A 139736-nucleotide genomic window follows, 5' to 3' on the forward strand; every position below is an offset into this window, starting at 1 on the left:
CCACCATCATCATGCTATCAATATCCCGGCCACAGGGTTTAATGTATTTATACACACTCCTAAATCGCCGCTCCAGATAACTCGCCACTGAGGCCTTGGGGGGGGGGATGTGTGTGGGGGTGTGCGGGTGTGTGTGGGGGGGGTGGGTGTGGGGGTGTGTGTGTGTGGGTGTGTGTCTGTGGGGGGGGTGGGTGTGGGGTGTGGGGGTGTGTGTGTGTGGGGTGTGTCTGTGGGGGTGTGTGTGTGGGGTGGGGGGGTGTGTGTGGGGGGGTGGGGGGGTGTCTGTGGGTGTGTGTGGGGGTGGGGGTGTGTGTGGGGGGGGTGTGTGTGTGTGGGTGTGTGTGGGGGGGGGGTGTGTGTGTGTGGGTGTACGTGGGGTGTGTGTGGTTGTGTGTGTGGGTGTGTGTGTGTGGGGGGTGTGTGGGGTGGGGGTGTGTGTGTGGGGGGGTGTGTGTGGGTGTGGTGTGTGTGTGTGGGGGGGTGTCTGTGGTGGGTGTGTGTGTGTGTGAGGTGGGTGTGTGTGTGGTGTGTGTGTGGTGGGGGGGTGTGGAGGGTGTGTGTGGTGGGTGTGTGTGGGGGTGGGGTGTGTGTGGTTGTGTGGGGGGTGTGTGTGTGGTGGGGGTGTGAGGGTGTGGTGGTGTGTGTGTGGGGGGTGTGAGGGGGGGGGGGTGAGGCTCACCTGTGGAAGGTCAGGCCCCTGTTCTTGCTCTGTCTGTTGGTGCAGTTGTAGGCAGCACATGACTTGGGCATGTCGCTTGTGCGCCTGCGCCGCTTTGCCCCCCACAATAATGGCGGCGGCGGCGACGCCCGCGGGCCCCGCTCACAGCGGCCGCACTCGCCCTCCCGGCGCTCGCCGTCACAGCCAGACCCTCCTCACAGGCCTCTCCGGTGGCGGTGGGTGGGGGGGGGGGAGAGGGGGGGCCACCGGAGCCGGTTCTTGAGGCGAAAAGTCCTTGTGAAGCGAAGGGAGAGTTAAAATAATAAACCGCATCGGGTGAAGCTCGAGCGCTGCCTCCCCGCCGTGAGCGCGGCCTTGACGTGATGACGTCGCCAACCCTCCCCCCCCCACCGCCGCCGCCGCCACGCGGGCGACGTACCTTTGCGCCGTGACATCACGGGTGACGTTTGCCACGCCCGCCGCCAGGGTTTTGGCGGGAAAAGCCAGGGGGATTTTTTTTCTCTGAGACCCACTCAATAATAATAATAATACTAATAATAACAATGATGATGATGAGAGTAATACTTGCATTTGATATAAGGCCCCGATCACGTCTCAAAGCGCTTCCACGGAATATACCGTCAGGTGTAGTGACTGTGCATTCCGTCACAGCCACGACCCCACATAGCCCTGAATTGACTGGACCCAATTATTATTATTATGGTTATCACCGTCGTCATTATTTCCCGCAAAGCGCTTCGAGACGTCGCAACGGCACGGAAACGGCGCTGTATCAAACGTGAGGATAATTATAATGGCAATAAGGTCCGTCTCCCGAGACCTTAATAATAATAATAATAATAATCCTCGCATCTGATATAGCGCTTTTCACGTCGGGAGGACGTCCCGAAGCGCTTCACAGAACACACTGTAAAGTGAATGACTGTATATTTGTGGGCGAACTGCGGCAGCCAATGGCGCACAGCAATGTCCCACAAACAGTCGTGGAGTTGAAAATGACCAATTTATTATTGTTTTGTTTTTTGGAGGGATTATTATTAGGCGTTTAACCTTAGCCTTTAACCTCACCTTCCGTTATCTTCTGAGCCACGTCCCTGCTCCTTAATCACTATCGACGGTGAGCCCCACACGCCCCGTCGCACACAGTTGGTTGCCCTTCACCCCGACCGACACAAATTAAAGAGAAAAAAAAACACCCCACTGATTAGCACCGGGCGTCAGAAATTAAAACTTTTTAAACCGTTAAAATACCAATAGTTAAATCTTTATTTACAAAATAGTTCCGATATACACGTATACAAAGTTTCACAGAAACAAGGTTTTTGCTTTTGTCCCGCTTTGACGATTCCCTCTCCCCCCCCCCCCGTTCCGTTCCCCCCCGTCCCCGCCCCGCACCAAGGAGACCATCCCGTCATTCCCGGCCACGACACCAGTCCAAAAAAAAAGGCGCTGGTCCATGTATCAAACGACCATCAAGTGCGGATCTCCCTACCCGAGCGAAGGCACCGCTAGAACGTGGAATGTCACGACGCTAGTCTTTACATTTGCCCCTTGTCGGTAAAATAATTTAAGGGGGAGGTGGTGGGGGAGGGTAACTGGAAAAGGGTTTTTTTTGTGGAGGGAAACAAAATTGGCAGAAAAGGTTACAACCGTGAGCACAGGAAGAGAACTGAACATGCTTCGGACTGTGTCGGTCAGAGGGGAGCGAGGACGTCGACATCGATGTCTTAAAATAATCTCTCTACATTGAAACTGGCCATGACGGTTACTTACTTACTGACAATTCGTTCAGGGTGAAGAGCTTTCATCCTCCAAAGATTGGCTTCTTTTCCTCCCACTCCCCTCCACCCCCTCACCCGAAATTGAAGGGCGCCTGTCCTCCAGAGGATTAAGACACCGTTGAGGAAACGTCCTCCATGGAAAAAAAATGGAAGTTTCCCCCCAGTCCTCAAAAAAAGTATGTCAAGTTATTTGCTGGACGTTTGTGTAGTGTTAACTGTACATCCACCCTGCTCGCCACTCCAAACCCAACAGGCACTGATTGAAACACGGAATCAACTGCTATGCCAATTCGTGCTTCCCGGACATGTCAATGTTTGGGTAGTAGCCAAATCAGTGAATAACCAGGGTAATAAAGCACGCTCTGAGTGAACAACACAGGGTAAGAAACAGAGAGATTCTCTCCCTCCCCCAAACTAACTGGAAATCACATGAAGTCATCGAGGCACGATGGGAGGTTGAACTCATGTGAGTGAAGTTATAAGGTGCAGTTTGTGTGTTGCGGGGGGGGGGGGGGGGGGGAAGGGGGTGGGGATGGTGGTGGTGGGGATGATGGAATCAATGTATATTTTCTACATACGGTCATCCCCATTTCAACTGAGGGATAAAGCGTTTAAAGGAACGACCAATGTGCTCTTCACTTTATTCTACTCTCAGGCCATTTGGTCTGTACCCACTCAGCCGCTCACTCCACTCATTACCCAGAAACGATCAACCGTCTGAGGCATAAAAATGTCCCCAGGTCCTCTTCTTCCCCTCCCTCCCCCTCAACAAGGGGCGTGTTCGTACCCGTGGACCCAATGTGGAGGGAAGGAAGGAGGTTAAAAACCTTGATTCCTTTTATAAAGGGCTTTGGCTCCTCTTTTCTCCCCGTTTCTGTTCCCTCTCGAATCATTTCTTTCCTGTTGCATCAGCCTGAACCAGAATGGAAACTTAAATCCTTAACTCACTTGTTCCCAACTTGGCTGACACAATCCCTCGTACATCATGCCATGTTTGTGATTAAAAAATTGGCACAATTCTGGTGCTAAATGAGAGGGGGACGGGGGTCAAGACCTGGTCCCTGTACCGGCCACACCTGGAGGCTTGACGCGCAGCGCGATGCTGAAATAAACCCAGTGGTTTCTCTCTCCCCTCCCCCCGGATCAATCTCAAGACCCTTAACAAAATATTATTCTGACTGCCCGTCCGATTGACTGCCCAAGTCCCCGACCACAGTGAGCCCCGAACAGCTGATCCCGATGTTCCGGAAATGCCCGAATCCCAATTTACCGGCGGAGTGGGAATGGTAGATCCGTTTCTTGCTCCGGGTTTCTTTTATACCCTCTTTGGAGCGAGTCTCCCGACTCTGGCCGGCGAAGGTGAGCGAGTCACAGAATTCCCAGGAGGGTGAAGGGTTCTCAAAACTCTCCCCTTATACCCCCACCCCCCACTCCCTCCCCCAGCCCCGCTCAGCCCAGCCCGGGTGCTCAGCACTCGCCAGACAAGTGTATCAGTTTATTCCCGCAAAGTTCCGCTAAACTCTCTCTCTCTGCCCAGAAAGAAATATAAAGAGAAACACCTCGACACGGCTCGGCGCGACCCAACCTAACGGGAAGCGGCTCAGTCGAGGATGTGTTTCCGGCAGCTGGTGCGCGAGCGGTTTGACCGCCGGATGTCCTGTTTGGTACCCCGGCACTTTTGGCAGACAAACACCTCGGGCACGTTGGTCTTGCGGATCTTGGCACAGGACAGATGGATCCAGGTGTTGCACTCGTTACACTCGATCATGGGCCGACCGGCAAAGGGCTTCATACAGTAACACGTCACCAGCTCCCACGAGTCGTCATCTGGTTCAGGGGGTGGGGGCAGAGAGAGGATATCAGAACAGAAAGTTGGGGGGTGGTGGTGGGGGGGGGGGGGGGGGAGGGGGGAGGAAATCAAAGAAACATAACATTTTAAAACAGGGGAGAGAAGAGATTAAATGAAATTTGCGGTTGTTTTAATAAAATTCGTGCTTTTTACCTTTGGAAACGATCCCCTGGCGATTCGATGTGTCTGTCCTGTGTGTGTGTCAAAAATATTCTCCTACATCAGATGCGTTCAACCCTCTCTCTCACTCTCCTCTCTTTCTATCTCTCTCCTCTATATCTCTCTTTCTATATTTCTCTCTCTCTCTCTCTTTCTCTCCTCCCCCTTCCACACACACACACACACACACACACACATACACCCCACCCTCTCTCCCCTCCCTCCCTCCCCCCCTCCCAAGCAAATAACCGTAGAATTTGTTTGAACAACAAACAAAAGCCCAAAGAGAGAAAAAAAAATCACATCCAGAGTCCATGTAAATGAAATCAAATAATAATAAAAAATTGATACCGTCCCTTTGATCCGAATGTGACAATGTAACCCTGATGTCAGCTCCTAATCCTCATGTTAATGAGGACTGAGCCATCCTCCTCTCAGCCTGGAGGGGGTGTGGTGGTGATGGGGGGGGGGGGGGGTGGAGAGGATATATATCTCGTTATATTTGTACCGACAACAAATACTCCCCCCCCCCATGCCTGTGCCCCCACAGTCACGCACATCTAACAGGACCCACTCCACCACAACAAAACCCCGTCTGTCTGTAATTTGCACCCAATATTTGCGATTAAAACGTGTGTGTCTCTGTCTCCCCCCCACCACCAACCCCCCCCATCACCTCTCTCTCTCTCTCTCTCTCTCTGTGGTTGAGTCCTGAAGGCTGTACAAGTGATCGTCCTGCCCCCTTCCAAATAGTTGCAAGCAGCAAATTTGCAAGAAGTTTATGCGTATATAAAGATATAAATAATATTATTACCACTCTCTTTTGTTTTCCTGACAGCCTCCAGACACACACACAACCACCCACACACACACCCCCCCCCCACACACACACAACCACCCACACACACACCACACCCCCCCCCCACACACACACACCCCCAAAAAACACAAGCAGAGATGTGGCGATCGGAGGAGCTGCTGTGATCCTGGTCTGGTTTGGGGGGTGAGTAAGAGCGGATTCCACACGTTGGTGGGGGATGAATTCTCCCTACAAGGAAGAAAGAGGGAGAGAGAGAGAGGGGGAGGGGGTGAGAGAGAAAGAGAGAGGCAGAGGGGAGAGAGAGAGAGAGTGAAAGGGAGCAACAGACCTCTAAATGTGAGGGACCTACACCTCCTTCTAACGTCGCCTTGAATTGACATCGCAAGTTGCTGTGTGGAGCTGAGGATGGACTCGCAATCTGTCCTCTGTCCCCCCACCCCCCGACACACACACACACACACACACACACACACACAGACAGACAGACACACACAGACAGACGCTTCTCGTCCCCCCCCCCACCTGGTGTTCAATCTAAAGCTATTTATTGTTGGCGTTAAGTTGCTATTGAGGTGTCCGGGACGAGTGTACGTAGGTTTGGGGGGAAACGACAAAGGCTTTTATTATAATAGCAACGTGGGGCGGCTCAGCGGTGGTTGATGTCATCTCAGTGTGTGCAGTGGGTTGGGGTTGGGGAGGGGGGTTGGGGGTTGGGGAGGGACCTGAGGACGTGGGTCTTTTCTCTGGCTCTATAAGGGCTGAGACATCACCACCACCACCTCTCCCTCCCTCCCTCCCAACAGAGAGGGACAGTGGGCAGATCGCCTCTGTTTAAGCCCAATTCTGGTGTTTCTAAACCCCAAACTGAATCAAAGTTGGTTTCCATCTCAAGGCCCTCCTCACACAGCGATTTCTCCCCCTCCCCCCCCCCCCCCCCCCCCACGTTTTGGTTCAGTATTAAATGGCACAGTAACGGGTACCTTGGAATGATGGAATCTATTCGACTGCAGAGTTCGTCTTTCGATATACATTAACCGATGCAGACTTGTGTGTGGGGGGGTGCAGTTTGGTCTGTCTGTCTCTGTCTGTCTGTCTGTCTCTGTCTGTCTGTCTGTCTGTCTGTGACTGGCCACACACAGGTCACAGCTGATGTACCAGAGCACTGTTGGCACCTTTGCAACTACTATAATTACAAACTGCTTTTAGCCATTTACTCCCCCAGGCTTTGGAACTCTCTCCCTCACCCCCTCCTCCGCTGTGCCCTTTCCTTCCCCTCTTTTAGATCACATCTGAAGACCTTATGGTCACCTTCTTCCCCCTGTCCCCAACCGGCCCGGCATCGGGCTGCACCGCTGTTTAGTGCTCTGAGACGCTGCCCTGTGTGAAGGGGGCCACACAAAGGCAAGTTACTTTTGCAATTTGTAGCGCTGTGTCTCGTGGGTGAAGTGTACTTCCGTGCCCGTGTGGGCGCTGTCTGGTGTGGTACTGCGTACGTTCAACCTGTGCGGTAAAGTCTGTGCCAGTCAGTTTGAGATGCACAGATCATCTGTTTTCAACAGCCAAACCTTATAATAATAATTATTATTATTAATAACACTTGCATTTGATGTAGCGCCTTATCACGCCATTGAGACGTCTCAAAGCGCTTCACAGAATACGTTGGATATAATTGACTATTTTGTGGGCGAAACGCGGCAGTCAATTGCGCACAGCAAAGAAATAACAACAACAATAATAATTCTTGCCTTTGATATAACGCCTTTCATGTTTTCGGGAGGACGTCTCGAAACACTTCACAGGATTTATTGTATTGAGCCAAGACTGTGTGTTCTGCAGATGAAGAAAGAACATAAACACATATATATATACAAATGTCTATAAACGCTTGTCAAATTGTAAAACTTCAAGTCTTCAGAAAGAACTTGCATTTTTATTGTGTCTTGTTACCAAGGAAGTATTTTCTACAGTAACTGATGTCAAGTGCAGTGATGGGAATCAGCTAGTGTTTCTGCCCAGATCTCCTGTCATAGCCTTCGACCGGATTAGCAGCACGAACGCAGACCGTTTCTCCCCTCTCTTAGCCCCCATCCCCCTCTCTCCCTAACCCTGAGACCAAGTATAGCGCCAACTGCAGCTCCAGCTGAGATCAGAAGCTCAACACAGAGCAGGAGGTGATGAGGGCTGTGACTGGATTTGGTGCAGTAACTCAATGAGCTGTGACGCTGGCCCTGGGCTGGGCTGGGCTGGGTTCGGCCGTGACTGGCACTCTGGGCTGGTAGTGTTAGTGGTTGTGAGTGTGAGTGGGTCACTGAGCTGCATTCCTGCCATTCCTTGTTTATTTATAGACGTGACAGCAACCCAACGCAGCTTCCTGTCAGTGGTTTGAAACGCGAAGCTGTTTTGAGCAGGAGGAGGAGGAGGAGGAGGGAGGAGAAGGAGGAGGAGGGAATTTCTGAGGGCTTTGCACCATGCGAACAGATCATCTTAATCAGGACGAGAGTGAGTGAGCCGTGTTGGGGAGTCAGAACAACCTGCTGTGGCGGTGAAATCTATCGCAACATATTCCCTCTCGAGGCCAGGCACTGGCTGCTTTCTATCCAGGCCCCTATTCAGTGGACAGACATTCTTAACAGGAGCCTGGGGTGAGTGTTAAGCTGCTAAGTGAGTGTGAGTCAGGGGGTGGGGTGGGGGGGGGTGATTTAAAAAGTTTGGGTTTGTCCTCATGTCTCTGAAAGGGTTCCCCCACCCTTAGAATTTGTGTGAGAGGAGAGTTTCTGCTGCTGTTGTTGGTCACTCTGGCACGGGCTGCTGTTATGTGTTTACAAGCCTCCTCTTGTGAATTTGTTGGCAGGAGATGGATTTTAGGTTAAATACGTGGCTCTGTTTTCCCCTCTGACCAGCGCGTATATATAACCGCTCCATTACTTTGTACTTGCCCTTCAGTGACCCTGAAGACCTTATTTGTTCTTGTTTTTCCCCACTCCCTCCCAACCTGGCTCAGTTATATTGATAATAATCCATGCATTTGATATAACGTTGAGACATCTCAAAGGGCTTCAGAGTGAATTGCGCTTCACAAAGACTCCAGGAGGCTGCCCCGCGTGAAGGGCGTGGTATAACTGCAAGTTGTTGTTGTTGTAAAGTGGATTGACTGTGTATTTTGTGGGCGAAACCCGGCAGCCAATTAATAGTAATAATAATCCTTGCATTTGATATAGCGCTTTTCACATCTTTTTGAGACGTCTCAAAGCGCTTCACAGAATATACTGTAAAGTGAATTGACTGTATATTTTGCGCACAGTTTGCACAATTTTATATTTTGCACAATTGGGCACAGCAGTGTTCCCACGAACAGTCATGGATTGAGTGACCAAATTTTTATTTAAATTGTTTTTTGGAGGGATTATTACCCCCAGGAAAGTGATCCACCAATCGGTTAACAACCGGTTTACTACCTTACTGCTAGGTAAACAGAGGTATATGTGGAGTACAGAAACTTTCCTAAGGTTTCGCCCTGCCTGGCCGGGAATGTGAGGTGAGCGCACTAACCACTAATCTACGGGACTCCACGAGTGCGAGGCTTATGGTGGTAATGCGTTTCCTTCTGTATTACTCCGGAAACTCTGAAACACTCTCCCTCCATCCCTCCGCCTTGCCGCATCCTTTTCCATCTTCAAGTCACGACTGAAGACCTTTCCCGTCAACAGTGCCTACAGTCACCTCCGCCACTGTCGAGCTCCGGGTCGCCACCCTGCGTGAAGGGCGCTATATAAATGCAAGTTGTTGTTGTATTACAGCTCAATTGAACCTGACGTGAGGGCTGATGGAGAGAGCCAGCATGGGGGCCCAGCCCCCGCACATGCCTTTCTTCGACCCGTCCCACGCCCTGAACATCCTGAAGGGCATCAACGAGCTGCGGGCGGAGCGCAAGTTCTTCGACGTGACCCTCTCAGTGGAGGGGAGGGAGCTGCCGTGCCACAGGACGGTCCTGGCGGCCTCCAGCACCTACTTCAAGGCCATGTTCGCGGGCGAGCTGCGGGAGAGCTCGATGGACCGGGTGGAGATCCACCAAGTCTCGGCCGAGGTGCTGGGGCTCTGGTGGACTTCTCGTACAGCGGGCGGCTGACGGTGACGGAGGAGAACGTGGAGGTGCTCCTCAAGGCCGCGGACCTCTTCCAGTTCCACTCAGTCAAGGAGGCCTGCTGCTCGTACCTGCAGCAGCGGCTCGATGTCGACAACTGCCTGGAGATGCAGGAGTTCGCCGAAGCCTATGCCTGCCGGGGCCTGGCCGAGGACACCAAGCGCTTCATCCTGCGGCACATTGTGGAGCTGTCACGGGAGGAGGGTTTCGAGTCCCTGCCCCGGGAGCGCATCACCGAGTACGTCAGTGACGACCGCCTGCACGTGGACAAGGAGGAGACGGCCTACCAGATCGCCCTGCGCTGGGTCAAGGCCGACCTCAAGCACCGGCAGCGCTTCTGGCCGGAGCTGTTCCAGCGTGTCCGGCTGCCCTTCATCCGGCGCTTCTACCTGCTGGCCTACGTGGAGAGCGATCCCTTGGTGTACTACTCCCCGCCTTGCCTGCAGCTGATCCACGAGGCGCGCTCCTTCCAGTCGAGCCAGTACGACCGGCACGACTACCCGTGTCAGCGCATGCGTCCGCGGCCCTCCACCGGCCTGGCCGAGATCCTGGTGTCCGTGGGCGGCTGCGACAAGGACTGCGACGAGTTGGTGACCGTCGATTGCTTCAACCCTCAGACGGGGCAGTGGCGATACCTGGCAGAGTTCCCCGATCACCTGGCCGGGGGCTACAGCGTCACCGCCTTCGGCAACGACATGTACGTCACGGGTAAGTCCGCCCGCCCGTCTCCGGTGTTACACATGATCTCGTCACAAAGTGCCAACTTAAATTCGGTTTGGGAGGGGAGTAAAGAGCACGGGCGCGAGGAACTCGCTCAGGTCTCAGCTCAGGTCTCTCAAGGCGGTCGCAGTTTGCTGTAGCGCAGTGGTCAGCTCACTCGCCTCGCTTCGCAAACGAGAGGATCAGCGATCGATTCCCGGCCAGGCGGTGAGGGGGAAACCATGGGCAAATTTCCTTACTCCACTCGCCTCTGTTTACCTGGCGGTGAGTAGGAACTCGGTTGATTAGTCGATTGGCGGATTGCTTTCTGGGGGGGGAATAATCCCTTCAAAAAAAAATGTGGTCACTCGATCCGCAACTGTTTGGGGGACACTGCAATTGGCTGCCGCGTTTCGCTCACAAAATACACAGTCAGTCCACTTTACAGTGCATTCCGTGAAGCGCTCTTGAGACGTCTCGAAGACGTTAGATAAGGAGCAAAATCACAGAGGGAGGATTTCAGGGAGTGGAGGTAAATAGCTGGAGGTTTTAATTGCGTAGATCAAGTGGCGGAGGGAACTTTTGACACCGAGCCTGTGGGTGTTTGCAGGCGGCTCTGACGGGACGACGCTGTACGACTGTGTCTGGCGCTACAACTCGAGCGTGAACGAGTGGACGGAGGTGGCGCCCATGCTGAAGCCCCGCGAGTACCACAGCACGGCCGTGGTGAAGGGCCGGGTGTACGTGGTGGCCTCGGACAGCACCGAGCGGTATGACCACGCGGCGGATGCATGGGAGCAGCTGCGACCCATGCCGTACCCCATGGACAACTGCTCCACCACGGCCTGCCGCGGCCAGCTGTACGCAGTGGGATCTCTGGCCGGGAAGGACTGCATGGCTATCCAGTGCTATCACCCCGAGGCTGACAGCTGGAGCGTGGCGGCCTGTGGATCCCTGCCCGCCTGGTCCTTCGTGCCCAAGACAGTCACTCTGAACGGACTCATCTACTTCGTCAGGTAGGCTCTGCCTCCCATCATCGGAGGTCTCTCAAAGGAAGAAGAATTTTGCTTAGGCCAAAGACCCAAGGTCCATCCAGTTCGCCTTCCACCATCCTAGCAGTCGCCTACATGTCATGTCCCGAACGACGTATCCGATATAATTCCCAAGTCCGAACATTGCATGTTGCAAACCCTCAACATCAAGGCAGAATTTGAGCTTGCAGGCTTAGGCTGCTGAGTCACTGCCAGGCTATGCTATTGATGGCAAGCTATGCGGTTTTTGCTGGTCAGACTCCAGCAGTTACCACCCCACCCCTCCACAACGCACACTCTGGGCTCCCCCCAAGCCTAATGCAGGGGATCAGTTGTAGCCCTGACGGCTGTCCCGATGAGATCAATAACTCACTGCATTGCCAGTGGATTTCGGGGCGGGGGGGGGCCGCGGGACGATGCGACGTTAAATCCTTTTCCTCTTCCCGCAGAGATGATTCCTCGGAAGTCGACGTGTACAATCCGATCAAGAACGAATGGGACAAGATCCCGCCAATGAATCAGGTACGAGAAGGATGCCGGTTTCGGACCTCTTGGTTCAGGAAGTTCTGGGTTCAAGCCCCCATTATCGGGCCTTGAGCTCCCAGTCCAGGGGAGGGGAAACACCGTATCGACAAAGCTGACACCCTTTGGATGAGGCATTAAACTGAGGTCCCATCTGAGTTCCTGAAGCAGGCATTAAAAATCCCGACACGCTTTTGGAGAGAAGTTGTTGCGCAATTGGCTGCTGAGTTTCGCCCACAAAATACACTGTCAAACCACTTTACAGTGTATCCTGTGAAGCGCTTTGAGACTTCTCAACGGTGTGACAAGGATTGTTGTTATTGTCAAGCGCTTCGAGACATGATGTATTGAACACACGGGTTGTTGTCGGAGAGATGGCGGAGCCTGTGACACGCGTGTCCTTTGTTTTGCAGGTCCACGTGGGGGGTAGCGTGGCCGCCCTGGGGGGGAAGCTGGTGGTCTCCGGGGGCTACGACAACACCTTCGAACTGTCCGATGTGGTGGAGGCATTCGACCCCCAGAGCGGCGAGTGGCGGGTGCTGGGGCGCCTGCCGCAGCCCTCCTTCTGGCACGGCACCGTCAGCATATTCCGCCAGTTCATGCCCACCGCGCAGGTCGACCAGTTCGGCACGCTGTCCGAGGAGCGCAACCACGAGATCAATGTGATGAATCTCGCCCGCTACCGCCGGCACCTCCACAACGAGAACCTGCGGGCGCTTCACTGACCGGCCAGTCCCAGCCCGCAACAGCCAGAGCTTGCCAACAAAGGACTTCTGTGTGACTGAGACTCCGCGACTCTTCGTCCCATCGTCCCGGCTGCTTGTTTTTCAAGAAAGCTCTTGATCGCCTGCCTTTTAGTCTTGATTAGGTGGTGGGGGGGGGGGCGGTCACTGATACCCTGGCAGTTAGGGTTTGCCCCTCGCTTCGGAATTTAGTCTGCTTGCGAGCACGTAGCACTTAATGGGTCGATCGGTGACCCACCTGCAGTAGCGCAAGGCATTCACTAGCCGTGCCTGAGCTACACCGGGCTTACCGTAAGAGCCTGCCTTATATGCGCACGTGCGTGCGTGCGTGTGTGTGGGGAGAGGGAAAGGTTCAAGACTCAGATATTCTGCCAATCATTTAACTGTTTTCTTTCTTTGATTGTTCCACCTCGAGGCGCTATATCAAATGCAAGTATTATTGTAATTATAAGCAAGCGCCTCCCCAGATTGAGTGGCGCGCGTGGCAGTCAGTGTTCATTGTGTTACGTCTGGCTTTATTTAGAGAGTGGTTTTTTTTGGATAAAAGATGTGGAAAGGGAAAGAGATTCCCGCAGCAACGATTCCCAGCTGCCAAGATATCTGCATGTTTTACAATGAAGACGTTCAAGGTCCCAACTCGTCTCGAGTCCCAACAACAGTTGTGTGGAGAGGGAGTGACCCTGACCCAACTGTCCAGCGCCTTGGGACGTCCTCCCGACGTGAAAGGCGCTCTATAAATGGAATTTTGTTGTTGTTGTTGAGTGGGGGGGGGGGGGGAAGTGGAGGACAACACTCGCTAGTGACCTCCGAGACCCGCTCTGGTCCGTCCATCCCATGGGGAAAACTGCTCAGTGACTCACCCGCTTTGGTCCTGCGCTGTCGGAGTGCGGAGGCAACAAATAACTGCCACTGCTTTTCGTGCCGAGCGTCCTGTGTTAGGGTGGGCGCAGCTGACCGATGCCCTGTTGCCCTGTGTTCACCTCGCCCGCCAGGCGATAGCTGGCCAGAAGGAAAAGAAACAGTACTCTTGAGAAAGGGTCTGCGTGTTTTTCAAGGTGATATTTATCAGGGGCTGGTTTTTGACAAAAGGTTTCGATTGTGATAATGGGAGTTGAGATACAGACTCGAGGGGCTGTAAGGCCTACTCCTTGTTTCCTTTATAATAATGGGATGACGGGAGGGATCGGTATTCTGGAAGGACATGATCAAATTGGGTCAAAGATCCACCCCGGACTTCCACAGTGAATCCTCTGCAATGTGGCTTCAGGAGAGATGTTTTTCAGATCCTCACGTTACCTCCCGTCCCTTTGGACGATGAGCTAGAAATAGTATTGTTGCTCGGTTGGGCCTGCATGTACAAGCTTCCGCAATTAGGCTGACCGCAACACCCCACTTCACAGAACGGATCGATTTCAAGATCCTTTCCCTCGCCTACAAGTCCCTTCACGCCGTGGCACCTCCCTACCTTTCCGACCTCCTTTCTCCCCACCCCGCCTCCGCTCGGCTGGCTCTGGCCTCTGCTTGTCCATGGTTCCCCCTCCACTCCCAAGTGGCCGCGCTTTCAGCCACTAAGTCTCGAAACTTTGGAACTCTCTCCCCTCAGTCCCTTAACCTTGTCCCCTCCTTCCCCTCATGCCTTAAGACCTTCCTCTTCAACCACATTTACTGCCACCTCCTCCCTTCCCCTCCGGCTCGGGGTCAGACTGCGCCACTGTTAAGCGCTCGGAGACACTGAACCACGTGAAGGCACTATATAAATTCAAGTAGTTGGTGGTTCACCGCACCTGTGAGGTAAGGTTTAACATTTCTGTTTCTTAGTCGACTTGAACAGAGACAACTTTACTGTGGGCACGTGACCAATATGGGTCCCACCGTCTCCTTCTGCAGCAAACCGGGGTGGGGGGGGGGACTGAGAGGCCATTGATTTGTTGTGTGCGCGCGAGTGTGTGTGGAGACCAGACCTTGTGTGGAGTATTGCTTGGGCTCCATGACTGAATGGTGTAGTCGGGAGCATTTTACATTTCGTGTGAAGCTGTAACCTTCTCCGCAAAATGCCACACAATAAGGGTTGCTGTTGTTGGGGGGTTTCGGGAGGGGCATTTAATTTTTGCATCAAACCAGCAGTAGAGGAAGCTAAGCACAGCTGCTGCCTGTTTGTGAGAATTTAGTGTTATTTAAAGCGTTGTGATTAGACTTGTGCCCAAAGCCAGTTTTATGTGAAATGTTAAGGTTCTAAAGGATTTTTTTTACATTTTAAGTGCTGTGGCATATTGTACACATACACTTGTAGTTTACACACAAAAATATAATGTAGAACACTAATAAATAAATAAATGGTTCTGTCTGAATGAGACAGCCTCACGTACTTCATGGAAAGTTTTTTTTTAAAAATTGAGTGTTTTTTTGTGACTATTTTATCCAAGTACTTTGGATGAGACCTTAAACCAAGCTCCTGTCTGCCAGTTCAGGTGGACATTAAAAATCCCATGGCAGTGTTCAAAATGAGAATGAAGTTTCTCCCAGTGTCCTGGCAAACAAGTCCCCCAAATAAAATTGGTCATTCAATCCATGGCTGTTTGTGTGACACTAGCTGCCGCATTTCACCCACGAAATACACACTCCACTTTACAGTAAATCCTGTTCCTGCACACAAACCACAATCGATCACTTTTATTTGGTTACCTGAGTGATGTGAAGGGCATAATTATGTTTCCCTTGAACAAGGCCTAGCTGGTACGACTGAGACGGCGTGTAATCTGCTACTTCCAAACTGTCCTAGTCCTAAGCACTTCAACGGGGGTGTCTGTACACCTCGTACCTGGAGTTACACAACATGTGAATAACATTAGCTCAAATCTGTAGCGCGTCTCTTACACAACTTGCATATATATATATATAAAACTATATTTCACCCACAAACTATACAGTCAATTTACTTTACAGTATATTCTGTAAAGGGTTTTGAGACTACGTGATAAGGTGCTACAGTAAAACTTGCATGAGTCTGATCTGTATAAACGCCTAAGTCGTGTATCTGCCCAAATACCGTTCAAGAGTTTATATTCTACGCAAGTTTGACCTTACTCAACCTTTGCGCAAGTCATATTAAATGTATGGTGCCAACTCATACAACTTAAGTGAGGTTCACTGTATATCAAATGTAAGGATTATTATTATCGCAATAAAACAGACACTTCACCAAACTTGACGGAAGCAACATTAAAATTACATTTGTTATAGCGCCTTTCAGGGCCGGAGGACGTCCAAAGGCCCTGGACAATCGGATTTCGACCCGAGCAGGGGTTTGGGATCAGGAGGGGTAGAGGACAGGGATAGGAGGGTCTTGAGATGTGCCGGAGGGAGGAAGGGAGCTGTGACCAGAGCACACGCTCAAGGAGCTGCGTCTTTGGAAAGAGTTTGAAAGTAAGAGTCATGAGAGTGAGGTAAAGTGGTTGTTGGGAGGAGTGGTCAGTCCTTAACAAAATGAGTTGAAAGAGACCCCAGAGGCAGCGGGTAACTGTTTTTATATATAAAAAACAATGTATTTTGTTTTTAAAAGCAATGTACCAGCCTTACTTTTTTTTATATATAATAAACAAAAGGAAACTCATTAAATTATAAACGCAGACGATAAAGCAGTTCCCGAGCGTTGTCACGGCTTTGCACACATGGGCCTCGGAGGACACCAGGCAGAGCGAGAGCCAAAGAAAAAAAAATATTCCTATTCACGTCATCTGCCTCTTCCCACTCACCAGGGAGCGAGCGAAGGCACCGCCTTCAGCTGCTAGTTCGAAACGAATTGTGATTTTTTTAAATTAAATTTTAAAAAAAAATCGCTTTATTCATGCATTCATTCGAAGAGAAACCTCCCTCTCCCCCCACCACTTGCCGCCCAAATCCATCCTTTCCTACGCACACTCACGGAGGCTCGTTCACAGCCTATCCCACCACTGTTTGTGGGACGTTACTGTGCGAAATCAGCTGCTGAGTTTCGCCCACAAAATATAGTCACTCCACTTCCAGTGTATCCCGTGAAGTACTTTGAGACGTCTCAAAGACGTGATGAGGCGCTGTATCAAATGCAAGGATTATTATTATTATCCCGACGGACTCTCCTCCACATAGGTCTCCGTCAAGCTGACCGGCTCCTCCACCCCCACTGCTGCCCCCAACATCTCCGTCTCTTTGGGGTGAGCGTCCCGCTGGTTTTCAGCCGAGAGCTCTCGGTCTCCCTCGCTCTGGGGGGCCGGTTCAGTCGAAGCCCCGGCGGGCAGCCCCGCTTCGGACGCACTGAGGACCCCCTGGTCCCCGGTCCCCTCCCCCGAGACCACCAAGTTGCGGAGCCTTCTCTGCCGTGGGTTGTAGTTCTCGACCCGCCCGTGGATGTCCATGTGACGTCTCAGGTGAGCCTGCGGAAGGGTGGGTTACGGGAAAAACGGACATTTTTATATGGAGCCTCACGTCACAACAACCTATTTATACAGATACAGGATCCTGCACATCGGAGGGTGTGAAGGAGTTTTAATAAAATGTGCTTTTTGTTTAAAAAAAATTTAGATAAAATGTTTTTACTGAAAAGTGTAGCGAATGCGTTTCGTAAGAGGGCACAGCGGTTGATTTGCAATGTCCTGCAGGCAGCCATGAAGTGACCGGCCGATTTTAATGGTGGGGATTATGGGCCAGGATACCGCGTTCAAGGAACGCTGTAGGAGCTTTAACATGGGACAGGATCTCGGTTTAACGTCTCATCCGAAAGACAAGACACACTCGCCCGCCCCCACCGCCCCCCCAGCGCTACAGTGAAGTTCTTACCTGTCGGGTGAATTTATAGCCACACTCACTGCACTCGAACTTCCTCATGCCCCTGTGTCGCCCCACGTGCACTCGAAGCTGATCAATGGCTGCAACACACAAAGTTGGTCGCTGACTTGACTAACAAGAATCGACAGGTGAGACGAGGACCTCTTGCTCCGTCCAACACTCGGACCGACCAGGGATTTAAAAGGTACCACTTTCTTCGCGCCTTACCTTTAGTTACCAGCAATAAGGTTACACTGATACAGAGCCTCCTCTCGTGATGGGAAGCCGTCTCGAAGAGCTTCACACAGCTGACTGCAGCAACCTTTGGAGCGTATCAATCACACAATGGGTGGTGGTGGTTTTGGGGGGGGGGGGGGGGGAGATTGGAAGGCGACTCGTTCTAGATTTGTTTTGGCCACACCCCCTCCCCCTCCCATTCAAAGGAAATTCGTTCAGCCACAAGCATCGTCCCAGTCTTGTGCACGTGGATGGCCAAAGGCAGTGGGAGGTAGAGACATTTGTATGGTGGGAGGATATCCCAAGGTGCTGGACAGTCAGTGTCTCGGACCCGAGCTGGGGATCGGGATTGGGGAGGGTGGAGTACGGAGGGGGAAGCAGGGTGATTGAAAGCACGATCAAAGAGGAGGGTCTTGAGATGTGCCTTGAAGGAGGCAATGGAGGGAGTGAGGACGAAAGGAATGTAGTTCCAAAAGCTGGGTAGGCTGGAGACCCGAACGTCAATGGCAGGGCCGACGGGGGTGGAAGAGGGAGAGAGGCGCTGGAAAGCAAAGAGCAAAGTGCGTTACCTTTAAAGGTCTTGTTGCAGATGTTGCAGTAGTGAGGCCGGCCCTCCTGGTGTTTGCTGGCCACGTGTCGGTGCAGGGGGCCGCGTTCAGTGAACTTCTGCTGGCAAATCTCACAGCTAAACGGACGCTCCCCTGTGTGAGTGCGGTTGTGTTTGTCCAGGCTCGCTGCAGGGTGGTGGGGGTGGGGGGAAAAAAAGAGGAAGAGCTCACAACGGATTAGCAACACAATCCCGAACATTACAGCACGTCTAGGCTCGCAATAGGGAGTAGGTAAATAATAATCCTTGTATTTAATATTACTTCTGCCCCCCCTCTCCCCTCGTGCCTGCCCCTCTCTCCACCTTGGATCCTGAAGGTTTTTCCACAAAAGTGACACTGGAACGGTTTCTCTCCAGTGTGTGTCCGGCGGTGAACGTTCAGGTTCCCTTTCTGAGTGAAGGCATGGTTACAGTACTCACACACGTACGGTCGCTCGTTCCTGTGAAGACGGAGACAAACCAATAACATGAAAAATCCCTTAGATCCTCTCTCTCTCTCCTCTCCCTTCTTGCCGCCACTGTGTTCCTTTTAACTCCTCACGATATAGAATCCAAGCATCATACAATACAGCGAGAGCGGTCAGCCCATCAAGCCAACAACAGATTACATTTACATGGCGCCTTTCACTTCGGGAGGACGTCCCAAGGTGCTGGACAGTCAAGGATTTGTACCCGCGCTGTGTGTTGGGATCTGGAGGGGTGGAGGGTAGGGTGGTTGACTGAAAGTGTAGTCGAAGAGGAGGGTCTTGAGACAGGCCTTCAAGGAGGTAAGGGAGAGAGCGAGGCAAAGGAACTGTGGGATAGGATTTCAAAGGGTGAGGGCACAAAGTCTGAAGGCCTGATGCCGATGGTTGGGCAGGCAGAGCGAGTGACATTGGGCAAGCCAGAGTCCACTGAGCGGAGAGGTTGGTATGAAGCCACACACAGACAGAGAAAACTCTCCGTGCCTAATTTAGAATAAATAATAATCCTTGCATTTTATACATCGCCTTTCACATCTGGCGGATGTCTCAAAAGCGCTCCACAAAGGATTTGTTCTACAACGAAGCAACAAACGTTTCCCACAACCCCCTTACATTCCCTCCCGCCCACCCCCACCAAGCGCTCATCTTAATGGGGGGATGGGAGGGGGGATTTGCGAATAAATTTAGGGCTCAGACTGGGAAGCCCCATTAACTCTGGGGAGAAAAATCACCCATCAACTCTATCCTCGCCCGCGCCCACCCCCCGCCCTCCTCCGCTCGAAACGTACATCTCCTCACTCGCTCACTCACTCGCACCTCAGTATAAAGCGGAAAGTTTCTGTGCACATACTGTACCTGTGTTTGGAGTTTATGTGCATCTGCAGCCCATAACGACTGGACGCCCTGTGACCGCACTCCTCGCACATAAATAACCTCTCACCTTGGTGCTTAGATGCTTCGTGAAGGTGCAGCTCATTCCGGGAGAGAAAGCGCTTAGAGCAAGCAGGGCACTGCGGGCAGGAGGGAGACGTTTATTCAGCAGAGTTAAAAAAATTTGGCACAGCGCCTTATGTGCCTTATCACGTCTTCGAGACAACTCAAAACGCTTCGCAAGAATATACTGTAAAACAAATGGACTACGTGTTCTGTGGGCGAAAATGCGGCAGCCAATTGCGCACAGCGGCGTCCCACAAACAGTCGTGGATCGAGTGATGAAATTTATTTTATTTATTTGCGGAGGGATTATTCTTATCCCTGGAAAGCGATCTGCAAATTGACCAATGACTCGGTTCCTACTTACCGCTAGGTAAACAGAGGCGTGTGGAGTGAGGAAATTTGTTGAGGTTTCACCCTGCCATACCTATACGCCCAACACTGGGAGCCTGGCACTGGGGAGCGGTGAGCACGGCCACAACGCCTCACACAGCAGCTCACAACGACAGTGGACAAACTGGTGACCGTTTCCCTTCTCTCCCCCTCCCCGCCCGCCCGCCCCAACCATCTCTCAGTTACTCACTCCATGAGGTTTTGGAGCTCCGTGGGATTTGATCATGTGACTCTGCAAGTCTCTCTTCTGCATGAACTGGTGGGGGCATGACAGGCACTGGAAGGGTTAAAGCAGAACAGGAATCGCTTAACCAGGTGGGACTGAGGATCGGTAGATAGAGACACACACAGAATCACGTGCGCGCGCAGAGAAAGAGACACACACACAGGCACGCACAGACAGACAGAGAGAGAGAGAGACAGAGACAGACACACACACACCACCCAGAAACAACACAAGTAAACAAATTGTTTGGGAGATGAGAAATGGCTAGTCCTGAACGCAGCAGGCAACATCCGCCAAAGGCCAAGCGGGTCTGCTGGCTGCTGAGATTCGGATCAAGCACATGCAATGTGATCAGATATTCACAAACATCGGAGCGAACCTGGTTTAGAAGAACGTGTGCGAGCAGCAGATGCACTGGATTTAAACGAAAACGCCTCGGATTCCACACAGTCATCTGAATCTCTGACAGCTCCAAACCCAGGAATTAAACAACTTTTAAGGTGGGGTGGGGGGGGGGGTGAAACAAAATAAATTGCTGGACACAATGAGATTGCTCAAGGTCAGTTTGCACCAGCGCTCTCTCACCTTGTATGGCATCTCACCCGTGTGAGACACCACGTGTTTTCTAAGTTCAATCCTTCCTTTGAACGTCTCCTTGCATTCGGGACAGGTGTAAATCTGTCACAAAAACAATACAGTCAGAACAACAACATGGGGAGGTGCGGGGGGGTGAGAATGGTGTCATATCGGGGGCGGAAAGCAGCTTGGGTCGAGGGCGGCAGCCAAAGCGCGCACCCCGAGACTAAGAGCCAGCGATCGATCAGAGGGTCAGTGTGAAATGGGTCGTGGAGAAGAAGGACTACCCAAGGACAACTAAAGACACAGCACTCATCTTCCCCCCCCCCAACCCCAGCTCCTAGCTGGACAGTCATCCTGGACGACTGCAAGCTCAAAATCCCTATCGCGAGGAGGGGGGCTTCAACCCACAACCTTGCTAGCCAGAGGCCGCGAGCGACTGAACCCGGCTGCGACAGCTAACTGTGGGGCCCAGCCATGTCTGGACTGGAGGCGTTCAGAGTGACAATAAATATCAAAAACATATAAGCGGGCGTTAAAAATAACCCGCGACTATAATTTTGTGTTAAGGGGTTTTGCTTCACGTACCACGTCCGCTCTAGTCAGGCAGTTCCTGGCCTCGTGTTTCAGCAGGTTTTCCTTCCTGAAGTAACACTTTCCACATTTGCTGCATTTAAACGGTTTCTCTCCCGTGTGTTTCCTGAAGACAAGACAAAACAAGATAGCGTGAGAGGGAGGTGGGTAGGGGGGGGCGGGGGAGGAAGGGGTCAGTCAGTACATTGCATCTCAAGTGTGCTGCCGCATTTGCCTACATATACACACGGTCATTCCATTTCCCAGTACATCCCATGAAGCGCTTTGAGATGTCCTTCGGATATGAAATAATAATCCTTGCATTTGCATCTTCAAGACGTCTCAAAAGATACACACACGCAGCTCTAATTTTAAGGATTCTGGCTCCCTAAACTCCCCCTTCACCCCCCACCGTCTCTGCCAGTGCAAAAGATTAATTCCCACATCAATTCCCTTCATTAATGTAAACCCCTCAATCACTTCACCCTTTAACCTCCTCCGCTGTCAGGAAGGTAAGCTCTAGGTTTAAAAAAACCTAATCATAATAATCACAGTAAATCACAATCCACGATAGTTTGTTGGACACTGCTGTGTGAAATTGGCTGGCACTTTGCCCACAAAATATACAGTCAATTTACTTTGACAGTATATCCTGTGAAGCAATTTGAGACGTCTCAACGATGTGATAAGGGGCTATATCAAATGCAAAGATTATGATTATCCCCACCTCAGGTGCCCAGCCAGCTCTGCGAATCTGTGACGTACAAGGCCTTGTATAAACCTACCTGTTATGAACCTTGAGGTAATATTTGCTAAGAAACGTCTTGTGACAAGTTGGGCATTCGACTGGCTCGCTCTTGGCGTTGGCTGGGTCAGCATCTCCGAGACTCTGTCCCTCCGGTCCCTGAGCTGCGGCTCTCAGTAACGTAGGCCTCTTCCGCTTCTTGTACGAGTGTTTGATCGGAACATAATCATCATCCACTTCGTCGCGCTCGTCCATCTCTCCCTCATCTTCTTTATCCTCCTCCTTGACAAGGTCCATTTCCGGGGCGGCACCGTCGCTCCCCCCTCGCACACTCCCCAGGCCGTTTTGCTCGCACTCCACCCGGCCACCTTCCCCAGCGTCATTGGTCTGATCGGGGACAAGCTCCCCTTGGGTCACCACACACTCCCCGTCCCGGTTCCGCTCACCAGAGGCCTTGACCCTCTCCCTTTCCCGCTCGGTCGGCAGCTGAACTCTCCCCGTCCTCCCACACCGCTCCGCCCTCTGGTGTCTCAATTGGTACTTGGATGTCGGTCGGTTCAAAGTCACCGCTTCCCCAGCCTCAGGTTTGGTGGCTGACGGCCCGTTGACCGTTCCGCCCTCCCCTGGAGAGACACTCCCCTCACCGTTACCCGCCAGGCTCTGCTGATAATGGCGGCACATTTGAACGGCATCAGGTATGCACAGCTCCTCGGCGGCGCTCAGCACCTCACACACATTGGCTCGAGTCAGTCGCAGGTCGCCCGTGTAGATGAAGTCAAAGAGAAGTGCCAGTACGCCCGTGCAGCTCTGGGGGAGCTGGAGATCGGCCGACATTCCCTGCCTGTACACGCCATGAAAGAAACGGCTGCAACAGGACAGGATGCTGCGATGTGCTCTCAGGCACCGGCCTTCTACGTCCAGTGTCACGTCACAGAACGTTCCTTCTTCCCGCTGCTTGTTGAGGGCGTTGAGGATCTTCTTGCTGTGTTGGGCAAAGTAGTCTTCCATGTCGACTCTGTTTTAAAAAAAAGTATAGCATCAGTCCAAGCGATGCTGTCAAATTTTCTCCCACAAAATATACAAGTGCCAATGGGACAAGTGATATTGACTGTCACAAGCAGAACCAGAGGACACAGCCTTCGATTGAAAGCGGGTGAATTCAGAACAAATCTGCGAAACACTCGTTCAATGAGTGAGTAGTAATCATATAGAACAGGCTCCCCAGAGGGAAACGGTTGAAGCAAGAAGTGTTGTTGCTTTCAAGAACAAATTAGATGGATTTCTGTTAGGAAATTATATCTCAGGATACAGTGTATAGTGTGGGACTTGACACGCACATGCAACTGCCAAGATGATGGGAGGCAAACTGTTCTTACTACACTTCACAGCACATCCTCTATGAGATGCTTTGAAACACATAATCCTAATGTGCAAGGCGCTATATCAATCACAAGGTTTATTATCTATTTATCAGTTAACATCGGTGGATGAGGGAGGAGAGTCAGTAGATGAGGATGACGTGGTCGACTGCATTGAACACTGTGGAAATGTCCAGAAGAACGAGGAGGCAGAGGGAGCTCTGGTCACACAGAGAGAGGACGTCGTTAGTGACCTTGCGTGGCCTCACCCGAGGCCTCCGATCTCTCGGCTCACGTCTTCAGGTTGGTCAGGTCTCCCCGGTCCTGCTCCTCTTCACCTCTGAAACACACAGTCAATCCACTTCACAGTAACATCCTGCGAAGCTCTTCGGGACTTCTCGACGACGTGAGAAGGCGCTGTATCGAACGCGAGGCTTGTTATTCCCTGCCCGATGGGAGGTCCAAAAAAAAAAAAAAGAGAAGAGAAGAGCGAAAGGGGCCTATTCCAGGGCACACTCCCCTATAAAAACCCAAAGAGAGGGAAGCGAAAGACATCAGCGCGAGATGTTGTGATGTTCATAGCGCTGTAAATGGCCAATGTAAATGGCCCTATCAAACCAAACCAAACCCAACCTTCCCTCGACCTTCCTCCCTCAGCAGCGGCAGTTTGCTGGGAGAGATGACAACTCAGAAAATCATGGAATCACAGAGCACAGAGGAGGAGGAGGAGGAGGAGGAGGAGGCGGCGGAGGAGGCCATTCGGCCCATCGTGTCTGTGATGGCTCTGTGAGACAGGAGGGGGTGGGGAGGAGGAGGGGTGGGGGGGGGGGGGGGAAGCTACCACCCAGTCCCACTCCCCAGAGCCCTGCAAACTTCTCCTCCCCATGAGTGCATTTGGACCTGAGAGCAAAAGCCTTCAGCTTTCCTACCTGTTGGCTGACGTTTGCCCCCCACACCCACCCACCCCCTCCTCCCCCTCCTCAGGAGCTGCAGTGGAAATGACTGAGGAGCCTCCAAACGCTCCTGAGCCTCATATCTGCGGGATACGGTGTGACGCCTCTGCAGATGGCCATGTGGGGGGGGCGGGGAGGAGGAGGAAAGCTCACTGAGCATGCGCCGTTCACGTCCCCGCGTGTTCTGCGCATGCCCGGAGCGCGGGGGCCGCTGGGAGTTGTAGGTTTCCCGCCGCTCGGCTCTCGCCCCCTCCGGCCCCCCCCCGCCGTCGCCGCGGCCTCGGCTTCTCCCGTCCCCCGAGGTAACCTCCCCCGCCGCGCGGCGGCTCACCTGCTCCCTTCTCCTCTCCCTCCCTCCCTGCGATGCCTTCGCGCGCCGCTCTCCTCAGACCGCGGCGGCGCAGCTCTGGTCCTCCCTCCCGCCCGCCCGCCGCCGAGCTGAGGCCTGAGAGGATCGCTGACTGCATCCAAGATGGCGGCCAAGCGGTGTTTTTATGCGGCGGGCGGGCGGAGTGGGTGGGGGGGGGGGGGAGGGGGCGGGAGCGGATGTCACGTGACCTGTCCGCCCGCCATCTTGGAAATGGTCCAAAGCTTCTTCTGTTACCATGGCGATGGCATCCTTGGCCTCCACTGCTGTATCCTCTCTCTCTCCCCCATCCCGGCTGCTGCGTCTCCTGTCTCTCTTCCACCCAGAACCCACTGCCTCGCACACGACCACGACCTTTCCTGATCAAGATGCCGTACGTCATTCGTGGTCGGGCATTCAGCACCTCCGCCCCCCCCCCCGCACGCTCTGGAACTCTATCCCTCCGCCTCACCCCCTCTCTTGCCCTCTTCAAGTCTTGTCTGAAGACCTTCCTCTTTGACCATGCCTTCGGTCACCCTCCCCACCCCTACCCGCCCTGACTTCGTCCCGCCTGACCCCAACACCCAGCTCAGGTCCAAAATCCCATGACTCTCCAGCGCCCCGGGACATCTTTCCGACGTGAAGGGCTCTACACAAGCGTAATTTGTTGTATATAACTACCTCTTCCGCTGGGCCTTTCTCAGCCCCCTCTTTTTCACGCGAAGGGCAGTGGAAATCTGGAACTCTCCCTTTCCCCCCCAAAAGGCTGTGGATGCTGGATTAATTCAAATTTTTAAAAAAATTGAAATCCCCAAATTCCGGATACGGGCAGTGACTGGAGAAGCTTGTTTAATAATAATAATAATAATCCTTGCATTTGATATAGTGCTTTTCACGTCCGGCGGACGTCCCAAAGCGCTTCACAGAACACACTGTAAAGAGAATTGACTGTATATTTGTGGGCGAACGCGGCAGCCAATTGCGCACAGCAATGTCCCACAAACAGTCGTAGATTGAAAATGACCAATTTATTATTGTTTTTTTTTGGAGGAACGATTATTAGGCGTTTGATTAATGGCTATGCTTATTTGATGAATGTATCTGATTTAGAATTGTATTGTCCTTGCTCAGTTGGTTGCTGGAAAGCAAGACAGGGAAACTTTGACGAGGGACACAATACCTCATGCGGGGATTGTACTTGGGAATAGGGGATGTCACACTATTCTAACCCTCTCAATGGGTTTTCCAATCCATTCTCAGTAAAGCGCATAGAAATGTGATTCCTATGCGAAAAGAGCTGCATAAATTGCAAGTTGTTCGTCTTGTTTCTGCAGTGTCGAGGCAGCAGGTCTGTGGCAGCTGCTGTTTTAAAAGAGACATTGCACATGGCGCCATGCAGCATGACATGGTCATTCACCTCAAGGCATAAATAAACAACGCTCTGAAAACACGCATCTTCAACATCCCCAGAACGAGCAAATAGTTTAACTTCTCATCCGGCACTGCACTGGACCGTCAGCCTGGACTGCAAGCTCAAAGCCCCCCCAATATGGGAATCGATCTCACATTCTTCATAACCCAATTTGGGATGAGCTCCCATCTCTCCTAGGAAAATCTGTGCAGCGTGGGTGAGTGCTCTATTTACAATGAATTAAAGAGCGGGGGTCTTGCTTGGGTGGTCACTGACAAACAGCAATTATAAATGGTTGATCACCTTGATCTTCAGTAATAACTGGGGCAAAATTAACCTTTAAAATAATTGGTTGCCTTTTTCCATTTCCTTCATTTAGTATCCAGAGCTCTCAACCCGTTGACAGTGGGTCAACAAACAGACGAAGAAGATAATTATCCACTTCCCTTCCGAGAAGTGCTAATAATCATTGCAATATGATGTCACGATATCTCAAAGGCCTCAGTTTAACATCTCCACCGAAGAATTGTGGGGACTCTGGTGAGCTTGGAATTAGGATCTGTGATGCTTTCTGCATTCGTTGAACACTCACTGTCTAGGCCCTTTGCATGAAGAATGTGGAGGGTTGGTGGGGGGGAAGAATCCCCAGATGGTGGAGGGGGGGAAATGCCTGTGGGTGTCTAAAATGTCAGAGACTTGAAGTTGCAACACGAATCTGGAGAGTAGGGGACACATTTGGGGGTGAGTGGGAAAGCAAGGGGATGTGAGCAACCGCTCGGAAAAAACGCCTCTTCTCCTCATCTGCTAGCGTGATCCCAGCGTTTAAATTAATGACTGTTTCTGCAGGAAATTATTCATAAAGATGGCAATGGACGTTTTAATTTGCTGCCGCATCGTTTATTAAACCAGGCTCCGTGACTCACCTGGCAGAGTCAAGGCCTTGCAATTTAATTGCGTGTTAATTATGCAGACCTCCCCATCGACTCCCCCACCCGAGATGTCACAGCATCAGGAAAAGACGTAAACTGTGGGGAGAGAGAGCTGCTTCCAAGGAGTATATATAACGCGCGCACACAACATGCTGCATGAGAGAGAACTGGAGACAGAGCACAGAAAGCGGGAGAGAGCGAACTCACCTGCCAGCAACACCCAGACACTCCCTCACTACCCCGATCCAGGTGAGATAAAATTTATTTCCTTCTTTCCTTTCTTCCGATGTCTCAGTGCATTCTGTCAGTGTTTGAGTCTGATTGCAGTCGCCTCTCTTTAGTTTTGCAGCAATGTGTCTAAAGTGCTGGGTCGTGCCTGTACTGGCTGCTCTATTCCTTCCGCAGGGCTCCCCAAAAGCAGTCCCCCTGGATGCACTTAAACAGGTAAGTCACGGCAAGATTTCTGCCTTTCTGTGTTCCATATTTCCACACGTGTACCTATTCCTTCCCTCCTTCATTTCCTTCTGTTTCCTTTTTTATACTTCCATGTTCCAATTTAAATTCAGATGTGGAGCAATGCCTTTCACTAATCGCCAGCCACGTGCATTCGCCCACAAAACACACAGTCATTACACTTTACACAAACCCAGTGAAGCCGGTTTAAGTTCTTGATGTTATAACAACAACAACAAATTATGTTACACTCACGTTGGAAGAATGTCCCAAGGCGCTGGACATGAAGGATTTGCTTTCGAGCTAGGGGTTGGGATCACGAAGGATGGAGAACGGGGAGGGTAGGGGTAAGAGGGGGAATAAAGACACGGTCGAAGACAAAGGTCTCGAGGTGGGCTTTGAAGGAGGCAAGAGAGAGGCAAAGAGACTGGGATGGAATTCCAATGGGTGGGGGAAGAAAGGATGAATGCAGAATGTTTCTGATGGTGGGTGGGCAGAGCAGGGGACATGGAACAGGCCTGATGCTGTATTAAATACAGGGATTAGTATTATTCTCTTGTTCTGCAGCTGGTGGAGTTAGTGGTTGCTGAGGAGGTCCTGGGTGGGATATCTCCTGCAGGAAGGGTCGAGTCAGACAGCTTGGGTTTCGTGGAAGAATTGGACTCCTCGATGGAAGACGGATTGAAGATCGGAATGGAGCAGAAGAGGAGTTTCCCCAACTTTGGTCTGCCTCTTGACAACCTGTCTGTGTGGCAAGCCAGAAACAAACAGAGGTAACTGTGACTTTGCCGTGCTTAACCCTTTCCCACCCTACACTCTTTCTGAGAACTTACCCTCAACAGGACCTTTCACATGGGCAGTGTGTAACATTTTACATGGCATTCATAAAGTAAACCAGAACCGTAATTTAGAATGGAGCCAGTACAGCAGAACAAGAGGATGCAGGTTTAGAGTTGCAAAGGGACAATTTCAGTTCAAGCAGTAGGAAGTTTTTCTTTATCCAGTGACAAATCAACAACTGGATAATCAACGTTGCTGGGAAGGGTGGTTGAGACCCGGACACTGGGACTCATTTAAAGAATAGCTTAGGGTGGGTGTGCTAGAAGGATGAGATCAGATGGGTTGAAGAGACGGGTGGAGGGGAAAGAATTGGTGGGAAAGCTCCCAGAGAAAAAATAGCCTCTTATTACAATTCCGATGAATGTTCTTCCCAAATTTGTTTCTGCAGAAGCTTCCCGCAGATTCCCAAGCCGCGGTTTTCCGCGCCTCTGGACAGAATAGGGAGTTCCCGGCTCTCCTCCCAACGCCTCGCCTAATGCCAAGTGCCGCCCGGGGTGACCCTCCTTGAGACGTAAGAGAAACGAAGATGTGTTGTGAAGATTTCTCTGTGACTGGAACTCGCTCGGGCAAGTAGCTGGGGGATGGGGATGGGATGGGGGTTGGGGGATGAGGAGGAGACAGCCCGGTCGGTGTGCACCAGCAGTTGTGTGTTGTCTGTTGTTGCATTCTCTCTGTCTGCGTGCAGGGTTTTGTTGTGTTATTTACTGCAAGAGAGAGAGGCCTGAAAGGAACTGCGTTTATGTGTTTGCAAGATAATAAATATTGGGGGGAAGGGTTGGCGGAGGGTGGGGGAGGGGTGAGTGCGCATGAGTATGGGACGTGACTTTGTGTTCTGCATCGGTTTCTGTGCCAACCGGGCAAGATTGGTTGCCACGGTGACTGTCTCCATGTTGGATACCCCCTCTCTTCTCCCCTCCTCTACACATACTGTTCACCTGTTCACCTGTTCAAAGTCACAGCATGAAGGTGATTTCAGTGGCTTCATTAAAAAAAGCATAATTGTTTTTATTTGGGGGAGATTGTGGACTTGACTGTTCCCTTCAAAGGAGCTGTGGTGCTGGAGGAATAAAGGTCTCTTTCAAAGCATCTCTCGTGCCTTGTTTCACTGGTGATGCCTGTGGCTGGAGGGCATAAACTTAAGATCATCAACAAAAGGGAGAGCGGGGGGTAGTCAGGGGGAATGCTTATTATTACAAACAGAGGATTATCCGGAGATGGAATGACCTACTCCGGTGAACATTAATGATCCCGTGGCGCTATTGGAACAGATACCATCCGTGTGATGATAATGATAGTCCTTACATTTGATATTGTGCCTCATCATTTTGTTGAGACATCTTCACAGAATATACTGTAAAATGGAGTGACTCTATATTTTGTGGATGAAATGTGGCAGACAACAACAACAACACGATTGCATTTATAGAGCGCCTTTCACTTCGGGAGGATTGCACACAGCAGTGTCCCACAAACAGTCGTGGATTGAGGGACCAAATTTCATCAGGGTCAGGTGGGGGGAAAGGAGGGAAGAGAGGGGAATAGATTCCATGGGGAGAGGAGAAGGGAAAGGCCTGACAGGGGCACGAGTAGAAATAATTTTCCGTTTGAACATAAACCACCAAAAGTGTTTTGCAAAACATACAGGGATTTTATTGGTAAGATTGAAACAGAAAAATTAGCAAACACTTTGCCATTATTCTTTAATGCTGCTGCCTTTACTCAGTTCAGGAACACATATACTGTATCTTCCAACAGGGCACAAAATAGTAACCGCTCCCTGGGTGGAGGGGGGGAGGTGGGCGCGCAGGAGCACCAGGTGCTCCTCAAACGCAGTATTTCCAGAAACACTCAGAGAAATTGTTGCATTTTCTATATTGTCTCTCCTCCAATCCCATCGGGAAGCTGACCTCGGACCACTGAGATCTCCTCCCGTCCAGGATCTGTAGAGAGAGAGAGGGAAATCACATCAGTGTCAACTGCTGTTCAATGCATCTTCTCCGCTCGGTATAAGAGCAAACGACAATAACAACAGCAGCTTGAGTGAGTGAGTGAGTGTGTGTGTGGTGGGGGGGTAGTGGCAGGAGGGGGGAGCGGAGGCTGGGGGTAGTAGGGGCTGGGATCCTTTTATATTCACCTGAATCACATCTTCACAAATTTCCCCAGGTCTGGAAAGGGCACACCCTGCTTATCTAATTTCAGAGAGAACTGGGCACAGGTTGGCAAAAGCCAAAGCTTGAGGGAATCTCAGAGTGTGTGAAGGGGCACTTGCTGGAGCTTAATCAGCTAAAACCGCTCGGTTTGTTTTGAGAGCAATGTCCAGGAAGCTTCCTGCTGCTTGTGGACTTGTTAGGGCTTTGGTTTGCAGGGTTAACAGCCACACATCTTACAAACAATGAGTCAAATAAATTTGAGTGGGGGCTTTTTTGTGGTGGGGTGAGGGTGTAAATTTAGATCTGAAGAGAGGTCTCGGAGTGTCGGGGTGGTGGGGTGTGGATTTGACCTGTGTATTATAATTATATTATTATTAGAAATATAATTAGCGCCTTGGGACATCCTCCCGATGTGAAAGGCGCTATATAAATGTAATCTTGTTGTTGTTGTTGTGTACATTCACCTCAATGAGATTTCCAGTCGGGGAGAAACTCTTCCACTTCACACCTGCTGAAAGCAGAGAAAATCAGAGAACCAAACTCAGTGAGAGTCTGGAAGCCGGAGGAGACAACAGCCCTTTGACCACAGACATCTGTGGATTCCTACAACGTAGGTTAGAGCACTCGCCTCGCAAGCGAGAGGACCTGGATTCAATTTCCAACCGGGAATTGGGAAACCTTAGGCATTATTCCTTACTCCACACGTCTCTGTTTACCTCTGCAATAAGTGGTGTTCCGGCGGTAATAATCCCTCCAAAAATAATTAAATAATCATTAAATCGTCTCCCACAAAGTACACAGTCAATCCACTTTACAATGTATTCTGTGAAGTGCTTTGAGACGTCTCGAAAAACAGGGTACCAATGCAAGGATTATTATATTATTATCACAGGAGATGAAGGATTGAGTCTGAGGTGCAAATAATACAATAATATTCCAATAATATTCCATTGTAACAAAAGTGGGGTAAAGATTCTTCTTGTTAAGGTATAAGCACAATGCCCGTGGGTGGCCAGTAGGTGGCAGTCTTCACATAAACCAGGTTCATTCACATCAATAATTGACCCAACTTCACCCTCAAATAATAGAACAAAGTATGGGGTTGGGGGGGGGGGAGTCTATGAAACCTACCGCTCTTGTGGTGACGTTTAGCTTCTTCTCCGGTTCTCGTCAGATCCAGAAGGCTGTTCCCAAGCAGGATTGCAGGGACGCCGTGGAGGTGGTGAGAGCTCCGCATTCCATCCCTACTCAGCGTCTCCTCACCTCTACTGAAGACTGGAACGAGAGTTATGAGGGTGGGGATGCGGGTGGGGTGGGGAGAAGCTGGGAAGGGAGGAGGGAAAGAAAGATACAAGTTTTTTTTAATATAATAACAACAACTTGTATTTATATCCCGCCCTTCATGTGGGATAGCGTCTCGGACCACTTGCTTAATAGCAATAATAATCCTTGCATTTTGATAAGCTGTTCCCCTTCTCTCTCCCAACCCCACCCCACCCCTCGCACTGTCGCTCTTACCTCCTCTGCTGTATTGGGAGTCGGATACAGGAAGGCAGAGGACACCGGGGCGGCAGAACAGCAACGCACCCAACAACAGCATAAGATCATAACGAGGGGAGACAGAGAGCAGCATGCAGACCCCAAGCGCTCAGCCCATGCCTTTATATAACTGCCTTTATATAGCTGACACTCCCACCCCACCCCTCCACTACCACACCATCACCTCCTTACTCACAGGTTCAAGGTTAAAGGATAAAGCAGCTGTCTATTTATTGACGATCAAAACACTCGAAGTGCAAATGAGTTGCAAGACGTTGTTGTTTCGAAGCAAATTAATACATAAAAAAATCAAATTGACTTTTCTCTGTCAGGCGCTAGTTTAAGAGGAGATTTACTGCATGTCACCTTTGTGACGCAGGCGTGATCGAGAGGTTTTGACATGAAATATGGTTATTGTGGAATTAAAAGCCATGTGTTTCATTCTCTCCTCACCATACACACACACACTCCCTTGCTGGCTTTCTCTGCTCCTCACGATAGGTTTGGAGAAGAGGTTTGGCTCAATTGTTCCTGTACTTCCTAATACCCACTGTGCTGTCACTGACTTGGGAGTGTGGATGGACAGTGTAGAGGGAGCTTTACTCCGTCACTAACCCATGCTGTTGCTGGCACTGAACAAACTCTCTGCTGGAGTGAGTTAAACCGTGGTGACACTCTGGTTACAGTTTACTGTGGGCTCCCTTTTAAACACAACTCCTGTCTATACTACAGCAGCAATAAACATGGTTCAGGAGCTCGGGGAGGTTTTCTTTGGGATCTTCTTTATATATATAATATATATATATTGGGGATATATATTCGATCCACGACTGTTTGCGGGGACGCTGCTGTGCGCAATTGGCTGCCGCGTTTCGCCCACAAATATACGGTCAATTCACTTTACAGTCTATTCTGTGAAGCGCTTTGAGACGTCGAGAAGACATGAAAAGCGCTATATCAAATGCAAGGACTATTATTATTATTTTGTCTCTGGCAATAAAATACCCTGAAGAGAATCTATAAACCAAGCTGGAGGAAATCGAGTTTGAAACTTAAGGAGGGAATATTGACCTTTTGCTCTGCCTTGAAATCAAGGCGCCTGGGCGTGTGTGGGTTTCAGTGACATACAGGGTGTTCACAAAGTCGTGTTACACCCCCCCCACCCACCCCACCCCAATTCCCGTCCCAGCTGGTGTTTTTTCTTACAACTAATTAGTATTTTCTGTTCAGGGTCCGGCGCAGACCCGACCTGGGACATCTCCTGACGTGAAAGGCTCCTTACAAATGTCATTTGTGGAGTCCTGTAACTCAGTGGTTAGAGCACTCGCTTTGCAAGTGAGAGACCTGAGTTCAATTCCCGGCAGAGGGCGAAACCTTGGGCAAGTTTCCTTACTCCACACAGAGCCTAATAATAATCCCTCCAAAACAAAAAACAATAATAAATTGGTCATTTTCAACCCACGACTGTTTGTGGGACATTGCTGTGCGCAATTGGCTGCCGCGTTCGCCCACAAATATACAGTCAATTCACTTTACAGTGTGTTCTGTGAAGCGCTTTGGGACGTCCTCCTGACGTGAAAAGCGCTATATCAAATGCAAGGATTATTATTATTATTATTATTATTATTTGTATTGTGATTTTTGTTACGGTAACAACCACTCTTCAATCCCACTGTCTCGCCTGCAGTGAACGCAAACAGCCACCGGGCGGCAGTGTGTCAGCCCCAAGAAACCACGAGAACTTTTCAATCTTTCACAGTAAAAATAAATAATAATAAGTAAAAAAGGGAATCTGATGCAATCAGGAGAGGAGAGAGGGAGCGCAGTGCTGGGGGGGGGTGGAGCGATGCATCGTCAGAGGCGCCGTCCTTCAGACGAGACGTTAAACCAAGTTCCCGTCTGCGCCCGTTCAGTTAAAGATTCGGCGATGCTGTTGGGAAAAGAGGAGGCAAATTTTCTCTCCCGGTGTCCTGGCCGACAATCCCCCAGATAGATCACCTGTTCACTTTAAGGCTGTGTGTGTGGGGGGGTGGGGGGGGGGTGGAGTTGAGGTACAGATCAGCCATGATTTAATAGAATGGCGGAACAGGCTCGAGGGGCTGAATAGCCCAGGCCTGTTCCTACATTCCTATGATCTCTGACTGTATCAAATGCGAGAGTTATTATTATTCATCGTCTTGTCTACTGTTTCTTCCCGCCACCCCCAACCCCCCCCCCCCCCTCCCTTCCCTCTCCCCCATTAACTCACTTTGCATGTCAGACAACATGCCTGAGGTCGGGAGTTTATTTGTTCTGCTTGTGGGAATTTCTGTGCTATTTTAGCAGCGTTCCAAGCGCTCCAAATTGCATCCTGTGGGAGGGAAGGGAAAGGACGGAGGAAGGAGCGATTCCCTTGCGGCAGTGTTCCGGCACATTCCGGATGAAGCGGAGTGGTTATAATGGGAGAAGTTGATTTCCTCCGCTGGACACGTTGCTCAGCCTCAAGGGGGTTCGAGCCATGATCCCAGCAACTCCCGTTACACACCCTGAGACGACAAATCCCATCCTTCACGTGTGTGTGTGTGTGTGTGTGTGTGTGCGCGTGCGCGTGTGTCAGTAGCATGTTCGAGTGTGGAGACGGGGGAGAGGGTTGAGGGAAGAGACATCACATGTGAGCCTCGATCCTGCACTCAGCCGATGTGTGTCCACACGGCGCTTAATAACACGCACACATGTACACATACAAGCACAAACACATGCTCACATGCAAGCACACACACATGTGTAGGCTGCCTAGGGAGACGGTGTAAGCAGGAAGTGTCGATTCTTTTAAGAACAAAGTAAATGGATTTCTGTTCGGAAACAATATCTCGGGCGGGATACCGTATATAGTTTAGTTGATGTGCAACTGACTGGATGGACCTTGGTCCTCTTTCGGCCTCAGCAAAATTTCTTATGTTTTTATCCACATGCCCACAAACATAGGCACGCGCACACGTACTTTTAAGAGATTTTTTAATTTCCGCCAGACATTCAACAACAACAACTTGCATTTACATAGGTCCCCTCATGCAGGGTAGAGCCCCACAGCGCTTGAGAGTGGAGGAGCACGACCCCGAGCCTGTGTGGGGGGGGGGGGGGGGGAGAAGGGGGGAAATGACCAAAGGGAGGTGGTCGAAGAGGAATGTCTTCGTTGACCAGCTCTCTGTAAACCTGGCCGCTCACCCACATACCACACGGGATGGTTGCCAGTGGGTGACAAAAAGGCTTTTGTGTGCCAGGGTTTGGCTCGCGATCCACACATACACACACCCACCCCCCACACACAAACACCCCCCACATACACACAAATACCCCCCACACACATACACACACACACACAAATACCCCCCCACACACACACATACACACACACACACAAATACCCCCCCCCACACACACATACACACACACACACACACAGCCAGCTGTTGGAATTAGAGGTGGAGCCAAACACACACACACACACACAGAAAAAAACAGCATAAAGAGAGAACGAGCGAATAAAGAGAAGGGAGAGAAAAGAAGGGGGGAATAAACTGAGAGAGAATAAGGCACTCAACAGCCAATGCAGTAGAGGGAGAGAATTAAGGGGAAAGTGAGTTGGAGAGATAGATAGAGGCAGCAGCTCTCTGAGAGAGTTCTGGACACTTTTTTTTGTCCACATTGTTCCACAAGTTACGACAAACTTTGGTGAGAAGCTGTGGAGTGGGGGAGACAGGGGCTGGAGTGAGACCATTTATTTCACTTTGTTCAGCTTTTTAATATAAAAAAATGCATGTTTGTGTTTGTGTTGTGGCTGTTGCATGTTTTTTGTGTCTTATTAACTTTCCTAACTTTTTTCTGACTTGGAAAGTTTTGCTCTTCTCTCTCTCTCTCTCCCCCTCTCTCTCTCAGGCTGTTCCCCCAACACAGTGAGATTCTCTCTGTCTCTCTCTCTGTCTCGTTTTTTTTAAACTTATTTTTTGAGTGGTTAAAAACGTTTTGGGGCAGTTTTGGGTGTTTTGGGGGTGAATGGCTGGGACAGACTTTTCCCATTGTCTGAATCCCGTGTCTCTGTTCCTTTGTATGTGTGTGTCTCTGTATCTGTATCTGTGTGTGTGTGTGTCTCTGTATCTGTGTCTCTGTATCTGTGTGTGTGTGTCTCTGTATCTGTGTATCTGTATCTGTGTGTGTGTGTGTCTCTATTTGTATCTGTGTGTGTGTGTCTCTGTATCTGTATCTGTGTCTCTGTATCTGTGTGTGTGTGTCTCTGTATCTGTGTATCTGTATCTGTGTGTGTGTGTGTCTCTATTTGTATCTGTGTGTGTGTGTCTCTGTATCTGTGTCTCTGTATCTGTGTGTGTGTGACTTTGTATCTGTATCTCTGTGTGTGTGTGTGTGTCTGTATATGTGTCTGTAACTCTGTGTGTGTGTGTCTTTGTATCTGTATCCGTGTGTGTGTGTGTCCATATCTGTCTGTATCTCTGTATGTATCTGTGTCTGTATCTGTGTGTGTCTGTATCTGTGTCTGTATGTGTGTGTCTTTGTATCTGTGTCTGTATCTCTGTGTGTGTGTGTGTGTGTATTTGTATCTGTGTATGTGTGTATGCATATATATATATGCGTGTATGTGTTTGTATCTACCTGTGTATGTTTGTGCCTGTGTGTCTGTCTGTGTGTTTGTTTGTGTCTCTCTGTGTGTGTGTATATGTTTGTGTGTTCAAGTGCTCTGGGAGGCTACCCTGCCTGAGGGGTGCTATATAAATGCAAGTTGTTGTTGTTGTGTTTGTGTGTGTTTACGTGTGTGTGTAATCGGTGTGTTGGTGCCTGAAAGGAGAGCAAGTAATGTGTAATGAATTGCACTGATTAATGACATTGAATCCCATCAGCAAATTTTTCAGGAGTTTTTAAATTCAGATTTTTTTTTTGTTGGAGTCCCAGCAGGGCTCAGGTCCCGATCCCCGCTTTAAACCTTCCTCCCGCTGCATTTTTATTTCATATTATTTTCCTTTTCTTCCAGAGTTGCTCGGAGCATGTGCGCCGAGGTTTGACGCGAGAGCAATGGCTGAGATCGCGATCGATCAGTCCCGACTGCCGCGGGTTCAGGAGGGTAAGATACAGGAAACGTTCAGCCCCGTGGGGGGAGTGCGGGGGTCATGATATTCTCAAGAACTTTCTCTTCGACTGCGCCTTGGGTCATCTTCCACCACCTGCCCCCCCGTCCCAAATACCCACACCTCTCTTGACTGCAGACCGCAGCTCGGGGCATCCTCCTGAGGCGAAGGGCACTGCGTAAATGCAATTTGTTGTTGTTGTGTTCCTATCACTGTTACCCTCAGCCCCCACCCGAAACCTCATCCCGGCGCTCTCTTCCGTGTCCCTTAATCTTTTTGCGGCTCTGTTGCTTATCCAGTTTCCATCTGAACGATTCAAGCTGCCAGCCTGCAGTCCAAGTCTCTGAGTCAGACAGATGGTTGTGGGTTCGAGCCCCACTGATTCTCCAGCGCAGTGCTGGGGGGAGAGAGTGGGGGGAGCACTGAATTGGGTGAATTATTAAACCCAGGTCCTATCTGTGCCTCTCTAGCTCACAGTGGTCAGTCTCTAACTGTGAAGGAACTGCTCTGTCTCTTTGTCTCTGTCTCTCATTCCTTCTCTCCTTGTCTCTCCCTCACACCCCCTCGATTTTTTTCCCTCCCCCTCTATTAGGATGTGGGCAGTGTGTAATGTCTGCTTGCAAGCCACAAATTGTCGGCTGGGCACGAGTGTGACTAAATTTCCTGGTTTCCTCACAACCTCTATTTAGAAGTGTCCATCACCGCAGTGGAGGATGGAGCTGAGCCGTGCTCCACCCCAGGGATTACTTTCATGGCTCCACAACGTTTTTGACACAACAAAATCCCCCCACCCCCCTGCCCTCCACACTAGGCATTCCGTGGAAACAGGAGGAGGCCATTCAGCCCCTCGAGACCTGTTCCGACATTCTATAAAATCATGGCTGATCTGTACCTCAAGCGCTCTGGGAGGCTCCCATGCATGAGAGGCGCTATATAAATGCAAGTTGTTGTTATTTATTGCTTGCCATCTGCCTCCCCCTCCCTTTGGTTAAGTCAGAGTCTTCTTTGGGGTGGGTGGGGGGAAGCAGAAGGATAAATTGGCTTGGTGATGCTCTGGGTGTTATGTGGTCTGACCCCTGAACGTGTCTTCTCTCTCTCTCTCTCGTGTGTGTACAGTGTGCCGGGGATTCGCGTTGCTGGAGGATGGAGCCCTGGCCCACAGTCTCCAGGAGCAGGAGAGTAAGTGAGGACCCACCTAAACCCCCCACCCCACCCCCCCACCACTCTGGTCTCAGCCACTTTGGGGGCCTGTGTGACGCAGACCGTAAGCGCTCTGTCACGTAGCGTAGCGGTTAGAGCACTTACCTCGCATGCAAGAGGATCCGGGTGCGATTCCCGGGCAGCGCAAATTCTTAGGTAAGTTTCCTTACTCCACACGCCTCTGCATACCTAGCAGTATGCACGCACCCAGCCAGTAAACGCGGGTCCCCACGTACGAACTCGGGCAGTGACTGTCGGTGCCGTGTTGCTGTTGCAGTTGAACAACATTACGCCTCCAACGTCCAGAAGAGCCAGCTGGTGCGGCAGGACGTGCGAGTGGCCAAGATCCTACAGGACCAGGAGGAGCGCCAGGCACGGAGTCACAGCCGCGAGGAGCAGAGCAGGCAGGTCCCACTCCCCGGGGGGTGTGCGTGTGAGTAGGGTGGGTTGTTAAGCGCCCCCACCCCCCCCTATGCTCCCCTCCCTGCGACTTGAAAGACCTTCCTTTTCGACCTTGCTTATGGCCACCCCCTCCCTTCCACACACACGCAAACCCCCACCTGGCTCCCGTACGCTGCCCCATCTGAATGCCGCTGTGTAAATGCTATTTGTTTTTGACGCTGTGTCTGGGGGAGTGGTGGGGTTTGACACTGCGTTGGGGGTGGTGGTTGGGCTGTGCCGGGGAGTGGGGGGGGAAGCTGGTAGGGGGGCGTTTGATGCTGTTTCTGAGTTGGTTTGATGGTGTGCTGGGGGGGGAGGCTTGGGGTTGTGTTTGAGGGGGTAAATGGGGCATGTGCTTGTTTGAGGGGGTGATGGTGGGGGGACAATGGGGGTGGGGTGGGTGGGGAGACTGACGCTGTGTACTGAGGCGGGATGGTGTTGTGTGTGTGCGCAGGGAGGAGCAGGACTCTCAGTATGCCCGGGCCGTGCAGGAGGAGATTCACAGCCGAGCAACTGAGCGGCATCGGCGGGAGGAGGAGGACAAGGTAGGGCTGTGGAGGGTGTTGGTGGGGGGGGTGTGTCTCTCTCTCTCTCTCTCCTCACCACCCTCTCTCATCTCTGCCAACTCTGTCTGAAACGTCTCATTAAAACCAGATCAACCATTTCTCTAATGAGCTCCCCCCCACAGTGACTAGCAGATGTGGAGAAATATCACTGTGTCGAGTTGGGTTTGGTTGAGGGCCGGTCTGAGCCCTGGGATGTCTCCCAGCAAGTGAGGTGAAGTGCCTTCCCACCCCCTACCTTCTCCTCCCACCCCCACCCACCACACCGATTCCTGTGGCTGGCAGTAAATATGAGAGCTGAGTGTGGGGGGGGGGAAACGGATAAGAGGAAGGCGAAAGCTAAGCACGGTGCCAGCCTGCAAAAGGTTGCTCGGAAAAATACCCATCTTTTTGCCAAGAACAATCTGGGCTGATCCACCGTTTCCATCGAGTGCAGACAACACGCCAGTCTGTTTATATATAACACCCGCTCCAGGGCAGGTTCCTGCAGACTCCCAGCCCCGGCCAACAGCTCACACTGAGGCAAACTCTCATCATCATAATAAGCCACGTGTTTGACACTGTGTGAGAGAGAAAAAGACGGAGCGAGCGAGACAGGGGAGGGGGAGAGAGAGAGACTGAGAAAGCCCTGCAGTGTCAGAGATGTTGTCCTTTGAGACCATCTGGGCTCCATGTCCAATGCAGGGGGGCAGGCAGGCGTGTGCACTTGCGGGCGTATGTGTGTGAGCGCGTGTCTGTGCGCGTGTTCCTGTGCAGGTCTGAGTGACCACGGGTTTCTCCCACCTCCTTCCCCCCCACTTCGGATTAATTACAGATGTTAAATGCGTGGCTAGACCTGGCAGAGCCCTCACGGTGCCTGACACCAGGTGCGTGTGTGTGGAGGGGGGGAGGCAAGGGATTTAATTGTCTTGGCTCCTTTACGAGCTGGTTTTACTGCAGATGAGACGTGCGGCTGAGTCTGATTTATGGCTCGACAGTCAAGACAGAGACGGGCAGGTCTGAGACGCTCACACAGTGCAATGTGAGACAAGGTTTCACAGTTACGCTGACTTTGGCTGTTTCAACTCCCTGACCAGACAGTCCTGGATAGTGCAGCATCTTCTCCATCTCTCCTGTTTTCCTTTTTCTATTTTTTTTCTTTTTCTCTCTCTCGATTCCTCTCTTTATTTCTTTTTCTCTCTCTCTCTCTTTCTCTCACATACCATCGAAGGGCGATGGCTGTAACCTTCTCACTTTGAAGTACGTACCCTCCCAGCTGGTAAACGTGCCTCTGATTACAGAAAATGTGCAAAACAGCCTGAGACTGAGTTAAAAAAACAGCAAACTGTTCTGATAATTAATATTAGGGGAAAAAAAACACACACGCAGACAGTGGCTTTAATGAGCTGCAGGTTGAGGCTGAGTGTGAGGGGTCTATGGAATCAGTAGGGGAGATGGTTAGTGGCACAAGGTACTGGTTGGGGGGAGACTGACCCCCCTATCCAACCCGCTCTGATCACGCACACCCCAGAGCTCAGAATGCTCTGGGGCTCTACCCTGCATGGAGGGCGCTATATAAATGCAAGTTGTGGTTGTTGGTTTCCTCTGTGGATTCACAGCAGCTCAGACCAAAGGGTATGGGGGCGAGGGGGCTAAGGGAACGATGGGGGAGGGAGGGGTAAGGGAGAGAGAGAGACAGACACAGAGAGAGAGAGAGAGAGAGAGAAAAACGAAGGGGGAAAATTTATCCCATCAGCCTGAGCTGGATTAAGCCTCGCTCCCCAGCAAGTGGGTGCCGTTTGGTGGTTTGAGCCCAGGCAGCTGGTGACACAGACACGGGAAAGTCGCGCACTTTACAAAGGAGTTAATTAATTTTTTTTCCTCCCACTTTCGTCCTGCCACTCCCAAACTCTCCGTCTCTGGTCTAATATTACCGCACAGCCCGGGGCTCAGTCCAGCCTGCCCTACCGCAACTCACTAAACACAGTTAATATTCCGTTCCAAAACAAAGACATGTGAGACGACTGATTTAGACGTCTCAAAGCGCTTCACAAGATACACTTGTCAAGCGGATTCACTCTATATTTTGTGGGCAAAACAAGGCAGCCAGTTGGGCACAGCAGAGTATCCCACAAAGAGTGGTGGATCAAGTGACGAATTTGATTTCATCGTTGGCCAGGACACCGGAGAGAAACTCCCTTCTCTTTCCGATTGGGAAAAATTCCATTTGAATGAGTAGTGTCACAACGTCCACCTGAACAGACAAACAGCGCTGTGTTCGCGCTGACAGGGTGCGCCAAGCTTGGCCGCGAGCTCAAACATCGCAGTTCCGCCTGCACGACTGCACAGACTGCACAGACTGCACATCTGCACAGACTGCACATCTGCTCACCACTGTACCATCGCACTAACCCTCCTCGCTGGGGGCAGGAACAACAAATGCCCAACAAATCCCAACAAATCCCCCACCCCACCCCCCCAAATAAAATTGGTCACTCGCTCCACGGCCGTCTGTGGGACACTGCCGCGCGCACCAGCTGCCGCGTTTCGCCCGCGAGGTGCACGTGTCAACCCCCTTTACGGCATATTCTGCGAAGGGCTGCGCGACGTCTCGGCGCCGCGGTCGGGGGCGGCTTCGGACCTCCGGGATTCTGATTGTGTGCTCTGCGTTGCTGGAGTGTGACCGGCGAAGGCTGTGGAGCGTTGGCGCCCTCCTGTGGGCAACCGCGCAGAGAGCGACGAGCTGCCCTGTCTCGCTCGGGCAGCTTCCCGGCACGGCTACCGAGCGGAGGCTCGTGTCCCACCAAAACACTAAGGGGGTGGGGGGAGGGGGGGAAGTTGCACTGTAACTCTCCGCCAACTCTCCTCTGTCTGTCCGTCTCGGTAACGAGTGACTAATTTCACGCCTCGCAATTGCAGGAAATAGCCCGCAGACTCCAGGAAGAGGAGGAGCTGCGGAGGCGGGAGGAGGAGGGGCAGGAGGATGCCCTGCCCCCGCCCGCCGAGGAGGTTCACAGTGAGCTCGGGGGCGGGGCAGGTGAGCGGTGGGGCGGGGTATGCAGGAGATGGGGTGGGGCAAGCCGGGAGGGGGTGGGTGGGGGGGGCGCGGGGACTGGGAAGGTGAGCGGGGGAGCGGGGCAAGTGAGAAGGGGGCGAGGTAGGTGGCAGAGATGGGGGCGGGGCAAGCAGGGGCGGGGCAAGTCAGTGTGGGGGTGTATGGGAGGTGGACTTGCTCAGTGTGTTTGGGCTACAGTGACCGATGACCTGTTTCTCTGGTGGGCAGGGATCGGGGCGTGGTCTCTGGAGAGGGGCACAGCCAGACTCGGGATCCGGGACCCTCAGCACGGGGAGCAGCTGCCGGAGACGGAGGGGCTGCGGGGGGACGAGGAGCTGGCCAGGCACTTACAGCAGGAGGAGGAGACACGGCTCGAACAAATGGTCCGTCCGCAAAACCTTCCGCCCCCACCCCCCCCCACCCCCCCAGGACGAGAGCATGACTGATCGACGGGCGCGGTGGGATTGTTCGCTGTGGGGCATGTAATTTCCGCCTCTCATTCCCAACCCACATCCACGTTTCGCCTACAAAATGCACGGTCACTCCACTTTATATTATATTCTGCGAAGCGCTTTGAGACGTCTCAACGACGTGATAAGGGGCCGCATCAAATGCAAGGAATATTATTATTATTATGGTTGTAACTGTGTAACTAATTGCCTTTTACAGCAATCACAGAGTCAGAAGAGCCGGGAAGAAGATTTCCGAGTGGCACAAGTGGCCCAGGACGAGGTAACGTGTGGCTGGACAGGACGAGTGTGTAGGGTGGGGTGGGGTGGGGGGATGTTGTCGTGACTGTGGTGACCGATGGCTGGCCTCTGCTGCAGGAGATTGCTCGCTTTATCCAGCGTCAGGAGCTGAAAGCTCAGAAACAGGCGGAGGAGGCCGGCACCGACTACGAGAGGACCTGCCATCGCGACGGAGTCCGGGAGAAACGGGTGAGAGGCCAGGGTGGGGGGGAGGGGAGAGGTGGGGGCTGAGGGAAGGCCGGTGTGGGGGGAGAGGCTGTGGGAGGGGTGGCTGGGAGAGGCTGTACATAAGAATTGCTAGACAAGAGAAGACCAAAGTCCATCCAGTCCACCTTCCACCATCGTAGCAGAGTGAAAGCTTGCCGGACAGTGATATCAATGGCAAGCTCTGTGGTTTCAGCTGGTTAGACTCGAGCAGTTACCCCAACGCATGCTCTGGGTTCCCCCCCAAGCCTTGGTTCTTGCCAACCTGCGCTTAAGACTTTCCAGAATTAGGTAAGCAAGGATGCCACAATCTATCTCTGGGATTTCCGTGTCTAGGTGGGATACTCTTAAGCACGGTGATGGGTTTCCGCATGTGTCTGGCCGACCCCCAGATAAAAAAAAATCCTGACAGTCTTATGCATGTGTCGTGACCCAAACTATATATTGTACTGGACGTTAGGAGACGAGGAGGGTTTGAACATCGAAGGTTGTGTTTTCCTTTGCAGAGCAGCAGGGCAGGGGGCCGGGGGGAGAGGCTGAGATCCGTAGGGATGGCGAGTGGTGAGTGGACACGCCCAAGAGAGGACACGTCCATGGAGCACGTGCGGAAAGCCAGGTGGGTCCAGCGGATCTGGAACTCTCCCCCTCCCCCAAAAGGCTGTGGATTATGGGTTGGATCCATTCAAATTTTCCAGACCGAGGTGCATAGATGTTTGTTAGGTCATGGGTATCAAGGGATTGGGGGCAACGGTGGATCATTGGACTTGAGGTACAGATCAGCCATGATCTAATAGGATGGTGGAACAGGCTCGAGGGGCTGAATGGCCTCCTCCTGTTCCTAGATGGTTCCATAGTGAACAGTGCCGATCTGCAGCCATCCTGAACTTTGGAATCTGTTCCCATTTTGCAGGCAGCTTTTCCCCAGGAACATCGCCGAGGCCCTGGATCCCACCTTCAAAACCCAAAACACAGACGTCTCCCAGCCTGAGCCACACTCTCCTCTCACACCAGGTAACAGCGCTTGCTCCGAGGGGGTGGGGGGAGAGGATGGAGGGAGGGGCAGGGGGCTGTTATTCTCTACACTTTAACCCCCAATCCACGACTGTTTGTGGGACACTGCTGTGTGCAATTGGCTGCTGCATTTCACCCACAAAATACAGTCAATTCACTTTACGACGCAATAAGGCATGCTATAATCAAACCCAAGAATTATTATTATTATTGTTGTGATATAAGCCCTGGAGATTGCTGGCTGGAGCTGTTTTGGGGGTGGGGGTGTTCAGTGTGGTGTCAGTGTGTTGCTCACAGACTTCCCCCCCCCCCCCCCCCCGCCACCTCCCTCCCCTTCTTACAGAGATGTGCGGGTCCTGCCCGGTGCCCCCCGGTGGTCTCTATGACTACATGGACGACAATTCCGAGCCTGAGTTCATCCCCCCCACCCGCCGTCCCCAGGAGAAGCTCCCGCGGCAAAAATCCAAGGACAAGAAGGAGAGCTGCAAACAGCAGTGAGCGTGCGGAGGGGGTGTGTGTGTGTGGGTGGGGGGGTTAGCGGCGGGGGGGGGTGAACGCGGGGGTAAACGGGTTGGTTGTCAGCTTTGCTTGTGTCTCACCCACTCTGTCACTTTTTTGGGGTTCATGTGATGATTATCACCCAATGCCTTATCCCGGCCGGCTCCCTCCCCACTAACATTGTTCTCCCCCACATTGTTCCCCCCTCCTCCCCTCTCACAGTACTTAACGTCCTTCCTTTTCCGTCCACCACAAATTCCTCAACAGCCGGGCCCTGATCGCTCTGGTCTCGCTATGGTGCTGCTCTTGAATTGGCCACACGGGGGCGATAGAGACCTGCCATTGCCGCCATGTTTATTCTCTGGAGTGACTGGAGATGGTTGTTACTCCCTGGGTTGGGGGTTGGGGGTTGGGGTGAAGGGGGTTGGGTTGGGAGGGGGAGGAGGAGGAGGAGCAACACAACACGGTGACCATTCTTCCTTTCACCACTTGTTACATTACCGGTCCCTGATGACCAGAGTAACTTTTTTTTCTTCTTCAGTTTTTTTTTTAAAAGTTTATATTTTGTCCAAATAGTACAAATACTATCTTTGATAAAACCCAAAGCCCCCAATCTTCAAGACTCCTCCCCTCCCCCCACCACACACACTCACTCACTCTCGCTCACTCATACACACCACAGTGGAGTTGGGGGGGGAAGAGAATAGGCATATGACAGACGGGACCACGTGGTGCCAGCCACTGGCGTGTGGAGCACGACCAGCTCTGGTCACTGGGGGCATCAGTCACAGTTCTCCCCCCACCCGACAACAGCCTGTGCCCCCCCTCTCCCCCCCCCCCCCGCCCCCAACTAAGGTCATCAGTCACAGCAACTCATGACTCATGTCGTACCTCCTTCCTCCCCATTCTGACTAATCTTCCCAGCTGAGTGGGTGGGAAGTGACCTGTGACTGTGGAGAGGGGGGGTGAGTGGGGTGAAGCCTTTGCTAGTAGTAACCTCCCACAGGCTAGTTACTGAGCTCTCGTTCCCCCTCACCCCTCCCCCTCCCTCCTCCCACACTGGCTCTGTGTGTGTGTGTAGTGTATGGGTGGGGGAGGTTTGGGGGAAGAACAGCAGCTTCTTGGGGTGACTGGTCACTGACTTCCTAAACAATGAGCTCACAAAGTGCCCGAGATTGTCAGATTTCTCAACGGGATTTCTCAACGGAGAAGTCCCATCTTGTGGGAATGACTTGTGCCCACCACTGCTCGTGGTTTCTTAATTAAGAAATCTCTTAAGAAATAGCGCATGAACAACCCCAAATAATTTTTGCTACTTAGGTTTCACTGTGCAAAAGCTGCAACCCTCCCTCCCCACCCCCCCACCACCATCACCCAACATAGTCAAGTTATCTCATGTTGAACGATCTTGAGCTACAATTGACTACGAAATACAGTCACTACACTTCACAGTGAAATCCTGCCAAGCTCTTTGAGACACTGAGCTGGGAGTGGGGTTCACAGTAATCGGTCTTGTCTCTTGCGCTGTGTGTGGATTCGGGTTTAATTGCTGGTACAACTTTATCCCCCAAATAAAACTCACTCACTTGCTTACTCACTCACTCCGTGGCTGTTTGTAGGACACTGCTGTGTGCGATTGACTGCTGCGTTTCGCAGGTAAAGTACACAGTCATACCATTTTAGAGGATGTCCTGTGAAGCGCTTTGAGACGACTCAACGACCTGATAGAGTGATACATTGAAATCAAGGATTATTATCACTATTACTTTGGGCTTGTTATGGTTTCCTCCTCCCCTTCCTCCCCCCACAGAATAACACAGCCGCAGGTTTAGAAGAATAAATTTTTATTTCATAAAAGGGCTATCTATATATAAACAGACGTCAAATAAAACAGGCAGAACAACTAGTTGTCCATGAGGACGTGTGAATCTAAAATAATAATTTAAACCAAGATAACAAAATATACAGAACAAAATAAGACAAATCAGCCTTATATCTGTGTAAAATAACAACTAACGCCTGTGTCCGGTCTGGAGTGATCAGCAAGTCGACAGGAGCAGGATTGGCAGCTCCAAATGTTTCTAATAACCCCATACAAAGACCCCCCCCACCCTCTCAATTCGCGCTGTGGATACTGCTGTACGCAATTGGCTGCCGCGTTTCGCCCACAAAATATAAAGTCAATTCACTTTACAGTATGTTCCGTGAAGCACTTTGAGACGTCCGGAGACGTGATAAGGTGCTGAATCAAATGCAAGTACTATTATTATATCATTATATTGGAGACAGTCTGGGTTTGCGCTACTATAATGTGGAGGTTTTTTGTTGTAACAATGGATCGTGACAGTGAGTCACACGCTTCTCAGTGAAAAACATCACTTAAACCTGTTTATTCTACTGTTACACAAACAAGTGAGTGTGGCTCAGTCACTCACACTCACACTGACTGGCTGATAGGTGTACGAAAGGTAAAACTCTGCAGAAGCTGGAAATCTGAATTTAAAAACAAGTCGCTGGGAACACCACTGGCTTACACACACAGCAGGTCAGGCAGCATCTATGGAGCGAGTCAAGTGAGTTAATGTTTCAGGTTTCGATGACCTTCCATCAGTTCTGAAACGTTAACTCACTTTCCTCTCTCCATAGATGCTGCCTAACCTGCTGCGTGTTCCCAGCGACGTCTGGTCTAGGATTGGTTGCACTGTGATAGGATGGTCCAGGATGATCTGGGTTTGGTCATACTGTGAGCAAACTGTCCTGAGAAGAGTCTGTGCTATCGTCTCCCAGCTCTTTCACAGGATAGTGACAGCTACAGGCATCATCCTCTGTCTGGGCCACAGGGGTATCATCTGTCAATAGGAAACATGGGTTAGGGTTCTAAGTCAACCTTGCGCTGGGGAAACAATAGCACCACCCACACTTGCGCGCACACACTCGCGTGCACACACTAACTCACACGTACACACACTCACATACACGCATGCACTTACACAGACACACACACACAAACACATGCGCGCACAGACACACGCAAATGCACACACACACACATGCTGACTGGTGCCAACTGGTCCTCCCTCACCTTTTTTGGGCATCCTTTTGTGCCGTTTCCTGGTCAAAATCACAGCGAACATGGTGAACGGGATGAACAGGCACGGCACCAGGAACGCCGCCAGGATTCCTAGAACATTTGCATCCTTTTCCGGATACACTGTACGGAGGAGAGAGAGAGAGGGTTTGAAGCTGGGAAGGGCTGGATGGAACATGGTCGGTCGGTCGGTCTACTGGTCAGGGCTGTGAGGGGACTGAGATGGAACAGATCCTGTGAATCAACATGACCTCAAGAATGGAGTCCCGTAGGGTACTGGTTAGCACGCTCGCCTCGCAAGCGAGAGGACCCGGGTTCGATTCATGGGCAGGGTGAAACGTTGGGCAAGTTTCCTTACAGGTCTCTGCTTACCCAGCAGTAAGTAGGAACCTGGTTGTTAGTCGATTGATGGATCGTTTTCCAGAGGTAATAATCCCTCCCTCACCCCCCAATGATCCACTCAATCCACAACTGTTTGCGGACACTGCTGTCAGCAATTGGTTGCCGGGGGGATGGCATTAGAGTAGAGAGCTCCAGTGGTGGGGGGTGAAGATGTAATGTGAGTAGCAAGATGGAGTGTAAGGTGCAGAGGGGGAGGCTGTACCTTTGAACTGTGGGCTGTGTTGCGGTGTTGTGGAGCTTGTGCTTGTGCTTGCGGTGTATGTTCTGGCCTGGATGCTCCTGGGAGGAGTTGGACTGCACTCCCTGTCCTGAGTGCTGGAGCCGTTTCTGGTCACAAACATTCCTTTGGTTGAGCAGCTGGAACCAGAGCAGAAAAAGAGATTAATGCGAGAGCTGGAGAGCTCCCGAGGGGAGGAAGGATCTTTCTGAGCTTGGAGGTTGGTACACAGCTACGATTGGGGGGTAGAGAAAGAGAGCAGGGAAGGGGATTGGAGTAGAGAGCTCCAGTGGAGGGAGCGAGCACCAGTACAGACAGGATGCGCTGGTCTGAATGGCTTTGTTATTGTGACATTAACTTTCCGAATGAGTGCGACAGAGGCCGAGAATATTGCCAGTTACAGTCCTCGCTGTTCATGTTGCTCTTTTATGGTAATAATATCACTGCTTCCTCCCCTCTCCCCTCTTCTCCCCCCCCCAACCCCCCCTCCACCGCCAACACACACAGTTTGCACCAAAGCTCATTCACCTTTTTATAGACATTAAACACGTCATCGGCGACTTCGGAAAATCTAAAGGGACGATTGATTCATCTGAGAGGAGGCGTCTTATCTAATGTGGTTTGAGTGGTTTGCAGTTTCTCCAATGTGTGTGTGAAAGGCACGGGACCGTTTCATGTTTGCCTCCGCCCGCCTCAGTCTGTACAGTTACAGTAAGCAAGTGAGCCATAGTCTGAGTGTGTGTCAGAAAGACAGAGAGAGAGAGACACCAACCATCGCTGCTCTCTGTGGGTGGGAGCTAATGGCTCCTGTTGTGGTGGTCGCCGAGAGGTGGGGGGGAAATTGCCAAGACTGAGCAATGAGGGGGGTTCATGTTGGGGAGAGGGGGAGGGTACACTCAGACAGGGCTGAACATTGGCTCTGACGTGTGACCTGTTGTTTCCATCGCGGGTCTGATCCCTGGTGACCTTTTAGTCGGCCACATTTGGTTACTCACACAGTACCCTTTTGGGGCAAAGTGAGCGCTGAAGGATTTAGATGTCAGCCCGGCCCAGTCTCTCTCGCCTCCAAGTCAAAAGATTGTGGGAGGGGGGAGCACTGTATTGTCGGAGGTGCCATCCTTCAGATGAGATGCTAAAGATCCTGCAACACTGTTCAGAAGGAGAAGACCAATTCTCTCTCCCGGTGTCCTGGCCAATAAGCCCTCAGAGAAATATATGTTCTCCGTCTCTCTGTCTTTATAAAACTAAAGGGCAGAAACAGTCACTGGGGGCAGGGAATCCTCCACCTCAGCTCCTGTTAACCCTGCAAGCCAAAACCCTAACGGGTAGGGTGGTCCTAGCTGGACAAGCAGCAGGAAAGCTTTGCCAGCCGGTGCTCTCAATGGCAAAGCCGTATGGTTTTAGCCGGTTAGATTCCAGCAGTTCCCCCATCGCACACTCTGGGCTCCCCCCAAACCTTGGCTCTCGCCAACTGCGCCTAATACTTTCTGGAATTAGGTAAGCAGGAAGCATCCCTCCAGGGAGAGAGAGCGCATTCCATTCCAACAATCTCTCTGGGATTTCCATGTGTAGGTGGGATGCCTGGAATTCTCAGCTTAGTTTGGGTACTCTTAAGCACGGTGATGGTTTTCCGCTTGTGTCAGACCCCCAAGTGACCACGGCAGTGTGCTGAAGGACTGTGTCCATGGTCTTGTTATACCCGATGTGTGAAAATAGCCACTTACTCAGTCCAAGGTATGCATGGTTCCCCCTCTGTCTTGGAAAAGCTTCCCTCATCACAACCAGTGCACTCGGTATCGGAGTTTGAGGTGCCTGAAAACAGAAGGTGATGATGGTCTGGTGAACGTGAGCTCCACTGATGGCACCTCGCCTCGTCTCACGCTGGGCAAACGGACCACGTGAAACCCATGCGGGACTTGGCAAGATGGATGGTCAGTGAGTCGGGGACCAAGAGGGCATCAGTTTAACATAGGAAATGTGCAAATAGGAGGCCAGGGAGAGCCAGAAGGTCGTTAAGAGGTAATTGTACTGTTATTAATGCTTCATCTTCCCGAGGGAGCGTCTGCCTGGCCCCTGGTCTGGGAGACAGACTGGGGCATGTGGGATGGAGGTTTGGGTGAGAGATGTTACCTTCTTTGACGATCCTTTGACCCGGTAGGCAGGACCGATGGGCCATACACTGATCACAGGCGTCATTGCTGCACATGTAGCCCTGGACACAGCCACACTTGGTGTTGGAGATGGCCGTACACTGTCGCTCCACTCGGAACTTGCCTGCGATGGACAGAAAAAGAGACTTTGGTTATTCAGAGAGACGAGACAGACGCCCTGTCTTACCCCCAGCTCCCAAAGCCATCTGTACCATCACACTCGGTGAGTTAGTGTCAAACTCAAAGCATTCAGTCCCACCCGAACTGTGTGTGTGTCACATCCTGTGTACATCAGATACAGCTCCTGTGTTACAGTACATTCTTTGTTCAACTCCTATCATCTGTAAACCCATCACTCCCATCCTCGCCCGGGTCCACTGGCTCCCCAAGCTCAAAGTCCTCGTGCTCTCTTTCAAAGCCCTCCACGGCCTTGCTCCTCCCAACCTCGGTGACCTGCTAACCCCATACCGGCCTGTCCGCTCCCTCCTATCAGGCCTGTTCCACGTTCCCCCTCCCTGCCCGCCCCATCACCAGCCTTCAAGCCTCTCTGCCCCCACCCTAGGGAACTCCATCCCAAAGTCCCTTCGCCTCGCCCCCTCCCTTACCTCCTTCAAGGCACATCTCAAGACCTTCCTCTTCGACCGCTCCTTCGGTCACTCTCCCAACCCCTACCCTCCCCGCCCTCCTGATCCCAACTCCCCTAGCTCGGGTGCAAATCCCTGCCTGTCTAGCGCCTTGGGACATTCTCCCGACATGAAAGGCGCTGTGTCAGTGTAATTTGTTGTTGTTGTTGAGACTTACTCCCGAAACATGACTGGCATCGTTGACACCGCCTGAGGTTTTCATCGTTGGAGAAGCTTGTTGCTGGACAGGGTTTGCACGTATTTTGAGTCTTATATGTACCTGTAAATCAAAGAAAGATTATTTACAAGAGGCACATTACGTGTCCATTCAGCTGTGTTCGTGAGCGTGAGCATGTGACGTGCGTGTGCGCACACGCGCACGTGTGTGAATGAGAATGCGTGTCTGAGTTGTACACGCAGACACGCACGTACACAAGAGTGAAAGATTAATTATTATCCGAGATAATAATGACCTCATCTCCTTCCTTCCACCACTGTCTGATCTCACAAGGTCATCAGGGTTTTACTCAGAACTCCAGACGACGACAACAACAACAACAACTTGTGTTTACCCAGCACCCCCTCAGGCACGGTAGGGTCCCGGAGCACTTGAGAGTGGCAGAGCAGGACCCTGAGCCTGGGGGTGGGGGGACGCGGTGACCGTAGCCAAGGTCCAAGAGGAAGGTCGTCAGGCGTGACCTGACGGGGGGGGAAGGAGGGGGCGAGGCGGAGGGTTTAATGACTGACTGACACTTGAAGGGTTAAACCTCTTTGCCGGGTACATGTTAATTAGATTTCTAAGGAAGACGGTGGGGTCAGTGCTGCCGACATTTGAGTCATTCAGCTTTCCAGCAGCACTGAGAAACCCCAGTCCGTGACCCCCTCCCCCCCCCCCCACCCGCGGGGGAAAATTCTAACTCACTGCCAGTCAATGTGGGTTGATTTGGCACCGTCCCTCAGGGAGATTAACTCTCAGAACAGTCACCGCTCAATTACCTTCTGAAAGCCCCGAGCCCTCCCTGACCTCCTGATTTGCTCATCAGCTCTCACTATGTTAATCCGATGGCCTCTCCTGTTCCCTGACTCACCGACTGTCGAGCTCTCCACTTCTCCAGGTCCCGCTCGGAACACCTTTTCAGTGCCTTGTTTTAACAGTATTTTTTTTACACACCCTCCACACCACTCTTCAGCCAATACAATTTACATCTACATTCAAGCAGCGTCTTTCACTTTGCCAAGAGAGAGGGGGGGGGGGGTGAGGGAGGGAAATCTAATCGAAAGCCCTGGTCGGTCAGTCGGTCAAAGAGGTGAGTCTTGAATCCAAATAGTTAAGAGGAATCTTGTGAACGTCGATCTTCGAAGTTCATCGGTTGATTAAATTGTACAATGGCGCAATTTACAGGAATGATACAACTCTCTTATCAAAGCGAAAGTGATAGACACACGTAGAATTATTTCTGTGCAGAAACTCAAGCTATATATAATGCACTGCACTATATTTAGACTCGAGCAACTGCTTCTTAGTCAGTAACATTTCCCCAAGACTCCACTCCGACCCTTGTGAATCTGAGCTGACCATACTGTTGCTGAGCAAACTCAGTGGTTTTGAAGAGAAACTCTAGCAAAGTGCAGCAAGTTTCATTGTAGTTTCTCGTGGCACAGAACAGCGAGCAAACACACACATATACACAGTGTAGTACTCTCTCACACACACACACACACATACATAGTTTAGTACTCTCTCTCACACACACACACATATATAGTTTAGTACTCTCTCACACACACACACATACATAGTGTAGTACTCTCACACATATACATAGTGTATTACTCTCACACACACACATATACATAGTGCAGCATACACATACAGTGTAGTATTCTCTCACACACACCTACACCCATGCAGTATTCACACAGTGTTACACACAGACACAAACACAGTGTGGTACTCACACACATACAGGACACACAGTGTACAATACATTACTATTACACTGTACTCACGCACGCACACAAAGTGTAGAGCGCAGAGAGAGCCAAGTTACAGTCGAGTTAAATGAAAGCATTATTTTACATGAATTCTCTTTGAAGCACTAAGCTGACAACCGTTTTACTCTTACTTGTTTCTGAAACTGGCAAACAAAAAAAAGCCCTGAAAGTACAGTACAGTGGGTGACAAGGCTTTGCAGAGAAGCGATAATAATTACAATAATGGTACTATTACTAATAATAATCCTTGCATTTGTTATGGCGCCTTATCCGATGAATTTTTTTTTAAAAAAAGTTGTTGTTACTGTTAACTCTTTACCTCTTGGGCAATTGACAGCCAACGTGACAGCAATGAGGAGAGAGGAGAGAGCGCAGATCTGTGCAATGAGATGTGTCATCGTAGTAAGCCAAAGGAACTGTGGTTCACTGATTGCTACTGACTGTGCTTTTGGCCGCCGGGGAATGTATAGAGCACGCCTAGCGGGGGATGTGACGGAGTGTGGGGGAACCCCACTCCCTAGATACACAAGTTTATTTTTGAATTGAGTACTGACTTATAGCCAGAAATTCCCAGGCAAAGCAAAGCTAACCTTGTGCAACTATTATTCCTGTTTTTCTTTGGGATTCCCAGCAGGAGTGTCCAGTGTCTCTGAGTGCAGCCAGTGCCTGCAGAATGTTTGTTTTGTTCTCGTTTAATAATTTTCTAAAAGAACCAGTTTTTTTTCTAATTATTTGCCCAAATTGGACTTTCCCTGTAGCCTTCTGGTAACTGCTGGACTCAGTCCCCAAGAGCTCCCCTTGCATTAGAAATACCCCCTCACTCCCTCTCTCTCTCTCTCTCCTCAGTGTATGTCAGGAGTGGGTCCATGTGCCAATGACAGTGCATTTATTCACTCACTGATCTTGTTTCCTCTTCTCAGAAACACAGGGCATCAGTTTGGCACAATCCATCACTCTCCTTCCCTCTCGGCATTGGTTAGAGCACTCGCCTCGCAAGCGAGAGGACCCAGGTTTGATTCTCGGGCGGGGCGAAACCTTAGGCAACTATCCTTACTCCACACGCCTCTGTTTACCCAGCAGTAAGTAGGAACCCGGTTGTCAGCCAATTGGCGGATCGCTTTTCAGGGAGTAATAATCCTTTTTTTAAAAAAAAATTGGTTACTCAAATCCACGACTGTTTTTGGGACACTGTTGTCTGCCACGTTTCGTCCACGAAATATACACCACTCCACTTTATTGTATAAATCTGTAAAACACTTTGAGGCATTTCAATGCCGTATAAAATGCAAGGGTCATCATTATTACTCAAGCTCTTCTCCCTACCCCCTTTCTCATAAGCACAGGGCGCCAGTTTGGTGCAGTGCGTCACTCTCCCTCACTCTCGGTCAGAAAGTTCAACATTCCAGACAGTGACTCCACCGCAGTACTGCATTGCTTATCCGATATTTGTGGAGTCCTGTAGCTCAGTGGTTAGAGCACTCGCTTTGCAAGTGAGAGACCTGAGTTCAATTCCAGGCAGAGGGCGAAACCTTGGGCAAGTTTCCTTACTCCACACAGAGCCTAATAATAATCCTCCAAACAACAACAATAATAAATTGGTCATTTTCAATCCACGACTGTTTGTGGGACATTCCTGTGCGCAATTGGCTGCCGCGTTGGCCCACAAATATACAGTCAATTCACTTTACAGTGTGTTCTGTGAAGCGCTTTGGGACGTCTCGAAGACATGAAAAGCGCTATATCAAATGCAAGGATTATTATTATTATTACATAGATATTGTCCTTTACGAATGTGTAACATTCTGATTCAGCATTCGTGCACTTGCCTTTGAGTCAAAAGATTGTGGATTCAAGCCCCACATAGGGACTTGGAGTCACATTTTCTAAGCTGACGCTTTAATGCAGTGTAGGGGACTGGTGTTGCATTGTCAAAGGTGCCGTTCTTCAGCTGAGACGTTAAACTGAGCTCCCATCTGCCCGTTTGGACTTTAAAATACCCATCGAAAAGAGAAGGGAGTTTCTTTCTCCCAGTGTCCTGGCCAACAATTCCCCCAAATAAAATTGATCACTCCCTCCATGGCTGTTTGCGAGACACTGCTGTATGCAAACTGGCTACTGCAAAATACACAGTCACTCCACTTTATCCACTTTACAGGAGTGTGCTTTGAGTCGTCTCGACGACGTGATAAGGCGCTGTATAAAATGCAAGTATTATTATTATAAACCCAGGTCCCATCCCCCAGTCTGCCTTTTCAAATGCACGTTAGCAATCTCGTGGCGCTTAGAATAGAGAAGGGAGTTTCTCCTTGTGTCTTGGCTGAAAATTCCACCCACCTCCTCCCCACCCCCAACACACACACAGATAAACTGCTCGTTTAAACTGTGTGCACCAATTGGCTGCTATGTTGCCTGCAAAACAGTCGTTACTGTAAAGCGCTTTGAGATATTCTAACACACAGAAATGCAAATTGTTTGTCAGTATGAATGAGCAAAATAAAAGTCCGTGTGGTTTATGTCACAGGAAGGCCTTTGTCTGTGTGTGTGTGTGTGTGTGTCTGTGAGTCGCATTGCCGGGGTGTCAGTAACGTCAGTCTGTGGGCGGTGGGTGGGTGGGTGGTAGGGGGGCTATGTTTAACGCTGTAAAAGCTGGTCTTGTGCTGCTGCTGCCCCCTCACATTAGAAACAAAGGTTACGTTCCCCCCCAACCCTCACAAAAAATAATTCTCATCTCAATAAAAAAAATCACTGGAATGTCCAGTGAGCTGCTCATTTACTGGCTCTCGCTTGTTACTGTTAAACCTGTCCCTTAATCTCCCGACCCCCATCAACCCTGTGGCTTATCGGTTAGAGCACTTCTGCATTTGACACAAGCGCCTTATCACGTCTTTGAGACGTCTCAAAGCGCTTCACAGAATATACTGTAAAGTGAATTGTCTGTATATTTTAGGGGAGAAACACAGCAGCCAATTGAGCAGCAGCAGCGTCACTGGTGGGGGCACAGTGGGGAATTCCTCCCCAGACCAGATTCTCACCTGTGGGGGAACCCCATTAGCTCTGAGTTGAATGATCCCTAATAGTAACCCTAACCCCCCACTCCCCATTCCGGGGAGAGTGAGATCAGTGATAAAGTTCACAACCACATGCAAACCGTGACTAAGCAACGAAATGCAAGTTCATATCTGGATTGGCAACCATCACTTACTGACTGGCGGACCACAGCCTCACGCTCACAGTCGCTGCGGAGAAGGTTCCCGTGGCTCAAGTATACACTGTCCGTCCTCACTCCCAGGTCAGTGTGAGAGACAGAGTAAAGCTTCCCTTGACACTGTCCGACTGCTATTCCTAACCTGCACTGTACCTGAACCCAACAATCATTTACTCCTCGTACACAGATGCAGAAATTGAGACAACCTCCATATAATCTCATTTGTTTAATGGGTCCATCTGAATCAAACGGGGGTGTAAGTATATATATTGCAATGAACTCCTTGTGCTTTTCATGCACTTATTTCTATAGTGTGTTACGCGACGCTGACCTTTCACCCACTCACATACGTATGTTGAATACAGACACCATTCACCACACACAACGTACGCCCCCGCAAATCTACTCGGCTTCAGTCAATAGCAACTAAGGGGCTGTGACGTGACCGAGTGACGTGCCCACACACGCACCATTCAGGCAATTAGAAATATCAAGCCATTGAAATAAATATCAAATGAATACGGTGTTCATTTCCCGTGATGCACACAGCATCTAAACTGTCTCAAAACACTTCATAGGTCATTGGTATCGAGTGTAGTGAGAGGGACTGTTGTTTAGAGGGGCAGCCAATTTGCACACAGCAATGTCCTGCGAACAGCCGTGAGGTGAATGACCCAATTTATGTGGGGATTTTCAGACAGGATACCAAAGGAGATAGCAGGAGCTCTCTTCTGTTTTCCAGTTATGTCAGGGGATGTCTTTAACGCTAATACTTTCTAATGCTTTCCGGAATTAGGAAAGCAGGAAGCATCCCTCCAGCGCATTCCATTCCAGCAATCTGTCCCCGGGATTTCCGTGTGTGGGTGGGATGGTGGGATTCTAAGTTTAGTTTGGAGACTCACTGTGATGGGTTTCCGCGCGTCAGACACCCGGGAACCTCGGAACAACATCTCACCTGAAGCCTCTGACATTTGCTGATTATCACATCTGTTCATACTCTCTCCAGTGAATACAGCCCCAGTTTTAGGATCATAACTAAATTACCTGATAAGTCTTGTGGAGTCCTGTAGCTCAGCGGTTAGAGCACTCGCTTTGCAAGCGAGAGACCTGAGTTCAATTCCAGGCAGAGGGCGAAACCTTGGGCAAGTTTCCTTTCTTCACACAGAGCCTAATAATAATCCCTCCAAAACCAAACACAATAATAAATTGGTCATTTTCAATCCCCGACTGTTTGTGGGACATTGCTGTGCGCAATTGGCTGCCGCGTTCGCCCACAAATATACAGTCAATTCACTTTACAGTGTGTTCTGTGAAGCGCTTTGAGAAGTCGAGAAGACGTGAAAAGCGCTATATCTAATGCGAGGATTATTATTATTATTATTATGATGTATTGCCACTCACCTTTTGGAACTCCATCCCACAGTCCCCTTTACCTGAAATGCTGTACACTGTCCAGTGCCTCGGGACGTCCTCCCGATGCGAAAGGCACTATACAAATGTAATCTTGTTGTTGTTGTTGTTGTTGCCTACTCCCTCCCTCGCCTGCTTCAAGGCACGTCTCAAGACCCTCCTCTTCGACCGCGCCTTCGGTCACCCTCCGAACCCTCAATGCCCGCCCTGATCCCAACCCCCCCCCCCCCCCCACCCCCGCTCGGGTCCAAATCCCCGACTGTCCCGCGACCGACTTGGGGGGTCCTCCTCCTGACCCGAAAGGCGTTACACACGAATGTAATTTTGCACTGTATTGCACCCCCCGTTTCTGAGACCCGTAAACCCTTGTGAGGACCTGGCGCCACCTAGTGGTCCGTTACAGAAAGGAGGAGGGCCGGGAAAGTCGCACAAGATGAGGTCTCCTCATCCAATCGGGAGAGGGGAAAACTTGCTGATATTCCCTCCGCCCTAACCCCGGGGCAGGGAGGGGGCACTGCGGGGCCGTCACGGCCCTGACCGCTGCTCCGGGCTGAGATCGGTGACTCGGCGCAAAGGGCTCCGCGACGTTCCCGAATCCTTTTATTTTGGTCAGCAGGGAGCCCGGCTCCCGGGGAATCCCATCACCACGCGCAGGGAGGCAACGGGAGGTGCGGTGCGCTCGCTGCCTGTCCCGAGGAACCCATCCCCGCAAGCGAGAGGTTCGGTTCCCCGGTGCGGCACGAAACCTGAGGAGAGTTTCCATAGTCCACACTCGCCTCCGAGTACCCGACAGGAGGCAGGAAACTCGCCTGGGGGTCGATTGGCAGATCGCTGTCCCGGGGGGGGGGGGGGGGGGGGGAGAGGGGGTAATAAACCTTCAGCCGCTACGCCCCGAGGCTCTGAAACCGCCTTCATCGCCCCCCCCACACCCTCCCCCCCCACACACCCCCTCCTCCCTCCCACACACCCCCTCCTCCCACACACACACCCTCCCCTCCGGGGAGAGGGGGCGGGACGTGGGGGCGGGGCGTGGGAAGAGGGGGCGGGGCGTGTGGGGGAGGGGCGGGGCGTGTGGGGGAGGGGCGGGGCGTGTGGGGGAGGGGCGGGGGGGGAGAGGGGGCGGGGGGGGGGGGGGGCGTGTGGGGAGGGCGGGGGTGGGGGGGCGTGTGGGGAGGAGGAGGGGCGTGTGGGGGAGGGGCGGGGCGTGTGGGGAGGGGGCGGGGCGTATGGGGGCGGGGACTACGTGATGACGCACACGCGCACAGGGCCGCGCGCGCGGGGACACAGTGGAATCCGTGAGCGGTAACATCGAGAGTCGCTCCATTTCTCGGCGCCGCGGAGCGGGAAATGGATACATTGAGTCGCGTCGTCCGCGCTCTCCCGTTCCCCGTCACCGGCACCGCCACCGCCACCGGCATCGGCTGTGTGTGTGCCGCCGGGGCTCTCCTCTACAGGGCGGCCACCAGGTACGGCACTGCCCCCCTCCCCCTCACACCCCCACTCCCCCCCTCACTCCCTCCCCCTCACTCCCCCACTCCCTCCCTCACCCCCACTCCCTCCCTCCCCTCCCCCCTCACCCCCCCTCCCCCTCCCCCCCTCACTCCTCCCCTCCCCCTCACTCCCCCACACCCTCACTCCCCCCTCACTCCCTCCCCCACCCCCACTCCCCCCTCCTCCCACTCCCCCACTCCCTCACTCCCTCCCCCACTCCTCCACACCCCCACACCCTCCCCTCCTCCCCCTCCCCCACAACCTCCCCCACACCCTCACTCCCCCTCCCTCACACCCCCCCTCCCCCCACTCCCTCCCCCACACCCTCCCCTTCCCCACTCCCTCACTCCCCCACCCTCACTCCCCCACTCCTCCCCACCCTCCCCTCCCCCCCTCTCCCCTCCCCCACTCCCTCCCCCTCCCCACTCCCTCCCCCTCCCTCCCTATCTCTAGTCCCCTCACTCACTCCCTCCCTCTCCCCTCCCCCCCTCCCTTCACCTCTATTTGCTATCTATGTATGTGTGTGTATATATAATATATATATGTGTGTGTGTGTGTGTGTATATGTGTGTATGTGTGTGTGTGTATATGTGTGTGTGTGAGGAGGGCTGTGTTGGAGTCGTGAGGTTGGAGGAGAGAGAGAAGGAGGGAGGGAGGGAGCAGAAGAAAGAAAAAGCAGAGGAAGACAGGGAGAGGAGAGAGAGAGAGAGAGAGAGAAGCGGGATAAGAGGGGAGGAGGGAGGGGGTGGGAGAAAGAAGGGGGGGGGTAAAAAAAAAGGAGGAGCAGAGAGGGGGAGGAGAGGGAGGAGAAGGGAAGGAGTGAGGAGGAGAGAGATGATATGGTGGTTCACCTTCATTAAGCGCTATATCAAATGCAAGGATTATTACTCGGTCTTTATTCCCTTTCCCCCCTTCGCTCCCCCCCCCCACACCCCACACGCACACACTTTCCTCGGTTGGGGGGGGAGTGTGGCCCTGTGTTGGGAACAGGGCACCGCCTTCTGGTTCCAGCACACGCCGCAGGGATCGGAGTCACTCGGGGGCTTCGAGGCAGCGGACGTTACATTTGGGAAATCTCTTTTCAATCCCGGTTTGGGATCCAAACTCTGCCCCTGGGATTACACAGCCTCCTGGACCGCCCGCGCAAAAAAACACACACCACACGCACACGCACACGCACGCACACGCGGAACGACCCGGCTTTGTGGTCTTGTCCACCACTTCTCCACCAGTAAGAGAAGGTTGTGTTTGGTGGGACGTGCGGATGTCCCGGAGGAATGAGCTCTGGGGAGGATTAGGATAATAGTCCTTTGCGTTCGGCACAGCGCCTTTATCGCGGCGCTGAGACGCCTCGGAAGCGCTCGGCAAAATATAATCTCAAGCGGAGGGACCGTCTGTGAAGCGAATGGACTATTTTGAGGGCGCGACCAGGTGTTTTGCAGGAGATGTGCATTAATGCAGTCCAATTAATTCGCTTTACAGTCTGTCCTGCGTTTTTAGGGGTGAGACGGCTCGAAGACGTGATAAGGCGCTCTTATCAAATGCACAAGGGTTGTTGTTATAGCCTTTTGAAATGCTCCTCTGAGTTGCCTCGTGTTTTTACCAGTGCTTTTTCAGTAGGTTGCAAGTAACGACTTGCGTGCGCGCGCGTGTGTGTGTTAAAAAAAAAAAATCCTCCTGAGCCGAGTCACGCCGAGATTTGTAAATATTCTTTGGGCGTACGGTTTGATTATTGGGAGGGATCGTTAGACGTGCTTTCGGGAAAGCCAGGACCCCGATCCTAACAGGGTTTAGGTCTGGGATTGGGGTCTGGATGGTGGTGGGAATGTACAGTGCGTAGCTCTGGATAAAATAGCTTTGTTGGCCCCCCTCCGCACGCTCAACCTGTAATCGCTTTGATGTCCTCCTGACACAAGGTTCCCCGAGTGCCATTTGCCCTCAAACATTTACACACCGTCGTGCCTTGCGCCCGGGTTAGCGTTCTCGGAGCGAGCGGTTGTAGTCCGTGTGCGTTTAGAGGCTCTCTTTAGGCTATCAAAGCAGAACTCAAATCAAGGCTGACACGTGGTGGGTAGAAATCAGGATGGAAAGATTGGACGATGTCAATCAGATTTGGAGCTGAGGTCTCCCAAACCATCATCATCATTCATAGTAATGGTCCTTGCTTGTGATACAGCACTTTGTCCTGTAATTTTTTTTTGGGAGGGATTATTACCCCCCGGGAAAGCAATCCGCCAGTCGACTAACAGCTGGGTTCCCCCCGACTGCGAGATAGACAGAGTCGTGTGGCTCAGTCGCCCACATCTTCACGCCAGTATCAGCAATCCCGTGCACTTTGCTTCCTTTACCAGTTGTCAGCGTCAGTCCCACTTTCTGGCTCAGTCCCGGAGTATTCACAAAGGCTCATTCTTCGTATGTAGGCGAGAGGTCATCGTGGGCGAAGTACGTTTCCTCTTTTAAGTTAGTGTAAAGGGGAAGAAACCTCTAAGGAAAGCATTTTCTGGTCCGATTACTTATCCTGACACATAGGAAAAGTGTACCTTCCTGGCCTTGGATTGAGAAATGGCGGCAATTCCTGTTGAGATAAGACAGAGCCGTCGGTGCTATAAACCGAGCGGCAGAGATGGTGAATGAAACGCAATCTGGTTTTATTTGGTGGCGGTTTGAGTTAATGATTCAATAGGGCTCCATTGATCCGAGATAGTATCTGCAATCTGCACACCATGATACCTTTCTCGTCCGGAGGACTTTATTATATTTCCGCTCCTCGCAAGCATCGTTTGCGAACAAAAACAGTCACTGCAACTTGACAGTGATCGCGGTAACACGCTTCTGGTGCACTCTCGCCTCTCGAGTCGGATGGTTGTGGGCTCAAGCCCCCGGGCCGGGACTCTGTACTCGTAGTGGAGCTGCGGTCGTGTTGCGTTGTTGGAGGTGCCGTCCTTCAGTTAGAATAAATAATCCGCTCGTTGGATTCAGACGCCTTCCCCATCGTTGAGACGCCTCAAAAGCGTTTCACAGGATACGCCGTAAAGTGGAAACGCAGCAATGTCCCACAAACAGCCGTGGAGTGAACGATGGATTGTATTTGGGGGTGTGTTGGTCAGGGCAACGGGAGGAACCGCCTTCTCTTTTCGAACAGTGCCGTGGGATCTTTCTAACATCCACCTGAACAGACAGATGGGAGCTCTGTCCCGTTCAAATGACGCACGGTTGAGACCGCTTTAACCTGATTAAACCGTGACCGGTCAGACGAGCATTAAAGACCCTGTATCACGATTCAAAAAAGAAGGGAGTTTGTCCCCGTATCTTGGCCAACAATTCCCCCCCCACCCCCAACCTCCCCCAATAAAATTGTTGTTCATTTCATGGCCGTTCGTGGGACGTTATTGTGGCAAATTGGCTGTCACGTTTGCCGACAAATTCCGCAGTAAATCCCGTGAAGCGCTTTGCGGCAAACTCCGATACTAAATCGCATTGCTGTTTGTTTCGGACTTTTGGATGCGACAGAGAATGAGAGAGAGAGCGGCGGAAATGCAACTTCCTCCGTCTTTCTCTGAGACGTTTGGGGAGAATCGACTCCACGGTCGGTCGCTTTGCCTCGGCTCCGGGTTTCGGTGCCCCTCTGTCGGCCGGGCCTGCGGAGCGCCGCGCCGTGTGCCGCGCGTCGCTGGTATTCTCAGTGTGCGTTGCCTCTTTGTCTGTCTCGCCAGGAGATGAAAGGCGTCCACAGGTGGCAACGCACAGGGCGACCCAAGTCCCGAAGGCACGCACAGAAATAAACACGGGGCGGGAGAGGGTCGTGGATTCTGGCGAAAGATTAGCAGCACATTTTATTAGTTGAAGCATTTCTCCTTCCTACAGTACTGTGCACTTGTGTCTCGTCGCCACCGTCGCCCCCTGTTTTGCACCTAAAACATAATAAAATTTGGTCACTCGCTTCGTGGCTGTTTGTGGGACGCTGCTGTGCGCAATTGGCTGCTGTGTGTCATCCGCGGTACACGCAGTCACTCCACCCTACAATATATTCTGCGAAGCGCTTTTAAGACGCCTCGCCCAGGCGTGCGGCAGTGCGCCATACTCCAACGCAAGGCGTGTTAACTAGTTATTTGCATTGTCGTTTGAAACCTCTGGCCCCCGTTTGTCAGGCTGCGCCACTGTTAAACGCTACCCCGATAGATAAATGCGAGTTGTTGTCGTCGTGAAAGTGTCATTCGACCCATTCTTTCCACGTTCGCCTTTTCCCTTCTCATTCCATTCCATTCCAGACACCGGAATTGCCACGTGTCGGTGGCGTGCACGGAACTCTGGCTGGTTTGGACACGCTTAAGCACGGCGATGGGCTTTCTGCCCGTGTTAGACCCCCCCCCTCCCCGCCCCCCCACCCACCGGCTGACCAGAGTTTTTTAAAAAAATAATCTTCTGGTTCTAAATCTTAAATTTTTCGTAACTTTATATTAAAGAAAAAGTCCACGTTTCAAATTTTGCGAGTTTAACCGGAAGAGGGTTTTTGTTAAGACTTTGTTTTGGGGAACTGCGCCCAACAAAATCCACCGTATCTCCACTTTACAGTAGATCCTGGGAAGCGCTCTGAGACGTCTCAACTACGTGATAAGGCGCTATGTCAAGTGGCCGTATTATTATGATTATTATTCACAGCTTAAACTGCGAAGTGCGGAGATTGTGTGGGTGAAACGCAGCAGCCAGTTTGCGCGCGGCAGTGTCCCACAAACAGCCATGAAGGGAATGAACGACCACATGTGTTGCTGAGTATCAAGCCTTCGGGTGGTTAGAAAGGTGGGTTCCCAGAGTAATCTACATTTCGTCCATTGCCCTCAATATACCGTCAATCCACTTTACAGTGAAGCGCTTTGAGGCATCTGAATGACGCGATAAGACGTTATATAAGGCAAGGATTATAATTATTATTATTTTTGTTGTTGCTCGACTGGAGAGGACCTGAACGCAGAAGTCGTTAATGTAAGAGTTGCCTGAGGCGGGCAAGCGGGGCGAGTGTTGACCTTGAGGCCTTTCAGATTGAAGCTCCCTGGAGCGCAGCATGTGTTGTTAATTTCCCAAAGGATGCCCGTCTTTCCTGCCTCAGCCCGTGGACATAACGGTGGTTGTGTCTTGTGGTGAGGCCACATGTGTAAACAGGGCTCCAGCCAGCTGTCGGGTTTGGGGAAAGCCGCCTGGTGCCAGTGTCGGCCAAGCCGTGACTTTGAGCTGCTCGTATCTCTTCTGTGGCTTAAGTGACGCAATGAATCAATGAATCCGAGTCCGAGAGAGAGAGAGAGAGAGAGATGTCTCTCTTTGTTTCAAACAAGGTGCCTTTGTTCACTGACAAAATACGGTCGCTGCACATTGCAACGAAGCCCCCGAAGTGCTTCGAGATGTGGCTGATGCGAAAGGCATCGTCTGCAATGCCGTTCACGTTTGCTGCGCATAAACAGTAGCGCCTTTCGCTTCGGGAGGACGTCCCAAAGCCCGTTCACAGCGTTGGGGTTGGGAGACGAGTGGGGTACGGAGGGGAAAGGTGACGGGTGTGGTGAGATTACCTGGGGTTCATCTCACTCAGCCCCCAAACCCAAACCCTAATGGGTAAGTAGGGTGGTCCTGGCTGGGCAAGCTTGCCAGGCAGTGAGGACACTATGCTACGTGCCTTCCGCTGGTTAAACCAGCAGTGCTCCAATGTAACAAGGCCTGGCTCTTGCTCACCTTGTGTCCAGTCTCCAGCGTTAGGGTGCACCCCTCCCAAGGAGAAAGTCTGGCCCCTCCATTCCAAACGTGGGGAACTCTCCCCGTGTTGGTCACCTCCGCATGTGGGGCTTTGCCTGGTTTCAATGCTCTTAAACAGGTTGATTGGTTTCCACGTGTGTTCCAGACTTCGTCTGACAAACACAAAGAGCTGCGCACAGATGGGATTAGACAGGACAAGGGGGGGGGGGGGGGGGGCGTTCTTTATATCAGCCGAGGGGGGGAGGGAGTTGAATGCTTCTCCCCTCGGCACAGCTGTCAGGCTGCCTCGGGCTGCGTCTGTTGTGTGTTTGGCTGTAAGAGCTCTGTGTGGAAAAAGCCTTTTTACTCCCAATGTTAAGGTCGAACCATCAATGAATTTGGATTAATTTCATTTTTTGAGTGTTTTATTTTTTTTTGAGTGTTTCTACAGGGTGTGGGGGGTGGGGGGGGGGGGTTGGGCACGGGGTATTTACCGCATTTGGTTTAGAATCGTTGCTTGAATTGTCTTAATTGTTTGTCGGTGTCTTCCCCCTCCACCCTCTCCGCTTTCTCCCATAAAGCGCTCAGCTGCGTCGATAGAGAGATTGCATTTTTAGGTCTCGTGCCGTATTACGTCAAAGTAATCCCGTGAAGCACTTTTGAGACGTTCCTTCCTTCCGAAGTGATACACCAAAGATTATTGGCATTATTATTGTATAATGCTTTTCGAATAGTGCTGTGGGATCAGTTATCGTCCACCTGCACAGGCGCAGACAGGACCTGGGCTTTACATCTCATCCGAAGGAGAGGATTGGGTGCGTGTTGCAAAGAAACCTTTTTTATTAACCGGCCACTTTTTTTTTTAAACTCTCCCTTTGCTTTCCGCAGGAAGAAGCCAACTCACGTGGAGGTGAACTGCTGGTTCTGCAGCCAGGACACGACCGTCCCCTACGGCAACAGGAACTGCTGGGACTGTCCCAACTGCGAGCAGTACAATGGCTTTCAGGAGGTAAGATCCTCTGCGGTTTCTGAAATAGCGCAGGTCTGGCTGGTGACATGTCCCTTGTGCCAATCTTCGTAGCGGTCAGTGGGCTCCCCTCGCATCCAAGAGGACCCGGGTTCGATTCCCAGGTTGGGGATCACTCAAACCGCGACTGTTGGTTCGGACGCCGCTGTGCGCAATTGGCTGCCGCGTTTCGCCCGCGAAATACGCAGTCAATTCGCTTTCCGGTACGTTCTGCGAAGCGGCTTCGAGACGTCTCAACGACGTGATAAGGCGCTACGCACAACGCAAAGATTATTCCGGCTCTGCCGCTGCGATCGGCCGTTGGAAAAGAGGAGGGAGTTTAGTTGCTCGTTCCCGGTGTCCTGGCCAACAGTCGCCCCAAATAAAATTGCTCACTCGCTCCGTGTGCCGTCAATCAATTCGCTTTACAGTCTATTCTGTGAAGCGCTTTCAACGACGTGATCGAAGGCGAGGGTTATTATTATTATTGTTTGCTCGCCGTCTTAAACAGACGCCCTCTAGTCACTGCCTGATGACGAGTCCCGTTGACGTACTTTCTGTTCCGTTCTCTCAGAACGGTGACTACAATAAGCCGATACCTGCTCAGTACATGGAGCATCTGAATCACATGGTCACCAGTTGGACAAGTCCCACGGAGGCGAGCAAGGTCCAACAGTGGCCGAACGGACAGCTTCTCTTCTGCAAGAAGTGCAACAGCAACCAAACCCTGAAGGTCAAACAATTGGCTTCCTTCGTACCAAGAGATGAGGTGGGACACACTTTTATTTGTATTTATTTTTTGAACCTGTAAGCGGTTTAAAATTCTTTATCAGTTGAAAGAATCGTTGAAAGAATCGTTCACTCACCACTTGGTCTTAGTGTTCATCTTATTTGGGACTGTCATTCCCTCAAACAGCCCTAAAGGTAATTGATCAGTTTTATCTGGGGGACTGTGGCTGTTTTTTCTCTCTCTCTCTCTGTGATTGACTTGTAAGGACATCAGTGGCTTATGCGATTCAAATATTTTACAAAAAATAAAACGCTCGAAGGCTCGTGCAGTCTCGCCCCTTACTGTGCGAGTGTGGCGCTTTGGTGGAGAGTGTACTGTCGAGGTGGATTGATTGTAAATGTGTTTTCATCCCGTTCCACTGGTTAAACCGACGCCTCTTCTTTATCTTTCTCGCCTGCTTTCTCCCCCAATCCACTACCCGCTCAGCCTCCTGCTCATCCCCGCTACACCTACTGACTCAAGTCGTGCGTCGAGCCCGTGTCCCTTTGCAACCGCCGAGGATAGTTGGACCGTGCGCAGTGCAGTGATATCAATGGGGACAGCAAAGGGTGCTTTGGTCCAGTCAGTAACGACGTGCGTTTGCAGATGGAGGCGTTGTGCGTCGGTGCCCAAGGTTATTGGTGGCGTTGAAAAGAGAGAGGGAGAGAGAGAGGGAGAGAACTTTGGTCACCTTTTACTTTGACTTAATCCTCATTGGCCTTTCTCCGGAGCATTTTGAGAGTCTCCACGGAGCTCGAGCAGGAGTAGATCTTCGAAGAGCTTCGTGGAGCCGTCGCTCAGGAAATCCCGTCTCGTCCGCAAAATACTCCACTTTGCAGCACACCCCGTGAAGCACTTCGAGGCGTTCTCGACCCCGTGACGTACGCAGGGATTATTACTGCCGTTGAGGCGACAGCTGTCAAGCCTTAAGAAACAAGGAGGGATGTCTTTTTTTTCTGACCTCGTGACCGCGATCCGTTCAATTTCAGGCGAAGGAAGGCCCGGATTGAACTGCGCAGCCACCCCTCCGTTAATCCCGAAATTCCTGAGTTGTTTAAAGCGCAGTCGGGTCGTGGAGAAGTTTCCACGTTGAAGGGTAACCAGGTGCAGGTAGAGAGCGATAAGATCTGGTCACGTCTACTGCCCCTCGGCCGATGGCTTTTCATCCAGTGACGGGCCAAGTTAGTCTTTCCTTCGTCTCGTACGATATTCCCAAAGCGGGAAGTGGATTTCTCTTCAGGGTGTTCTTCCCAGTGGCCACATCCAATGGCTAATAAGTGCAAGTTGGTGTCGACGTCATTTCCCCCGTTGCTTTTGAGGGCAGCTCCTTTGCTGCGCAGATTCATACAATGATAAATCATCAACAACGCATCTTAAACACTGAACTCCATTGTGATTTAAGTCTATTTTGGGTCTTGCTTTTCTCTCCCTCTCTCTCTCTCTCTCTCTCTCACACTGCTGCAGCCATTAACGATCAAGATTATTTGCTAATTTACGTCCGCATTATTCACTTTGAAAAGGAGTATCCGAGGAATATCTAAAGGGCGATTGCGCGTGAGAGCGAGCGCGAGAGTTGGGTTCAGGTTAAAGTGCGGAGGCAAATGCGCGGTCGCTCTGCCCTGAGTTCGTTTTGAAGGACTGGTTTCCGCTCCCGTTGACAGGACAGGTACGAGGACGAGATTGAGATGTACAAACACCACCTGGAGCAGACGTACAAGCTGTGCCGTCCCTGTCAGACGGCTGTGGAGTATTACATCAAACACCAGGACAGGCAGATCCGAGCCATTCTCTTCGATCACCAGCTCCGGCATCGAGAAGCAGACAAAACTTTTGTGCAGGTAAGAGTAGCGGGGGGGGTTGGGGTGGTGGGGGTGGGGTGGGCAGAGGTTCCGGAGGTCGGCGAGACCTTAGGAGTAAAGATTTTTTGGTTTTATATAAAGTCGCTAGGAACGTTATCTGCTGCGATTATTAATTATAACCTGGTTCAGCTCAGCAAATCTAGACAACCCTTATTCTGCTTATTACGACTAGCAATAATTAATAATAATCCTTGCATTTGATATAGCGCCTTATCACGTCAGACGGACGTCTCAAAGCGCTTCCCATTGCTGTGAGACAGAGTGACTGCACTGCGTATTTGTAGGTAAATCTGTGTTGAGCACAGCAGTGTCCCACAAACAACCATGAAACGAGTGACCAATTTTTTATTGGGGAGGTGGTGGGGGGGAGACTGTTGGCTGGGACACCGAGAGAGAGAAACCCCTTTCTCTCTCCCGAATAGCGCCCCACGAGATTGACAGCATCCCGAAGCTCTTCACAGGATTCGCTGCCGCGGGCACTGTTTTGACAGGACGACGGCAGAAGGACATCGCGTTAGAAACTCGGTGTTAAAAACGTGCGGTCGCGGATACATTACCGGACGCTTAACAGCGACTACGATGCCAGGAAAAGAGTCTGCGTGTTTTCTAGGAAGGGTTTCTTTCCCCCCCCCCCCCACACACACACAAATCCCTGGGGGGGGAAGAAAAAGATCAAACATTTTGTATTTCACCTCGAGGGAAATGACACCCGAGCCCCTCGCCGGGTTGCTCGCAAGAATCTGGGCCAAAGGTTAATTTACCCCGAATGATTCCTCCAAAAATGTCCCGTGGAGTGCTTTGAGGCGTCTCAACGACGACATTCCCGGGTCCTCTTGCTTCTCGAGGCGAGCAACGCCAAGCCACCACGCTTACAAGTCTCTTTTAAGTGTCTTGAATTCGGTCTCTCTCTCTCTCTGTCTCTCTCTCTCAGAGCTCCCACTACTCCGGCCTGTCCACTCCGATCCGCGTGGTATTCCTACGGTTCCTGGCCTTCGTGAGCTGCGCCATGCTGTTGGCCCTGGCGCTGTGGGAGGGTCCGTTCGACCCACGCCCGCCCTCGGCCGAGACGAGAGCAGCAGCAGCCGTCGCCGCCGGGCCGAGCCCAGCTCCGCAACCGACCAACGGCGGCAACCGGACCGACCCGGGCCCCGACCTCGCTCGCAACGTCAGCCTCTGGCAAGAGCTGCTGAGCGCGCTGCCGGAGGACACTCTGGCCGGCCTGCGAGCCGCCTGGAGCTACGGCGAGGACCACCAGATGGCAATCGTCTCCACTGGCCTCTTCACCTGCCTGTTGGCCATCATCCTGGCCGGGCGTATAAGGTAGGCAGGCATCTCCGTTTCTTTTCTCGCCTTCTCTCTCTCTCTCTCTCTCTCCCTCTGTCTCTGTGTCTCTCTCTGTGTCTCTCTCTCTCTCTGTTTCTGTCTCTCTCTCTCTGTCTCTCTCTCTCTCTGTGTTTCTCTCTCTATCTCTTCTCGTTTCATCCCTCGGGAGACGGTGGAAGCAGAAGGAGTCGATTGGTTCAAATACAAATTGGATCGATTTCTTTTAGAAAGTAATTCGTTGAGAGACAGTTTAGGAGCAATTTGAGAGTCTGTGGATATATATATATATAGATAGAATCGTAGAATATTACAGCCAGAAGGAGGCCATTCGGCCCATCATGCCTGTGCTGGCTCTTTACAAGAGCTACCCAATCGGTCCCACTCCCCATCTTTCCCCGTGCTCCTGCAAATAGTAAGTGTAGTAGGGCTTGGACGAACCAAACAACTTTGGATCCAAGGTTCCCAAGGCTTTCCCCTCTGCTCTAGACTAATCCATTCAGAATTCATCACCATCAACCTCTCCATTATTGTAGCAAGCGACGATCAGGATGGCAGAAGGCAATCTAGATGGACCTCGGTCTGTTTTTTTCATCCAGGATTTCCTACGTCCCTACTATCTTCAAGTAAAACTCCCGATAATCTCGTTCCAAGGGAAAAGGGCTCAGTTATCAGAAGGGGTGAGTTAGGGGCTGTATCAAGTGCAAGGAATATCATTACTCTTGACTTATTATTACACAGTCATTGTGCTGCGTCTGCAAGAAATGTGATGTGATTTGCTGAGGTTGGAGGTGTTGGTTTGCAAGGTAACAGTATCTACTGAGCTGCCCGGAGGCCTCACCGGCCTCTTGCTTTGGTGAGGTTGCAGGTGCTTGACAAGGCAAATCCGGGGCAGACACAGTGTCAGACGGGAAAATGTGATTCACCTGAGCAAATGTCTCGTTAAAAGTGAAGAGCAGAGGAAAGACGTGTCTGTTTAGGGAAAAGGGTTGGGGAGAGAGGGCGGAGAAGTTAAGAAGCCCTGAAGGTGATTAGGTACCACTCGCAGTGATTAAATGCATCTGACCTTTACGCACTCGCTCTTTGGAGCTTGCAAAATCAACAGCTGTGCTTTCGCCTTCCGTTGAGAGTCTCCAAAGAGCTTCGGCAGGGTAATAGGGTAGAGTGGAGTGACTGTGTGTTTTGCGGGCGAAACGCGGCAGCCACTGACCAAATTTTGTTTGAACGGAGGGATTATCACTCCCGGAAAGCCATCAACATTAACAACCGGGGTTCCTACTCACCACCGGGCAAACAGAGGCGCGTGGAGTAAGGAAACTTACTGAGGTTTTGCCCGGGAATCGAAGCCGGGGAGTGGGGGGAGAGTTATCTCGCTCGAGAGACGAGCGGGTTAACCGCCGGAACGCCCAACGACCCACGCTCTCTTTTCCTCCCCCTGAGCTCAGACTGCGGAGGATCGACTCGGTTTCGTCCCTCCTGTGGCTGTCGGTGATGGGTCTGCACCTGGCCGAGAGGTACCTGCAGAGCGGCCCGCCCGCCTGGCTGGACGCAGCGAAGCTCAGCGCCACGGCCCTGTGTTGCCTGGCGGGATTCGCGGCGTCGGTGGCGACACGGAAATCCACGGGCCAGAGGAGATGCCGGGCACGAAGGTCAGAACAGTGAAACGGTGGCGGACGCTGAACTCTCTCTCTGCGTGCGTGTGGTTGCGTGTGTGTGTGTGTGCGCGTGCGTGTGTTTCCTGTTCTGCCTCTCCCGCCATCCGTGCTTCTGTCCGTCCGTCCGTCCGATCGCCTCTTCCTTCGGGATCTTAAAGGGGCAGCGACATTAGTTGCGGACCTGGGCACGACCTCGAATTCCAGTTGTGTTCGAACCAAACCCATCTGCTTTAGTGCGTCTTTTGGGCTAGTTCTGTTTCCTTTCTCTCCCCCCCACTCCCTTCCCCCTCTCTGTTCCCCTTTTCCTCTCTGTTTCCACACCCCCCCCACCCGCCCCACGCATGAAAGGAATCCCTAAAATCAAGCACTTGCAAGTTAAAATGTCGGTCACGTTCATTTTAATTTTTAGCCAAATAACAGATCTTCTAACTTTAATGGCGTTTCATTTTAATTGACTTTATTTTGTGTGTGTGTGTATGTGGGGTGGGGGGAGGGGGGGGTGTCTTGTGTGTGTGCGCGCTTGTGTGTGGTGGTGGGGGGGGGATATATCTTGCACAGGGAGGAATAATTTATTATATGAAACGCCACAATTTTCAGCCCAGAAGGAAACCGTCCCAAAAACACATCACGTCTGTGGCCAACACTGCAGAACGTGCTCTTAAGACGCTTGAACCCACTATTGTTAAACATCACTTCTCCCCTCTCAGATTCATTGATTAATTAGAAATCTTGATTGATTAGAAAACAGGCGTGACTTGCCATTTCTTCTTCCCTCGAGCCAGCTGATACACGTGTTAACCTGCACCACCACAGCTTAGTTTAAAGTCTATGTAACACTATTATAAAAAGCATATTTTCTCTTGTAAAAATATTTATTGCACGCGTGTGTGTGTGCGCGTGTGTGTGTGTGTGTGGGGGGAGGGCGGGGTGCCTGGCGGTGTCTTGTTCTCGAGAACCCCTTCCCTCCCTCCCTTCCTTACCTGCACCCCCTAACTTCGAAGCCTGTTGGAGAGCTTATTGGTGTCAACGCACATACTTTATTGTGCTGTGTGCAGTAATCCACTGTCCGTCCACAATAAGATCTCTGGCTCTTTAGTGAAAGCTTTGGCTTCAGACTAGCGACTGGGTGAGGTGACGAAATCTCGAGGGGGTTTTGGTTTTGGCTGCGGCTTGCACCGCAAAATCTTTTTGACAACGTATTTTAAAAATGTCGCCAGCCTGCGATCTCAGCGCATGTAAAATCCTCCCAGAACCGTCCTGTCGCTGAGCCAGGGTGGGATTCTCGATGATCCCATCATCACTTCACCCATTGCTATCTCTTGAGTTCTTCGCTTTCTATCTGCAGATGACGCATTTCGTGAGAGATTTGTGTTCGCCTTCAGCTCTTCTGAATGCTGGAATATAATAATAATAACAATAAGCCTTGCATTTGATCCAGCACTTTATCATGTTGAGACGTCTCAAAGCGCTTCACAGAATATACTGTGAAGTGAATTGACTGTATTTTGTAGGCGAAAAGAATATGAACATAAGAACATAAGAATTAGGAGCAGGAGTCGGCCATTCGGCCCCTCGAGCCTGTGCCCCACCATTCGATAAGATCACGGCTGATCTTCAGACCTAACTCTAATTACCCGCTCTCTCCCCATATCCCCTAATCCCTCAGTTTTTTAAAAATCTCTCAGTCTCAGCCTTGAAGATGTTGAAGGACTGACATCTACAGCCCTTCTGGGGGAGTGAATTCCATAAAGTCACTGCCCTCTGAGTGAAGAAATGTTTCCTCAACTCTGTTCTAAAAGGCTGACCCTTAATTTTCAGACTGTGACCCCTGGTTATAGATTCTCCCACCGGGGAAACAGACCCTCAGTGTTTATCCAGAAATATGATAATATTTCAAATTTAATCCCCTCCCTGCTCAAAAAAAAACCTCTATTATATCTCTTGTTTTTCCCTCCTCCCCCCACGCCCCCCCACCGCCAATTGGATTAGTTGAGTTCACGTTTAGAAATAATTGAAATGTGATTTATCTGGAGCACGTCACTTTATTGATACAGTGACGTTTAGTGTAGTCAATGTTTTAGAAAAGAAAGATGCATTAAAAGTAACTTGTGCCCCATCTTTCCTTTTTTTAAAAAGGACTTAATTCAGTATTTAATCCATAATGATATTATTATTGTTTAATCCACTATTTAGTCATACTGGAAGAATTCAGTATTTCCACTATTTAATCACAATGGCAGAAATCAGTATTTCCAGATTCTTGTAACAGCGCCTACTTTTCATAGCACCGTAGAATCTTACAGCACAGAAGGAGGCCATTCGGCCCATCGTGCCTGTACCGGCTCTTTGAAAAAAATAGTCCCACTCCCCCGCTCTTACTCCATAGCCCTGCAATTACTTCCTTTGCAAGTACCTGTCCGATTCCCTTTTGAAACCTACTATCGAGTCGGCTTTTCGTGTCCATTTTTGTCCGGGAAGTTTAATATCCGTGTGTTTCATTTCTTTCCTTTTGATCCTAAAATATTTTCCTTTTTTTTAAAAAAATGATGAATCCTGTTTAAATTTATCGCCTTCTGCTTGAACCCCCCCACACACCCCCGCCCCCCCCCCCCCCCACACACGCATACAAAACTCAGCATTCAAAAGGGTGTGTTTTAGTTTTTTTTCCTGCTTTCTCTCTCACCTCTTGTGATTTTGTTTTTATATAATCTGTTTGACAAATGTTTTGCTAAAGTTTGCTAAAATCATTTCAAAAGTGCCACTGTCGTTTATTTCCCCCTGTCTCTTCCCCTCCCCTTCCCCTTCGAAAACCTTTTATTCTGTCTCTTTTTTGTGCCTTTTTTTTAAAACTATACGATAACCAAAAAAAAACATGCACTCGCTTTGCTTTGACTTAATTTTTTTCACTCCACTGAAATCTATTCACCCGCCCAGTAGGTGAAAGCTGTATGGTGTGCAGTGCAAGTGAAGTTCATTGTAGGTTTATATGTAGCAGCGCATTTTTTAAATAAACTCTTTATCTACAATCAACTAAAGAATATCATTCGCTTATGTACCCAGCATGACATTTATTTCACAAGTCGAATCTCACGGAGAGAAACCCACGGAGCCTTGACATGAATCAGTCCTTCCTTCCTGTGTTAACGATGGCGAAAACTACCGTGTTTTACACTGGAAAACACTCCCAAGTCCGCTTTTGTGTCAAAAAGTGCTTCGCGGTGATCACTGTCGTGCCTAGTGACTGTGTTTTGGTGGTGGGGGGGTAGGTAGGTTGGTGTGGCAGCGATTTTTCACACAGCAATGTGCAACAAACACAACAAAGCTTTTTATTTCCCCGCAACCTCCTTGCTCTTCCACCTAAACTGTTTGAGACGAGCTGTTATGGCTGTAGGGGATATAAGGATGACAGCAGCATTAGCAACCTGTTTGGACGTGTGGAGACTGGGTTGAATCCATTGGCTGTTTGTTCACTCTCGCGCTCTCTGAGCCTCTTGTTTTCCCCCTCACACCCCCCCCCCCACCCCGAGTGATATGGTAGGTCGTGGCCTGAGATTTCCCCTGTATTGAGTTCTATGGAGACGTGTTCTAGGATAAAGAGGATAAATTGCAAAGCAATTCCTGCACTCAGTCGGCACGTGGGGGTGAAGGGAAAGATAGCGGCAGTCGTGCTTGTACAGCCACACGATGAGGATTGTCTCCCATCAGGACATCATAATAATAATGATAATAATAATAATAATCCTCGCATTTGATATGGCGCCTCATCACGTCTTCGAGACGTCTCAAAGCGCTTCACAGACTACACTGCAAAGTGAATTGACTGTACTTTGTGGGCAACACGCGGCAGCCAATTGCGCACAGCAGCGTTCCCTCACAAACAGTCGTGGGTTCAGTGGCCATATTATTATTATTTTTTTCGAAGGAATTATTGTCCCTGGAAAAGCCATCCGCCCAATGAGCTGACAACCGGGTTCCTACTTACTGCCGGGTAAACTTCATAGCACATCCATCCCCAGCATCGCACACACACACACGCATTTTTTAAAAAAATTCTTTTCGACCGCGTTTTAGATGTTTTGCTTTATACATTCTCAATCCCGTAAATTGTGGCAGTTCGCAAGTTCAAATGCAGGAGGCGTTTTAACCGTTTTTATATAAAAATGTCTTTCACCTTTTTAAAAATTAAAAGGAACAACTCTCGAAGCACTTAGTGGAATGAAATTATCTGCAAGTGGAAGTGAACCAAAGGCAGCAACTAACTAACTAAACAGCAGCCAGACAAGCGATCTTCTAACGATGTGCTTCCGCTGGAGAATTTTTCATCCTCCTCCCTCCATAAGGCTGACCCCTTGTGTGGTTCCTTTCAGTTAAAGGGGACCCAGTGCTGCTGGCAAGCCAAGTGGGGAGAAGAGACGTTGAAGGAAAGAAGTTGACCAAAGGTTTTTTGACGGCGGAGAAAGTAGAGTTAGTTTGAAGAGAAGGCAGTGTTGGAAGAGCGTTCTCTTTGACTGACGTGCTTGGCTTCGTTGGCGGAGGATTGAGGTCTGAGGAGACTCGGAATAGGAAGAGAGGAGGGAGCAGGACTGTAAGGCTGGAGGAGATGGCAGTGTTAGGGACAGGGCACTAACACAGGGAATTGACCCAGACATGGGANGGGGGGCGCGGATAATGAGTTGTGAAGTCTTCTCTCTCTCGCTCTCCTGTTTTTTTGTCTGTCTCTTTCACGACATGTGAAAGCTTGGAGGATCAAGCCCTACATCAGAAGCTTCCCTGTGTGAAGGTCGCTGTGTAATTGCAAGTAGTTGTTGAGCTCACGGGTCGCTGCAGGCTGACGTAGCAATCTAATGTCCCATTAACAATAATCCTCGCATTTGATATAGCGCCTTATATCACGTCTTTGAGACGTCTCAAAGCGCTTCCCAGAATATACTGTAAAGTGAATTGACTGTACATTTTGTGGGCGAAACGCGGCAGCCAATTGCGCACAGCAGCGTCCCCGCAAACAGCAGTGGAATTGAGTGACCAAATTATTATTTTTTTTAAAAGATTATTATCCCCGGAAAAGCGATCCGCCAAGCGATGAACAACTGAGTTCCTACTTGCTGCTAGGTAAACGGAGGCGTGTGTGCTCGTGGAATAAGGAATTTGGCCAATGTTTCGCCCGGCAGGGAATCGAACCCAGGGGTCCTCTCGCTTGTGAGGCGAGGACTCGGAATTGTTGGAAGTGTCTCGTTGTGGATGAGGCGTTTAAACTTAGGTCCCACCTGTGTGTCTTCGGGTGGATGTCGAAGATCACACGACAATATTCCAACGCATAAAAGACAACTCGCAATCTCCATTGTTAGCTCGAGAATCGTGACTATGGATGACGCAAATTACTACTGTGTTTGCTTACAAAAACACTTGACATTAATTACCTGGGAGCTTTGATTTGAGGTGATTCAACGAGATAAGGCTATAAGAACACACCCGTCTTCCTCACTCTTTCTGAGCTGGCTCTAAAGTGTTTCCAGTCAGAAGGCAGCTCTGTATTCTGACGGCACGTGTCATAACGTTCTTTCAATTAGTCTCCGCTAGTCAGTTGCAGGCAAAAACACTACAGTAATGGTGATTTCCCACTGGTGTTGCCTTTCACTTCTCGGCTGTTTGTGGGACGTTTTAAAAAAAAAGAAAATCCTCTGAAGCGCTTTGAGATGTGCGAGCCTCGGTGCCGTTGAAATCTTCACCAGATCGAGCACAGATGGGACCTCGGTTTAAGGTCTCATTCGAAGCTTCAGAGCAGAGCAGGAGGCAGGAACTGAAGAGAGCACATGTCCAAGGGAATTGAGAGCAATTGATAACCACACACAGTGTGCGTGTGTGTGTGAGTGTATGTGTGGCATTTCACACTGAAAGATAGATGATTGAGGGACTGCTTTCAGAAACCGTACAACTGATGTGATATATACAGTAGTCAGGTTACGGTTTGGGAATGTTATGGTTTGGGCTTGATGTATAGGGAACCAGTATCTTACAGAAATCGTCTTACACATCGACCGAGTCAGTGCATTAATACCAGGGAATAAAAATTACGCTTTGAAATTAGTTGTAAAAGGTTAGATGGAGGAGGGAAAAAAATCTTTGCCTCGCTGACCTTTTTGGGAGACCTTCTGGGTCAGTGTCGCGAGTGAATATCCCGAAAGAATATAAAAAAAATCAGAGATCTGCCGAGAGTAGAGACATCTGGTTGGTAAATTACATACAAGTAAATCTTGCGTAAACCTGATCGTATAATCGCCAAAGTCGTACTTCTGCCCAAGTCCCGTTTAAGAGTTTATATTCTGTGCAAGTTTGACATAACTCAAGCTTTGCATAAGTCATGTTAAACGATACGACTTCTGCGAGTGAGGTTTACTGTGCTTTCAGCTCCAGCACTGCACAGTCTGTGTGTGTGTGTGTGTGAAAGAGAGAGAGAGAAAGTAGAGGTTTAATCTTGTAAGAGTCACACTCTTGTCTGACTTGCACACACAATGCCTCTTGTTATTCTGTCTGAGGTTTAGAATCGTTAACGACTTGAACGACCGACTGACTTGGTGGGTTTAAGAGGAGGACAGATGTACTTGTCACCACACGGTGGCAACACTGCACCTGAGACCATCAGATGAACCGTCGCTGAGTTTAAAAAAAAATAATAATCTTTGCATCTGGTGCAGCTCCTTGTAACATCGTCGGCAAAGCGCTTCCTAGGATTTTGCCGTGTAGTGACTGTGTATTTTGCAGGCGAACACGGCAGCCGGTGCCCTCCTAATGCAATGACGGAGGGGGTGCTGTGTTGAGGGAGGTCGTGTTTCAGTACGGTCCCGGGGTTATGGAAATACCAGTTGTTTGTTTCTTCTCACCGCTGTTCTTGTTCCGCGAGCCTTGCCCCTTCCTTTCCCTTCAGCACCTCGAGACGTCCTTCCCACGCGGCGAAAGGCGCTGCATTAAATGTCATGTGTTGTTGTTTCTGTTCGTGAAGAGTGTGGTGTTCAGGGATGTGGTTCCTGGACAAGTGAGCGAGCTGCTGGTAATCACGTTGTGAGATCGGGATGCGACGATGAGTGGCCAAAAAAAGTTTTTTTTTTTTGAGAAGTCCTGGAAACTGATCATTTGTGTGTGAGTTCGGAGCAATTCACTGAGCAGAGTGCACACTAGTCATCTTGTTGGAGAGCAGCGTGTTAGCGGCTGGATCTATTGTGCATAGTTTTCCGGTTTACTTGCCGTTTCTGTCACGAATGCGCTCCAGGATTATCCGGTCTCTTTTGGTAACGCTGTCATGAATTGTGCCTGGAAGACACAAGCCATTGAGTCTGTCGCTGCTGTTGCTGTTGTCAACAGTGTTGTATGAAATCTGCTTTAGGCATCATGGAAACTTGAAACACTTTGACTTTTCGTGTGGGTGTTTGTGTCAAATGGCAAGTCAGATAGGGTTGTATGATTCAACCCCAGTGGGTTACATAATAAATAAATAAATAATCCTTGCATTTGTTATAGAGTCTTATCGGGTCGTTGAGACGTCTCAAAGCGCTTCACGGGATATATTGTAAAGTGGATTGACTGTATATTTTGTGGGCGAAACACAGCAGCCAATTGCACACAGCACACAGTGTCCCCCAAACAGTAGTAGATTGATTTCTGTATATAATAATAATCCTTGTATTTGGAACAGCGCCTTATACCATATCATTGAAGTGTCACAGAGCAGTTTGCAGAATGTACTGTTAATTCCAATGACTGTGTATTTAGCGGTGGTTAAGACATGGTATAATATAAATCCCTCCTCTCTCCATTCCCCCCCATCGACCCAAAAGACATCTGGTGAAAGGCGTAGTATAAATCTTAAGTTGCTTTACGATTGGCGTGTTGTTTCTATAAGACCTGAAAAACAGGTGCTCCTCATCAATGATCAGACATCTCGTTCAAGGCCTTGATTCACTGAGAAAAGTAGTTGGGCGCCAGGTTTCCAATGGGGGAGAGTGGGGGAAGATCCTTCCGTGCTTAGAGGTTGGACCTGCACTGACACGATGGGGGCGGGAGAGCAGGGAAGGGGATTGGAGTAGAGAGCTCCAGTGGAGGGAGCGAGCACCAGTACAGACAGGATGCGCTGGTCTGAATGGTTTTGTTATTGTGACATTAACTTTCCGAATGAGTGCGACAGAGGCCGAGAATATTGCCAGTTACAGTCCTCGCTGTTCATGTTGTTCTTTTATTAACTTTCCGAATGAGTACGACAGAGGCCGAGAATATTGCCAGTTACAGTCCTCGCTGTTCATGTTGTTCTTTTATGGTAATAATATCACTGCTTTCTCCCCTATTCTCTTTCCCCCCCCCCCCCTCCACCGCCAACACACACAGTTTGCACCAAAACTCATTCACCGTTTTATAGACATTAAAACACGTCATCAGCGAGTTCGGAAAATCTGAAGGGACGATTGATTCATCTGAGAGGAGGCGTCTTATCTAATGTGGTTTGAGTGGTTTGCAGTTTCTCCAATGTGTGTGTGAAAGGCACGGGACCGTTTCATGTTTGCCTCCGCCCGCCTCAGTCTGTACAGTTACAGTAAGCAAGTGAGCCATAGTCTGAGTGTGTGTCAGAAAGACAGAGAGAGAGAGAGACACACCAGCCATCGCTGCTCTCTGTGGGTGGGAGCTAATGGCTCCTGTTGTGGTGGTCGCCGAGAGGTGGGGGGGAAATTGCCAAGACCGAGCAATGAGGGGGGTTCATGTCGGGTGGGGGGGAGGGAGAGTCCACGGCTGTTTGTGAGACATTGCTGTGCATAATTGGCTTCTCCCCTGCAAAATACACTTGTCAATCCACTTAACAGTATATTCTGTGAAGCGCTTTGAGACGTCTCAACGACGTGATGAGACGCTAAATCGAATGCAAGGATTATCATTATTATTACTGCACTTTGCTGCGAGCGGTGGGGCGTGGAGGGAGAAGGAGGGGAGTAGTATCTCCTTACTCACCTGGTCAAAACCCCACTTGCTGCACCAGTAATTCTCCAGCTCTTTGCACAGAAATCACCCCTGCATATGTCACAGTGCCTTCTGAGTCAGGAGGACGTCTCACAGGATTGACTGTACGTACGGTGGAGTGTAGTGGCTGCGAATTTTGTGGGTGAAGGTAGCATCCGGCTTACGCACAGCAACTTCCCGTAAAACAGCCGTGAAGTGAATGGCTAATTCGATCCAAGCGCAGGATCCACCGCAAGAACCGTTCGTAAGACTACAACAGTGCAACCCCCTCCCCCCCCACCCACCCAGCACTTTTGCAAACAAACCCTTGACTGTCCAGCACCTTGGGACATCCTCCCGCTGTGAAAGGTGCTGTGTGTATATATATATATATATTATATATAATATGTGCCATTTGTTGTTGCTGTTGTCAGCCTTGAACCGCAAACTCAAAGTTCCGATGTGGGGCTTGAGCCCACAACCTTCTTCCTCGGAAGGCGAGAGCGTTATGGTATCGGTTTGAGCCCGGTACCCGCTCGTACGCCAGCCTTTACAACGCTGAAGAGCTTCGAGGCCGACGGGTTAAGGCTGTACGGAATGCCAAGCTTATTAAGATCATCATTACCAGGACGATGATTAATCGGACTAATCGGCCGGTGGTCTTAGCTCGGCTCTCTGTGTCTTTCAGGTACTTGTCGGGCGAATCCGTGAACGCCTTCTACAGCAGCGGAACCCTGACGTCCTGCGCTCCAGCGACTGCCCCCTCGTCCCTCCCGATCCCACCCAGCATCGCCCAGCTAGCCAGGCAGCAGCTGTGCAGGACCACCAGACGCAACTCGCCCTCCTCCCTGCCTGGCCGTCTCAGCCGAGCCCTGTCGCTGGGAACCGTCCCGTCTCTCACCAGAGCAGGTCAGTCAGTCGGTTGGTCGGTCGGTCAGTCTCCGTTCGGACGTTCGTTCGTTGGGGAGCAAAGGAAATTGAAGGGATTCCACCTTTTGTTTGCTCTGGCAACTGGAGGGACTTCCAGCCGCGCATCCCGTGTCTGTGCCGCTGCTGGTTTTTCCGAGTGGGGTCCCCGTAGTGTCGTGGTTAAGAGCGCTCGCCTCGCAAGCGAGAGGACCCACCCCGGGGGTTCGATTCCGGGCAGGACAGGGCGAGACCTTCGGCAAGTTTCCTTACTCCACACGCCTCCGTTTACCCAGCGGTCAGTAGGAACCTGGTTGTTCGTTCAGTCGACTGATGGATCGCTTTTCCGGGGGTAATAATCGCTTGAAACAAAATCGGTCGCTCAAGCCGTGACTGTTTTGTAGGGACGCTGCCGTGCGCAATCGCCCACCGCATTTCGCCCACAAGACACACGGTCACTCTACTTTGCAGTATATTCTGCGCAGCACTTTGAGACGTCTCGACAAAGTGCTATATCAACTGCAAGGATTATTATTACATTATTATTATTGTGCAGTTGTGTGTGTGTGTTTGTGGGGTGGGGGAATTAATAAAAAAAAATCCACATCACTTGTCGCTTGAGAGAGACATTGAAGCAAAAATTATTACAAGGAACTTCTTCAAGCTCCTATTTCGTGGTTCTCATCAAAGGAAAGTTGCTTTACTGTAAATCTTCGCCAACACCAAATGATTCCCTTTCTGGCGGCACAGGAGGATTAATTGCGTTGGAAGATTTGCCAATAATAGCAACGCGCTACGTCTCTTAATTTAGGGGTTTTGCCACACACACTTTTTTAACCAGGCTGTGCACTCAGTGGCCAGCTATGTGCTTTCAGCTGGTTAAACCACACACACACATCCCTAACGCACACTCTGGGGTCCCGCAAGCCATGGCTCCTTCCAGTCTGTGCCTAATGCGCTACGGAATTAGGTAGGCAGTGTGCGTCCCTCTGGGGAGAGAGAGAGAGAGAGCGTGCATTCTATTTCCAGACCCACGCAAGGAGGACTTGCAGCAAATTAGAACAAATTAGACCGATTTCTGTTAGAAAATACCATCTGGGGATACAGTACATAGTTTGGGATACGACATATGTGCAAGCGACTGCCTGGAGGGTGGAAGGCAAACTGGATAGACCTTGCTCTTCATCCTTCCAGCAGATTCTTACGCTCTTATCGCCGTGCTCGAGAGTCGAGGGGAAGGTTACCGGGTAAATTCAGTGTCGAACTGGTTAATTCCGTTCCAGCGTGTTTGTTTATGCAGCGTTGGGCAAATCTCCTGTGAGATACCTGTCACACATCGCTTAACGTGTGGTGTTTTGATGTGGGTTTTCTTTGAAACTCAATAGACAGTGCTGCAGTTTTCCCGAGTTAGTCATGACAAGGGTGAGAGATGAGAACCCGCCTCCGATGACTCAGTCTGGTACTTGAGCCGCAGGCGAGACAGTTGGTTTATCTCCTCATTGAAGGATAGCATCTCCAACAATCAGCTCAACCACCCACCCACCCACCACACTGCGCTCGAGTGTCAGCTTAGACGTTAATTAGTTCCAGGTCGCCATGTGAAAGGCACTGTGTGTGTGTGTGTGCACGCGTGTGTGTGTGCGTGATTAATGCACTGCGCCAGGAAACTACAGACCTGTCTTGTGTTGAGATTATTTTTAAAAGCCAGGTTTGTGTTCTAGAGCTGAAACCACTACAAAAAGTGAACGCAACAGTAATTAGCAGGTGACCCTCCCTCCCTCCTTCCCTCCTCATTGTCGAGGATCCCGATAGTTTATTCATGAGAAATAACAGCTTGGGATCTTGGATTCTCCCCCCAGTTTGCAGCTGAGATTTGTCGGGTTGGTGGGAAGGGGAGAGGGGGCAAACGGTGTTGGGTTGTAAAGCTCAGGTAACTTTGGTGGTATTAAGTTCCTGAAAATTTCAGACTTATAATGTCTCTCTTTCCCACCCACCCCCACACACACAAACTGTCCAACTGGCACCACTCAGCTGATGGTGTTGAAATAACCCAATGACCCCCCCCGCCCCTCGCCCCCCTCCCCAGTGATGCAAGGAACATAACTCAGCTCCCAGAGAGCCGTGATGGTTGCACAGGGGGTAAAGTATACCTTGCGGGAAGCTGAGAGCAGCCCAGCCTGTCTTAATGTGCGGGTTCCAACTGTCTGTCTTTAACATGATCAAAAGTGCGGAGTCCTTTAGCTCAGGGGTTAGAGGGCTCACTTCTCTAGCGAGAGGTACCTGGGTTTGATTCCCGGGCAGGGTGAAACTTTGGGCAAGTTTCCTTCCTCCACACGCCTCTGTTCGCCTAATAGTAAGTAGGAACCCGGTTGTTAGTCGATTGACGGATCGCTCTCCGGGGGTAATAATCTTTCCCAAAAATAAATAAGTAAATAAATCTGGTCACTCACTCAATCCACGATTGTTTGTGGGGCACTGCTGTGGGGAATTGGCTGCCATGTTTCGTCCATAAAACAATACGCAGTCAATTCATTTTACAGTGCATCCTGTGAAGCCCTTTGAGATGTCTCAATGACATGATAAGGCACTATATCAAATGCAAGGATTATTATTATTATTATAACAGGTTCTTCCCACCCAGTCAACAACAGCCTCGCTTTGCAGTCACAGCAACACCCTCGAGGTCATCAGCCGTCGCTAATGAGGTTTGTTTCCGAATGTACCCCCTTGTTGCGGAGTCCGCCAGGGGAGGAGGAGGGGAGGGAATGCAACCAAAGCTGCTGAGGTCTTTCTCTACAGTGGTTAAAGAGCCAACAGTAGCCTAATGACTGGTGTCTTTCAGCCACTCACTCCTGCCGCTGCGTCTCTGTCCGGACAGACGGACGCCTAATCCGTTGGCACCAAACCTCAGAGCCGGGAACCCATGGGGCTGACCTCTGTGGTGGCTTCCACCGACTGGTTCCCCAGACGTGGGGCTGGGAGTTTGTTCAGCCTGAAATCCCTGGTGTAAATTGAGAGAGAGAGAGAGAGGACCCACTTCAGAGTAAAGCATCCTGGTTTAATCTGTCATCGGCCTCAGATTGGCTGTAAGTGGGTGTCAAGACGCCCAGGGCAGATTCAGGTTTGCTGATGGATGACATTGCTACCATTCCTGGTTTGCTTCACAAGTGCGGGCAGGCAGGCAGCTTTCTCCACTTTCCCATATAAATGGTTGGCGCTTGTGAATCGCATTGAACCGCTCGTGACCCTGTGTGTGCGTATATGTGTGTTATGTGTACTTGTATCATTAGTACCTGTGTGTACGTTTGTGTACTTGTGCTACAGATATGTATGTGTGTGTGTATGTGTGTGTGTGTGTGTGCGGCGCGCACCAACAGATCACATTTATATAGCGCCTTTCACGTCAGGAGGACGTCCCAAGGCGCTGTACACGTGTATTTGAGTATGTGTTTGACTGTGTGTTGCGTGTACTTGAGTTCACATGTATTTGTGGTACGAATCTATATTTGTGTGTGTGTGCATCTCTGGTTGTGAGGATTTTAATGTTCACCCAAACAGTTTTAACGTTTCGTCCAGAGGATGACACCTTGATAATGCAGTGCTCTTTTCCCCCCACCCCCCTCTTCCTCCCGCCCCCAGCACAGCACTGGCAAGTCAAGTGAAACTACGCTGAGATATATATATATATATATATATATATATACACACACACACACAATATGCACGCAAGTAAAATTCAATTCAGAGTTGCGCGTTGTATCTTTGGCGATGTGCGATTCTAATGGGGGAAATTCCATTCGTGATTGGTGTGTGTAACCTTATATTGTGAGTGAGGTGTGTATATATAGCGTGTATGATGTAGCGTGTTTGCACGTGTGTTCTATGTATTGATTTATGACCTTGGGCTGACAGCTGCCCTTATAAAGGGTTTAGCATTGGTTCGGAAACTGCAGTCAGGTTTACAGCCCCTATTTGCTCGAAGGCCCTGCCAGGAAAGATGGTGATAAATTGTCGAGCCGGGCAGAGGATAAAGGCTGTTGACAAGGCTGTGATCAGCTCGGTACAATGGGGGCAGGTGGAACGTGCCTGCTTTGCTCAGCAGACTGTCAGGTTGCCTGATCCGAAGAGATCTTCCCCAATCGTTCCGTAGTTGAAAGAGAAGCAATGGCTGCACGAGAGGTGGGGGGGCGAGCAAATTCTTAACTGTTTGTGTGTCTCTTGTTTGGCCGGGCAGCTGTGTTGCAGGATGGCTTGGTATTTCAGCTATGGCAGTGGGGGATGTGGTGGGGTCGGAGGGGGCGCTGTGGGAACAGGATTATCTGCATTGTATCCTCATTGTACCCTTTTTGGGTGGATGTAGTTGGAAAAATATTTGACCGACTTCTGTTTAGCTTTCAATGAGTGTGTGTGTGTCTGTCGAGGTTCATTGACTCGTGTGGCAGGAGATCCTCCCAAAGTCCGTTACAAAGACTACTACGGCGCTGGGTCAAAGCTTGTTCGCTCGCAGGCTGCAGGTGAAGGTCAAGAATACACAGCCCCGTCTGCACCGACAGGTTCCAGAGCTTTGATAAATAACCCGCAGCTTTCAACCCTGGATGCTTTTAAGGAAGGGACCCCTTGACCGTTGACCTGCAGGTGTTTGCCCCCCAATTGTTCCCTGGGTGGAGCAAGGCNGGGGGGGAGCATTCCTCAGGCCGGCTTCGATCAGCAGATGCAGACGCACACCTGACAGGAACCTGAGCAGACCAGGGCGCGAGGAATGTAAGCACATCCTTTGCTTGAATTCCTAGGCAAAGGCAAGGCTTCGCAAACAAGGTGCAAATGACCATTAGAATAATAATCCTCGCACTTGATCTCGCGCCTTATCCCGTCTTCGAGACCACTCAAAGGGCTTCACGGAATATATACTGTAAAGTGGATTAACTGTGTCTGTTGACAAAATATTACAGCCAATTCGATTGTTCCCTTCACAGCATATTCTTCGAGACGTCTCAACAACGTGATCAGGCACGATAGCTAACGCAAGGATTATTATCGTGTCATACCTTGCGGGTGAAAAATATTCATTATTCAGAACTTTTGTGAGGTGGGGGCGCAGTCATGTTATATCTGTGAAAATATCCTGGCCAGAGAGAAAAGTCTTCAACACTCACCGTGTGCAGAAGAGGCTGCTGTGTTTATGGGCTGTGTGTAAACCCAGTGTAAATGGAAGTGCATTAGTGCACTGCGTGTAAACCGTGTGTACCAGAGGGAATTTAGAAACTCTTCAACTCGCAAATGCCGTTCACTGATTAACTGGATGACGAAGGGTTGTGTGCAAATCGCCCTTTGAACACTCGGCAGGTTTTAAGGGGTGTAAACGGCATCGGCTGAGCTTTTTGCCGTGTGCAGCATATTTCGCGTCCGGCTTGCGTTAAGCCGTCTTAACGGGCGCAGAGTAATTCAGGCGACCGAGCTCTTCTGTCCCTTTCTCCCACCACAGATTCTGGCTACTTGTTCAGCGGGAGCCGTCCGCCCTCCCACACGCTCGTGTGCAAGGATTCCCCTCCGTCAGGTCAGTGTTTGCGAAGCCACACGATAATACATCGTTAAACGGTCTGGTTTCGCGCGTGACGTGGGAGAGGGGGGAAGGAATAGGATGATTGGGGAGAGAGGGGAGGGTTGCAAACTGGCCTCCAGCTTGCAACCAGGGTCGAGATGACATCTTAAGGGTTTGTTTCTTTTTCCTCTCCAGAAGCCGAATAGTTGCTCTTCCCCCAAAACAAGAGGAAGCGTAGGCATTTGGCTGACAAGCGTTCCAGCGTTCTAATTATCCAAATGATTCCTGACTCCCCTCTCCCGCCCCTCCTCGGTCATCGTGTAAAAGCCAGATTGCCAGCTATAAGCTGAGCTTCTTGAAGCCCACGTCTTGTCCTGTCGCCGCCGGGGCGTTAGAATAAGCTCGGAAACAATCGAAACAGGCAAATTATCGACGGTCTCGGTTTCGCTGATGTTTATAGGGAGTCTTTTGTGTTTTTTTTTTTTACCCCTGCGTTGTCGGCATTCAATTTGCAGATCGATATACAGTAAAACTGACCCAAGTCGCGTCAGTCGGGGGCCGTAAGATTTCACGTGACTTACGTAAAAGTCCGAGTTGCAGGCAAAACCGTACAAATTGTATAAAGCCCGACTTAATCAAGAAACCACACTGCGCAGGCAGTGACTAGGACTAGGTTTCCCGCGGTTCATTGCAGCCGGTAAAGTAATGGAGGGTAGGGGAACCTCGTTAGGATTTAGGAGCTCATTAATATGAGTCATTCACAGAAATCTAAGTGGAGTTGACAGGAAACTTGAGTGGACGACTTATACCATGTGCGTTTGTACGATTTATAAAGATAAAACTTATGAGAGTTGTTACTGTATTTCCTGACCTCTAGTTCTTTGTTTCTTACGTTGTAATAACTCGGGATATATTATTACTATTATTACACCGACGACGCTGTTATTGACTGTTAACGCTGCCTGTGTTGTTTCTCTCTGTCTCTCTCTCTGCAGATTATTTCTCCTTGAAGTCGGAAAGCCGTCCGTCCTCTCCCTCCCTCTCTCCGGCGGCCTCGGTGGCGGGCTCGGTCACGTCTAGCGCCGGCTCCTGGCACCACAGGCGCCCGCTCATCAGCCCGGCCCGTCTCAACCTCACCGGACAGAGGCTGAAGCTCTTCATCGAGCACGGGACGTTGAGGGGGAGCTCGAACGCTCGTAAACCGCAGCCCATTCCCGGTGTTCCGGATCTCCTCTCCAGCAACGGGCATTCCCAGGACCTAACCCCTGCGTCCACCCACAGTCACGGTATTTATACAGCGAGACTACGAACTCTTTAACTAAAGATAATAATAATAATAATCCTCGCATTCGATACAGCGCCTTATCACGTCTTCGAGACGTTTCAAAGCGCTTCGCAGAATACACTGTAAAGTGTAGTGACCGTGTGTTTTGTGGGCAAAACAATGTCTAATGAGAGAAATAGATGAAGCAAAGAAGGGTATTCTCTCCTTCTGTGATCTCTTTCCCCCTTTTGTTCTGCTGAAAGGAACCCCTGATCCCAGACAGACATGGTTGTGGTGCTTTTTCTCCGTAGCCCTTTGTTCTTAGTAGCTGTCGGCACTTGTGCGTTGGGTCCCGCTGACAGCTTGTGTTCACCCTTCTCTCTCCCCTCACCACCCCCACCCACATCTCGCTTCACCACCTTTTTATTCCTGTCCACCTGATCACGTCGACCCCTTAATCTCTCCCAGAGACCAGTGATAACGTGAGGGTCTTTAAATGAAGGCGAGAGAGAGTGGGTGGGGGGGGGTGAGGCAAAGGAATTTGGGGAGAGTTCCAAAGAGCAGAGCGGGGCGACATGATGGATAGATGGATGGATGGAAGGAAGAAGAAAGAAGAGATAGACTGGATTGAGCGAGGCAGCTCTTCCGTGAATCAGAAGGTTGTAGGTTCAAGCCCCACATCTCACTCTGGGTTTTCGAGCTTACGGTCTAGGTTGACACTCCCAACGCCAATCTCCATCTCCGCGTAACCCTCCCCTCCCCCACCCCACCCCCACCCCCCCAATCTCCTAATACCATGGCCCCGTCATCAGAAATGTCAAACTACTGAATCAATTATTCTGTAAAATACTCTCCCAACCAAAAAAGAATTGATCGGTTTTATGCGGGGAGTGGGGTGGGGGCGAATTTTGGGGTCAGAAAAGTGTGGGGGGGTGGGGGGGGAGCGAATGAGTGGTCCCTGGGAGGCGTCTTGCGTTGCCAGCGATTCTGCCGGCAGGAAGGACGGAAACTAACCAGCAAGCCAGGAAGTGAGGAGAGGATTTGAGCCATCTTTGGGGATTAATCAAACCAAGAGGTTTAACCCCGCTCATTTACAGACCTCCGGTGGGGTGGGGTTTTTTTTCTCCCCGGTGCAGTTTAATCATAGGCGACTGTGCAACCTCCCCCCACCTCATCTCCGTAAATGCCTTAAAAAAAGAACTCCACGACTGTTTGTGGGACGCCGCTGGGAGCAATTGACTGCCGCATTTCGCCCACTATATCAAATGCAAGGATTATTGTTATCAATATTATTCCCTTTTACTGGGGGGTACAAAATCTCCTTTTCCCCCTTCTCTAAATCCCTCTCCTCCCCGCCACCCCCTTCTTCCAAGACCACACCACCCTTTATAGCTTCAGCTCGTGTGCAGCATAGCCCCCAATAATACATTGGAACTGACTCAGCAGCCTTTTTCTCCTCTGTCTCTCTGTCTTTCTTTCTCTCTCTCTCTCTCTCTCTCTCTGTCTCAAAATCGTAGCCTTTTGTAACGTTCCGGTTTCGTTCCATCTCAGACGTACGTTCGGTCGAGGGAGGCAGTCTACGCAGCGAGGTGACAGGCAAGATGAAAGACAGCTCATCTGGTTCCTCGGCTTGCGTGGTGGACACCACCACGAACCTGACCAGTCATCAGCGGAATGGCCACGCAGGACGAGGGTGGAGAGGTTCGTGTCGCATCTGGTTTTAGGTTTCCTTCACATTTATTGGGGAGGTGGTGGGGGAGGAATGAAATGATGAGGTGTTGTTATGGAAGAAGACCACAGTGTTACTGCCAGGAACACTGCGGCAAAATGCAGCTGACGAGTTCAGTGATATCTATCTATCTATATATATATATTTATATGTACGTAGCAATTGATCCTGTAGTGTAGTGGTTAGCGTGCTCGCCTCGCAAACGTAGACGACACGGGTTCCATTCCTGGTCACCTTTTCCCCCCCTTCCCCACCCCAAAAAAAAACAGCACAGGCTCCCATTCAGCCGTGTGAAGGGCTTCAAGGTGGCCTCCCGACGTGAAAGACACTTAAGTGTAAGTAAAACCTTCCCTCCCTCCCTCCCTCCCCCTGAAAAGTTCCTTGCATTTGATACAGCGCCTTAGCGGGTCTTCGAAACGCCTCAAAGCGCTTCGCAGAATATACAGTGACTGTGTATTTTGTGGACTTAGGAAGAGAGGAAGTCAACGCAGGAGATGGAGGGGGTTGGCAGAGATCTGAATGCAGCCTTTTTTTCTATTGCTTTTGCCTCGAATTTTTGACGTCCTGTATGCAGGAATCTTCCCCCCCTCTCCCCCCCCCCCTATTCTGTGCTGGGGTGGTGGGGGAGAGGGGGATCGATTTCACTTAATGCAAGAGCATTGCGGGATCTGGAGCTCCTGTGCTAAGTGGTTCGTTGCAGCTGTCTTGGTGATGGAGTTACGGTGGGCTGTTTAAATAGGACGTTCAGTGCTCACATTGCCACTTGTGAGGCCTGAGATAGAGCAGCATATTGGAGGGGTCTTAGAGAAAAATGGTTGAGAGTTTTGGCTGCATTGGAGGGGACTATAATAATAACAATCATAATTATCCTTGCATTTCATATCTTCGCGCCTTATCACATCTTCGAGACGTCTCAAAACGCTTCACGGGATATCCCGTGAAGCAAATTGTGTGTATATTTTGTGGGCGAAATATGGATGTGGTCGGGCGATGCTATGGAGATAATGTATAAGAATTTTAACGGGAATATAGTTCATAAAAGGCTTAAAAACCCTGAAAAAAAACCCACCAGGACTCTTTTTATTTCAGTCAAATCGCCCCCCCCCCCCACCCCAGCCTCCACCCAAACAGCATCAGTAGAGCTGTTTCAGGAAGGGTTGAACCTGCCTTTGGATGTGGTTTAATCCTGTCAGTTTGACACCTGATGCCAGAGAGGAAGATTTACTTTTCCCGCTAGTGTTGAATTAATTAATTCACCAATGTCACTGCTCTCCTTTGCTTACTATTCCAGCAGCTACTTTGAAAGACGATACGTCTTTAAAACGATGAGCTTTATTAATAACAGTAATCTTTACATTTGATACAGCGCCTTTCATGTTCCCGTGAGGAGCTTCACGGGATTTACTGTGAAGAGGAGTAGCTGTGCGCTTTTCGGGCGGACACCGCACACAATTTGCGCACACGTGGAATCCCGTAGCGCTCGCCAGGCTTCGGGTCCCGGCTGGGCGGGGCAAAACCTTAGGCAGGTTTCCTTACTCCACACACCCGCTGTTTACCCAGCAGTAAGTGGGAACCTCGTTGTTAGTTGACTGGAGGATCGCTTTCCAGGGGTAATAATCCCTCCCCCAAAAAAACAAAATTGCTCACTCAATCCTCCACCGTTTGTGGGGACGCTGCCGTGCATAGTTCGCTGCCGCGTTTCGCCCACAAAATACACAAGTCAGTTCACTTTAGAGTATATTCTGTGAAGCGCTTTGAGACGTCTCAACAATGTGATAAGGCGCTATATCAAATGCAAGGATTATTGCTATTATTACTGCCGTCGAGAAAGCACGTGGTTCTCTGGAGTGCAATTGAGGTTGTCAAATGCCAACCTCGGAGAAGAAAACGCCAATTACTTATAGCACTCCTGAAAGGATTGTATTTTTTTCTAGCCCATCCTTATAAATCTATCTCCCTATACTAACAACGTACAATTCCTGAATCTGTGAACAAGAACGAGGGAAAGCCTATAATTGTGAAACGAGGTAAAGCCTATAATTCGGATTGTCCTGTTTCTGTTGCTCACATTTCATGTCTTTCTGCTATTTCTCTCCCTCTCGCCATCACCATCACCAACACCAACCCCAGGTCTCTTTGGAGACATCCTGTGCAAGAGTCTTCTGGGGTTGAGCCTGGCCGCCAATGTTCTCTTCGTTACGGTCTTCCTGTACCATGGTCTGCCTCCATCGCTTCAAGGCATCTTCTGAAGGGGACTCCCTGATGCTTTGAGGGGGCACAGCCCACGGCGGTTTCCGAGTTGACAAGCTTCACGACGCCAAACGGAACTCAGTCCTTGCCGCTGCCCGGGAGCCGTGGTGCAGCCGTTGATAACCGCGGCCCCAAGATGGATTCACGGAGGAGGGTTGAGGGGAGAGGCGGGGGGGTTGGGCATGATGGTGATTGGACCCTTCTGCCAACACCCCCCGCCTCCTCCCCCCTTAAGTAAATCCAGTTGACGATTCTCCCTTCCCATCCGTGGCTGGAATTATGTTCATTTATTGCTGCTCCGATACGTCGAGAAAAAAAATGTCTATTGAATGTTGGAATGCGATACAAAAGAAACAGACGTTCAATTAGCTTCACAGCTGCATTCAGTGACCCTGGGGGGGTGGGGGAACGGGGGACGGCGGTGGGGGGAGGGGGAGAGAGAAACAAGACTCTAAATGGCTGACGACAGCTCATTGTTAACTCGTTCTGTTGATTTTATACTTTGAAAAGATATTTCAAGCTGCTGTGTTTTTTTTTTCTCCTTTGGTTTTTGTCGCTCGTGGTGTTGCTAATACCTTCTTTGGACATTTCCATATAGTGATGCGATTTTTGCTGCTCTCTTGCTTTGACCTGGCCTTGCATGGTGGACTCGGCTTGATAGAGGTGGTTAGATCGTCTTGGAATAATACACAGCGCAGTTTGCGGTCATGGGAACGACCCATCGAAACCTAAGGCTCCCAACTAGCGAGAGCCTTAGACGGAGGTTCCTTATCCTGGGATAGACAGGGCAGCTTGGGACCATTGGTAATACTCTCATTTCTGGGCCAGAAGGTCGTATGTTCAAGCCCACCCACACCACCGTGTTGGTTGAAACCAATGCCCTGTCTATCTGATCGGGCGGACCTCAAGACAACCCATAACACGATTCAAACTAGAACAAAGTGACCTCCTGGCCAAGAGACATTCAGACGAGAAGGTCCCTTAACATCATGACCACATTGTTTATTAATCACTGTGAAGTTCTGTGTGGCCTTCGAGTGTAATAAGCTGCTATCGAAATGCACATAAAATTCTCCACTCCCCCCCCACATCCAACCATCTCAGTAACCCCTCCCCACCAAATCCATACAGAAGTAGCAGAGGTTATTAGCCTTTCCCAATGAACAAGTTAATTAAGTTAAGTTCGCCCACAAAATATACAGTCAATCCACTTTAGAATGTATCTTGTGAACCTATTAGACGTGATAAGGCGCTGTATCAAATGCAAGAATTATTAGTATTCTGACGCTGCTTTTGTTGCCGTGTTCCTGGGTGGGCTGGTACTGTATTTTGTGGGTTGGTGGGGGGGAGGTGGTGGGGGGGCTGGTTTAAGGAAGAAAAAAAGAAAGGTCCTTGCACCCGAATGGGTTAAGTTAAATCTTGTTTATTGCAGTCCGCACATTTTTACACAGTACAGACTGACCTGATACTGCTCTCCTCCGCTCACTGCCAAGTAACATTGACGAGGGCAAATGGTGAGTGAGCTCAGAGCTGAGCTAACGGGCAGAGTTAATTCCCTTGAGAGATCTCGATGTATTTTCTCTCTTCTTCTTCTTCTTTTACAACCAGTTGGCTCAGGAAAGCAGAACCCTTGAAAGGAAGATGGGACAAAATTGTATTCCTTTAAGAGGAGAAGCATTGAGAATCAAAAACACAGCTTTTTGGTTTCCAGATCACAGACTATGTCTGCGTGCCCTTGTAGTCTGCTGTAGGTAGGTAGGGGAGCGCCCGGAGGAGAGTGATCGCTCTGCAGAGTTGGTTGCCTGTGTTTGGAGCGTTTTTTTTTGAGCAAATAGGACATTTTCAGGGGAGAAATTTGCCCGGTCTACAATCAATAAACGTTGGGGAATCCTGAGGTGTATTGGTTAGAGCACTCGCCTTGCAAGTGAGAGAACCTGGGTTCGATTCTTGGGCAGGGCAAACCCTTAGGCAAGTTTCCTTACCCCACACGCCTCTGTTTGCCCAGCAGTAAGTAGGAACCCGGTTGTTAGCCGTTTGGCGGATTTGCTTTCCGGGGGTAATAATCCTTCAAAAAATAATAATTTGGTCACTCAATTCACCACTGTTTGTGGGACGCTGCTGTGCGCAATTGTTTGCTGCATTTTGTGCACAAAGTAAACAGTGGACACGGGCTACAGTGGTGCAAGTTGATTTTACAGTATATTCTGCGAAGCGCTTTGAGATGTCTCAACGACGTGATAAGGCCCTATATCAAATGAAAGGATGATTATTAATAATAATAAATGGTAATAATACTATTGAGTATTTTGGGTTGGTTAAGGTCTTCCTGGCTCATCTGCACCTTAACTGTCGCATGCTGGATTGAGTGACCTTTTTTTTGAATGAATTATTACCCCCGGAATGTGATCAGCCAATTGACTGACAAACAGGTTCCTATTTACTGCTGGTAAACAGAGGGGTGTGGAGTAAGGAAACTTACCCAATGTTTTGCCCTCCCGGGGAATCAAACCCAGGTCCTCTCACTAGCGAGTCGAGGGCTCTAACGACTAAGCTCCAGTTACCAAGTAATAAGGAGATAGCTTTTCAATTAATATATTTTAAGGGAGTTTTTATTTCCACGGACAGAATTTTACTTATTTGGAAAGGGGAGGGAGGGAGGGTTAGTGAGTGGAGCGGTGGATATAAACACAGGGCGTAAGTTCTCTGAAACTTTTTAACTCCCCATTCAGTGTTCAAGTGAAACATGAGATACTTATTACGTAGCAAGATGGGGGGAGGGGGGGAGAGGGGACGGGGCAGGGGTAAGGTGGACAGGCTTGTGGACCGTCTACGTGTTGCACTACAAAAAAGATAACTTTTTAACGCTTTGGTCTTGAAACTGCAAGGAACTTGTTCCATTTCATTATGCAGCCAAGGTGGACCTGTGGAATAAGGGGTACATTTTGCTCATCGCTCCGCTAGGGGGTGGTGATTTGGAGGTTTAGCAACCAAGCTGCCATATGTAAAGTCCCCCAAATTCCTCCCCACCTCACACACACACACACACACACACACACTCGCGGAAAACAATTGTCTGTTTGTGGGACATTTACTATTTGCAAACTGGCTCCCGTGTTTGCCTACAAATACACAATGTCTTGCACCCTAAATTATTACTGTAGAATCTGCTTACAATGCTTGGGTTATGCAATGGAAATGATGGTGAGCATGACCGGTATCTGGTTATCTGCTAGTGGGATTGCACGGTAACTGTATATCATGCAAATGCTGTTGAATTTTTCCCGGAGCATTTGCCTTCATGTAAACGAGGGGAGCGAGTGAGAGGGGAAGGACGGATTCATTGTTTCTCAAACTGAAGCTGAAGGCGTAGCTTGAACCGGTTTAGCAGTGTATTTGGTTGGGCAGCTTTGCTTAGATGGTAGCGTTTGGATCTCTGGTCAGAAGATCATGTGAGTTGACTTGAGCTCACAATCCAGGCTGACATTCCAGTGTTGTACTGGGGGGGTGGGGGGAGAGCTCCAATGTCGGAGGTGCCGTGCTTTGGAGGAAAGATTGAACCTGAGGTCCCATCTGCCAACTCAGGTGGACTTAAAAAGATCCTGTGGATCTATTTGAAAAGAGAAGGGAATTTGACCCATTTGACCAAAAACAGTCACTACACTGGATAGTAAGCATGGAGGCGCTTTGAGACATTGCTATGCGATGAGGCATTGCTATAAACATGCAAGCCTTTTCTTTGATCTCTCCTGCAACACCTTGAGAACCAAACCACCAGTGGTGTGCCGAGGGTGGTGGTGGGGGTGATGAGGTTATATTTACAGGTCGTGGACTGAGCAGCCGGTTTTCATGTGGGTCCCTCACAGGGTCCATTCAGAAGAAACGTTGCTGTGGTGTACTGAACCTCAACAGCCGACAGGTGTGTGTAATTTTGGGGGTATAGATATATATATATAGGTACGTACAGTAAACCTCACATAAGTCGTGTCAGTTTTAGTATGGCGCATGCAAAGTAGGTCAAACTTGCATAGAATATAAACTCGGGTGGATGTTTGACTCGGGCGGTTATACGATTGATACAGTTCAGACTTGTGCGGATTTTGCGGTCAATAGGTTGGGTTTATTTCATTCTTTGTCCTCACCGACTGGTTCAGTGTGTTGCTAAACAGTCTTCCAACGCCCTTTCTTGTTTTAAGTTTCAGAGTGCGTGAAGCATAAAATGCGACATTCAATCTGATCGCTATCTTGGGTTTAAGGTGGGTTTATCCTGAATTGACAAGCAAAGGGGTGGGGGAGTTTGGACGGACAATTGCTGAACCAGTCCAGGCAGGTGTTTATACTCCGCACAAACCTTCACCCCTCCTATTACCTCTTGTGTACAGTATACATTAGCCCCTTTATTCCAATCTCCCTCATTCATGCATCAAACAGTTCAACTATTGCTGCAAGAATTTGCATCCAACCATTTTCTCAAAGTGGGGAAGGGAGAGAGGAGGGGAGGTGGGTGGGTGGGGTGGGGGGCACTCACCAGTCATTGACTGGGACAATTTGTGACAATTATCACTAGTAACGATTTTATCTGTCATCGAAAATGCGACCGTCTTGAGTTGTGTTGAAACGGGCGTAGGATTGAGGCCCGTGGCACTGTTTGTACAGAGGGAAGAAAATATACCGTCTTTAACATAAAGTATGTTTGGCCCCACAAGACACACAGTCGATTCAGTTTACAGTATATTCTGTGAAGCGCCTTGAGACGTCTCAACGACGTGATAAGGCGCTATGTTGAATGCAAAGATTATCAAATGCAAAGATTGTTAAGAAACTTGTAACAACATGGTTGTGGCTTTTGTGCGGGACCTAATAAAAAGATTTTTGCCGGTGTGTGTGTGTAAAAAAAAAAAAAATCCGTTTCTTTGGGGGTAGACGTTTTTTTTTGAGGAGGCGGGAAACAACCTTAAGAGTATTTTAAGTATATTTAAGGCCTAATTTCATATATATATATTTATATTTGAATCAAGTTGTGCAATTGAGAACAGTGCAGCTCGGTAGTTTAGCTTCCTGTTGAGAATCCATTCCAGGGTTCAATTCCCAGCCTGGATCAGTGCGTAATCACTCATATCACATTAGTGATTGCCAACTGGGTCACGTGAGGAAAGGAAAGAGAGCCTGGGGAGGTAGAGGAGGGATATTCCTTTCACATCTCTACATTTTTTTTGGGGTGGGGGGGGTGGTTTGGAGGTTGGGGGGTGTCAGCCGGATGTCTTGACACGTGCGGAAACCCATCACCGTACTTAAGAGTATCCAAACTAAGCTGAGAATTCCATGCATCCCACCTACACATGGAAAGATCTGGATTGTTGGAATGGAATACGCTCTTTCTCCCGAGAGGGGACACTTCCTGCTAACCTAATTCGAGACAGTATTAGGTGCAGGTTGGCAAGAGTTAAGGCTTGGGGGTGGGGGGGGGTACCCTAGAGTGTGTGTTGGGGTAACTGCTGGAGTCTAACCAGCTAAAACCACACAGCCTGCCATTGAAAGTGCTGTCTGGGAAGCTTCCCCATTGCTTGTCCAGTTAGGACCACCCAAACCATTAGGGCTTTGGCTTGCAGGGTTAAACAGGAGCTAAGTGGGAGGATTCCCTGCCCCCAGTGCCATCACTAGAGAGTACCTCCAGAGGCAGTCGGTCACAGAAGAGAGGTGTTGGTGAAGACTGTTAGCCCATTGAATGTCACCTTAGAGACTGGCAAACCCTACATTCTCCCCATTACAGAATGAAGCGGTTTCTCAATGGACCTCAGAATCCAGGTTTCAGCCACCCTTCCTGGTAACCCGTTCCAGATGTTGATTAGCCTGAAGTACTGCAACTGTGGTGTCTGTTCAAAAATTCTGGCCTGTGACCTTTTATTGTTCTGGGCTTCCTCTAGCACCTCAGATTAAATGCCTCAATAAGGTCCTCTCGAGTTGTTCCTCATCCCTGTAAACTAGGAAGCAGTTTGGTTGCTCTCTGTGTTGTCATCTCGGGCCTGGGTGACCTTGTCATGTCACAGTGACCAGAACCCGCACACAGAGCTCCCATAAGTTCTTGGAAGTTCTGTTGAATATTGCGACTGGGGTAAGTTCGGACGACAGAAATTCTGTACTGTGCACAAAATGCTTTTCCAACCAAATGGGAGACGGAAGGCCCACATTTGCTTCCATCGTGGCTTTTAGCCAAAACTATTTCGAGTTCCTCTTCACGACTGTGCCACCGAGAGCGATGTAGCTCCAACAGATAAAAATGTGAACAACCGGAAAATTCACAATCTTTGTGCGCCTCAGAGGATAACACCTTTTGGACGCGATTCCTTTTTTCCCCGAACGCAAGGAATCGGAAACAAAGGAAGCAAAGTGAGACAGTCTTTGTCTATTTTTATATGGTCTAAGGGGAATGAATGGAGTCCTGAGCACATGGCTTTCCCATTGCATAAGAACGCTTGACAATTCAACTCATTTGGCGATTCATATTGGACCGTGGCACCTGGTTTGAACTCATTGTCGTGGCAAAGGGAGGTGACAACCACACAGTTCGTCCAAATATAGAACGTGCAGGAAAGTGTATCTCACTGTCCCCGGCTCCTTCCAACAAATGTTGTTTGGCCCAACCTGCTCCGCAATTCCAATTAAATCCAGGTAATCTCCACGCTATTCCTGCCTTCCACTGCTAAAGAGCCATTGCAGGAGATATCAATCTTCAATCGAATGGAAGTAGATTTGATTGTGTGTGTCATGCTCTCGAGACAGAAAGTTCTCTCTGCGCTTAACTCAATTAACTCAGCAATTGAGTTATTCGCCGAGTTAAACTGCAGTGAGCTGTATCACTCGTATTCAAATTTCTTCCAAATCCTCAGTGCTCGATGATCCAATTTTATGGAGAGTCTTCGGGAGAGATGGGGGAGAGCATTGGACACGAACCTTCAGAGCTCTGTGGGACGATGAGATCAAATGGACGTCTCGTGTGATAGATAGAGGGAGTTCAAAACTACAGAAATACATACATTTATTAGAAAATACAGAAAGGGAAATGAAATCAATTCCGAAGCCACTTCCAACGAATCACCACAGTCACGTGAGCTCCCACATTTTAAGGCTCCAAAGCCAATAATTTAACATGGAGTCAGAGCTGAAGTGTACACAATAATTAGGCTAAGGACCTGTCTACCACAAAAGTTCCTTGGATGAGTTTCACAGCCATAGAAACCGCAGCTTTATTCTTAATCTGAACAAGCGTTTACAGTTCACTTTATTCCAAGCTTTTCACCAGAGTCTCGGTGGTCCAATTATGGTAACCTTATAATTTCCTGTTCAGATTAGAGCACAAGCCATCACTGTTCTCCAAGGTGTGGTGCACAATGACCTTAACCAGAGTCACCGGTTGTCGTGTACGCTTATGCTCCCTGGTATTAACAGTCCAGTCAATAATAATAATAATAATGCATTTAACACAACGCCTTATCACGTCGTTGAGACGTCTCAAAGCGCTTCACGGAACATACTGTCGAGGGTAGTGACTGTATTTTGTGGGCGAAACGAGGCAGCCAATTGCACCCCCACAAACAGTCAGGGATTGAGTGACGACGTATTTTTTTCAAATGGCCTAAACCGGGAGGGGATAAAAGTCTTGTAAACCCCGGGTTTACTGCAGCTCAGCAATGTTCTGCTTATATTTCACTGATACCCGTTCGGCGCCTCTGAACCTAAATGAACCGTAAACTCGACGCCTTGATCATCCCGAACTCATTAAAGGTCAACTGAAAACTTAATGGAACGTGTTATTGCTCATTAACTGCTGCTGCTCCACCATCTGTGCATCGTTTCTGTTGGAAGTTGGATGGGGGTCAGACAGATGGAACAATGTTCCAAACTCTTATCTGAGGAGACCTGACTGTGGAGTCCAAACTGCAGGGTTCCTAAACTGTTCAGGAGGCAATGGTGGAATACTTTATTGACTGGGAACTGTCCTCAACACAGTCCCATTTATGATACGGTGGTTTGGTGGCCCAAGGAACGAGACCCTGCCTTTTGTAGAGAGCCATAGAATGGGGTTTCTCACCAGAGCTTCTGGGGTTATCGGGGTCACTGTTGACGCGCTTTGCCTGAAAGCCCCTGATCAACACCAGAAGCAGGAATAACACCTCAACTCACTATACTGTGGGTACACGGTGTCCGCCCATCTATTCGGTAGCATATTAGTCAGCGCACTCGCCTCGCAAGCGACAGGACTTGGGATCGATTCCCAGGCAGGGGCAAAACCATAGGCAAGTTTCCTTACACCACACCCCTCTGTTTAACCAGTTGTTAGTCGATCGCTTTCCGGGGGTAACAATCCCTTGAAAAAGGATCTCTCAATCCACTCCTGTTTGTGGGAACGTCGCTGTGCGTAACCGGCTGCCGCCTTTCACCCACAAAGCACACAGTCACTCCACTTTGCGGTGTATTCTGTGAAGCGCTTTGAGACGTCTCAACGACGTGATAAGGCGCTGTGTCAAATGGAAGGATCAGTAGCAGTATCGAGTGCTGATGTTGCAGGGCTCCACTTTGCAGCTGTACACTCAAGGCGTTTACGGGGCAAAAGTGACGCAAACCTTTGGGCTTTGGCTGGAGGTAGCGAACTAATAGCTATTAGGATCTTTGGAGTCCTGTAGCTCAGTGGTTAGAGTACTCGCTTTGCGAGCGAGAGACCTGAGTTCAATTCCCGGCAGAGGGCGAAACCTCGGGCAAGTTTCCTTACTCCACACAGAGCCTAATAATAATCCCTCCAAAACCAAACACAATAATAAATTGGTCATTTTCAATCTACAACTGTTTGTGGGACATTGCTGTGCGCAATTGGCTGCCGCGTTCGCCCACAAATATACAGTCAATTCACTTTACAGTGTGTTCTGTGAAGCGCTTTGGGACGTCCTCCCGACGTGAAAAGCGCTATATCAAATGCAAGGATTATTATTATTATTATTACTCGCTTTGCGAGCGAGAGACCTGAGTTCAATTCCCGGCAGAGGGCGAAACCTCGGGCAAGTTTCCTTACTCCACACAGAGCCTAATAATAATCCCTCCAAAACCAAACACAATAATAAATTGGTCATTTTCAATCTACAACTGTTTGTGGGACATTGCTGTGCGCAATTGGCTGCCGCGTTCGCCCACAAATATACAGTCAATTCACTTTACAGTGTGTTCTGTGAAGCGCTTTGGGACGTCCTCCCGACGTGAAAAGCGCTATATCAAATGCAAGGATTATTATTATTATTATTATTGAAGCATTTTTCGTGCGTTCCTGAATCTTGCAGGCAGCGAGCAGTTTTAAGCAGTGGAACTGAGAGCTGATTGTTCCTGACTGGCTCCCAGCCCTTTTTTTTTTACGAAATTGTCTCAAACATAATCGGGGGCTTTTAAAACTCTTATCCTCCACAAGAGAGGCTGAAACGCTGACTTAAATAGACGCCCATTCACAGCTCAAGTGCCCGCTCTGCGCATCGAGAGTTGCTGGATTATTAAGTTTCTTTTCGGTTCGAGTTTGGGAATGGTGGTGAGGTTGTGGGGGAGGTGGTGGTGGGGGTGGGGGGGGGGATAAGGTGACGCAGATGAAATGAAGCCTTTTTTTCCAGCTCGTGGCACGAGCCCTTTCCACGGATTTAAGAAAGAAAGGAAAATCGGGTTGTTTTAAGCACTTTACGCCATTGAACCGGATGGTGAATATCCACAATAATAATGATAATAATCCTGACGTTTGGTGTCGCGCCTTTCGCTTTGGGAGGACGTCTCCAAAGCCCTTCGCAGGATGCACTGTACAGTGTAGTGACCGTGTTTCGTGGGCCCACAGCGACTGTTCCCCCAAGCTGCTAGGAAGCGAACAGCTTCCGTGTTGGCCCTCTGAGTGTTGAAGCCAATAAGCCGCACAGTCACTACACTTCACAATTAATATCCCGTGAAGGGCTTCGGGACATTTACGGGATGACGTGATGAGACGCTGTATCAAATGCGAGGATTAACATTACAACAACGTGTATCTTTGTTGTGAGCTGATCCGCTTCTACCTTGAAAGCCATCGAGAATGTGTTTGACAACCCTCCCCTAAAGGCAACTCGGGGGCTCTGTTAATGATCTCAGGTAGCTGCGCTCGAAACTCTGGGTATAACAGCGCGGGTTTATGACTGCCTACTCCTGTGACAGATATTTTCCAGCAATAAACATAAGATTCTATGCCTGTAGCACTTTGCTATTCGAACGACTCATTAGCCTGAAAGGTCCATAACTCACAAGCAAATAAGCAGCAGTGAATTATCAACACACTTGCGCAATGATACTATTACCCCTAATGACTTCTGATGGCTTAACGTTCCAATTATTATTCTTTACGGCTTTTGTTACACGGGACGGTGAGGGGCTTTACAGGTAAGGAGTTTGTTTTAAGGTGGGGGGAGAGGCGGAGGAGGGTCGATACGCTTTTCCTTGCGTTCTGTTCACCCCGAAAAGGAACAGCGTGCTTCACAGGGGAGCTGTAATTGATTTTCCTTCGAAAAAAAAATAGCACTAAAGGGATTTATTTGGCCAGGTTTTTTTTTAAAATTTTAGTAAATCAAACTTGTAGACTCCTGCAGCAGAATTCCAACAATGTGTCGCTCTTATTAAATGCGTCAGCGGATTTTAAATAATAATAATTATCCTTGCATTTGAGTCTCAAAGCGCTTTGCAGGATATATTGTAAAATGTAGTGACTGTGTGTATTTTGTCGGCGAGGTATGGCAGCCAGTTTTCGCACAGCGACGTTCCACAAACAGCCGCAGAGTGAGAGTGACCGATTATATTTACTGCAAAGTGCAGTGAGTGTGTATTTTGTAGGTGACGTGTGATAACGTGTTTGAAACGGTTCCTTAATAATAATAATAATAATCCTTGCATTTGCTATAGTGCTTCATTGGGTCGTTGAGACGTCTCAAAGCGCTTCAGAGAATATACTCTAAATCCAATTGCCCGTGTATTTTGTGCGTGAAACTCGGCAGCCAAAAGCATTTGACTGGTAATATCGAAAGCATTTGACTGGTAATATCGAAAGCATTTGACTGGTAATTGCTGTCGGATGTAGTGACAGTGTATTTCCAGAGGATTTGCTTTGCTGACGACGTCAAGTTGTGTCTTTCAGTGACGAAATGAATAACCGATTTACCGGGAGCAATGTGAGCCAGGCCAAAGGACATCAGATCTCTTAACATCCACCTGAACGGGAGACCTGGATTCCAGGTGAATGTTGAATCCGAAAAGATATTTCCGTGGCTTTATCGCTCTACGTAATTCTGTGTAACTCTACGCTCTCGGAACCCGTGGAACCCTACTCAGGGGTCTTTGGGAAGCAGTCACGGTGTCCGGCTTTCACTCAGGTTTTGTGGCAGTGAGCGAACAGCTCCTGAGCTGAACCAGGGGGGTGATCGTAAAGTCTTCAGCGAACTGTGGTGAAGTGTCTCCCTTCCCTCCAGGAATGCTTGTGGGTGTGTGTGTGTGGGTGTGTGTGTGTGCGCGCGCACGTGCGAGCGATGGGGAAGTGTCCAAAGGTGTGGGTGTCTTGGTTCGTGCTGCAAAGTGGGCGTTTTGCGTCTCTGAGCTGACGTCCCTTGCTCTTCCTATCAGTTAACTTGGGGGGAGTCGGGCTGTGTCCTTGGCTCTACGGCGACTATCGCCACTTTGTGTGCTGCCAAAGCCTTCGGATTCTTCGCTCAGTGTGTGGGTGGTGAAACGAGAGCACGGTTGGTGTGCTTACATAGACTTTTGCGTAGAGTAAAACAGCAGCCTGTTATTATTAATTCATTCATTAATTANTTTTTTATTGTTATTACTAGCGATCGTACCAGGTCGGAGGATGTGTAGATTTTCCCTTTTCCGTCAATTACTAATCACTTGTGTTTTTAACACGATGTTTTTACTTGGAACATAAGTGGGTGCGTGATCTGGCAGCGGAGATTCCGTTGCCGTGCTGCGTCTCACGTATGTAGATCCGTGAAAGGCACCCCCGGGGCAAATGGTGTGAAAGAATAACATGCAATAGGTGGAACTGAACAGACAGTGGCAGGGTAGTAAAGCAGTGTGTGTGTGTCTGTATCTGTGCTTGTGCATGTCTCTTGACAACATTCCCCCAGGGAAAAAATGCTCATTCGTTTAACTTCACGGCTGTTTGTGGGACATCACTCTGCGTAAATAGGACATATTTGTCGCTGATTAGCTGTCGCATTGGCCTCTGTATCCACAGTCATGGCTATCCAAGCCTTGGCTCTTGCCAACCTGTGCCTAATACTTTCCGGGGAGACAGAGAGAGAGAGAGAGAGCGGGTTCCATTCCAACAATCTATCGCAACGGTGATGGGTTTCCACACGTGTCAGACACCCGGCTGACTTTAAAAAAAAGATTCAACATCTTGTAAAGATTTATTTTATGTGCCCAAAGGCAGTGACTCCTTCCATAAAATGAAGGAAATTGACCAGCTGGATAGCGAATGACCCTTTTTTTTCCCTCGAGTATAGCGAATCCACAACGGGACATTACCTAATACTGATAACAATCAATGCATTTGATGTAGCGCTTTATCATGACTTCGAGACGTCTCAAAGCGCTTCACAGAATATACCGCAAAGCGAACTGACTGGGTATTTTGTGGGCGAAACGCGGCAGCGTCCCCACAAACACTCGTGGATTGAGTGACCAAATTTATTTATTGTTTTGGAAGGAATTATCGACTAACGACCGGGTTTCTACTTACTGCTTGGTAAACAGAGGCGAGTGGAGTAAGGAAACTTGCCTAAGGTTTCGCCCTGCCCGGGAATCGAACCCGGGTCCTCTCGCTTGCGAGACGAGTGCTCTAACCACTAACGCGATGGGACTCCACAGGAGTCTTTACCGGAGATCTTTAAAAGGGAGACAGATACTTAGGAAGTAAAGGATATTGAGGAGTGTGAGGGGGGAAAAGGAAAGGAACTGGGATTGAAAGATCCGATATGGTGTACTTGGGTGAACATGTTCAATAGATTCCCATGTTTCAGTGTTTCTGTGTTCTTTGTAACTAACCATAGAAATCGCACACGTCCCCTGCATCCATCACCGACATGCATGCCTTCGACACAACATGCTGGTAACACCTCGGGCAGGTAAAGCAGGACTTACCATAAATCATTGTAAATGTTCAGGCCCAGTGGTTTAAAGCTTGACTTTGAGAGTGATATGTAAGAGTCCTTGCAAAGAAGCTTGAGAAACTCGTGCCACTATCCTGACTGATGTTCTCTCGATGATTAATACAGTGACAACCAGCGCATGAACGAGCAAGGAAGATTCCAGTTTAAAGGCAGGGAGGTGACGTGTCAGTTCATTTTAGGAGATTAAAAATGATGCCTGTGTTAAGACCTGTTGAGAGACGGGTGAGTTGTCAGCTATATCGGCCGCTCAAAAATCAAGACTGCTGATTTACAGTCTTATAAAAGCAATTCGTGTCAAATACTGTAAGTGCTTCCCCCCCCAGTGTTCTCTCTCCATCTTCCTCGACGCTGCGTCTCCAAGCTTTGACTGTAAACTCTTTCGACGTGGCAATTTTCCCATGGCTTCACCGGATTTACTGTGATGTAAAGTGCAGTGACTGTGCATTTTGTAGGCGGGGGCCACAGGCAACTTGCGCATTGCAACGTCCCACGAACAGCAGTGAAGCGAGCGATCGATTTTATCTGGGAGGACACCGGGGGTGGGGGAAGAGAGAGAAACTCCTCTTTTTGAACAGTGCCGTGGGGAACCTTTAACATTCCACCTGAACAAGTCGACCGAACCTCGGTTTGATGTCTCGCTGTGATCCTGAAACAAAGCAGCTTTCTCTCTCTCTCCCTCTCTCGCTTTCTGTTATTATCCACATCTGTTTACATTTGCGTCCGATCCTATACCCTGACCTTAGCCACGGACCTCACAGTAAAATATAATGTTAAGGCTGAGTCCCTGTGCACACATTACCGCTTTACGCCCTTAACTTCCTATCTTTTATCACCATTCCTGTTTCATTGGTACCTGTCTGGAGTTGTAATGTGTGGTAGAGGCAAAGGCCCCCGAGTGAGGCTGTTATCAAGCTCCAAACACCATCAATACCACGTCTCCCAACTCTTACGGTAACTCCGGAATAGACACCAAACACATAGAATTCCTCTTCCCAAAGCAACAGGGAAAGAGAGGGCCGTAGAGTGGGATCGGGATGGTGGGCAGAGGAGAGGGTGGGGAGGGTTTGGGGGCCGGGAAGAAAGATCACCTGAGTCTAAATTTACTATATCCACAATTCAGTATTTGGCAAATGGTTGAATTCAGTCTTACGCTTATATCAAACACAATTCTATAATTTCACCCACAAAATACACTTTACAGTATATTCTGTGAGGCGTTTTGAGACATCTCAATGACGTGATCAGGCACGATATCAAATGCAAGGATTATTATCAATTTAATGTGCCTTTCACAGCTGGCCGGGTACCCCGCGCGTGTGTGGGGGGGGGGGGGGGTTGGTGGGCGTGTGTACGGGGGAGGAAACATGACCGAAAGAACAGTCAAAGCGGTGAGTCTTGAAGTGTCCATCCCCGTCACTGTAAAGAGCTTCGAGGTGTTATCCTACATGAAGGATGCTGTAAAAACTCTTGTCGTTTGTGCTTTAATATCTCCTGGATTTTCACTGTGTAGTTTAAAACTGTTCTGCAGCAGCAGCAACAATAACAGCAACTTGTGTTTGTATCGCGTTCTTCGCGCAGGACGGCATCTCGGAGCACTTAATAGTACGATGCTGAACAAGGTGGGATGTGACAAAGCCCACCAGCAAAGTCTCTCTCACTGTCCCTCGCACCATCGCTCCCGACCTGAGACCCAGGTTTGGCTGTTGTTCAGCGTCTTCGACCGAACCTTCGGTCACCCTCCTACGCCCTCCCTCCCTGATCTCAACCCCCAGCTCGGGTCCAGATCCCTGACTGTCCAGCGCCATGGGACGTCCTCCCGACGTGAAAAGCGCTGTGTAAATGTCATCTGTCGTTGTTGTTTGGAGTTTCGCCTCCTGAAATAAACCAGGAATTAGCAGAAGGTTCGGTGTCCGACCAGCAGGACAGTCACCGTGTGTGGAAGGAGGAGATAATCCTCTTATGTGGGATTATGTTGCACAGAAATCTGCTTCCCTTTGATTTAACGTAACAGCTCGCACACTGTTCAAAGCTCGGTACTACGTCTGCGTAGCGTGCAGAATGTTTGTGTGTGTGTATTGTTTGCCACTGGAATGTTTATTAGGGTTTTCTTTTTTTGAAGCCACTGATTATTAATCTCAGAAGTTGCACACGTCAGATGTGGGTTACTGAAGAACACACCCAGTCAGACAAGTTCCTCTTTTCATCGCTTTGATCATTTCGACTGATTGGGAGGTTGGATTTAGTTCAACATTTTTTTCAAAAAAAAGTGGCAGATGGATCGCAACAAGGAAAAGTATAGTTACCGTTCTGGTCTCCTCTCACTTTTTATTATAAACCAAAGAATTTTTGTTCTGCGACGTGAAGAAAGGAGTCTGAAGTCTCGTTGCCCGTGGAAAAATAAAAGGAGGGACACTTTCTGAAAAGAACAAGGAATGAAGTTTCTCAGCCTTCCGAAATGCTTGCTGAGTGAGACGTGGGAAGGGGGAGAAAATCAATTTTGCGTTGTTTCTTAAAGGGTTTCTTAATTAGGAAATGGCTGTGGGTTGGGATCATGTTTCATACTTTACTGTCACGTTTGCATTAAATATTTAGAGGAAAAGCTATTTCAAATTACATTTGCAAGAGCCGGGTCTGAAAAGACACTGGGATAAATTTTGCAGTGGTGCTTAACGTATTTTTTAATTAGGTAATGGATTTTAAATAATAATAATAATCCTCGCATTTGATACAGCGCCTTATCACTTCTTCGAAACGTCTCAAAGCGCTTCACAGAATATACTGTAAAGTGAATTGACTGTATATTCTGTGGGTGAAATATACTGTAAAGTGAATTGAAACACGGCAGGCAATTGCCCACAACAGTGTCCCACAAACAGTCGGGGTTGAGTGACCAAATTATTATTATTATTATTACTATTTTATGTCCATCACCTTTTTATGTTTGTCACATCACTAATGTCATGTGATGTGGAGATGGAGTTTTGGGAGATGAAAAGTTTTAGGATAACTGGACAGGGCGAAACATTGGGCACGTTTCTTAATTCCACACGGCTCTGTTTACCGAGCGGTAAGGTTGAACACGGTTGTTAGTTGATTGGCGGATCGCTTTTCCGCCAATCAACGCCACTTTACAGTACATTTTCCGGGGTCAATAATCCCTTCAAACACAAAATAATAATAATTTGCTCGTTCAAGCCATGACTGTTTGTGGGACGCTGCTGTGCGCAATTAGGTTGTCGTGTTTCAAGCACAAAATTCACAGTCATTTCACTTTACAGTGCATTCCGTGAGGTGCTTTGAGACGTCTCGAAGAGGTAATAAGGTGCTACATCAAGTGCAAGGATTATTATTATTATTTTTGCGTAATGTATGAACTTTAATTGTTTTATACCAGTGATATTTCTGCAGTTGGTAAAGGGGAAGAAGATTTGACTCTGGACGCAAAGGCTACAGCAGGAAAGTGCCTGGGAGCTGGAGGGCAAGTGCACCTTAAACACCACTAGACTTGTCACGTCTATTATTACCATTGACGGATAGTGTATTTTGTGCAACCACACAGAAAAACAGGACAATCTGTGAGCATTTCACTAGTCAAATGGTGCAACTTGACTGGCCTTTTGAGGTGTAAGAGGCAGAGAGATAATAACAATCCTTGCCTGTGATGCAGCACCTTTCACGTCAGGAGGACATCTGGGAACTGGATAAAGTGCCACCTTCCACAATTCCGCAGTGAGACAAAAATACCACAGACACATAATTACTGTTTAATGCAGAAAGTCCGCGCTAGAAAGTCTGTACTGACAGACATAGCAGAGAAAGACAGAGCGAGCATTACAGATCACCAGTTAGGTTCCATAATCTGCGTTCACTCTTATACTCTGGGCATTGGAGAACCCTTCACCTCTCAGGAGGTTACTTGGTTTGAAAGCATAACGGAGCCCTGTAGAGTAGTGGTTAGATCGCTCTCCTCGCCAGCGAGAGGACCTAGGTTCGATTCCAGGCCAGTCTGGGTGAAACCTTAGTCAAGTTTCTTCACTCCACACTCCTCTGTTTACCCAGAAATAAGTAGGAACCCGGTTGTTAGTTGAGTGGCGGATCGCTTTCCGGGGTTAATAATTCCTCCCCTCCCACCCCAAAGAAAAAAATGTGGTCGCTCAATCTACGACTGTATGTCGACTGCTGCGTTTCACCCACAAAATACACAGTTAATCCACTTTACAATATATTCGGTGAAGCGCTTTGAGACGTTCTCCATGACTATATCAAATGCAAGGATTGTTATTATGATAGATTTACCAGTGACAGGGACAGCTCGTGTACATCATCTCACCAAGATTGTTTCTTGTGGTTGTTTTGTATCCGTGATTATATGTTATAATTTGTCGTTTCTCACCAGTCACGTTAGTTTACTTGAACATCCAGAACTCTGCAGCCCGTGTCCTCTCCCGCACCAGACTCCGTGACCCTATCACCCCCATCCTCGCCCGACTCCACTAACTTCCCATCACTCAAGACGATACAGTTTAAGATCCTGGTCCTCACCTTCAAAGCCCTCCCATGGCCTCGCTCCCCGCTAACTCTCCAACTTCCTTACCCCCTCCCTCTGCTCAGCTTCACGTCCCCCGCCTCACCCGCCCCACTATTGGCAGGCGGACCTTCTGCCACTCTGCCCCCAACCTCTGAAACTCCATCCCACAGTCCCTCACTCACCCCCTCCCTCGCTCCCTTCAAGACCCATCTCAAGACCCTCCTAAACATTTGTTGTTGTTGTTGTTGTTGAACGTACACCTTCTTTGCAGTAAGTCTTATGCATTTGTTTTGCTGGAACATTTCAACGCTTTCGAAAACGGTTGCAAAACCCTCGAAAGGTGCAAAGAAAAACCCCGAACAATCGTTGCATTCATCTCATGCCTTATCATGTGAAAACGTCTCAACACGCTTCAGAGTGCGCTGGAAATGCAATGACTGTGAATCCGTAGGGCAAAATGGGGGAACAACCTAGACAGGGGCAGATTCTCACACGAAGTCACGAAGAGATTGAGGAATTTTTTTTGAACAGATGTTGGGAGAGAAACTGAAAGGATTCCACGTGACCCTTATCTCAACACGACCGGTCAGTCAATAGCGTTGAGTGCTTTTTCACCCCCCCCCCCCCACCCCCACCTTGCTTTTAACAGCTTGGGAAGCGTAACACCATGCGCTGTTGTGTTAATCGTCGAGGAATCAGGAAGTGGATTCCGATCAGCGAAAGCCAAAAAGTTCGTAAAGAAACACTACCAATTAGACTCCAACGCACTACAATTAGCAGCAGGTGCAGTCTCGCCTCCTGCAGACGTTTAAGTATGAAACCCTTTGCTGAATTTCAAAGTTTTCGAGGTAAAATAATGCCTCGCAGTGATGGGTCTTAATCTGGGTGGGTTTTTTTTAATATGCAAAAGCAGATCTGAGAAACTGTTGTGTGTGTCGGCTCTGTTGTTTTTGTACCTCTGCCAAATCGTTGCCAATTACACGTTCGAGGATGCTGTGGGCGCTGAAAGATGACTTGTTGGAAGTTCCTGTAGCTCCGTGGTTAGGGCACTGGCCTCTCAAGCGAGAAGACCTGGGTTCGATTCCCAGGCGGGGCGAAACCTTAGGCAAGTTTCAGCGCCTCGGAACATCCCCTTTGCATTTGATGTAGTGCCTTGTCATGTCGTTGAGACGTCTCAAAGTGCTTCACAGGATAAAACGGATTGACTTGTGGAGTTTGTGAGCGAAACGCGGCAGCCATTCGCACTACAGGGGTGTCCCGCTACAGTCGTGGATTGAGTGACTTTTTTTGGGGTGGGGGGGGGAGGGCGGCGAAGGGATCATTACCCTCAGGAAAGCGATCCACCAATCAACCGACTAACAACCGGGTTCCTACTTGCTGTGAACAGAGGCGTGGAGTAAACATACTTGCCTTAGGTTTCGCCCCACCCGGGAATCAAACCCGGGTGGTCTCGCTCGCGAGGTGTTCGGGGGTGGGGGGGGGCTAACCACTACCCTAGGAGACTCCACAAGCCCCGATCCCAATTCCCCGCACCCCTCCAAAATACATGCGTTCGCCAAATCCTCTTAAATATTCAAGAAAGGTGAAGTCAACGCCTGAATTTCCTGGAAATAAAACCTGCCCCGAGATGTGACTGTTTGCCCTAAACTGTTATGAGATGTTATATTTGCCAAAAAAAATGACTCAAAGATGTTTCTTGGGATTACATCATGTCGTTCGGTGTATTTTTTTAAAAAATATATATATATATACAGTACAATAATGGTGTTTAAATAGAAAGTGGTGTTTTTTTTGAACACAAAGGAAGCTGTTGACAGGTATGTATTTAGAGAACAATTCAATTTTTCTGAACTTCTTTTGAATCAACTGATCTCAGATGTGTCACCTTCTGTCTCTCTCTGTCTCTAACCCCCACCACACCCCCAACCAATTGTGTTTGTACAGGATTTGGCATGAATTTTTCTCCCCCGCTCCTCACCCCCAATTAAATAATTTCAACTCTAAGGTTTAAGTGACCTCAGAGTCACCTCTCTCGCATTATAGGAAATTACCATTGGCCACATTTAAATAAGATTCAGATCAGCCATTAAGATTTCAGTGGGAGGAGAGAGAGAGAGAGAGAGGACTGCCTGTTACTTTGGGTTGTGGCAGAGAGAGCCAGAGAGAAAGGTTCTGTGTGTGGATCTGCATCGTGTGGCGAGAAACATCTTAGTCTTAGAAGCCCTCGGGTCAAGATTGGGGCAGTTGGTGGGGTCCAGAAGGAGAACAATACAGGGGGGAGGGTGTGGGAGAGGGGGGTGAGATGGAGAGTTTTAATGTTAGAGAAGACTTCAGTCAGGACCTGTCCATCAACGCTGGTCCTTTGCTGGAGGGGAGTGAGGACAGTGACTCCACCACCCAGAAGGTTGACTCCTCGCAAAAGCCGCCTTACTCTTACGTGGCCCTGATAGCGATGGCCATCAAGGACAGTCCGGACAAGAGGCTGACCCTCAATGGGATCTACCAGTACATCGTGGCCAAGTTTCCTTACTACGAGAAGAACAAGAAAGGCTGGCAAAACAGCATCAGGCACAACCTGAGCCTCAACGAGTGCTTTGTCAAGGTGCCCAGAGAAGGGGCAGGAGAGAGAAAGGGCAACTATTGGACACTGGACCCTGCTTTCGAGGACATGTTCGACAAAGGCAACTACAGAAGGAGAAAGAGGGTCAAGAGACCTTACAGAGCCTCCAGCTCCCTCTTCCCCCCCGGAAAACCCTGCATGGGTTACTCAGACCAATTTTACTACCAGTCCCCCAAGTACCTCCAATCTCCCTTTGTGCCCACTTCCTGGTCGATGGGGCAAGGACAACCCAACCGAAGTATGACCTTCCACCAGACCTGCCAGGCGGCCAATGGCAATGTCAGCCCGGTACAGATGAACGGACTGGGATCTTCTTACAGCGCTTACAGTCGGATGCAAAGCTTGCCCTTGATGAGGGGGGCTACCAGCTCTTATAACGGGGTCGGCCAGCAGTTAGGTGGGGGGGTCCACCCACCAGCCAACGAATATCAACTGCCCTGTGCCCGACCACCAGAGTTATCTGTCGTGCGCTATTGGGAACATGGACCATTTCCTAGCAGAATGGACCTGTGAGAAAAACTCCTACCCAACAAGACTACAACCCAAAACTACTTTTTTTTTCCCCGCAGGACTTTCTATTTTCTTTTAATTATAACTATAATAATTGAAAAAAAGTTTTTTTTTAAAAAAAAGTGTACTTTTTCGAAAAAAACTTGTGTTTTTGTTTATTTTTTTTAAAAAAAATTAACTTTAAAAAAAAGGGGTTTTTTTAACCAAAAAAGGGAAACAAAAACCACAACAACAACTTTCGCAGAACTTTTCTTAAAAAAAAAAGATTTTCAGTGCGATTTTCATATTGGTTGGTGGTAAGATTTTCTTTTCTTCGAAAGTGCCAAAAAAATGATTTTTAAAAAAAAAAAATTCTACGCGTTTCTTGTTGTTGCAAAGTTTAGGAATGTTTTTTGGGGGAGAAAACATAGAATGGATCTGGAAAGTGCAGCCAAAACTATGTTCCAATTGTTGAGTAAAATGTTGATGTTAAGGTTGTTTGACTTTGTTGTGGTTAATGTTGGTGGAGAAATTCGACATTTAAAAGTACGTTGATCCTGTTTTTTTCCTGAGAAAGAGAAAAAAGAGAGAGAAATAAAGATGAATTATAGAGGATTACAGTACTTGTTTGCTGGATGAACCTTATTGAGTAAAACATGTTTCACAGTGTTTTAACGACCAACTTCTTAACGTTTGAGAAGGTTTGACCTGTTTGTCATTAGTTTTTGATCCAATATTTCTCACGCACCGAGAGAGAGAGAAAAGTTCCAATGTGTTTTTTTTTTAAAAAAATAAAAAGTTCATGATGTTCAAAGCAGATGAAGGCTTTGGACCAATGTTACATGTTTATACATAGCACTTTTGTGTATTTTTATACCAAAACAAATATTGAAATAAAGAGTTTGGTTTTTGCAAGACTTTCCTTCCAGTGGCACAGATTTTAATCTCAAAGCGTGTGTGGACTCTTCCAACTTATTTATTTCAGTTAAAACAACACTTAAGATAGCTCTTGGATTTAAATAGTTGGTTCCCTCTTTGCTGTGTGTGTGTATGTGAGTGTGAGTCTGTCTGTTTGCAAATAATTTGTCTCAAAAATTATTTATCACTTATTTGGGGATATTTCACTCAAGTCAGAACTAACCTTCACTTATTTTAATTATCTCAAAACATCCGAAACATCTGATAACTCAAGTTCTGCGAAATGTGGCGTGAAAGTCAAGAGTAGATTTGTACGGTTTTATGTTGGAAATAAAACCCAATTGGATCATACGTTGCTACATTGCAAATTGCCGTGTTCCCAAAACAGACTTCTGCTTTGGGAACACTGTGTTTTGCTCACAAAGTATTGCACCGTCAATTCATTTTACAATATATTCTGTGAAGCGCTTTGAAACATCTCGAAGACCCGATGAGGCGCTATATCGAATGCAGGGATTATTATTATTATATGGTGACCTTTTATTACCCTTTCAATGGGTAGAGCGAAGCTGCACTGACTCAAGGGGAGATATTATGTTCTGGCTTTTGCTGTTTTAAGTTGGAAACACTGAGCTGAACTTCTTTGTTGACCACAGAACCACATGTCAACTTAAAAAGGCTGTGCGGTTATCGAGCTGCACACAGAAAACACAGAAAGCTGTGTAGAAAGTGTTTACTCGTCTGTGTGCGAGTTAAAATCTCTTTATTTTCCCACCCAAAAGAGCAGGTATTTGCATTTTATACCCCCACTTCACTTAAAGATACTGATATCATACAAAACTTTCTGTTCTCTTCCCTTCTCTCCCTCACACTCCGAATTATGAATAATTTTATTTGAATGTTCAAAAATGTTCATTGCCTTCATGTTTGAAGGATTATTATGATTATCTTTATTGCCTTCCAACTCTATACCTTTACACATAACTTAAAAAAAAATGAACATTGAAGAATTGGGTTAATTTTCGAAGGTTTACATTGTCACTAATTTTCATTCCCAAACACAAAATCCTCACTGATTTTTTTAATCAACTGTACTATCATTGCTCGTCAAATAAAATATATAATAATTATGTTCATAAATATATTGAATACATGATCAATATCTTCAGCACTCACCAAGCGATTACTCATTTTAGTGTGTTTTGTATGGATTCTCCTTTGAATTAAATCGAATCAGGTTTAAATCACATGAAAATTTGGAAATCTTATTCAAATTTGGAAAGTACAGTAATTGTAAAATCATGTTTTCTTTTGCATTTGGTGATAAATGGTTCATTTTCCTTTAAAAATAGATTTTTTCTACAAGAAACAAATCTCAATACTTTTCAAAAGTGTTCATTATATTCATGTTTATTGCGTTCCACATATATAATAATAATAATAATAATAATCCTTGCATTTGATATAGCGCTTTTCACGTCGGGAGGACGTCCCAAAGCGCTTCACAGAACACACTGTAAAGTGAATTGACTGTATATTTGTGGGTGAACGCGGCAGCCAATTGCGTACAGCAATGTCCCACAAACAGTCGTAGATTGAAAATGACCAATTTATTATTGTTTTTGGTTTTGGAGGGATTATTATTAGGCTCTGTGTGGAGTAAGGAAACTTGCCCAAGGTTTCGCCCTCTGCCTGGAATTGAACTCAGGTCTCTCACTTGCAAAGCGAGTGCTCTAACCACTGAGCTACAGGACTCCAAAATATAATCCACATATACACATATATATAAAATTGTAAAATGTAAAATTTGCAAATGTATATGTGATTTTTACACACAACAAACAGAATTTCGTTCGGGTTTCAGATAATAATTCAGGTAATAATAAATAATAATATTTAATAGATATTTATTAATAATAAATAATAACATATAATAGATAAGAAGAAAAATGTTGGTGGCATGTGACTTTGAGAGAAATGTTGATTTGAAAAATGCTCACTGATTAAATTCAATTAAATATTGTTGTAACATTTTAAAAATATGTTTCATTCTCGCCTGTCTGGTGGGCGATAAGCCATAAGGTTCAGGAAACCATTCCTAGGTAATCCACATTCTTTAATTTACAAAAACACAGAGAAATAAGGCTTGAATTTCCAGAATAATAAAGTCTTAATTTACAAGATAACAGGAAATAATCTCAATTGGAAACTTGTCAGGTTAAAAGTTACATATTTTTTTAAATTAAAAAAAAGCAGATAATTGTAGCCCACAAATTCAAGGATTATTATTGTTAAAATGTTCAACTTTTGAAACCTTTATATAGTTAGTGGTTGGTTTAAAAAAATGTGTCGTAAAGTGGGATTGAATATAAAACCAGAGGTGTTTGAGCTGAATGAGGGAATTGGTGACTTGTGCCTTTGATGGTTGTGTTACAAAATAAAAAATATAGAAATAGATTAATGGTAAAAATATATCTAAGTGTTGGTTTGTTTGTTGCTGTTTCCTGAGTAGTTCCCTATTGCCTTATACCTGGTGTGTTGTGTATGTAGTTTTGTCTGTGAGCACAGTAGTGAAATGTTTCAAACCAAAACATAGGTCAATATAGTCAAAACAAGATTTGGGGCTCCAAAATGATAATTGCTCACTTTCTTTTTCTGCAGTGGTTTAATTTTCCTCCTCCACCCCCCACCCCTCCCTTTAAATACATTTAATCCCTTAAATATAATACCTGACATGTCATTATATGTATTATATTATTATTATATTATATTACATGACATAGGTTCAATGATCTCCTCAACACAACCAATGCAACAAACTCTTAATTGGACTGTAGAAATAGATCTAAGAGCAAAATCAGGAGTGGGCAAATGCATTCGTGTAAGGGCTATCGGATTATAAAGACGTGTTATCGAAAGATTTAGTGTGTGTAAGACATCATTTGCAAACAGTGTAATCAATTGCAACTCAGTTTCCCTGTTTTGAGTCCCTTTCTTGGTGTGTTTCCGCCCCAAATCTTAACTTTTTCCAATTTTTTTTGAGAAGTTTTTCCTCTCCACAGAGAACTTTTCTTCACAGAAAAGCCTCAACATCTCAGTATGCGCATTCCTAATTGCATCTGCTTCTCTCCTGGCTCTTTTCTGACCAAGCAAGTGTTTTGAATCCAAGCTGAAGTACTATTTTTTCTCTCTCTCTATCTCTCCGAAACTAAGTTAAAAGTGCTTTGCACACTGGATGCTGTGCCTGTACGAAATTCAATCCGTTTTATCTGGCTAACTCTTAACAAAATTCATTGCAATTGTGAGACATGTCGCTCTAAGCTCCGGTGTAGGTAACACAGCTATGAAACATGGTGCAAAATTGGTACAAAAATATGGATCTAATCTCTCTTGTTTCATGCTGAGAGTTTGTAATGAATTGTGTGACAGAAGAGGATGTGTGCGGTAACTGTTGGCGTTCAACTCATTTCAAGACACCTTTCACCCTGGTTCCCAGAGGTTTTGAAAGAAAAAAATTCTATTGGCATTCAATCATGTCGAAAAATATTTTTTATTTGCATATTATTATTATGTAAAAGCCTACATGTGCAATGCTTCACCTTATTTTGCATCTACTTAGCAAAATAGATACAGCAATAAGATATAACAATCTATATTTATTTTAAACACTAGGAAAACAGGAAGGAGAGAATGTTGGTCAGAGATTTCAGCATTCACACTCTGGATAAAATAATAATAATAATAATAATAATAATCCTTAGATTTGATAAAGCACCTTATCACGTTGTTGAGACATCTCAAAGTGCTTCACAAAATATACTGCACAGTGAATTGACCGAGTATTTTGCAGGTGAAATAAATTAAATATAAAGGCTTATATTTAAGTGTTGCCTCTTCACTGTTTATTACGCAGCAAAGATATTCAGTGAAGCGATTAAGCGTGGATAATTCGATTGAACACACGGAATATGTGCCCTTGAACCGGTCTAAGTGTTAAAATAATGACTGCATTTGATACAGCGCCTTATCACACCGTTGAGACGTCTCACAGCGCGTCGCAAAATATACCGTAAAGTGAATTGACTGTATTTTGTGGGCGAAACACGTTTTTATTATTTTTAATTATTCTGTGTTCCCATTGTTAACCTGTTGCCCAGAGCAAATCTAACAGGAGACAAAGGGAATGTAACTTTTTTCTAACGTGTTCCTATGTAATGTAATATAAGATTATAATAGTAATATAATATATAACGCACAATTAATGCTGCGTTTCGCCCACAAAGTATACAATCACTCCACTTTACGGTATATTCTGTGAAGTACTTTGATACGTCTCAATGAGAGAGCAGAGCAAAACGGGCGAATATTCTCTGTCGGATGCAAAAACTTTGCACTGAATTCATTTTAGCGCAGAACCGGTGTAATTGTTTCGTTCGGTAACTGATGCAAACTGAGCACCGCCATCGAAATGTAACCGCGAATAACTTTCCATGAAGAGTGTAATTCTCCGGACTTCATGTTAAGAGGGTTCATACACCGAGGTTCGAATTTAACATCAGCCCCTACGGAATCCAAGCTGTCTTGTCTAATGGCGAGTGAGATTTCGTTGTGTATCGTATCATATCTACACGCGTATGATACATCCACACGGATAGAGTGCCTTATCACATCGTTGAGACGTCTCAAAGCGCCTCACAGAGTATATTGCCAAGCGAATTGACCGTGTATTTTGTGGGTGAAACGCGGCAGCCAATCAATGGAGCGCAGAAGCGTCCCCACAAACAGCCGTGGATTGAGTGACCGCATTACTATTATTTTTGAAGGAATTATTACCCCAGAAAGCGATCCGCCAATCGACCAACAACCGGGTTCCTACAATACTGCCGGGTAGGCAGAGCCCGGGCGGAGGTGAATAGTTAACAAAATAGTTAAGCCCACAACAAGTTCAAGTTTAGACCTTTTTAACTGTAATTTGAATATGAATCGTGGCATTCACATTTCGTTACGGCAAATGCTGGGTTCTGTTGAAGCAGGAACAGTATCGGAGCAGACTATCCTATCAGCAGCTGTTAACTAAAAACCTATGCAGTCTTTTCTCCGAATTTCCTACAGGAATGTTGTTAGCCAAGTACTTTGACTCAGTCAGTCATTGACGTACAAAAGGTTCGGAGAGGTAATGAAAAGGCAATACAATTCTCAATGTTGCTTTGCCATGCCAACCTACCTGCTGGGTGTTTTTTTTCCAGGCATTTGCTATCAGGAATATATCTTAACGTGTGTCCCAGGATACACCGCCGAGTGTAGTGACTGTGTATTTTGTACATGAAAGCAGCAGCTGATTTGTTGCAAAGCAATGTCCCGCAAACAGCCACGGAGTGAGTGATTGATTTTTTTTCTCTGGGGGATTGTTGGCCAGGACACTGGGGGGTTTTTTAGTGCCTTGAGCTCTTTAACGTCCGTCTGAAACAGACTGACGGAGCCTCGGGTTAATGTCTCACCCGAACGACAGCATCGCTGAACAGTGCAGCACATCCCCAGCACTGCATTGAATTGTCAGCTAAGAGTCAACTTGAGGGCTTGAACCCACAGGCTTCTGGCTCAGAGGAGAGAGTGCTACAAACTGAGCCGACCGACATCAAGGCAAGGTTTTAGTAGTTCAATATTATTAGAAAAATAACAAAAAACAGCCAAACGAGGAAATAAATATGCTTATCTTATCTTACCCACTTTAGCACTGATATTATTTACATGATCAAGGCACTCCAGAGTGTCAGGCAGCTTTTTATAATAATAATAATCTTTGCGCCTGATATAGCACCGTGTCACGAGGAAACATTGCAAAACACTTAGCAGGTAGTTGTGTTGACATTCCGTGACTATTAATAGGTAAATGTGGTAGCTCACGGCTATCATCAGCTCATGGCTACAGGGTCCCAGAAGCCAGAAACAGGACTGCTAGTTTATTTCCGTTAATAAATAATAGTCATTCATTATTTTGGGGTTAAACGTAAGGAAAGAGCATCACCATTTCGTGCCCAATACATTGTTTGCCTACGATGTACAGTCACCGCCATTTACAGTAATAATAATCCTTGCATTTGATACAGCGCCTTATCACGTGTTTGAGAAGTCTCAAAGCGCGTCACAGGATATACTGTAAAGTGGATTTACTGTGTATTTTGTGGGTGAAACGTGGCAGCCGATTGCTCACAGATGCGAAACCCACAAACAGTCGCAAATCCCGTGAGGTGGCTTTGAGAGGATGGGCGTGAAGTGAAGGACGCTGTGTCAACTGCAAGGATTATTATTAATATTATTATTATTATTTTTTTACAGGTCAAAGAGTTATGAAATTGTTGAGGTCCCGGCAGTGTGATCAGTGAAGTGCTCGCTGGTGAAACACAGGAGATCTATGGGTGAGTGAGTGGGTGGGAGAGAGGGAGGCACGCACGCACGCTGGTATTTGAGTAGCACTGTTACAGGCACGATGTGCGGTGCTGAATTCTTGTTTGTTTTTGCGGGGAGAGAGAAAAGAAAACATTGCCAACAATTCTTATCATCCCATCAGTGACATGCAGCAGACATGTTCTGTCATCCAGGTGCAAACATTGGGCCGTGAACAGCATCAAAGTTGCTGCAGTGACCCTCAGGTCCCTGACCCTGAAAATTGCCTTGAGGATTGACCTTGTCTCGTCTCTTGACACCAGCACATCGATCTTTCAGAGTTCCATTCCCCTCGATCGCTTCAGGAAACACAAGCGGCCTGAAATTCCCCCGTGTTTTACCCTTTTCGGCTTAAAACGATTACCTTTCGGGGTAATAATTGCTTCAAGAACAATAATAATGTGGTCGCTCAATCCACGACTGTTTGTGGGGCCGCTGCTGTGCGCAATTGGCTGCCGTGTGTTTCGCCCCCAAAATATACAGTCGATGCACTTTACGGTATATTCTGTGAATCTGTGAAGCTTTTTGAGACATCTCAAATGTGAGGATTATTATTATTATTATTATTATTATTATTATTATCATTTAGCTGTCGAACCTTGGGGGAAAACCCTTAATTTTGGTCTTCATATAGAATCTGGTTCATCTTAACAAAAACTGAGTTTAAAACGTCTGTCCTTCGAGTGAGACCTTTAACCGAGGTCCCATCTGCCTGTTCAGGTGGATGTTAAGGATCCCATGGCCCTATTTGAAAAGAAAAGGGAGTTTCTCTCTCTCTCTCTCTCTCTCTCTCTCTCCCGGTTTCCTGACCAACATTCCCCCAAATAAAATTGGTGGCTCACTTCATGCCTGTTTGGGGAAGGTTGCTGTGTGCAAATTGGCTGCCGCATTTCACCTACAAAGTCACAAATAAACTCAGGGCATGTACGTGTTTCTACGTTAGCTCACGGTGGCTTGAGTGGCCTCGAAGGATATTCAACAAGAATGGTCCCTCTGTTCGTTTGGTAATGTCCTTAATGTGGCCCCAAAAACCATCCTCAGGTTCCGATATTTATGCGGACGCAAGACTTTGCATAGAATCCTATCTCCCGACCGGGCCAGGCTGACATCGATCAGGGACAGCAACAACAACAACAACAAGATTCCATTTATAAAGCGCCTTTCACGTCAGGAGGACGTCCCAAGGCGCTGCACAGTTGGGTCATGAGCAGTGCAGCAGTGCTGGTACATTTCGGAAAAGCCTTTATCTCTCTGAGTTCTCATCGTATTCTTTGCCGTTCCCTTTTAATCCTCGCTCTCCCTCTCTCTCCAGTTCAGTTCAGTGCAAATCTCCTCTGCACCGCTGGTGAGGAAGGACAAGTATTCTCCCCCACAAAATACACAGCCTCAGCGCTTTATGCAATATAGTCTGCGAAGCGCTTTGAGACGTCTCGAAGACCGTGATAAGGCGCTGTATCAAATGCAAGGATTATTATTCCTATTCTTATTATTTTGGTGCTTTCTCTCTCTCTCTCTCTCTCTCTTCTCTCTCTTGCTCTTTCTCTCTCTCCCTCTTTCGTTCTGAACTCCACCCGACACATAGTCTCGCCAGACCCAAGAGAAGAGATCTGATCTGGTGGAGGAACAGGAAGAGCAAGAAATTTCCCCAGGATCTTATTGAACGCATCTTTGCTCTGTCGCTCAAAGCCAGTGTTTCCCGTTCTACAGCTCTTTCCTTGGCCATCAGCCAGTCGTCAACAAGGCACAAAGTCAATCCCTACACACACACGCACTGCTCCCTCTCTGTACAGACCTGCCTGCCTGTGTTCCTGTCCGTACGTATCTCTCAGCACACAGTATGATGGACGTACCAGGATTGGTGGTGATCAGCCTGGCTCAGGTGGGAAATCTCTGAGTCAGAAAGTTGTGTGTTGTGACACAGGCAAAAAAAAAACTCCCTTCTCTCTGTTTTTTTTTTGGTTGAATCTTTAACTTCCACTTGAACCCGGGCAGATGGCGCCTCAGTGTGAACGTCTCAACCGAGAAACAGCACCTCCGACAATGCAACGCTCCACCGGCACAACACTGTCAGCCCAGACTATGGGCTCAAACCCCGAGCATGAGACAAGGTGATATAGCAAACGCAAAGGATTATTATTTTGATTATTTGCGTGGGGTGTCTTTGCTGGATTGTAGTAAAGAGTCTGTTGCGTTTCAAACTCTACAGTGTGAAGCTTCCCGGCTGCCCTCCCGGCCGGGGCGGGGCGAAACCTTAGGCCAGTTTCCTTACTCCACATGTCTCTGTTTACCCAGCAGTAGGTAGGAACCTGGTTGTTAGTCGATTGACGGATCGCTTTCCGGGGGGGTAATAATCCCTCCAAAAAAGAAGAAAAATTAATCGGTCACTCACTCCGCCGCTGTTTGTGGGGACGCTGCTGTGCGCAATCGACTGCCGCATTTCACCCACAAAATACACAGTCAATTCGCTGTACATTATATTCGGTGAAGCGCTTTGAGACGTGATTATCAAATGCAAGGATTATTCTTATTCTATCAAGAGCAAACCTCCTGTACTGTTGCTGCCCAGTCTGCCCAGAAGATCAGACTGCTATTAATATTGAGACTTTTCTTCAGTCTTTTGTATCCACAAGGTGTTCGGTTAAGAGAGATCGGAGCCTAATTATATTGCAGGAGGTGAGAGATGTATTACGAGGCCTATTTCATAGACACAACATCAATTGTGTTTTGCCCCTGTCGAAGATTTACTCTAAAGGAATGTAGCTGCCAGGGATAATTAATGGTTTTAATTCTTCCTTAACATAGAATCTCTGAATGTTAAGTCTGAGACACAAGCCGTTCAGCTCATCATAGAGACCACAGTTGGTAGCACTCTCACCTCTGAGTCAGAAGGTTGTGGTTTCAAGCCCCCACTCCCCCACACGCATGGGGACTTTGAGCTCAGATTAAATCTAATGACAATCGAGGTCCCATCTGCTCATTTAGGTGGACGTTAAAAATCCTGTGGCACCGTTGGTGGTGAAAGCCTTTTACGATGGGGGTATGGGGAGGGGAACACACTAATACTAATCCTTGCATTTGATACAGACTCTTATCACCATCTTCGAGCTGTACCAAAGCACTTCGCGGAATATACCGTCGAGTGTAGTGACTTGCGTATTTGGTGGGCGAAATGCGGCAGCCAATTGCGCACAGAGTCAGGCCAACGTAGAGGTGGGTCCGTCTTGACAAGCTGCACCGTCGACGGAAAGGGGAAAACATAGTTCTGTGCCCCCCCCCCCCCCCCAATGTTTTAATGTGGTGGGGTTGCGGTGGGGGGAAGCATTAGTGAAACATTACCGTGCGTAAACTGACTGCCACAAAATGCACAGTCACTACATTTCACAGTAAAATACCGTTATGAGTTTTAAGACGTTTTGAGAACAGGAAGGAAGCGCTTTGTCTGATTCAAGGATGATTATTACCTTTGATCAGATGCGTTAATCTCGTATCGTGCAGTTGTTAATAACCTTCATTATTCTTTGACACCGGCTGCAGCCAACATTAGTGGTATGTGGCGCTCACTGGTGGACACATCGTGAACTGAGTGTTTTAATCAACATGTCCTGAACCGCACGGATCAATGAAACTGCTTTTGAAATGGATTGACGGACTTCCCCGGCTCCTGTGCAGGATAGGGCTAACCCGGCAAGAACCTGGATGCCTTTCTTTGTCAGTTTCGGGAAGCTTCGGGTATGCGATGTACACCAGGCGGGACGAAGCCTTGGACAGGTTTCCTTTGCTCCACGCGCCTCTGTTTAACTCGCAGTAATTAGGAACCCGGTTGTTAGTCGATTGGCGGATCGCTTTTCCGGGGGTAACAATCCCTCCAAAAGAAAAATTGGCCGCACGATCCGCGACTGTTGCGTGGGACGCTGCTGCGCGCAATCGGCTGCCGCGTTTCGCCCACAAAACACACTTTACGATGCATTCTGCGGAATGGTTTTGAGGCGTCTCGACGAGGTGATGAGGTGCGATATCAAATGCAAGGATTATTATTATTATTGTTATTATAATAAGAAACAGAAGCTTTGGGCGACGATGAGACAAGTTAAGGCTCTTTTACGAACTCGGGGTCAATAACGTCGTGCGCTCGAACAGCCGCCTCTATGTCGAAAGGAAATGAATCTGTATTTTTTTCTGGTGACAATCTGAGCCAACGAGTGTAAATTCCTCTTCGTCTACGGTCACGGTTCCCCCCTCCCCCTCCCCCTCGCTCAGCATTGGGCTCCGCCACCGTCAAGCGCTCCGAGACTCCGCCTGGGTTGAAGTGTGCCATATAAACACAAGTTGTTGTTGTTGTCGTCGTCGTCGAGTCACTTACATTGCACTACCATTTGCTGCCACTGGATGGCGCCAAGAGCCTGTACAATATAGACATGACCTGCAGCTTTGAGGGTCTCTTTTGGGGGTGAACCCCTAAATGTCTTCTTCTTCTTCTTCTGGACAGCGCTGTCAATGGCAAGCTTAGATTTCAGCAGCAACCCCCAACGCACCCCAGCAATTATCTGGGGAACCCCCCCCAAGCCTCTGCTCTCGCCAACCTGTGCCTAATACTTTCTGGAATTAAGTAAGCAGGATGCATCCCGCCGGGGGGAGAGGGAGAGAGAGAGGGAGCGCGTTCCATCGTAACACTCTACCTCTGGGATTTCCACGTGTAGGTGGGATGCCTTGGAATTCTCAGTCTGGTTCGGAGACTGTTAAGCGACGGCAATGGGTTTCCGCGTGTGTCAGGCACCCACCCGCCTGAGATGTTCACCCGTGGGGCGGGCGCTGTATAAAATGCAAGTTGTCGTTGTTGTTGTTGCTGTTGTTGACGCTCGCTTGCCTTGCGCAAAGAAGTTTCCTTTGGCTGCACTTTTACGCTACGTCCCAGGTCGGAATGGGGAGTGGTTTGCGGGGTGCCGGTGGGGGGGGGGGGGGGGGGGAATCTTCAAAGTGAACTGAGTGACCGAAGCCCTTTTATATTTTATCAGAGAAGCCACCTGTTTGAGTGGGATTTGGGCCAAGCCGATTTTTGACAGCTGGCAACGCAAATTATAAGGAAGAGGTCTGCGATTGAACAACGATAGGGCATGATTCCTTCCTCTAAAGGTTTACAAGGGAAATTCACAATGAGGATGTTAATTGCTGGGTCTCTTTTAAGATTCTTCAGCGGCCAAACAAACATTGGAAGGAATGGGGAAGTGTGTCTGTGTGTGTGTCGACAGATCCACTCAGCATTGAAGAGACAGATTGATGTTAAATCAACACTGTTAAATTAAGATTTCTCTGATGGACATTACTGCCGGTTAGAGCCGTTGTGTGTGGTGTGTGTGTGTGTGACGGGTCTCCCAGTGTAAGTGAACGCACTCGACATCAGTGACTTAACTGACCAGCAAACATCACCCCCTTAATTCCCAGAGGACGCGGTGTGAGGCAGGGTTGAGAAGGCAGACAACCCTCATCAAACAAAACCGCAGAAGAATGGACGGAACCCGAAATTGCAAAGAATTCAAGACACAATCTGCCTGGAGCCGAGACGGATACCGACATTTTAAGCGAACGTAGTCTATAGCGAGAGGACCCGTGTTCGATTCCCGGGCAGGGTGAAATGTAGGACAAGTTTCCTTAATAATAATAATAATAATCCTTGCAGGTGATATAGCGCTTTTCACGTCGGGAGGACGTCCCAAAGCGCTTCACAGAACACACTGTAAAGTGAATTGACTGTATATTTGTGGGCGAACGTGGCAGCCGATTTCGCACAGCAATGTCCCACAAACAGTCGTGGATTGAAAATGACCAATTTATTATTGTTTTTGGTTTTGGAGGGATTATTATTAGACGTGTGCCTTACTCCACACGCCTCTGTTTACCGAGCAGTAAGTAGGATCCCGGTTGTTAGCCGATTGGCGGATTGCTTTTTCGAGGGTAATAATCCCTTCAAAATAANTTTTTTTTAAATATGATAATAATTTGGTCACTCAATCCACGACTGTGTGTGGGACACCGCTGTGCGTATTTGGCTGCCGTGTTTCACCCACAAAATTTACCGTCACTTGACTTTACAGTATGTTGTGTGAAGCGCTTTGAGACGTCTCAAAGACGCTATAGAATAATAATAATAATCCTTACATTTGATACAGAGCCTTCGAGACGTCTCAAAGCGCTTCGCAGAATATACGGCAAAGTGAATTGACTGTATATTTTGCGGGCGAAACGCACGTATCAAATGCAAAAATTATAATTATAGCAGAAATAGCATATAATGAGATCAAATGGGCTTAAATCAAGAAATGTTCAATCAAGGACATTTATTTTGTTGACCGACCGAAAAGGTTCTGTGAACGCCCGCTTCTGCTTTCCCAACCCGGTGCTGTTGGATCTGGGTTCTCCGCCAGTGATTTCTGCTCTAGATTTCCCCACTTCTGATACCGTTCAAGATCCTGGTCCTCGCTTTCAAAGCCCTCCGCGGCCTCGTCCCCCCCCCCCCCCCCCACCTCTACGACCTCCTAACCCCCTACCATCCTACCCGCTCCCTTCCCCCCCAATCCTCTGGAACTCCATCCCGCAGTCCCAGCGCCTCGTGACGCCCCCCCTACCCCACCCCACCCTCCCTTGCCTCCTTCAAGACCCTTCTCAGGACCCTCCTCACCGACCGTGACTTTCGATCAATACCCCCTTCCCCACCCTCCCTCCCTCCCTCCCCGACAGCTCCCCCGTCCCGCTCGGCTCCCGCAACACTGCCCGTCCAGTGCCTTGGATTATTATTATCATTATTATTATTATGATCATCAGTGATGCAGTGGGGGGGGGGGGGGGGGATTGATCCTGTGCTGGAGAGTTCCTGGAGCCAACACAGAGAGACTGAGTGTGATTCCTGCTCCAGTGGTTGTCGCTGTGGGGCTGTGTCTGTCTGTCTGTCTGTCTCTCTCAAGCACATTGCAAAGGCAAATATAGTAAGTACTTCCGCCAATCCTCTGTGTCTGTGTGTCTGTCTGTGTGACTGTGTGTGTGTCTGTCTGTCTGTGTATGTGTGTGTGTGTGTGTGACTCTATGTGTCTGTGTGACTGTGTGTGTGACTGTGTGTGTCTCTGTGTGTGTGTCTGTGTGTGTGTGTGTGTGTCTGTGTGTGTCTGTGTGTGTGACTGTCTGTGTGTGTGTGTGTGACTGTCTGTGTGTGACTGTCTGTGTCTGTGTGTGTGTGTGACTGTCTGTGTGTGTCTGTGTGTGACTGTCTGTGTGTGTGTGTGTGTGTGTGTGACTGTCTGTGTGTGTGTGTGTGTGACTGTCTGTGTGTGTGTGTGTGTGTGTCTGTGTGTGACCGTCTGTGTGTGTGTGTGTGTGTGTGTGTGTCTGTGTCCCAGGGTTTTGTCAGCAGATCACTCTCTGTTGTTATTGTTGTGGTGGATGAAGGATACAGTCGCCAATGGCCCACATACAGAGAGAGACACTCACACACACACACTACACTCACACACACTCACACACACACTCACACACACACACTCACACACACACACACTCACACACACACACACACACACTCACACACACAGGGGGTTAATCAGCTTTGCCATCAGCTGTGAACTGAGAGAGAACACACCCACACCCCGAGGGACACAGACACAAACACACACACACACACAGACAGAGGGATGTGGTGTGTGTCACAGTCTCAACACTCAGGTACCCCTTTTGCTCGTCTCGTTGTTTCAAGTTGTATCCGTTTTTGTATCCCTTCCAAATGCAAAGCTTTCTGCATCCAAACCCCCCCCAACCCCACCCCCCCACACCCCCCAACCCCACCCCCCCAACCCCACACCCCCCCCAACCCCACACCCCAACCCCACACCCCCCCCAACCCCACACCCCCCCCAACCCCACCCCCCCACTACCCCCACACCCCCCCCACCACCCCCAACCCCACCCCCCCCACACCCCCCCCACACACCCCCACACACACACCCCCCAACCCCCACCCCCACCCCAGACACACCCCCACACACACCCCCCCAACCCCACACCCCCCCACCACACCCCCCACCCCCCCCACACCCCCCCAACCCCACACACCCCCCCACCACCCCCTCCCTCCTCCCACCCCTTTTTATTTCCTATTCTCTCTTTCTCTCTCTCAATCACTCTCTCTTTATTTCTTTTTTTTTATTGATCGATTAAGGGAGAGAGAGAGAGAGGGAGAGAGAGAATGAATGTGGGAATGGATTCAGTTTCCCCCTTTTGCAAATCGGATGTGGAAAAAAACTTTCAACGGGGGTTCCAGGGCACCAGTTTTGATCGCCGGTCTTTTGTTTCGGGTCTGTCTCCCGGTTTATTTGCAACAAGATTAAACATTAGAGAACCTTTTGGGGGGGTTTTAAAAAAAAAACCCAATCAAGCCGGCAGCCGTTACGAAATTTGATTTAAAGTGAATTTGTTTGGATATTTCAGGAATTGCTTCGAAAGGAAAAAAAGGGTGCGTGTTGGTGTGCGAGCGTTAATTGCGGTTGATTTTTTTTTAAAAAAGAAAGTGGGTTCTAATCATCACACAACTATCAATCGTAGATTTCAAGTCTACCTCTGGGATTTCCACGTGTGAGTGGGATGGATGCAAACCTCAACTTGGTTTGGACACTCTTAAGCAACGGTTGTTGGGTTTCCGCACACGTCAGGCTGACCCCCCCCCCCGCCCCCCAAACAAAAAATAGGTTTGACCCATTCCGTTCAAGGAGTTGGCGCGCGTTTCTTTTTGGTTCGGGTGGTTAGGGTACAAGTGATGATAATAATAATCCTTGCGCTTGATGTAGCGTCTTATCACGTCGTCGAGACGTCTCAGAGCGCTTCGCAGGATATACTGTAAAGTGGATTTAACTGTGCATTTTGTGGTGCGTTAATCAAGACCTTCCTCTTCGACCGTGCCTTCGGTCGCCAACCCCCTACCCCACTACCCCCACCCTCCTTGCCCTCCACCCTTCCTGATCCCAGCCCCCAGCTCGGGTCCAAATCCCTGACCTTGGGACGTCCTCCCGATGTGAACGGCGCTGTTTAAACATCATTTGTTGTTGTTAGCCATTTGCTTCAGAACTCACCGAAAGTCCTAATAACCAGAAAAAGCCCACAAACCGAGTTGATTTCAGGGCAGAAATTTCTGTGCTTGTTTTCTGCAGAAATACGATAATTTCGGTATGACAAATCATTGCTGCGTTGCTGTGAACACGAATCAGAAATTGGTGATTTAAGACCAGATAGTTGAGTGATTTTTTTTTTAAAAAAAAAGGAAAAAAGGTCTAGAATTCAAAATGAAACGTAATATTATTACTTTTCGTTCTGACTCGTCCGATCTGCGAGTGAGTCGAGGGCTGCTGCTTCCTCTCCCCACCGTTTCCCTGGGTCTGGAATTGAGCGAGACCCTCGTTCACCTAATTCCGCAGAGTAAAAGGCTCGCGGGGGGTGTGGTGGTGGTGGCGGTGGCGGTGGAGCGGATCCCTAGAGTCTGGATTGGGGGTAACTGCTGGAGGTTAACTGGCCCAAACCGCATAGCTTGCCTTTGAGAGTATTGTCTGGCGAACTTCCTGCAACTTGTCCAGCTGGGACCACCCTCCACGGGAGGGCTTTGGCGTGCAGGGTACACTAGGATAGGAGTCCTGTAGTGTAACGTGTGCTTGTTTCGTATGCGAGAGTATCTGGGTTTGATTCCTGGGAGGGGCGAAACCTTAGGCAAGTTTCCTGACCGCACGCACCTCTGTTTACTTAGCAATAAGCAGGAACCTGATTGTTAGTCGATTGGTGGATCCCTTTCCGGGGGTGGTTGTTGTTGTTGTTGTTGTTGTTGTAATAATCCCTTTCCTCCCCCCCCCCCCCCCCCCCCCAAAAGAAAATCGGTCACTCAATCCACGATTGTTTGTGGGGGACGCCGCTGTGCGCAATTGGCTGCCGCGTTTCGCCCACGAAATACACAGTCAATTCACTTCACGATAAACTCTGTGAAGCGCTTTGAGACGTCCCGAAGACGTGATAAGGCGCTATAACAAATGCCCGGATATTATTGTATTGTTCTGGTCATTGTAATTATTCAGATCTCCCCTGAGCTTTCGTTTCATTACTGTGAGCATTCCCAGAGTCCATAGGCTTTTCTCGTTATCCGAGTGCCATATTCCAGTAATTTAATGTCGTTGATCTTTGCTGTAACTCTTCCAGTGTCAATGATATCTTTACTGTAAGACCGACACTCGACTTGTACTTGAAATGGCAATTGGATCAGTGCCCTCTTGAAATATATATCACTTCCACTGACTTGTGCTCTGACCCCTTTAGCTATAACACCATAAGCTCCTGTTCACTATCATTACTGACGTTAGTCCTGATATTAAAACGGGGAAAGAGAATGGAATAAGATGTGCAAATGTGGCCAATGTGCGCAGTTACGGCCTGTGTTAGCTTAATGAGTAACAAGCGGTGCTGTAAAAGGTTTTGATCAATACATATGCAATCCTCCAAATGAGCAAACTCCTGCCAAATGTTCTGACCCAGAGGATGCAGTTCAGAGAAGCAGTGAGTCAACAAATTCCATGAGAGTGCCTGCTGCCATCTGAGGTTTTTTTTCCTGGTGCTGTGGCCAAAAATCTTATCTCCCAGTTAAGTTGATCATTCACCCCCATTTGGCTTAACAATTTGCTGGATGAAGGAAGATCAAGGTCCATCCAGTTCATCCCGGCACATGTCACGTCCCAGACTACATACTCTATCCCGAGACATTATTTCCTGAAAGAATATCTACCCAGTTTGCTTCTGCGAAGCACTTTGAGACGTTTCGACGACGGGATAAGGCGCTGTGTCGAATGCAAAGATCGTTATCATCGTTATCTGGATTACAAGTGACTCCGTGTGTGTTCTTTGCAGCTAGATGGTGCTGTGTTGTTCACTGTGGGATTTGAGCTGGATAAGTTTTGGCAAGTCTGAGCCTTGTTTCTTTACTTGCATTGCCACAGCCCAGTACGTGTACAAGCGAATTTGGTGGAACGTGTCAAAATTGGAGGTCTTCTTAAATCCGTTCGATGTCTGAAAGATATTCGAATCTGGTTAAAGTGGATGGGGTGGGGGGAGGAGGTGGGGGAGGGAGTGGGGGGGGGGGTGAAGGGGAGTTGGGCGGAGAAAGTTAGTCGAGAGAGTGCTTTCAGTTTCAGCTGTTCTTCCTACTTGTTGAGTTTTTGCTGTGAATATCTGACTTCAGCAAAGAATTCTCGGCTTCCGTTTGAACTGGCGTTTTTAGAGCCCGTCTAAGGTTAAGTGTAGTGACCTGTCTTTGCAGGCAAAGGGCAGCCATTTTTGCACACAGCACCGTCCCGTTGACAGCCACGAGACGAATGGCCAATTTTACCCGGAGGATTGTTGGTCAGGATATCAATCTTTTGACAGCAATTTAAATTCAGCTCAGTCTACTTAAGGAGCATTCATTGGAGAAAACACTACAGCTCCACGGCCGTTTGTGGGGACGCTGCTGGCTGCCACGTTTTGCCCACAAAATATACAGTCACTACACTTTACGGTATATTCTGTGAAGCGCTTTGAGAACATCTCGACGACGTGGGTTGGGATGTCTGTGACCTGAATCCATAATAGTATTGGGTTTACCTCCCTAAATCACTTGCCTCCTTCAAGGCCCATCTCAAGACCTTCCTCTTTGACACCATTTTCGATCGTCCTCACACCTCCACCCTCCCTTGACCTCAGCCCACAGCTCGGGTGCAAACCCTCGACTGTCCCAGCGCTGTGCGACATCCCTCCCGACGTGAAAGGCGCTGTGTGAACGTGAACGCGTGGTTGATTGGACGGCTGAGCGGGTCTGGCTCTGGTACGAGCCCCGGCTACTGATCTTAGTCATGTTTCTCGTAAATGACGCGAAGGGGAGAGAGAGAGAGAGAGAGAGAAAGAGAGGTGGGTTAGATTCACCGAAAACCACAGCAGTTTTCTGGGACGAAGCGGAGTGCGGTCGACGTGGAAGTCAATGGCTGATTGCGCTATTTACATCCGTTGGAAGGTCACAATGCTTTTTTCGCATGTACTTTTTTTTCTCCATCTCTTTCCCCCCAACCCACCCACCCCCCCGGCCTCCTGTCTGCCCCTCCCCAACAAACAAAAACTGCGCAAATACTCCCTGCTTTGCATCTGGTATCAGTTATCTAATCTGGCAATGAATAGTGCGCAGCTCTGGCTGACCACCACTGACCACAACAACAAGAAATTATATTTAAGTCGGACAGTTGAGGGTTTGCACACGAGCTTTTAACCGCCTCATTGAGCTGCTGTCTGGCTCGCCTGCGGACGGGGAGAGCAAATAAAACGATTTGATGTGCTCCAGTCTGTTCAGTTGCCGTCTTAAAAATAATACAGAAGCGTTGCAACTATCTCCGCGCTTCCTGCTCTGGATCTGAGACACTTGCTTTGGTCCTTGTTGCAAACGCCACAGCCGTACCTGGTGCACTTTTGCACCCTGCGTTCAAAGGCAAAAGCTTTGTACAGTTCCAAACCAACAACTGGTGTTTGTACAACTTATACAGCGCCCTCCTCGCAGGATAGTGTCTCAGAGCGCTTAACAGTGGCGGAGCCTGACTCCAAGCCGGGTTGGTGGTGGCGGGGGGTGGTGGGGGTGGGGGGTGGAGGGAGTGCCTGGTGGGTAGGTGGCCGTAAGCACGGTTAAAGAGGAAGGGCTTCAGGCCGGACCTGAAAAAAGGATAGAGGGGGCAAGGCGGAGGGACTGAGGGAGAGTGCTCCAGAGTTTCAGGGTGTAGCGGCTGAAAGCGCGATCTCCGATGGTGGGCAGAGGGTGCGAGGGACGGGCAGGAGACCAGTGCCAGTCGAGCGGAGGAGCCGGGCAGTGGATTGGGCGAGTGAGTAGGTCGGAGAGGTAGGGAGGGGCCAGAGAGTGAAGGGAGACACTCAAACAAGCCCTGTGTTTGAGTGTCAGCCTAGACAATATATATATACATAGATATAGGAACATTAGGAACAGGAGGAGGCCATTCAGCCCCTCGAGACTGTTCCATCATTCCATTAGGCTGATCTGTACCTCAACTTCAATTACCTGCCTTTGCCCTGTATCCCTTGATCCCCCGACCTCACAAACATCAACCCACTTCACAGCCGAACTTCAATGAGCTCAAAGATTCCAACGTGGAACAGGGATCCATAGCCTTCTGTTGCAAAGGTCTATCTCCCTTTCCCCCCCACCACCCCTTTATCTTTCTTGCGATGAGGTGATTTGGTCTGATTCAGAGAAGAATTGCCAAATACCACACAACCCCACCCAAACTACGCCGAGATATATTTAACGTGGGGACTGGTGTATAAAATCCACGGCTGCTTGCGGGGCACTGCCCTGCGCAACTGGCTGCCACGTTTCGCCCGCAAAATGGGCAGTCAATCCGCTTCACAGCATATTCCCTGAAGCTCTTTGAGACGTCTCGCAGACGTGATAAGGCGCAACATCAAATTATTTTTATTATTATGTGCGAATTGAGGCAAAGGCACAATCTGGAATTCCCCCCTTTCCCCTCCCCACCCCCCACACCCCCAATGCCACCCACCCCTTCCTGGCCACACCGCACGGCGCTCTTTGGTTTGGGGAGAGGGTTAAAATGTACCTTCTGCAAATTGAAATGACTTTGCTCCTTTTTATAACTTCTCGAAAATCTGCCATCTCGAGAAGGGCGGCAAGAAGTACGAGCCGTAAATAACCTTCGCGGATGTCAGCTGCCCCAAACTTCTCCTTCAAGAGTTCTCTGTCAGCAATGCTCTCGGTCTCTCCAGCTGGTTTACGAGCAGTTGTGAGAGCAGGTGACGTCTTTGACCACCCTCCTACCCTCTCTGCCCTCCCTGATCCCAACATAATGCTAGTGTTTCGTAGCATTATCCACTGCCAAACAGTGCAGGTAGGACAGTGCTCCTGCCCCTCCCGCTTCAAAATCCACGGCATCCTTTCCATCAGATGTTAAACTGAGGTCCCATCTACCTGTCCAGGTGGTCACTACAGATGCCGGGACCCTTTACCAAGAGCTGGACGTTGATGTGTCCAAAATGACTGATCTATTGACCAGTCATCAATACCGTGAAGCCCTTTTGAGACATTTTGACGCAAGGCATTGTGAAAAGAAGTAAGAAAATAGCCCTTGCCTTTGACATAGCGCCTTATCACGTGGTTGAGACGTCTCAAAGCGCTTCACAGAATACGCTGTAAAGTGAATTGACTGGATCTTTTGTGGGCAAAACCTCAGCTTCCAATTGCGCTCAGCAGCGTCCCCACAAACAGCTGCGGATAGAGTGACCAAATTTTTTGGGGGAGGGTTTATTACCACCGGATAGCGATCCACCACTCGACTAACAACCGGGTTCCTATTTACTGCTGGGTAAACCTGGCCAAGGTTTTGCCCTGGCTGGCCGGGGTTGGAACCGGGTTCTCTCGCTTACGAGGTGAACGCTCCAACCACTACGCTGCAGGACTTCGAAATGCAGCTCCTTTCTTGACGTCATCCTACGTGAACTCTTGCCTTTTACTCCCCTGTCCCTGGTTAGAAAATAGCCATCAGGGCAAGTTCTCCCATCGACGAACCAGAATTGTTTCAAGAAACGTGTTTGCTTTTTTCCGATGCGGAAAATCCGTGCCTCGTTATTGATATCTGTTTGTGATTTTCCAGGTAAGATCTGTGGAACATTGAGAACCGATCCTTTTGGAAACCCGGAAAGGCTAATAAGGAGAACTGGTGAGTTCCAGAGATTATGTACGATTGTCTCCCTCTCGAAAACAATGATAAGAGCTCCCGCTCTGTGCTGAGCTGAACTGAGTTTGTGGGGCTCACTGTGGGAAGGCTCAATTGACCCTGCCTTTCCCTGGGGGCAAAGGAGGTTAAAATGGGCCAATTTTCTGCTCCTGGTTACGTTCTACTCAAGCACCCAACTATAAACGCTCTTTTTTCTCTTTCTCTCTCTCTCCTGGCCAACCATCTCTTCCCTCCCCCATCCTCTCTCTCACCCCCCAGCCCCCAACCCCCCCCCCACACACACACACACACTTCTGTACTACTATATTCTGCATTGTTGAAAAAGTAACATGGAGATAAAGTTGGCAGGTTGCTAAGAAAAAAAAACGAAACACTTTCCCCGTACAATATTCTGGGCAACGCAATGAGTTGAGATCAGATTATCTATCTCACAATTGAGACGAGATAGCATTCAGACATAACCTTTTCAATATATCCTGTGCTACGCTTAAAAAGAGTCCGTAAGTAATGACTGTACTGAGCACTTGCCTTGAGCCAACTTGTGTCTCTTATCTGCCTCACCCAGTTACGGAGCTGGGGGAATCCTGTGAACTTTCCCCAGCGGCCGTAGCTTTCACTCTGAGAACCTCTTATAGGAGGCCATTCGGTGGGGGGAGGGTGTGTGTGCGTGTTGCTGTGTGCGTGTGTGGTGTGCGCGTGCGTGTGCGTGTGTGTGGAAAAAGTGACATAGAATGTTAAAATCCAAACTTCTCCTCCTAATTCCATTCAAATGACTGCACTCCTCCTTCCCTTCCTCCCCCCCCCCCCCCCCACCCCAGTTTATAGGTGGAATTTTACGTTGCCCTACCCAAATGGAGCCCCCCTCGTTTGCCTACAAACACACAGTCACTACACTTTACGGTAAAAATCCTGCGAAACGATTTGAAACGTCCTCCCGACGTGAGTAACAGCGGTCACAATCCGTGCGTTTGATACAGCGTCGTACACGTCGGGAGGACGTCTCAAAGCGCTTTGCAGGATTTTACTGGTGTGGTGTAGTGACTGTGTGCTTTGTAGGTGAACTTGCTGAGCTCAGACTTGTTAAAGGCGTGCTTTTGTCAGTCAGTCTGACTTGCTGACCTGGGTAACTGAATACAGATTGTCTAACTTGGGCAACGAGACAGAAAACCAAAGATCACTGTAACTGAATGAAAAATGTGAGCAATGTCATACGGAGAACTGTTTTTATCAGAGGGAGTGTGCGTTGGAGTAAGTCCATGTCGGGCGAGGGAGCTGGGGTGCTTGGCCCTGGTGTCTGTACGTCCTGGCAGCAAGGGTCTGATCGATAAATCAATCCTTGCATTTAACACAGCACTTCATCAGATCGTCCGTGTCTCAAAGCACTTGACAGGATCGACTATAAAGTGTAGTGACTGTGTATGCGTAGACGAACGCGGCAGCCAATTTGGGCGCAACAATGTCCCACGAACAGCCATAAAGCACTGGTCGGTTTTTATCTGTGTGTGTGTTTGTGGGGGGAATTGTCGGACATGGACACCGGGAGAGAAATTCCTCTTTCTCTTCGAAACAAGGCCACGGGATTTTGGGACCTGAACAGGCAGACGGAGAGCTCGGTTTAACACGCACAACCGAGCCTAGCCTAGACTGCGAGCTTACAGTCTAGACATGAGGCTCGAACCCACAGCCGTTGAGGTGAGAGCCCTACCAACTGAGCTGTCTAGGTCATGCCGAGAGATCTGCAGTGGTACAATTTGCGAAGTGTCCGTACACTTTCCTTTTGCATCTCAATGAGTTGTTTTTTACGAAACCAAAAAAAGGGTGGCTTTCAGGCGGAGGTTGGGCTGAGAGCCTGCAAATTTCGTTGCCTTTGATTTAGATTGCGAACTAACCATTGAGAGCTGAACTGGTTTCAGCTTTCACTTCACTTTCCCCTAAAACTGCCCACTCGTCTCTAAGACCGAAGAGATATCAGAGAACAACATACACAGACGTTGACATTTTAGCTTAGGTTGAAAAACATTCTCCCGTCGAACGTTAGACCGTACTTTCAAGTCACTTTCTCACGCAAACTCGGAAGCTCGGCGTTCCTATACACAAAGGCAAACAGTTTCACAGATTCCCAGAACAAAACTGAGCGCTCTCGCCTCTGAGTCTGAAGGTTGTGGGTTCAAGCCCCCACGTTGAGATGGCTCAACAATGTGATTAGGCACTTACATAAATATGCAAGGATTATTATTATTATAATTGGATGCACTGATTCTCTTTGGGTGGCATCAGGAGAAGGGCAGTAACATCCAGAAGAGAAGTTGGTAAAATAGAAACCTCAAAACAAAACCCAGACATCCTCCTGGCTCAGTGCCCTGGAATACACAGTCCAAAAGGTTTTGCTTCTGAGAAAACCCTCGTCCCTTTCGGTTTGAAGTGCGACCTTTTTCCCGCGAAGCGTGCGACAACTATTTGCGCCACGTGACTGTGTTAGTTCCACAAATAAACTCGCCACAGAGCCACCCTGGACGCGATCAGGTTAATGAAAGGCAAGGCCTGGCGATGTGCTCGTTTTAAAGGAATCACTTCTTATTTCTCGGTTGGAGGACTATCTCCAAAATACCTAATAATAATAATAATAATCCTCGCTTTTTGATACAGCCCCTTATCACATCGTCTCAAAGCACTTCACACGATATATTGTAAACTGGATTGACTGTGTGTTTTATGGACAACACATCAGCATCATCTTGAGGTTGAGTGTTCCACACGCAGATTCTCCAAGATTCTGGTTAGTCTCAGGTCAAAGAGTTTGAGTCATGTTTATTTTGGCGTTTTTCATTCGGGAAGTTCTTGTGTGCGGCGTGTTAGTTAACAAATTACTCAATAATTAATAACCCCTGAATTTCTACATCGCCTTTTCGTATCGTCAAAGTGTCACAGGTGCTTCACGGAAATTGCTGTGTTGTTTTTTGGTCAACCGGATGTCTGACACGTGCGGAAACCCACCACCAATAATAAGAGTATTTAAACCAAACTGAGAATTCCACGCGTCCCACCTACACATGGAAATCCCAGAGATAGATTGGTGGAATGGAATGCGCTCTCTCTCTCTCTCTCTCTCTCCCTGGAGGGACGCATTCCTAATCCCACAAAGTATCAGGCGCGGGTTGGCGAGAGTCAAGGCTTGGGACCCCCATAGTGTGCGTTGGGGTATTACTGGAGTCTAACCAGCTAAAAATCGGAATAAATAGTCCGTCTAACACAGTTTGTAGGACCTTGCTGTGCTCAAGAGGCTGGTGTTTGTCTACAAGAAGCAGTTGCTACACAAAAAAAATCTGCCCTTCCTATTCCCCTCTCCCATATTGCCTCTATTCCCTTCCCCGTCATTTATGATAGAGGAAGATGTGCGAGAGAGGTAGAAATGGGCTGTGTGTTGTGGGAGAGGTAGATAGTGAAGAGATTGTGGTGTTTTTTTGCTGTGATAGCGTGACTGTTGACTCTTGTCGTTCCCTCCACACAACCCCATTGAAAAAAAACAGATGCTGTTGTGGTGATGGGGAGGAGAGAGAATGTGTTGTTTTTAACTCGACTTAACTAACAGCTCTGCAATTGCATTTCCTGTTTTCTCTTGCGCGTTCGGCTTTTTGTTTCTTTTGATTGACTGTTCTCCCATCCGCTCTCTTCTTTAAGCACCTTTAAACACCGCGCTGCTTGGATGGATAGGTGGGTGGCGGAGGAGGTGTGTAGGAGTGGGGAGGTGGAGATTGTGGTGGGGAGGGGGAGATTGTGGTGGGGGAGGGGAGGGGGAGGGAAGAATTTACAAGCCTGAGCGTTCACAACCGGGGCGCCTGTTATAGTCAATTTTGAGCTAAACAGGATGTTTTTTTTTAAGTGCTTAAAAAAGGACAGTGAACCGAACTATTGTTGCGTGCAGAGCGAGCCTGGTCTGTGCTCGAATTTCCGCTTTAAATGCCAATGAAATGCGCTACACCTTGGACTTGAAGTACAGATGATCTAATAGAATGGTGGAACAAGCTCGAGGGGCCGAATGGCCTACTCCTGCTCCTATGGAAAATGATAACCATCAAAAGTGCTTCGCCAAGGTTGATCGGTGGTGGAGGGTGGGGGGGTGGAGGGGAGTCACCAAGTAGGGAGGAAAGGAGGGGGAATGTGACGGCGTTTAACCAAAGAAATGGTCAAAGTACTAAGATTTATTAAGCTACCAAAAACAACTTGGTCACTCAGTCCACGACTGTTTGTGGGACACTGCTGTGCGCAATTGGCTGCCGCGTTTCATCCTTTGGGTGAGAAAGGGAATCCAGGCTGGGACATTCAAAACTCCCAATGGTTTCCCATTCAACCAGAGAAGGGACTTTCTCCCCGTGTCCTGTCCTGGTCGACAA

General features: G+C 49.1%; 9 protein-coding genes across 17 annotated transcripts in view; 6 read left to right on the top strand and 3 right to left on the bottom strand.

Annotated features, from left to right (window-relative positions):
* The window catches only part of LOC121850721 (THAP domain-containing protein 3-like), a 1647-nt gene extending 769 nt beyond the window's left edge, over positions 1-878 (bottom strand). Inside the window, 1 exon segment of the mRNA XM_042343802.1 lies at positions 680-878. Coding sequence (XP_042199736.1) covers positions 680-750 — 71 coding nt within the window. The 5' untranslated portion in view covers positions 751-878.
* Positions 879-5417: 4539 nt separating this feature from the next.
* Positions 5418-13154, top strand: LOC103184225 (kelch-like family member 21). Its single transcript, XM_042343541.1, is given in 6 exon segments — positions 5418-5471; positions 9086-9379; positions 9382-10137; positions 10739-11144; positions 11609-11681; positions 12095-13154. Coding segments are annotated over 5 exon segments (1815 nt in total). The 5' UTR covers positions 5418-5471; positions 9086-9111; the 3' UTR covers positions 12407-13154.
* A 3097-nt stretch (positions 13155-16251) lies between these two features.
* On the bottom strand, positions 16252-24705 carry zbtb48 (zinc finger and BTB domain containing 48). Of its 6 annotated transcripts, none has more exons than XM_042343539.1 (11): positions 24621-24704; positions 23591-23676; positions 22019-22993; positions 21249-21360; positions 20670-20762; positions 20049-20135; positions 19388-19542; positions 18372-18508; positions 18031-18195; positions 17237-17325; positions 16252-16833 (listed from the first exon to the last, which is right to left on the bottom strand). In XM_042343539.1, the coding sequence occupies exons 3-11, from the start codon at positions 22984-22986 to the stop codon at positions 16522-16524; spliced, it is 2118 nt and encodes a 705-aa protein (XP_042199473.1). In that variant the 5' UTR covers positions 22987-22993; positions 23591-23676; positions 24621-24704; the 3' UTR covers positions 16252-16521. The 6 variants fall into 6 exon arrangements, with proteins under 6 accessions (XP_042199473.1, XP_042199471.1, XP_042199472.1 ...); XM_042343537.1 differs by having other exon boundaries at positions 23591-23856; XM_042343538.1 differs by lacking the exon at positions 24621-24704 and adding an exon at positions 24266-24283 and having other exon boundaries at positions 23591-23856.
* Positions 24706-26185: 1480 nt separating this feature from the next.
* Positions 26186-29354, top strand: LOC103184228 (osteocrin-like). 2 transcript variants are annotated; one of them, XR_006085720.1, is made up of 6 exons: positions 26186-26263; positions 26426-26586; positions 27017-27224; positions 27317-27419; positions 27996-28201; positions 28657-29354. XR_006085720.1 is itself a non-coding variant. In XM_007902126.2 (6 exons), exons 3-6 carry the CDS (start codon positions 27132-27134, stop codon positions 28742-28744), a joined length of 504 nt encoding a protein of 167 aa, XP_007900317.2. In that variant the 5' UTR covers positions 26186-26263; positions 26426-26586; positions 27017-27131; the 3' UTR covers positions 28745-29354. The 2 variants fall into 2 exon arrangements, 1 of the variants encoding a protein (XP_007900317.2); XM_007902126.2 differs by having other exon boundaries at positions 27303-27419.
* A 6240-nt stretch (positions 29355-35594) lies between these two features.
* ccdc187 (coiled-coil domain containing 187) lies at positions 35595-44803 on the top strand. The gene is made up of 12 exons (XM_042343691.1): positions 35595-35704; positions 36978-37067; positions 38188-38250; positions 38549-38675; positions 39167-39257; positions 42174-42291; positions 42538-42692; positions 42979-43041; positions 43137-43247; positions 43769-43878; positions 44173-44273; positions 44617-44803. Exons 2-12 carry the CDS (start codon positions 37019-37021, stop codon positions 44769-44771), a joined length of 1143 nt encoding a protein of 380 aa, XP_042199625.1. The 5' UTR covers positions 35595-35704; positions 36978-37018; the 3' UTR covers positions 44772-44803.
* A 2610-nt stretch (positions 44804-47413) lies between these two features.
* On the bottom strand, positions 47414-53657 carry LOC103184229 (tumor necrosis factor receptor superfamily member 9). The gene is made up of 7 exons (XM_007902128.2): positions 53566-53657; positions 51430-51531; positions 50609-50752; positions 50203-50290; positions 48464-48618; positions 47854-47982; positions 47414-47620 (listed from the first exon to the last, which is right to left on the bottom strand). The coding sequence occupies exons 1-7, from the start codon at positions 53642-53644 to the stop codon at positions 47508-47510; spliced, it is 810 nt and encodes a 269-aa protein (XP_007900319.1). The 5' UTR covers positions 53645-53657; the 3' UTR covers positions 47414-47507.
* Positions 53658-59099: 5442 nt separating this feature from the next.
* tmem201 (transmembrane protein 201) lies at positions 59100-92499 on the top strand. Of its 2 annotated transcripts, XM_042343653.1 has the most exons (11): positions 59100-59327; positions 65959-66079; positions 66651-66845; positions 68507-68683; positions 69636-70024; positions 71470-71673; positions 81344-81564; positions 87044-87115; positions 88096-88386; positions 89916-90065; positions 92224-92499. In XM_042343653.1, the coding sequence occupies exons 1-11, from the start codon at positions 59209-59211 to the stop codon at positions 92340-92342; spliced, it is 2058 nt and encodes a 685-aa protein (XP_042199587.1). In that variant the 5' UTR covers positions 59100-59208; the 3' UTR covers positions 92343-92499. The 2 variants fall into 2 exon arrangements, with proteins under 2 accessions (XP_042199587.1, XP_042199588.1); XM_042343654.1 differs by lacking the exons at positions 81344-81564; positions 87044-87115; positions 88096-88386; positions 89916-90065; positions 92224-92499 and having other exon boundaries at positions 71470-71962.
* Positions 92500-112101: 19602 nt separating this feature from the next.
* On the top strand, positions 112102-113267 carry foxl2l (forkhead box L2-like). Its single transcript, XM_007902179.2, has one exon. It carries the CDS (start codon positions 112385-112387, stop codon positions 113213-113215), a length of 831 nt encoding a protein of 276 aa, XP_007900370.2. The 5' UTR covers positions 112102-112384; the 3' UTR covers positions 113216-113267.
* A 14213-nt stretch (positions 113268-127480) lies between these two features.
* The window catches only part of pik3cd (phosphatidylinositol-4,5-bisphosphate 3-kinase, catalytic subunit delta), a 51207-nt gene continuing 38951 nt past the window's right edge, over positions 127481-139736 (top strand). The window contains exons 1-2 of one of the 2 annotated variants that reach the window (XM_042343649.1): positions 127481-127530; positions 135262-135327. The gene's annotated coding sequence lies outside the window, so the exon portion shown is untranslated. Of the gene's footprint in view, positions 127531-128094; positions 128261-135261; positions 135328-139736 lie in introns of those variants that run through there. The other variant, XM_042343648.1, reaches the window with a different exon arrangement.

The sequence above is a fragment of the Callorhinchus milii genome, unplaced genomic scaffold (genome assembly GCF_018977255.1).
Source record: "Callorhinchus milii isolate IMCB2004 unplaced genomic scaffold, IMCB_Cmil_1.0 Scaffold24, whole genome shotgun sequence".
In the NCBI taxonomy this organism is placed as follows: Eukaryota; Metazoa; Chordata; class Chondrichthyes; order Chimaeriformes; family Callorhinchidae; genus Callorhinchus; species Callorhinchus milii.

What these genes read in the sequence shown, in the direction of transcription:
- LOC103184229 (XM_007902128.2), bottom strand. Translation starts at nt 53,644, where the DNA reads ATGACACATCTCATTGCACAGATCTGCGCTCTCTCCTCTCTCCTCATT. An exon ending in CCATGCATACCTTGGACTGA is followed by an intron (nt 48,619 to 50,202) that starts GTAAGTGGCTAT and finishes CTCTGGTTCCAG; the next exon opens with CTGCTCAACCAAAGGAATGT. An exon ending in CAAAAGGATGCCCAAAAAAG is followed by an intron (nt 47,621 to 47,853) that starts GTGAGGGAGGAC and finishes TCCTATTGACAG; the next exon opens with ATGATACCCCTGTGGCCCAG.
- LOC103184228 (XM_007902126.2), top strand. Translation starts at nt 27,132, where the DNA reads ATGAGAGAGAACTGGAGACAGAGCACAGAAAGCGGGAGAGAGCGAACT. An exon ending in CCCTCACTACCCCGATCCAG is followed by an intron (nt 27,225 to 27,302) that starts GTGAGATAAAAT and finishes GTCTGATTGCAG; the next exon opens with TCGCCTCTCTTTAGTTTTGC. An exon ending in CCCTGGATGCACTTAAACAG is followed by an intron (nt 27,420 to 27,995) that starts GTAAGTCACGGC and finishes CTTGTTCTGCAG; the next exon opens with CTGGTGGAGTTAGTGGTTGC.
- foxl2l (XM_007902179.2), top strand. Translation starts at nt 112,385, where the DNA reads ATGGAGAGTTTTAATGTTAGAGAAGACTTCAGTCAGGACCTGTCCATC.
- zbtb48 (XM_042343540.1), bottom strand. Translation starts at nt 22,986, where the DNA reads ATGGAAGACTACTTTGCCCAACACAGCAAGAAGATCCTCAACGCCCTC. An exon ending in GCCTGACTAGAGCGGACGTG is followed by an intron (nt 20,763 to 21,248) that starts GTACGTGAAGCA and finishes TTTTTGTGACAG; the next exon opens with ATTTACACCTGTCCCGAATG. An exon ending in CTGCAACAAGACCTTTAAAG is followed by an intron (nt 17,326 to 18,030) that starts GTAACGCACTTT and finishes TGTGTGTTGCAG; the next exon opens with CCATTGATCAGCTTCGAGTG.
- tmem201 (XM_042343653.1), top strand. Translation starts at nt 59,209, where the DNA reads ATGGATACATTGAGTCGCGTCGTCCGCGCTCTCCCGTTCCCCGTCACC. An exon ending in CAAGGATTCCCCTCCGTCAG is followed by an intron (nt 87,116 to 88,095) that starts GTCAGTGTTTGC and finishes CTCTCTCTGCAG; the next exon opens with ATTATTTCTCCTTGAAGTCG. An exon ending in TGCGTCCACCCACAGTCACG is followed by an intron (nt 88,387 to 89,915) that starts GTATTTATACAG and finishes GTTCCATCTCAG; the next exon opens with ACGTACGTTCGGTCGAGGGA.
- ccdc187 (XM_042343691.1), top strand. Translation starts at nt 37,019, where the DNA reads ATGGCTGAGATCGCGATCGATCAGTCCCGACTGCCGCGGGTTCAGGAG. An exon ending in AGCCGCGAGGAGCAGAGCAG is followed by an intron (nt 38,676 to 39,166) that starts GCAGGTCCCACT and finishes GTGTGTGCGCAG; the next exon opens with GGAGGAGCAGGACTCTCAGT. An exon ending in ACGGAGTCCGGGAGAAACGG is followed by an intron (nt 43,248 to 43,768) that starts GTGAGAGGCCAG and finishes TTTCCTTTGCAG; the next exon opens with AGCAGCAGGGCAGGGGGCCG.